Source organism: Coccinella septempunctata, chromosome 2, assembly GCF_907165205.1.
Source record: "Coccinella septempunctata chromosome 2, icCocSept1.1, whole genome shotgun sequence".
Taxonomy (NCBI): domain Eukaryota; kingdom Metazoa; phylum Arthropoda; class Insecta; order Coleoptera; family Coccinellidae; genus Coccinella; species Coccinella septempunctata.
In genome coordinates, this window is record NC_058190.1 from 12,469,708 (window position 1) to 12,591,603 (window position 121,896).

Consider the following 121,896-nt stretch of genomic DNA (forward strand, 5'->3'; position numbering starts at 1 on the left):
AGCGGCCGTTTCATGAACTATTGGGAATTTTGGCACTCACTCAAATTGGCTGTAGTACGCATGTACGTATTCGAATATTCGAAAATGACAAATGATAGAAAGAAAAAATATTAAAGTTTTGATGTATTTCAAGAATTCAAATTCGGCGTAACGATTCGACATATTTTCAACGTCAATGAATGTTCAAACAAAAATTTACTTACCCCTCTGCGATCGAAAAACATAGCTGGCCTGCCGTACGCTGAAAAATCTGGATGATACATCTTGACAAAATCGAAAAAATCACAAAAATCACAACACGTTGAATTTTTCTCACAACTAAGAACACTTCTGTATCACAAGTATACCAAGCGAAGAATGATCTGAAGAACCCACTTTGGGCCCTTTATATGGGATGGGCAAAATTTTTGCAATGTCTAATTGCTTAATACGCAGGTCATCAGGTACCTACCCCTTCAATTATTTCCAAAAATTTTGGGTGGATTGGTCATTTGTCAAATGACAGGTCGTTAATATAAGAATGTTCCAGGTATTAAAGATGAGAAAGGGTGCATGTCAGATTTCAGCGGTCAATACAAACAGTATTGAATTGAGTATGTAACGCATAATCTGAATAGAATAAGAACAACTCATAAATTAATATCAAAAAGAAAAGTGAATAGAATCAAGAAAATTTACAACAATACTTTCATGACAAATTAGACTCAGATGGCATAAAATCATAAAGGAACAAATAACAGAATCTTACATGAAGGAAAAATTTTGATATAAGAAGAACTTAGTTGAATAATTAGAATAGTTTAAAACAACTTTTTCGAAACCTAATAAAATTCTATTTTGATTGTCTCTTTTATTCATAATATTATTCAGTTATTTTTACGCAATTCTCGTTTCAGCACATGCATAAATTCTCGAACATTCTTCCATTATCCTCGAAAGAATTTCAATTTGAACCTATAAATCATAATTTCAAAGAATCTCCCTATTAGTTTTGAATGATGTGCCTACCATAAGATGAGCAGTGTTGTACATACAGGGAAGTAAAGGATGTTGTTTAGGCCATTTCTTCGAAAATCAAAATCAACTTGTCATATACAATAACACTATTAATTATCAATTATCTTTGAATGTCACCACTAATTTGGTACCTATCTAAGGTCCCTCACGCCCTTCAATATTCTTATTCTTACTCGTTCAAAATATCTGCATGAAAAAAATAGTAGGTACGCCAAAATGATATTCATTTCCACAATTCTTATATAATTTAGAACAAAAATAATCTCTCTGTCTTTCTCAAGGATGCCCCAATTTTCAGTAAAACTTGAAAACCATTATTTATATTCGAAAACATACTTGAGTAGAGCAATAGAACATTGAATTTTATCACATGTCAGATTATAGGAATTGTTGAAAATGGCTGCCTCTAGCTAAGATAAAAAGAGATGGACTGCCGAACTTTCTCGAAAACATATCCATTTAAAAAACATATATGACGACCTGTGTCTTGGAAACAAAACAGTTTTCGACAAAGGTCCAAGGTCGCAATCTTTCTGAAACACCATGTATAGTGTATATCATCCTGATTCAGAAAAAAACTACTTTCGTTCAATCAATTCTCGTTTCAGCACATGCATAAATTCTAGAAAATTCCTTCCATTATCCTAGAAAGAATTTCATTTTGAACCTTTAAACCATAATTTCGAAGAATCTGCCTATTAGTTTTGAATGATGTGCCTACCATAAAAGATAAGCAGGGTGGTTCATACTGGGAAGTAAAAGATGTCGTTAAAGCATACGTATTGTTCTCCCTCCATTACCTCGAAAATCAAAATTAACTTATCATATACTTAATAACACTATTAGCCCTTTAGATCAATTCTCTTTGAATCGCACCCCTAATTTGGTATCTACCTAATGTCCCTTACGCCTTTCAGTCTTTTATTATTCTTCGGGTAAAATATTTGCATCACCTAAGATACCTACCGTAATTTCAAACGGTCAATTTTATGAGGATTCCAGGAAAACAATACGACTAACATCGACTTTCAATACTCATAAACTAATGTCTTAGAACTACATAGGTATATGGCGAATCTGGAGCTCCTTTTTGTTTTATTTGTAGGCTACATACCTTGTTAAATGACCAATATCATTCATAACATAGAAAAGCGTTTTCGAGCTTTCATTCTCATGAACAATAAAGTTATCAAATAATTGCAATTTTCCAATTTTGACACCAAAATGGTCTCACGTCTCAAACAATTGAATTTTATTTATTAATGAAGAATACGTGGTCAAATTCAAAGGTCCGAAATTATTAAATGAATAATAAGTACCGGTAGATTCGGGTAGATTCGGCAGCTAAGATAAAAAGAGATGGACTGCCGAACTTTTTCGAAAACATATCTATTTGGATAACATATGACGTCTTGTGTCTTAGGATCAAAACAGTTTTCGACAAAAGTCTGAGGTCGCAATCTTTCTGAAACACCCTGTATAGTGTATATCATCCTGATTTAGAAAAAAACTACTTTCGTTCAATCAATTCTCGTTTCAGCATATGCATAAATTCTCGAACATTCTTTCTATTATTCTCGAAAGAATTTCAATTTGAATCATTTGAATAAACCATAATTTCAAAGAATCTCCCTATTAGTTTTGAATGATGTGCCTACCATAAGATGAGCAGGGTTGTCCATACAGGGAAGTAAAGGATGTTGTTTAGGCCATCTCCTCGAAAATCAAAATCAACTTGTCATATATACAATAACACTATTAATTATCAATTATCTTTGAATCTCACCCCTAATTTGGTACCTATCTAAGGTCCCTCAGGCCTTTCGATCTTCTTATTCTTCCTCGTTCAAAATATCTGCATGAAAAAAATAGTAGGTACGCCAAAATGATATTCATTTCCACAATTCTTATATAATTTAAAACAAAAATAATCTCTCTGTCTTTCTCAAGGATCCCCAATTTTCAGTAAAACTGGAAAAACCATTATTTATATTCGAAAACATACTTGAGTAGAGCAATAGAACATTGAATTTTATTACATGTCGGATTACATGAATTGTTGAAAATGGTTGCCTCCAGTTAAGATAAAAATATATGGACTGCCGAACTTTTCCGAAAACGTATCTATCTGGATAGCATATGACGTCCTGTGTCTTGGAAACAAAACAGTTTTCGACAAAGGTCTGAAATCGCAATCTTTCTGAAACACACCCTGTATAGTGTATATCATCCTGATTCAGAAAAAAACTACTTTTGTTTAATCAATTCACGTTTCAGCACTTGCATACCTTCTCGAACATTCTTCCATTATTCTCGAAAGAATTTCAATTTGAACCTATAAACCATAATTTCGAAGAATCTCCCTATAAGTTTTGAATCATGTGCCTACCATAAAAGATAAGCAGAGTGGTCCATACTGGATAGTAAAAGAAGACACATTAATTGACCACACTATAGAAGTATACCAAAAAGCGTTCTGGATGATGCATCTGGATGATGCATAGATGAAACTGCGAATATTTTCCTTTAAAAAGTTCCTTTACTCAAAAAGATATCTTTCGGCCTGCACATTTACCATCAAAATTTCCCTAGAATAAGTCAACTTCAATTTTGGCCATTATTTTTGTCCTTTAGGCGAAAGGTACAAAACGTTCTGGAAAAGGGGAGATCCTTTATTGGATCGGGGACATTTCTCAATTTCATTTTTCCATTCAGTGTGAAAGGAAATTCAGTTGAATCACAAGTGTCATTCGTGGGACGAAGCACAAGTGTCATTTATGTGCGAAGCATAAGTTCATCTGTGTGCGAAGCATAAATGTCACCTATGTGACGATCTGTTGTTCCTCGAAAATCCTGAAAAAGGTGGAGTATTTTTGTCGTTTAGGCAGAAGGTGCAAAACGTTCTGGAATAGGGAGATTCTTTATTGGACCGGGGACATTTCCCAATTTCATTTTTCCATTCAGTGTGAAAGGAAAATCAGTTGAATCACAAGTGTCATTCGTGGGACGAAGCACAAGTGTCATTTATGTGCGAAGCATAAGTTCATCTGTGTGCGAAGCATAAATGTCACCTATGTGACGATCTGTTGTTCCTCGAAAATCCTGAAAAAGGTGGAGTATTTTTGTCCTTTAGGCAAAAGGTGCAAAACCTTCTGGAATAGGGAGATCCTTTATTGGACCGGGGACATTTCCCAATTTCATTTTTCCATTCAGTGTGAAAGGAAAATCAGTTGAATCACAAGTGTCATTAGTGGGACGAAGCACAAGTGTCATTTATGTGCGAAGCATAAGTTCATCTGTGTGCGTAGCATAAATGTCACCTATGTGACGATCTGTTGTTTCTCGAAAAATCCTGAAAAATATGTAGTCAGTTAAAGATTCGCCAAGACCAAACGGTTGCACTGAGGTCGATGAAATTTCGAGATTTATTACTAGAAGAAATGCTTTTTATGATTATGTATCATATTAAGCTCTACGATGATTTTTCTGGGAGATACGCGTGTTGAAGTTTGTTCTTCAAAAAATCCTGAAAAATATTTTTTTCAAGATCGAACGCTTGAACTGAGGTCGATGAAATTTCGAGATTAATTACAAGAAGAGTTGCTCTTTATGATTATGTAGGTATCTCATTAAGATCTACGACGATTTTTCGTTGGGAAGGATATCTAAATGAGGGAACTCTGATTTTTAACGGAAAAATCAAATTATATTGAAACGATTCAAATATAGAGTATATTGTATGAGATAAGTGCCTCGTCTGATTATTTATCCATTCAAGGAATTTCTGCAGGATAATTGATTTCGTCATATCATCAAAGATGTCCAGAATTCATGAAGGGAAATATTTTACTATGATGGTTCTAGGAATATTTTTTTATTGGTATTTTTATTGAGCGTTATAGAAGGCTTTGCTTCGATTTATTCAAGGCAGGCTTAACTGTAGGCCTCAAATATGTATGTATTTCGTATGCAATTAAGTAATAAAAGAAAAAATTTGAAAAGAACTTCTATTATTATTCATAAAATAATTTGTACATTGACAGCACAGCCATGATTGGAACTTAAGATTAACATAAAAAAGTAGATATTTACAATTATATACAAATAGTGGACGGTGATAGATAGAAATTTGTCCATAAGTAAAAATGACAAAATTGTCGATATAAAATTGTATTCATTCATACAATTTTGTTTTAAAATCAGTTTGTTTTTATATACGCTTAGGAACATCTTTATAGTAATCATATGAAACTAATTTAGACATTTTTTAAACTGTTTGCTATCAAAAGTTTGGTAATAGATTGAAATGTCCTAATTCAATTTGAAAACAAAGATTTATTTGAAATATAAACATATATACACAAGTGCGGTCAGTTTGAAAGTAACACAACGAATTGAATTAATAATTAGCTAACATATACTGAGATCATATTAAATATTGAAATATATACATAAAAATTTAAGTTTTATATCACATGTGTTGTACCTATATACATAATTCTGGATGAGGATCACGGAACTGTTGGACAAGATCTTGCGAACTGGTCTCTTCTTAAATTGTGAGACGTCTCTCAGCGTAGTACAGTTGTATTTTGAACTTTATCAGCTCCAAGCAACTCAGAGCATCCTCATATGGACTATGTCCATGATCGGATGTCTGAATTGCCTTGTTCAGATGAACTGACATCAACTGTTTTAAGGAGTTCCTGAAGGGAAAACCGCGCTCATGAGGGAAAATGAGAGACGTGTCCACAATTTTAGAATGGACCAGTTTCAGCACTCGCAAATCATTGTCCAACGCGTGTCCTATCAGAATGGTGTCCTCGTGGATAATGTTCAATAAATCGTTTTGCACTTCTTGGAATGTTTTCGACTTTGCCCCATACACGTCACTTTCGGTCACTCCGGAAAATCTAGTGCTGTAGTCCACAACTTCTTCCTCCGGTTGCACAAAAAAGTCGTACACCGTGGCACCGTCAAAACCCAGAACGGTTACCCTGCAAAGTTCCAAGCCTCGCACGGTGTAGCACATTTCGCAGTCTACAGCGAAAACCTTACGCTCCGATTTTTTGCTGCGTTTTGTGCTTATGAAACCTTGCAGGGGCTCGTTGATCCCCGCCACTGTACCGTTCCAGACGTGGTGTTTTGACGAAGTGCAACCTTTGGATCCCGGAGTGTTTTCGCAACATGTATGGCGACAGTACGAAATTTTCCCCCAGTGGTAGAAGCACTGCTGTTTCGTCAAGTAACCGTTCTCGTTGACGAAGAACTGATCGTTACACCGAACGCAGGTCCTCTCAACTGCGGTCGGTGAATTCCGATCAAAATCCTCCTCAATACCAGCCAATCTCTTCGGGATCCTGAAGGGTTTTCCGAAACAATGTTTGTACAGGCGGACTTGGTTCTTAACCTTATCCACCTGTGGAAAACCGTTGGAAAACAGATCCTCCGGAGCTACGGTGAACTGGTTGAGGAGGTTGTACAGTCGTTCTTCGGTCAATCCGAACACTGGCGAAACAGCGGCTTCCACCCTAGGGGGGTTATTCCCTTCTTTGGCTTTATTTTCGCTACAATCTGATGGTCGTTCGTCCCTTGCCGAGCGAATCGGCTTGTACACATTAGGGAACGGCTTCTTATGTTTCTTCTTTAATGGCTTCTGCTGCTGAGGACACCTCGGTGAGCCAGCATCAGATTGTTTTTCTGGAAAATAAAAGTTGATTGATGAATACGCCAATGACGCCGAATCTCAGTATTAAAAATGGTCAGGGATCTAGAGGATTTTGAAGATTAGATAGCGAAAAGAAAAAAAGGCTCTATGATGTACCTATGCACTTTCAGCGGTGGGTAAAGAGTCTGCAGGTTTTCAAAGATGTCATATTAGGATACTGTCATTTGAGCCGCCTTATTTTGAGAAGAAAAGACTGTATATTATGAAAGGTATTTCAACATTGAACCCTGAATCTTTCAAGTCTTGAGACCAATTCAAAAAGTATCGAAACTAATAGTTACAAGCATGAAACTTGTGAACTGAAGAACTTTCCCTCCTGGTTCTAATCATACATAACATCATTATTTTTGTAATTCCAGAGTGGTCGACTTACCGAAAAAACTTGAATGCCGCCGTTGACCATCGTTGTGGTGCCTCCTGATTCTTTTCTCATCCTTGACATTTTCACATTCTTCAGGCAAAGGTCTTCTGTGGTGCCTATTCGCCGAAGCTGAAGCCATATGACTGTTGGCAGTTCCGTAATAGGTGGTACCGTTCACTTCATAGACGTTAGGTTGCTGCACATTATTGTAATGAAGACTGATGGTAGCTTCATCAGGAATATTCTGATGAAACTGTTGTCTGGGATGGAGGATCGGTGGCTGTACAAACTGGGGTGTGTGCCAAACTGGTGGCTGTACCAAATTCTGGAAAAAAAATTCAAGATTAGTATGGGACACAGAATAAATCAAACTTTTATTTAATTGATGCAACAATCCGAATGATTGTTGTTGGAAGACCGAATTTTCAAAACGCTGAATTGAATTGAATCATCTCAATTTACTGAAAAAGTAATGAATTTTTCATGGTGTGGTTTACTGCGCTATTTCAATCATTTTGGATGAAGTTGGAAAATTATTCTAACAGTAGATTCTCGAGGTCAAAATAAACAATTTTTTCCTTTACCATTTTTTACGAATCGACTCGGTTTGAAAGATACAGACTGTTGCCATGAAAAAAATTTCTTGTTCAAATAGGCTTTTGCGTCGCTTGGCTATCGTACTGTAAAATATCAAGGAATCGAGTTTCTTGAACGAACATCGACATTTCGACGAAAATGAAAGAAGCAAAACACGGAGAAATTCTCGTACAATGAACATTTCTGTATCACAACTTTACACAGACTGAGTATCTGAAGAGCATAAAGTAAGTCAATTGGGTCTGTTCTGTGCTGAAGAGCTGTTCGGCCCTGTTGGGAATTTTGGCACTTAGTCAAATTGGCTACAATACGCATGTACCTCGAATATTCGAAATTTGAAAATGACAGATGACAGATATATTTCAAGAAATACTTCAGCGGCCGTTTCATGAACTATTGGGAATTTTGGCACTCACTCAAATTGGCTGTAGTACGCATGTACGTATTCGAATATTCGAAAATGACAAATGATAGAAAGAAAAAATATTAAAGTTTTGATGTATTTCAAGAATTCAAATTCGGCGTAACGATTCGACATATTTTCAACGTCAATGAATGTTCAAACAAAAATTTACTTACCCCTCTGCGATCGAAAAACATAGCTGGCCTGCCGTACGCTGAAAAATCTGGATGATACATCTTGACAAAATCGAAAAAATCACAAAAATCACAACACGTTGAATTTTTCTCACAACTAAGAACACTTCTGTATCACAAGTATACCAAGCGAAGAATGATCTGAAGAACCCACTTTGGGCCCTTTATATGGGATGGGCAAAATTTTTGCAATGTCTAATTGCTTAATACGCAGGTCATCAGGTACCTACCCCTTCAATTATTTCCAAAAATTTTGGGTGGATTGGTCATTTGTCAAATGACAGGTCGTTAATATAAGAAAGTTCCAGGTATTAAAGATGAGAAAGGGTGCATGTCAGATTTCAGCGGTCAATACAAACAGTATTGAATTGAGTATGTAACGCATAATCTGAATAGAATAAGAACAACTCATAAATTAATATCAAAAAGAAAAGTGAATAGAATCAAGAAAATTTACAACAATACTTTCATGACAAATTAGACTCAGATGGCATAAAATCATAAAGGAACAAATAACAGAATCTTACATGAAGGAAAAATTTTGATATAAGAAGAACTTAGTTGAATAATTAGAATAGTTTAAAACAACTTTTTCGAAACCTAATAAAATTCTATTTTGATTGTCTCTTTTATTCATAATATTATTCAGTTATTTTTACGCAATTCTCGTTTCAGCACATGCATAAATTCTCGAACATTCTTCCATTATCCTCGAAAGAATTTCAATTTGAACCTATAAATCATAATTTCAAAGAATCTCCCTATTAGTTTTGAATGATGTGCCTACCATAAGATGAGCAGTGTTGTACATACAGGGAAGTAAAGGATGTTGTTTAGGCCATTTCTTCGAAAATCAAAATCAACTTGTCATATACAATAACACTATTAATTATCAATTATCTTTGAATGTCACCACTAATTTGGTACCTATCTAAGGTCCCTCACGCCCTTCAATATTCTTATTCTTACTCGTTCAAAATATCTGCATGAAAAAAATAGTAGGTACGCCAAAATGATATTCATTTCCACAATTCTTATATAATTTAGAACAAAAATAATCTCTCTGTCTTTCTCAAGGATGCCCCAATTTTCAGTAAAACTTGAAAACCATTATTTATATTCGAAAACATACTTGAGTAGAGCAATAGAACATTGAATTTTATCACATGTCAGATTATAGGAATTGTTGAAAATGGCTGCCTCTAGCTAAGATAAAAAGAGATGGACTGCCGAACTTTCTCGAAAACATATCCATTTAAAAAACATATATGACGACCTGTGTCTTGGAAACAAAACAGTTTTCGACAAAGGTCCAAGGTCGCAATCTTTCTGAAACACCATGTATAGTGTATATCATCCTGATTCAGAAAAAAACTACTTTCGTTCAATCAATTCTCGTTTCAGCACATGCATAAATTCTAGAAAATTCCTTCCATTATCCTAGAAAGAATTTCATTTTGAACCTTTAAACCATAATTTCGAAGAATCTGCCTATTAGTTTTGAATGATGTGCCTACCATAAAAGATAAGCAGGGTGGTTCATACTGGGAAGTAAAAGATGTCGTTAAAGCATACGTATTGTTCTCCCTCCATTACCTCGAAAATCAAAATTAACTTATCATATACTTAATAACACTATTAGCCCTTTAGATCAATTCTCTTTGAATCGCACCCCTAATTTGGTATCTACCTAATGTCCCTTACGCCTTTCAGTCTTTTATTATTCTTCGGGTAAAATATTTGCATCACCTAAGATACCTACCGTAATTTCAAACGGTCAATTTTATGAGGATTCCAGGAAAACAATACGACTAACATCGACTTTCAATACTCATAAACTAATGTCTTAGAACTACATAGGTATATGGCGAATCTGGAGCTCCTTTTTGTTTTATTTGTAGGCTACATACCTTGTTAAATGACCAATATCATTCATAACATAGAAAAGCGTTTTCGAGCTTTCATTCTCATGAACAATAAAGTTATCAAATAATTGCAATTTTCCTATTTTGACACCAAAATGGTCTCACGTCTCAAACAATTGAATTTTATTTATTAATGAAGAATACGTGGTCAAATTCAAAGGTCCGAAATTATTAAATGAATAATAAGTACCGGTAGATTCGGGTAGATTCGGCAGCTAAGATAAAAAGAGATGGACTGCCGAACTTTTTCGAAAACATATCTATTTGGATAACATATGACGTCTTGTGTCTTAGGATCAAAACAGTTTTCGACAAAAGTCTGAGGTCGCAATCTTTCTGAAACACCCTGTATAGTGTATATCATCCTGATTTAGAAAAAAACTACTTTCGTTCAATCAATTCTCGTTTCAGCATATGCATAAATTCTCGAACATTCTTTCTATTATTCTCGAAAGAATTTCAATTTGAATCATTTGAATAAACCATAATTTCAAAGAATCTCCCTATTAGTTTTGAATGATGTGCCTACCATAAGATGAGCAGGGTTGTCCATACAGGGAAGTAAAGGATGTTGTTTAGGCCATCTCCTCGAAAATCAAAATCAACTTGTCATATATACAATAACACTATTAATTATCAATTATCTTTGAATCTCACCCCTAATTTGGTACCTATCTAAGGTCCCTCAGGCCTTTCGATCTTCTTATTCTTCCTCGTTCAAAATATCTGCATGAAAAAAATAGTAGGTACGCCAAAATGATATTCATTTCCACAATTCTTATATAATTTAAAACAAAAATAATCTCTCTGTCTTTCTCAAGGATCCCCAATTTTCAGTAAAACTGGAAAAACCATTATTTATATTCGAAAACATACTTGAGTAGAGCAATAGAACATTGAATTTTATTACATGTCGGATTACATGAATTGTTGAAAATGGTTGCCTCCAGTTAAGATAAAAATATATGGACTGCCGAACTTTTCCGAAAACGTATCTATCTGGATAGCATATGACGTCCTGTGTCTTGGAAACAAAACAGTTTTCGACAAAGGTCTGAAATCGCAATCTTTCTGAAACACACCCTGTATAGTGTATATCATCCTGATTCAGAAAAAAACTACTTTTGTTTAATCAATTCACGTTTCAGCACTTGCATACCTTCTCGAACATTCTTCCATTATTCTCGAAAGAATTTCAATTTGAACCTATAAACCATAATTTCGAAGAATCTCCCTATAAGTTTTGAATCATGTGCCTACCATAAAAGATAAGCAGAGTGGTCCATACTGGATAGTAAAAGAAGACACATTAATTGACCACACTATAGAAGTATACCAAAAAGCGTTCTGGATGATGCATCTGGATGATGCATAGATGAAACTGCGAATATTTTCCTTTAAAAAGTTCCTTTACTCAAAAAGATATCTTTCGGCCTGCACATTTACCATCAAAATTTCCCTAGAATAAGTCAACTTCAATTTTGGCCATTATTTTTGTCCTTTAGGCGAAAGGTACAAAACGTTCTGGAAAAGGGGAGATCCTTTATTGGATCGGGGACATTTCTCAATTTCATTTTTCCATTCAGTGTGAAAGGAAATTCAGTTGAATCACAAGTGTCATTCGTGGGACGAAGCACAAGTGTCATTTATGTGCGAAGCATAAGTTCATCTGTGTGCGAAGCATAAATGTCACCTATGTGACGATCTGTTGTTCCTCGAAAATCCTGAAAAAGGTGGAGTATTTTTGTCGTTTAGGCAGAAGGTGCAAAACGTTCTGGAATAGGGAGATTCTTTATTGGACCGGGGACATTTCCCAATTTCATTTTTCCATTCAGTGTGAAAGGAAAATCAGTTGAATCACAAGTGTCATTCGTGGGACGAAGCACAAGTGTCATTTATGTGCGAAGCATAAGTTCATCTGTGTGCGAAGCATAAATGTCACCTATGTGACGATCTGTTGTTCCTCGAAAATCCTGAAAAAGGTGGAGTATTTTTGTCCTTTAGGCAAAAGGTGCAAAACCTTCTGGAATAGGGAGATCCTTTATTGGACCGGGGACATTTCCCAATTTCATTTTTCCATTCAGTGTGAAAGGAAAATCAGTTGAATCACAAGTGTCATTAGTGGGACGAAGCACAAGTGTCATTTATGTGCGAAGCATAAGTTCATCTGTGTGCGTAGCATAAATGTCACCTATGTGACGATCTGTTGTTTCTCGAAAAATCCTGAAAAATATGTAGTCAGTTAAAGATTCGCCAAGACCAAACGGTTGCACTGAGGTCGATGAAATTTCGAGATTTATTACTAGAAGAAATGCTTTTTATGATTATGTATCATATTAAGCTCTACGATGATTTTTCTGGGAGATACGCGTGTTGAAGTTTGTTCTTCAAAAAATCCTGAAAAATATTTTTTTCAAGATCGAACGCTTGAACTGAGGTCGATGAAATTTCGAGATTAATTACAAGAAGAGTTGCTCTTTATGATTATGTAGGTATCTCATTAAGATCTACGACGATTTTTCGTTGGGAAGGATATCTAAATGAGGGAACTCTGATTTTTAACGGAAAAATCAAATTATATTGAAACGATTCAAATATAGAGTATATTGTATGAGATAAGTGCCTCGTCTGATTATTTATCCATTCAAGGAATTTCTGCAGGATAATTGATTTCGTCATATCATCAAAGATGTCCAGAATTCATGAAGGGAAATATTTTACTATGATGGTTCTAGGAATATTTTTTTATTGGTATTTTTATTGAGCGTTATAGAAGGCTTTGCTTCGATTTATTCAAGGCAGGCTTAACTGTAGGCCTCAAATATGTATGTATTTCGTATGCAATTAAGTAATAAAAGAAAAAATTTGAAAAGAACTTCTATTATTATTCATAAAATAATTTGTACATTGACAGCACAGCCATGATTGGAACTTAAGATTAACATAAAAAAGTAGATATTTACAATTATATACAAATAGTGGACGGTGATAGATAGAAATTTGTCCATAAGTAAAAATGACAAAATTGTCGATATAAAATTGTATTCATTCATACAATTTTGTTTTAAAATCAGTTTGTTTTTATATACGCAAGGGAACATCTTTATAGTAATCATATGAAACTAATTTAGACATTTTTTAAACTGTTTGCTATCAAAAGTTTGGTAATAGATTGAAATGTCCTAATTCAATTTGAAAACAAAGATTTATTTGAAATATAAACATATATACATATATACACAAGTGCGGTCAGTTTGAAAGTAACACAACGAATTGAATTAATAATTAGCTAACATATACTGAGATCATATTAAATATTGAAATATATACATAAAAATTTAAGTTTTATATCACATGTGTTGTACCTATATACATAATTCTGGATGAGGATCACGGAACTGTTGGACAAGATCTTGCGAACTGGTCTCTTCTTAAATTGTGAGACGTCTCTCAGCGTAGTACAGTTGTATTTTGAACTTTATCAGCTCCAAGCAACTCAGAGCATCCTCATATGGACTATGTCCATGATCGGATGTCTGAATTGCCTTGTTCAGATGAACTGACATCAACTGTTTTAAGGAGTTCCTGAAGGGAAAACCGCGCTCATGAGGGAAAATGAGAGACGTGTCCACAATTTTAGAATGGACCAGTTTCAGCACTCGCAAATCATTGTCCAACGCGTGTCCTATCAGAATGGTGTCCTCGTGGATAATGTTCAATAAATCGTTTTGCACTTCTTGGAATGTTTTCGACTTTGCCCCATACACGTCACTTTCGGTCACTCCGGAAAATCTAGTGTTGTAGTCCACAACTTCTTCCTCCGGTTGCACAAAAAAGTCGTACACCGTGGCACCGTCAAAACCCAGAACGGTTACCCTGCAAAGTTCCAAGCCTCGCACGGTGTAGCACATTTCGCAGTCTACAGCGAAAACCTTACGCTCCGATTTTTTGCTGCGTTTTGTGCTTATGAAACCTTGCAGGGGCTCGTTGATCCCCGCCACTGTACCGTTCCAGACGTGGTGTTTTGACGAAGTGCAACCTTTGGATCCCGGAGTGTTTTCGCAACATGTATGGCGACAGTACGAAATTTTCCCCCAGTGGTAGAAGCACTGCTGTTTCGTCAAGTAACCGTTCTCGTTGACGAAGAACTGATCGTTACACCGAACGCAGGTCCTCTCAACTGCGGTCGGTGAATTCCGATCAAAATCCTCCTCAATACCAGCCAATCTCTTCGGGATCCTGAAGGGTTTTCCGAAACAATGTTTGTACAGGCGGACTTGGTTCTTAACCTTATCCACCTGTGGAAAACCGTTGGAAAACAGATCCTCCGGAGCTACGGTGAACTGGTTGAGGAGGTTGTACAGTCGTTCTTCGGTCAATCCGAACACTGGCGAAACAGCGGCTTCCACCCTAGGGGGGTTATTCCCTTCTTTGGCTTTATTTTCGCTACAATCTGATGGTCGTTCGTCCCTTGCCGAGCGAATCGGCTTGTACACATTAGGGAACGGCTTCTTATGTTTCTTCTTTAATGGCTTCTGCTGCTGAGGACACCTCGGTGAGCCAGCATCAGATTGTTTTTCTGGAAAATAAAAGTTGATTGATGAATACGCCAATGACGCCGAATCTCAGTATTAAAAATGGTCAGGGATCTAGAGGATTTTGAAGATTAGATAGCGAAAAGAAAAAAAGGCTCTATGATGTACCTATGCACTTTCAGCGGTGGGTAAAGAGTCTGCAGGTTTTCAAAGATGTCATATTAGGATACTGTCATTTGAGCCGCCTTATTTTGAGAAGAAAAGACTGTATATTATGAAAGGTATTTCAACATTGAACCCTGAATCTTTCAAGTCTTGAGACCAATTCAAAAAGTATCGAAACTAATAGTTACAAGCATGAAACTTGTGAACTGAAGAACTTTCCCTCCTGGTTCTAATCATACATAACATCATTATTTTTGTAATTCCAGAGTGGTCGACTTACCGAAAAAACTTGAATGCCGACGTTGACCATCGTTGTGGTGCCTCCTGATTCTTTTCTCATCCTTGACATTTTCACATTCTTCAGGCAAAGGTCTTCTGTGGTGCCTATTCGCCGAAGCTGAAGCCATATGACTGTTGGCAGTTCCGTAATAGGTGGTACCGTTCACTTCATAGACGTTAGGTTGCTGCACATTATTGTAATGAAGACTGATGGTAGCTTCATCAGGAATATTCTGATGAAACTGTTGTCTGGGATGGAGGATCGGTGGCTGTACAAACTGGGGTGTGTGCCAAACTGGTGGCTGTACCAAATTCTGGAAAAAAAATTCAAGATTAGTATGGGACACAGAATAAATCAAACTTTTATTTAATTGATGCAACAATCCGAATGATTGTTGTTGGAAGACCGAATTTTCAAAACGCTGAATTGAATTGAATCATCTCAATTTACTGAAAAAGTAATGAATTTTTCATGGTGTGGTTTACTGCGCTATTTCAATCATTTTGGAAGAAGTTGGAAAATTATTCTAACAGTAGATTCTCGAGGTCAAAATAAACAATTTTTTCCTTTACCATTTTTTACGAATCGACTCGGTTTGAAAGATACAGACTGTTGCCATGAAAAAAATTTCTTGTTCAAATAGGCTTTTGCGTCGCTTGGCTATCGTACTGTAAAATATCAAGGAATCGAGTTTCTTGAACGAACATCGACATTTCGACGAAAATGAAAGAAGCAAAACACGGAGAAATTCTCGTACAATGAACATTTCTGTATCACAACTTTACACAGACTGAGTATCTGAAGAGCATAAAGTAAGTCAAGTGGGTCTGTTCTGTGCTGAAGAGCTGTTCGGCCCTGTTGGGAATTTTGGCACTTAGTCAAATTGGCTACAATACGCATGTACCTCGAATATTCGAAATTTGAAAATGACAAATGACAGATGACAGATATATTTCAAGAAATACTTCAGCGGCCGTTTCATGAACTATTGGGAATTTTGGCACTCACTCAAATTGGCTGTAGTACGCATGTACGTATTCGAATATTCGAAAATGACAAATGATAGAAAGAAAAAATATTAAAGTTTTGATGTATTTCAAGAATTCAAATTCGGCGTAACGATTCGACATATTTTCAACGTCAATGAATGTTCAAACAAAAATTTACTTACCCCTCTGCGATCGAAAAACATAGCTGGCCTGCCGTACGCTGAAAAATCTGGATGATACATCTTGACAAAATCGAAAAAATCACAAAAATCACAACACGTTGAATTTTTCTCACAACTAAGAACACTTCTGTATCACAAGTATACCAAGCGAAGAATGATCTGAAGAACCCTCTTTGGGCCCTTTATGTGGGATGGGCAAAATTTTTGCAATGTCTAATTGCTTAATACGCAGGTCATCAGGTACCTACCCCTTCAATTATTTCCAAAAATTTTGGGTGGATTGGTCATTTGTCAAATGACAGGTCGTTAATATAAGAAAGTTCCAGGTATTAAAGATGAGAAAGGGTGCATGTCAGATTTCAGCGGTCAATACAAACAGTATTGAATTGAGTATGTAACGCATAATCTGAATAGAATAAGAACAACTCATAAATTAATATCAAAAAGAAAAGTGAATAGAATCAAGAAAATTTACAACAATACTTTCATGACAAATTAGACTCAGATGGCATAAAATCATAAAGGAACAAATAACAGAATCTTACATGAAGGAAAAATTTTGATATAAGAAGAACTAAGTTGAATAATTAGAATAGTTTAAAACAACTTTTTCGAAACCTAATAAAATTCTATTTTGATTGTCTCTTTTATTCATAATATTATTCAGTTATTTTTACGCAATTCTCGTTTCAGCACATGCATAAATTCTCGAACATTCTTCCATTATCCTCGAAAGAATTTCAATTTGAACCTATAAATCATAATTTCAAAGAATCTCCCTATCAGTTTTGAATGATGTGCCTACCATAAGATGAGCAGTGTTGTCCATACAGGGAAGTAAAGGATGTTGTTTAGGCCATTTCTTCGAAAATCAAAATCAACTTGTCATATACAATAACACTATTAATTATCAATTATCTTTGAATGTCACCACTAATTTGGTACCTATCTAAGGTCCCTCAGGCCCTTCAATATTCTTATTCTTACTCGTTCAAAATATCTGCATGAAAAAAATAGTAGGTACGCCAAAATGATATTCATTTCCACAATTCTTATATAATTTAGAACAAAAATAATCTCTCTGTCTTTCTCAAGGATGCCCCAATTTTCAGTAAAACTTGAAAACCATTATTTATATTCGAAAACATACTTGAGTAGAGCAATAGAACATTGAATTTTATCACATGTCAGATTATAGGAATTGTTGAAAATGGCTGCCTCTAGCTAAGATAAAAAGAGATGGACTGCCGAACTTTCTCGAAAACATATCCATTTAAAAAACATATATGACGACCTGTCTCTTGGAAACAAAACAGTTTTCGACAAAGGTCCAAGGTCGCAATCTTTCTGAAACACCATGTATAGTGTATATCATCCTGATTCAGAAAAAAACTACTGTCGTTCAATCAATTCTCGTTTCAGCACATGCATAAATTCTAGAAAATTCCTTCCATTATCCTAGAAAGAATTTCATTTTGAACCTTTAAACCATAATTTCGAAGAATCTGCCTATTAGTTTTGAATGATGTGCCTACCATAAAAGATAAGCAGGGTGGTTCATACTGGGAAGTAAAAGATGTCGTTAAAGCATACGTATTGTTCTCCCTCCATTACCTCGAAAATCAAAATTAACTTATCATATACTTAATAACACTATTAGCCCTTTAGATCAATTCTCTTTGAATCGCACCCCTAATTTGGTATCTACCTAATGTCCCTTACGCCTTTCAGTCTTTTATTATTCTTCGGGTAAAATATTTGCATCACCTAAGATACCTACCGTAATTTCAAACGGTCAATTTTATGAGGATTCCAGGAAAACAATACGACTAACATCGACTTTCAATACTCATAAACTAATGTCTTAGAACTACATAGGTATATGGCGAATCTGGAGCTCCTTTTTGTTTTTTTTGTAGGCTACATACCTTGTTAAATGACCAATATCATCCATAACATAGAAAAGCGTTTTCGAGCTTTCATTCTCATGAACAATAAAGTTATCAAATAATTGCAATTTTCCAATTTTGACACCAAAATGGTCTCACGTCTCAAACAATTGAATTTTATTTATTAATGAAGAATACGTGGTCAAATTCAAAGGTCCGAAATTATTAAATGAATAATAAGTACCGGTAGATTCGGGTAGATTCGGCAGCTAAGATAAAAAGAGATGGACTGCCGAACTTTTTCGAAAACATATCTATTTGGATAACATATGACGTCTTGTGTCTTAGGATCAAAACAGTTTTCGACAAAAGTCTGAGGTCGCAATCTTTCTGAAACACCCTGTATAGTGTATATCATCCTGATTTAGAAAAAAACTACTTTCGTTCAATCAATTCTCGTTTCAGCATATGCATAAATTCTCGAACATCCTTTCTATTATTCTCGAAAGAATTTCAATTTGAATCATTTGAATAAACCATAATTTCAAAGAATCTCCCTATTAGTTTTGAATGATGTGCCTACCATAAGATGAGCAGGGTTGTCCATACAGGGAAGTAAAGGATGTTGTTTAGGCCATTTCCTCGAAAATCAGAATCAACTTGTCATATATACAATGACACTATCAATTATCAATTATCTTTGAATCTCACCCCTAATTTGGTACCTATCTAAGGTCCCTCAGGCCTTTCGATCTTCTTATTCTTCCTCGTTCAAAATATCTGCATGAAAAAAATAGTAGGTACGTCAAAATGATATTCATTTCCACAATTCTTATATAATTTAAAACAAAAATAATCTCTCTGTCTTTCTCAAGGATCCCCAATTTTCAGTAAAACTGGAAAAACCATTATTTATATTCGAAAACATACTTGAGTAGAGCAATAGAACATTGAATTTTATTACATGTCGGATTACATGAATTGTTGAAAATGGTTGCCTCCAGTTAAGATAAAAATATATGGACTGCCGAACTTTTCCGAAAACGTATCTATTTGGATAGCATATGACGTCCTGTGTCTTGGAAACAAAACAGTTTTCGACAAAGGTCTGAAATCGCAATCTTTCTGAAACACACCCTGTATAGTGTATATCATCCTGATTCAGAAAAAAACTACTTTTGTTTAATCAATTCACGTTTCAGCACTTGCATACCTTCTCGAACATTCTTCCATTATTCTCGAAAGAATTTCAATTTGAACCTATAAACCATAATTTCGAAGAATCTCCCTATAAGTTTTGAATCATGTGCCTACCATAAAAGATAAGCAGAGTGGTCCATACTGGATAGTAAAAGAAGACACATTAACTGACCACACTATAGAAGTATACCAAAAAGCGTTCTGGATGATGCATCTGGATGATGCATAGATGAAACTGCGAATATTTTCCTTTAAAAAGTTCCTTTACTCAAAAAGATATCTTTCGGCCTGCACATTTACCATCAAAATTTCCCTAGAATAAGTCAACTTCAATTTTGGCCATTATTTTTGTCCTTTAGGCGAAAGGTACAAAACGTTCTGGAAAAGGGGAGATCCTTTATTGGATCGGGGACATTTCTCAATTTCATTTTTCCATTCAGTGTGAAAGGAAATTCAGTTGAATCACAAGTGTCATTCGTGGGACGAAGCACAAGTGTCATTTATGTGCGAAGCATAAGTTCATCTGTGTGCGAAGCATAAATGTCACCTATGTGACGATCTGTTGTTTCTCGAAAAATCCTGAAAAATATGTAGTCAGTTAAAGATTCGCCAAGACCAAACAGTTGCACTGAGGTCAATGAAATTTCTAGATTTATTACTAGAAGAAATGCTTTTTATGATTATGTATCATATTAAGCTCTACGATGATTTTTCTGGGAGATACGCGTGTTGAAGTTTGTTCTTCAAAAAATCCTGAAAAATATTTTTTTCAAGATCGAACGCTTGAACTGAGGTCGATGAAATTTCGAGATTAATTACAAGAAGAGTTGCTCTTTATGATTATGTAGGTATCTCATTAAGATCTACGACGATTTTTCGTTGGGAAGGATATCTAAATGAGGGAACTCTGATTTTTAACGGAAATATCAAATTATATTGAAACGATTCAAATATAGAGTATATTGTATGAGATAAGTGCCTCGTCTGATTATTTATCCATTCAAGGAATTTCTGCAGGATAATTGATTTCGTCATATCATCAAAGATGTCCAGAATTCATGAAGGGAAATATTTTACTATGATGGTTCTAGGAATATTTTTTTATTGGTATTTTTATTGAGCGTTATAGAAGGCTTTGCTTCGATTTATTCAAGGCAGGCTTAACTGTAGGCCTCAAATATGTATGTATTTCGTATGCAATTAAGTAATAAAAGAAAAAATTTGAAAAGAACTTCTATTATTATTCATAAAATAATTTGTACATTGACAGCACAGCCATGATTGGAACTTAAGATTAACATAAAAAAGTAGATATTTACAATTATATACAAATAGTGGACGGTGATAGATAGAAATTTGTCCATAAGTAAAAATGACAAAATTGTCGATATAAAATTATATTCATTCATACAATTTTGTTTTAAAATCAGTTTGTTTTTATATACGCTTAGGAACATCTTTATAGTAATCATATGAAACTAATTTAGACATTTTTTAAACTGTTTGCTATCAAAAGTTTGGTAATAGATGGAAATGTCCTAATTCAATTTGAAAACAAAGATTTATTTGAAATATAAACATATATACATATATACACAAGTGCGGTCAGTTTGAAAGTAACACAACGAATTGAATTAACAATTAGCTAACATATACTGAGATCATATTAAATATTGAAATATATACATAAAAATTTAAGTTTTATATCACATGTGTTGTACCTATATACATAATTCTGGATGAGGATCACGGAACTGTTGGACAAGATCTTGCGAACTGGTCTCTTCTTAAATTGTGAGACGTCTCTCAGCGTAGTACAGTTGTATTTTGAACTTTATCAGCTCCAAGCAACTCAGAGCATCCTCATATGGACTATGTCCATGATCGGATGTCTGAATTGCCTTGTTCAGATGAACTGACATCAACTGTTTTAAGGAGTTCCTGAAGGGAAAACCGCGCTCATGAGGGAAAATGAGAGACGTGTCCACAATTTTAGAATGGACCAGTTTCAGCACTCGCAAATCATTGTCCAACGCGTGTCCTATCAGAATGGTGTCCTCGTGGATAATGTTCAATAAATCGTTTTGCACTTCTTGGAATGTTTTCGACTTTGCCCCATACACGTCACTTTCGGTCACTCCGGAAAATCTAGTGTTGTAGTCCACAACTTCTTCCTCCGGTTGCACAAAAAAGTCGTACACCGTGGCACCGTCAAAACCCAGAACGGTTACCCTGCAAAGTTCCAAGCCTCGCACAAGTATACCAAGCGAAGAATGATCTGAAGAACCCTCTTTGGGCCCTTTATATGGGATGAGCAAAATTTTTGCAATGTCTAATTGCTTAATACGCAGGTCATCAGGTACCTACCCCTTCAATTATTTCCAAAAATTTTGGGTGGATTGGTCATTTGTCAAATGACAGGTCGTTAATATAAGAAAGTTCCAGGTATTAAAGATGAGAAAGGGTGCATGTCAGATTTCAGCGGTCAATACAAACAGTATTGAATTGAGTATGTAACGCATAATCTGAATAGAATAAGAACAACTCATAAATTAATATCAAAAAGAAAAGTGAATAGAATCAAGAAAATTTACAACAATACTTTCATGACAAATTAGACTCAGATGGCATAAAATCATAAAGGAACAAATAACAGAATCTTACATGAAGGAAAAATTTTGATATAAGAAGAACTTAGTTGAATAATTAGGATAGTTTAAAACAACTTTTTCGAAACCTAATAAAATTCTATTTTGATTGTCTCTTTTATTCATAATATTATTCAGTTATTTTTACGCAATTCTCGTTTCAGCACATGCATAAATTCTCGAACATTCTTCCGTTATCCTCGAAAGAATTTCAATTTGAACCTATAAATCATAATTTCAAAGAATCTCCCTATTAGTTTTGAATGATGTGCCTACCATAAGATGAGCAGTGTTGTCCATACAGGGAAGTAAAGGATGTTGTTTAGGCCATTTCTTCGAAAATCAAAATCAACTTGTCATATACAATAACACTATTAATTATCAATTATCTTTGAATGTCACCACTAATTTGGTACCTATCTAAGGTCCCTCAGGCCTTTCGATCTTCTTATTCTTCCTCGTTCAAAATATCTGCATGAAAAAAATAGTAGGTACGCCAAAATGATATTCATTTCCACAATTCTTATATAATTTAAAACAAAAATAATCTCTCTGTCTTTCTCAAGGATCCCCAATTTTCAGTAAAACTGGAAAAACCATTATTTATATTCGAAAACATACTTGAGTAGAGCAATAGAACATTGAATTTTATTACATGTCGGATTACATGAATTGTTGAAAATGGTTGCCTCCAGCTAAGATAAAAATATATGGACTGCCGAACTTTTCCGAAAACGTATCTATTTGGATAGCATATGACGTCCTGTGTCTTGGAAACAAAACAGTTTTCGACAAAGGTCTGAAATCGCAATCTTTCTGAAACACACCCTGTATAGTGTATATCATCCTGATTCAGAAAAAAACTACTTTTGTTTAATCAATTCACGTTTCAGCACTTGCATACCTTCTCGAACATTCTTCCATTATTCTCGAAAGAATTTCAATTTGAACCTATAAACCATAATTTCGAAGAATCTCCCTATAAGTTTTGAATCATGTGCCTACCATAAAAGATAAGAAATGAATTAATTCAGATGCATAACACCCGCAGATAATTAAATCAACGAATGTTACGATCTAAATCGAACTAACAAACTACCATCGCTCGAAGTATTACCAGAATTTTCATTTCGTCGACAAAGAGTAGATGCTGACCATGGTTTCGGTCTTATTCGACCTCGTCAGAGCAACAAAACTCCATCGTCAACGAAATGCTATGAATGACGATGTTGACGATGGAGTTTTGTTGCTCTGACGAGGTCAAATAAGACCGAAACCATGGTCAGCATCTACTCTTTGTCGACGAAATGAAAATTCTGGTAATACTTCGAGCGATGGTAGTTTGTTAGTTCGATTTAGATCGTAACATTCGTTGATTTAATTATCTGCGGGTGTTATGCATCTGAATTAATTCATTTATTATTTACCTGCCTTACTGTGAAGGCGCGATCCATTTCTTATAAAAGATAAGCAGAGTGGTCCATACTGGATAGTAAAAGAAGACACATTAATTGACCACACTATAGAAGTATACCAAAAAGCGTTCTGGATGATGCATCTGGATGATGCATAGATGAAACTGCGAATATTTTCCTTTAAAAAGTTCCTTTACTCAAAAAGATATCTTTCGGCCTGCACATTTACCATCAAAATTTCCCTAGAATAAGTCAACTTCAATTTTGGCCATTATTTTTGTCCTTTAGGCGAAAGGTACAAGACGTTCTGGAAAAGGGGAGATCCTTTATTGGATCGGGGACATTTCTCAATTTCATTTTTCCATTCAGTGTGAAAGGAAATTCAGTTGAATCACAAGTGTCATTCGTGGGACGAAGCACAAGTGTCATTTATGTGCGAAGCATAAGTTCATCTGTGTGCGAAGCATAAATGTCACCTATGTGACGATCTGTTGTTCCTCGAATATCCTGAAAAAGGTGGAGTATTTTTGTCGTTTAGGCAAAAGGTGCAAAACGTTCTGGAATAGGGAGATTCTTTATTGGACCGGGGACATTTCCCAATTTCATTTTTCCATTCAATGTGAAAGGAAAATCAGTTGAATCACAAGCGTCATTCGTGGGACGAAGCACAAGTGTCATTTATGTGCGAAGCATAAGTTCATCTGTGTGCGAAGCATAAATGTCACCTATATGACGATCTGTTGTTCCTCGAAAATCCTGAAAAAGGTGGAGTATTTTTGTCCTTTAGGCAAAAGGTGCAAAACGTTCTGGAATAGGGAGATCCTTTATTGGACCGGGGACATTTCCCAATTTCATTTTTCCATTCAGTGTGAAAGGAAAATCAGTTGAATCACAAGTGTCATTCGTGGGACGAAGCACAAGTGTCATTTATGTGCGAAGCATAAGTTCATCTGTGTGCGTAGCATAAATGTCACCTATGTGACGATCTGTTGTTTCTCGAAAAATCCTGAAAAATATGTAGTCAGTTAAAGATTCGCCAAGACCAAACGGTTGCACTGAGGTCGATGAAATTTCGAGATTTATTACTAGAAGAAATGCTTTTTATGATTATGTATCATATTAAGCTCTACGATGATTTTTCTGGGAGATACGCGTGTTGAAGTTTGTTCTTCAAAAAATCCTGAAAAATATTTTTTTCAAGATCGAACGCTTGAACTGAGGTCGATGAAATTTCGAGATTAATTACAAGAAGAGTTGCTCTTTATGATTATGTAGGTATCTCATTAAGATCTACGACGATTTTTCGTTGGGAAGGATATCTAAATGAGGGAACTCTGATTTTTAACGGAAAAATCAAATTATATTGAAACGATTCAAATATAGAGTATATTGTATGAGATAAGTGCCTCGTCTGATTATTTATCCATTCAAGGAATTTCTGCAGGATAATTGATTTCGTCATATCATCAAAGATGTCCAGAATTCATGAAGGGAAATATTTTACTATGATGGTTCTAGGAATATTTTTTTATTGGTATTTTTATTGAGCGTTATAGAAGGCTTTGCTTCGATTTATTCAAGGCAGGCTTAACTGTAGGCCTCAAATATGTATGTATTTCGTATGCAATTAAGTAATAAAAGAAAAAATTTGAAAAGAACTTCTATTATTATTCATAAAATAATTTGTACATTGACAGCACAGCCATGATTGGAACTTAAGATTAACATAAAAAAGTAGATATTTACAATTATATACAAATAGTGGACGGTGATAGATAGAAATTTGTCCATAAGTAAAAATGACAAAATTGTCGATATAAAATTGTATTCATTCATACAATTTTGTTTTAAAATCAGTTTGTTTTTATATACGCTTAGGAACATCTTTATAGTAATCATATGAAACTAATTTAGACATTTTTTAAACTGTTTGCTATCAAAAGTTTGGTAATAGATTGAAATGTCCTAATTCAATTTGAAAACAAAGATTTATTTGAAATATAAACATATATACACAAGTGCGGTCAGTTTGAAAGTAACACAACGAATTGAATTAACAATTAGCTAACATATACTGAGATCATATCAAATATTGAAATATATACATAAAAATTTAAGTTTTATATCACATGTGTTGTACCTATATACATAAATCAGGATGAGGATCACGGAACTGTTGGACAAGATCTTGCGAACTGGTCTCTTCTTAAATTGTGAGACGTCTCTCAGCGTAGTACAGTTCTATTTTGAACTTTATCAGCTCCAAGCAACTCAGAGCATCCTCATATGGACTATGTCCATGATCGGATGTCTGAATTGCCTTGTTCAGATGAACTGACATTAACTGTTTTAAGGAGTTCCTGAAGGGAAAACCGCGTTCGTGAGGGAAAATGAGCGACGTGTCCACAATTTTAGAATGGACCAGTTTAAGCACTCGCAAATCGTTGTCCAACGCGTGTCCTATCAGAATGGTGTCCTCGTGGATAATGTTCAATAAATCGTTTTGCACTTCTTGGAATGTTTTTGACTTTGCCCCATACACGTCACTTTCGGTCACTCCGGAAAATCTAGTGTTGTAGTCCACAACTTCTTCCTCCGGTTGCACAAAAAAATCGTACACCGTGGCACCATCAAAACCCAGAACGGTTACCCTGCAAAGTTCCAAGCCTCGCACGGTGTAGCACATTTCGCAGTCTACAGCGAAAACCTTGCGTTCCGCTTTTTTGCTGCGTTTTGTGCTTATGAAATCTTGCAGGGGCTCGTTGATCCCCGCCACTGTACCGTTCCAGACGTGGTGTTTTGACGAAGTGCAACCTTTGGATCCCGGAGTGTTTTCGCAACATGTATGGCGACAGTACGAAATTTTCCCCCAGTGGTAGAAGCACTGCTGTTTCGTCAAGTAACCGTTCTCGTTGACGAAGAACTGATCGTTACACCGAACGCAGGTCCTCTCAACTGCGGTCGGTGAATTCCGATCAAAATCCTCCTCAATACCAGCCAATCTCTTCGGGATCCTGAAAGGTTTTCCGAAACAGTGTTTGTACAGGCGGACTTGGTTCTTAACCTTATCCACCTGTGGAAAACCATTGGAAAACAGATCCTCCGGAGCTACGGTGAACTGGATGAGGAGGTTGTACAGTCGTTCTTCGGTCAATCCGAACACTGGCGAAACAGCGGCTTCCACCCTAGGGGGGTTATTCCTTTCTTTGGCACCACAATCTGATGGTCGTTCGTCCCTTGCCGAGCGAATCGGCTTGTACACATTAGGGAATGGCTTCTTACATTTCTTTGTGTTCGGCCTCTGCTGCTGGGGACACCTCGGTGAGCCAACATCAGATTGTTTTTCTGGAAAATAAAAGTTGATTGATGAATACGCCAATGACGCTGAATCTCAGTGTTAAAAATGGTCAGGGATCTAGAGGATTTTGAAGATTAGATAGCGAAAAGAAAAAAAGGCTCTATGATGTACCTATGCACTTTCAGCGGTGGGTAAAGAGTCTGCAGGTTTTCAAAGATGTCATATTAAGATACTGTCATTTGAGCCACCTTATTTTGAAAAGAAAAGACTGTATATTATGAAAGGTATTTCAACATTGAACCCTGAATCTTTCAAGTCTTGAGACCAATTCAAAAAGTCTCGAAACTAATAGTTACAAGCATGAAACTTGTGAACTGAAGAACTTTCCCTCCTGGTTCTAATCATACATAATATCATTATTTTTGTAATTCCAGAGTGGTCGACTTACCGTAAAAACTTGAATGCCGACGTTGACCATCGTTGTGGTGCCTCCTGATTCTTTTCTCATCCTTGACATTTTCACATTCTTCAGGCAAAGGTCTTCTGTGGTGCCTATTCGCCGAAGCTGAAGCCATATGACTGTTGGCAGTTCCGTAATAGGTGGTACCGTTCACTTCATAGACGTTAGGTTGCTGCACATTATTGTAATGAAGACTGATGGTAGCTTCATCAGGAATATTCTGATGAAACTGTTGTCTGGGATGGAGAATCGGTGGCTGTAAGAACTGGGGTGTGTGCCAAACTGGTGGCTGTACCAAATTCTGGAAAAAAAATTCAAGATTAGTATGGGACACAGAATAAATCAAACTTTTATTTAATTGACGCAAGAATCCGGATGATTGTTGTTGGAAGACCGAATTTTCAAAACGCTGAATTGAATTGAATCATCTCAATTTACTGAAAAAGTAATGAATTTTTCATGGTGAGGTTTACTGGGCTATGTCAATTATTTTGGAAGAAGTTGGAAAATTATTCTAACAGTAGATTCTCGAGGTCAAAATAAACAATTTTTTCCTTTACCATTTTTTACGAATCGACTCGGTTTGAAAGATACAGACTGTTGCCATGAAAAAAATTTCTTGTTCAAATAGGCTTTTGCGTCGCTTGGCTATCATACTGTAAAATATCAAGGAATCGAGTTTCTTGAACGAACATCGACATTTCGACGAAAATGAAAGAAGCAAAACACGGAGAAATTCTCGTACAATGAACATTTCTGTATCACAACTTTACACAGACTGAGTATCTGAAGAGCATAAAGTAAGTCAAGTGGGTCTGTTCTGTGCTGAAGAGCTGTTCGGCCCTGTTGGGAATTTTGGCACTTAGTCAAATTGGCTACAATACGCATGTACCTCGAATATTCGAAATTTGAAAATGACAAATGACAGATATATTTCAAGAAATACTTCAGCGGCCGTTTCATGAACTATTGGGAATTTTGGCACTCACTCAAATTGGCTGTAGTACGCATGTACGTATTCGAATATTCGAAAATGACAAATGATAGAAAGAAAAAATATTAAAGTTTTGATGTATTTCAAGAATTCAAATTCGGCGTAACGATTCGACATATTTTCAACGTCAATGAATGTTCAAACAAAAATTTACTTACCCCTCTGCGATCGAAAAACATAGCTGGCCTGCCGTACGCTGAAAAATCTGGATGATACATCTTGACAAAATCGAAAAAATCACAAAAATCACAACACGTTGAATTTTTCTCACAACTAAGAACACTTCTGTATCACAAGTATACCAAGCGAAGAATGATCTGAAGAACCCTCTTTGGGCCCTTTATATGGGATAGGCAAAATTTTTGCAATGTCTAATTGCTTAATACGCAGGTCATCAGGTACCTACCCCTTCAATTATTTCCAAAAATTTTGGGTGGATTGGTCATTTGTCAAATGACAGCTCGTTAATATAAGAAAGTTCCAGGTACTAAAGATGAGAAAGGGTGCATGTCAGATTTCAGCGGTCAATACAAACAGTATTGAATTGAGTATGTAACGCATAATCTGAATAGAATAAGAACAACTCATAAATTAATATCAAAAAGAAAAGTGAATAGAATCAAGAAAATTTACAACAATACTTTCATGACAAATTAGACTCAGATGGCATAAAATCATAAAGGAACAAATAACAGAATCTTACATGAAGGAAAAATTTTGATATAAGAAGAACTTAGTTGAATAATTAGAATAGTTTAAAACATATTTTTCGAAACCTAATAAAATTCTATTTTGATTGTCTCTTTTATTCATAATATTATTCAGTTATTTCTACGCAATTCTCGTTTCAGCACATGCATAAATTCTCGAACATTCTTCCATTATCCTCGAAAGAATTTCAATTTGAACCTATAAATCATAATTTCAAAGAATCTCCCTATTAGTTTTGAATGATGTGCCTACCATAAGATGAGCAGTGTTGTCCATACAGGGAAGTAAAGATGTTGTTTAGGCCATTTCTTCGAAAATCAAAATCAACTTGTCATATACAATAACACTATTAATTATCAATTATCTTTGAATGTCACAACTAATTTGGTACCTATCTAAGGTCCCTCAGGCCCTTCAATATTCTTATTCTTACTCGTTCAAAATATCTGCATGAAAAAAATAGTAGGTACGCCAAAATGATATTCATTTCCACAATTCTTATATAATTTAGAACAAAAATAATCTCTCTGTCTTTCTCAAGGATGCCCCAATTTTCAGTAAAACTTGAAAACCATTATTTATATTCGAAAACATACTTGAGTAGAGCAATAGAACATTGAATTTTATCACATGTCAGATTATAGGAATTGTTGAAAATGGCTGCCTCTAGCTAAGATAAAAAGAGATGGACTGCCGAACTTTCTCGAAAACATATCCATTTAAAAAACATATATGACGACCTGTGTCTTGGAAACAAAACAGTTTTCGACAAAGGTCCAAGGTCGCAATCTTTCTGAAACACCATGTATAGTGTATATCATCCTGATTCAGAAAAAAACTACTTTCGTTCAATCAATTCTCGTTTCAGCACATGCATAAATTCTAGAGAAAATTCCTTCCATTATCCTAGAAAGAATTTCAATTTGAACCTTTAAACCATAATTTCGAAGAATCTGCCTATTAGTTTTGAATGATGTGCCTACCATAAAAGATAAGCAGGGTGGTTCATACTGGGAAGTAAAAGATGTCGTTAAAGCATACGTATTGTTCTCCCTCCATTACCTCGAAAATCAAAATTAACTTATCATATACTTAATAACACTATTAGCCCTTTAGATCAATTCTCTTTGAATCGCACCCCTAATTTGGTACCTACCTAATGTCCCTTACGCCTTTCAGTCTTTTATTATTCCTCGGGTAAAATATTTGCATCACCTAAGATACCTACCGTAATTTCAAACGGTCAATTTTATGAGGATTCCAGGAAAACAATACGACTAACATCGACTTTCAATACTCATAAACTAATGTCTTAGAACTATATAGGTATATGGCGAATCTGGAGCTCCTTTTTGTTTTATCTGTGGGCTACATACCTTATTAAATGACCAATATCATCCATAACATAGAAAAGCGTTTTCGAGCTTTCATTCTTATGAACAATAAAGTAATCAAATGTTTGCAATTGCAAACACCAAAATGGTCTCACGTCTCAAACAATTGAATTTCATTCATTAATGAAGATTACGTGGTCAAATTCAAAGGTCCGAAATTTTTAAATGAATAATAAGTACCGGTAGATTCGGCAGCTAAGATAAAAAGAGATGGACTGCCGAACTTTTTCGAAAACATATCTATTTGGATAACATATGACGTCTTGTGTCTTAGGAACAAAACAGTTTTCTATAAAAGTCTGAGGTCGCAATCTTTCTGAAACACCCTGTATAGTGTATATCATCCTGATTAAAAAAAAAACTACTTTCGTTCAATCAATTCTCGTTTCAGCACATGCATAAATTCTCGAACATTCTTTCCATTATTCTCGAAAGAATTTCAATTTGAACCTATAATCCATAATTTCAAAGAATCTCCCTATTAGTTTTGAATGATGTGCCTACCATAAGATGAGCAGGGTTGTCCATACAGGGAAGTAAAGGATGTTGTTTAGGCCATCTCCTCGAAAATCAAAATCAACTTGTCATATATACAATAACACTATTAATTATCAATTATCTTTGAATCTCACCCCTAATTTGGTACCTATCTAAGGTCCCTCAGGCCTTTCAATCTTCTTATTCTTCCTCGTTCAAAATATCTGCATGAAAAAAATAGTAGGTACGCCAAAATGATATTCATTTCCACAATTCTTATATAATATAATTTAAAACAAAAACAATCTCTCTATATCTCTAGGATGCCCCACTTTTCAGTGAAACTTGAAAACCATTATTTATATTCGAAAACATACTTTGAGTAGAGCGATCGAACATTGAATTTTATTACATGTCAGATTACATGAATTGTTGAAAATGGCTGCCTCCAGCTAAGATAAAAAGATATGGACTGCCGAACTTTCTCGAAAACATATCTATTTGGAAAACATATATGACGTCCTGTGTCTTGGAAACAAAACAGTTTTCGACAAAGGTCTGAGGTCGCAATCTTTCTTAAACACCCTGTACAGTGTATATCATCCTGATTCAGAAAAAAACCACTTTTGTTTAATCAATTCACGTTTCAGCACATGCATACATTTTCGAACATTCTTCCATTATGCTCGAAAGAATTTTAATTTGAACCTATAAACCATAATTTCGAAGAATCTCCCTATTAGTTTTTAATTAGTGCCTATCATAAAAGATAAGCAGGGTGGTCTATACTGGGAAGCAAAAGAAGACACATTAATTGACCACACTATAGAAGTATACTAGAAAGCGTTCTGGATGATGCTTAGATGAAACTGCGAATATTTTCCTTTAAAAAGTTCCTTTACTCAAAAAAATATCTTTCGGCCTGCACATTTACAATCAAAATTTCTCTAGAATAAGTCAAGTTCAATTTTGGCCATTATTTTTGTCCTTTAGACGAAAGGTGCAAAACGTTCTTGAATAGGGAGATCCTTTATTGGACCGGGGACATTTTCCAATTTCATTTTTCCATTCAGTGTGAAAGGAAAATCTGTCGAATTACAAGTGTCATTCGTGGGACGAAGCACAAGTGTCATTTATGTGCGAAGCATAAGTTCATCTCGTAGATAGAGGAAGGGGAAGATAACGTAAACAACAAGAAAAGTGTGTCCAACATCTCTATGTTTTTGTTGACATTTACTGTGCATCTACTCCATGTTTGTTTACGTTTACCACAATATTTGAATGCTTATTATCGTATTTGTGTTCGATGTAATAGTGTTTCGTGCGTTTTAAGACTTGAGTATCAAGAATTTCGGTGTTGACATGCCAGGAAATTGTGTAATTTGTGGAAAATATGCCGAAAAAGATAGATTCGGATTGGGGTAAACGTAAACAAAAACAAGTTGATGTTGGACACAGAGAGCTCTCCTTCGTAGCTGCGCAATGCGGTATCTTCTCTTTCCTCTATCTACGGTTCATCTGTGTGCGAAGCATAAATGTCACCTATGTGACGATCTGTTGTTCCTCGAAAATCCTGAAAAAGATGTAGTCAGTTAAAGATTCGCCAAGACCTAATGGTTGCACTGGGATCGATGAAATTTGGATATTTGTTACTAGAAGAATTGCTCTCTATGATTATGTATCACATTGAGCTCTACGATGATTTTTCTGGGAGATACGCGTGTTGAAGTTTGTTCTTCAAAAAATCCTGAAAAATATGAAAAATTTTTTTTCAAGATCGAACGCTTGAACTGAGGTCGATGAAAGTTCGAGATTTATTACAAGAAGAGTTGCTCTTTATGTAGGTATCTCATTAAGATCTACGACGATTTTTCGTTGGGATGGATATCTAAATGAGGGAACTCTGATTTTTAACGGAAAAATCAAATTATATTGAAACGATTCAATTATAGAGTATTGTATGAGATAAGTGCCTCGTCTGATTATTTATCCATTCAAGGAATTTCTGCAGGATAATTGATTTCGTTATATCTTCAAAGATGTCCAGAATTCATGAAGGGAAATATTTTTCTATGATGGTTCTAGGAATATTTTTTTATTTTAGGTATTTGAGCGTTATAGGAGGCTTTGCTTCGATTCATTCAAGGCAGGCTTAACTGTAAGGCTCAAATATTCTCTGAATTCTATAACAGTCACCAGACTTATAAGCCTGGCCGTAAATTAGTAGATGCAAAAGGATATTGCTCCTTTACCAACGGAACTTCATGATAAGTCTAGAGTGATTTCATTCAAAATATAACTTTGTGGACAAACATCTTATGTAGCTTCCACTTTTTTCTTCCATGATATGCACTAAGTTTTCTCTTCGTAGTTTGATAATTTTTGAACATCAAATGGGGTGTTCATAGCTTAAGTGAATCAAGTCTATGCAGCCTAGTTTTGAGATGAATGGCTTAGTTGTAAGCATATGCTTACATAAGAATAATAATAAATAAAGTAGTCACTTCTGAATTATTTGGTGATAAACAACTTCTAAGCCATTCATCTCATAACTAGGCTGCAAGGACTTGGTCCACTTCAGCTATGAACCCCTCAAATATGTATGTATTTCGTTTGAAATCAAGTAATAAAAGAAAAAAATTTAAAAGAACTTCTATTATTATTCATAAAATAATTTGTACATTGGCAGCACAGCCATGATTGGAACTTAAGATTAACATAAAAAAGTAGATATTTACAATTATATACAAATAGTGGACGGTGATAGATAGAAATTTGTCCATAAGTAAAAATGACAAAATTGTCGATATAAAACTGTATTCATTCATACAATTTTGTTTTAAAATCAGTCTGTTTTCATATTCGTTTAGGAACATCTTTATAGTAATCATATGAAACTAATTTAGGATTTTTTTTAAACTGTTTGCTATCAAAAGTTTGGTAATACAGTGAAATGTCCTAATTCAATTCTAAAACAAAGATTTATTTGAAATATAAACATATATACATATATACATAAGTGCGGTCAATTTAAAAGTAACACAACCAATTAAATTAACAATTAGATAACATACTGAGATCATATAAAATATTAAAGGCGTAAAATGTTGTATGTGTCAGATTCTTTTACATTATAAATGTGCCAACTTGGAAGAAAACGTTGATGTCGGTGATTTCAAGTGTGAACAATGTGATTTGCTGGAATTGGACTTCTTTGATGCCATGGAAGATACCACTAGCACCGGCAGGTTACACTCAAAAATGTTCGTATACATAATAAAACAAAAGGATTGTTTGATTAACGAACTACGAGATAAAATAAGAATGTTGAATGATCAAATAGAATTGTTGAATAAGGTTAATTCTGTCAGTCAAGTGCATGAGAATTCCATTCACAACAACAAACGCAATGCCAGCAAAAAAGACGAAAATGATATTCCCGAAAAAACTATTGTTGTATTCCTTTCGGAACGAACTTAGTTTTTAAAAAACTAACAGAAAGCAGGGTCGCTGTCACCAGGGCAGCTTTATTGAGGTAAAGCTCCGTAAAACCTTTGGTTAACACTATTAGATTGATAGATTGTCACTTTTCGAAGGATAACGCACTGTTATTTTAATTAATTTATTTGGAAGGCACAAGATACAGAAATAGATACGAAAATTAATTTGAACTATGCGATATGAATGAAGAATCAATCTCAACGGTACGATCTGAACTGAACTGAGAGCGTTATGCTGCTACTTATATAATGTTTTGGAAAATGCTGACTTGAGCAAAAATGTGTTAACAATGGGGCCCTTGTATACAGGGTGGCAACATCTCCCCCCTAAAAGAAGATTTTTGATGTACAAGAAGAGCAAAAATCTTTAAAATAAGAATTCTGAAGCAGTATGACACCTTACATGAGGTATTAAAATGTGAAGATCTATTCTAATTAAATTATTCAGTGATATCAAGATTAAAATTGATAAAATATTATGGATACTCAATTAGTGCAAAAATGAGAGCATAAAATTATCAAGAAATTAAGACATTGCAAATTGAACGAGATATTAGAAAAAATATAAAGGAGTAAGATATATAAGATATATGTAAAATTGCAACAATAAATGAGGATTAATTTTTAATGTCTTGTTTGTTCTTCTCTGTGTTTGGGACCCGCAGCTGGAGGCGTCTTCTGGTCTCGATACTCGGATTTCTGTCGCAGAGGAACCTGGGTAATTAAGACGTTGGAGTTCTGCATCGTAGTAGACTTGAACTGGTTGCTGTATTGGTCTTTTGTGACATTGGTTGAAGATCTGGAAACATGGACCTGCTTCAATGGCTCTAGGCTCTTTGGTACAGCAGAAGATTCTTCGGAGAATTTGGAAACATCCACACCATTTCATAAAATTGTAGAGGACAATGAGCAAAATGGTACCACATGTAATTGATAGGGCTGTTGTTACCCACGAAGAGTGTTGGATGATGAAAGGCCTATTCAGTTGTTGTTGGAGTTGTTCATCGAATTCTGCTAGCTTGTGTTGAGCATACTTGAGTTCGTGGAGGTTGACACTTGTTAATATTATTGGTTCCATATGAATTGCGTGGACAGTGAGATTTCTCTTCAATTTCTGGCAGCAATCGTCCTGTATTATACTTGAAGATGGAATTTCATAACTTGAGTTTAGGGAAGCCAGTACTGCGCTCGTTTCTAGACTTGTACGATCAGTAAATGCCTTGCAGTGTGAGTTGAGCTTTAGAATACCCATCTTCTCGATGATTTCTTGCTTTAAGGATTCTTCACCACAGATGATAGAGATTCGAGTTGGATTGGATAGGGAGAACAGCCATTCATTAACGTCGGTCTTGTGCCAGATTTCAGCATCGGCTATGATATTTCTTTTCATGCAGGAGTCGGGAATCTTGTTGACGATTTTCATTAGCAGTTGTACTTCACAGGAAGAGTCGATTTTCTTCATGGTTGGCATCTGATTGCAAATCCACTCTCTTGGATGGTATTCAATACAATTTTCCAATTTATCAGCCAACAAATAATTTGTTCTCATAGGTGAAATTAGTAGGAAGGGTTTGGATGGCTCGATATAAGAGAATAAACTATTATCTTCAGAATGAGGGTGTGGTAAGGAGAATAGTTGATAAAGATCAAGGTCTTGTGAGGAAGAAATAGGTATTTCGAATGCAATTGTTAGTAAGCTATTTTTTATGAAAGATTTCAAGTTCATGATTTTATAGTAGTAATAAACGTTTTCGATACTCAAAGGAATAGGAAGAGAAATATTAGTAGAGATTTTTAGAAGTTCTCGATAAAGTGCTTCTGGAGGCAAAATTCTATAATTTATTATTCCATGTTGTATAAGTGAAACATCATTCACGTAATTTTGCAAATTGAATAGGAGTTCATCAGTCATTTCAATGAGCAGTATAAGATGATTTGAAATTTGAGATTCTATTTCATACGCATGTTGAATATTATTAAGATCCTTCGAGAACTGATTAAATTCTTTTAAGTTCTTATTTAAGATACCTATGTTTTCGTTCATTTTATAAAATGAATTATTGAAATTAGAAATGGTAGATGAAAGAATTGATACTTGCTGCTGCATTAGGACATCAGTTTGTTTTTCGTTATTTATTATTTGATTTATTGCATCTGAATAAAATTGAGCGTCTTCTGAATCCGGGTTACCAGTTAACCATTTAATAGCCGTCCCGACGCCGTTAAATAAGCCACGTTTCTTTCTTGGCATATTAATTTGATGAGATATAATTTTATAAATTTCTTCAATTATTGTAACTTTGGTTTTCACGTAACTTAATTGATTTTTACAGTCATTAGAAAGATGCTCTGCCATTGCGATATCACATAGATTAATAGAGTTCGAGTGGAAACCTAATATTTGTACGACTTGATATTTGAAATGAGTTAAGTTATGATATGTAAGAATTATATATTTTTCGTTTGATATTTGTGCCTTACCAAGATTATGATATAATAAACCGGAGGATGATTTGATGGGATTGATTTCATACTGATGTGCTTGAAGAAGGACTTGGAAAGTGAATAACTGGAGGAGAACAATTATTTTCGTCATTATCTGCAACAACATAAGGTTTCAATTTATTAAAATGATAAGTTTTTAGTTTCGAAGGACTAATTCTCAATGTTGCTGTCTGATTATTATGTATCTGTTCTATTTTATAGGGTCCTTTGTAATTTGGAGCTAGTTTCTTATTTTTCGCTTTCGACTGTGAGTCATAAAAAAGTACAAGATCGCCTTCATTGAATTGATACGTTCTATTGTGAGTTTTATCATAATATTCCTTGGATTTATTTTTAGACTTTAGAAGATTATCACGAGCAGTTTCTCTTAGTATTTTCAATTTATTTGTGATATCAGTAGCTAGTTCTGAATAATTATTGAGATTTTTCGGATTATTTATTTGTGACGGAATTCGAGCCCTTTGTCCAAAGACTAATTCATATGGGGTTTTTTGAGTAGATTTATGTATTGAGGTATTAAAATTGAACGTTGCAAAGTTGAGGAATTCATCCCAGTTATTAGAGTCTTTATTCACATAGCATTTGAAATAATCTTTAAGTGTAAGATGTGTTCTTTCTAAGGATCCTTGCGTTTGAGGGTGATATGGAGATGATTGCTTATGTTTGATCGACATTAATTTATTTATTTCTTTGAATATTTTCGATGTGAATTCTACGCCTTGATCTGTGAGAATATTGTTTGGAAATCCGAATTGTGTACAGAATTTAAGAAAGTGTATTGCTACCGTTACAGCATCATGTATGTTGAGAGCGTAAGCTTGAATGAATTTTGTTAAGTCGTCTTGAATGGTTAATATAAAGCGATTATTATTCTTCGTCATAGGTAGAGGACCAACTATATCTAAGGCAATTTGTTCACAGAATTTGGTTGAGGTAGTTGTAATGATCATAGGACTTTTATTATGTTTGAAATCAGTTTTAGATTTTTGACATATTTTGCATCTCCTTATATATTTTCGAATATGATCTTTCATATTATCCCAAAAATAGAATTTCTTTATTTTTTCGTATGTGCGTTCAAATCCTTGGTGTCCAGCTAATGGTGAATCATGATTTTCGAATAAAATTTCCTTTATTAAGTTTTCATCACTTACATTAATTCGTTCGTCGCATAAAATTTCATATTCAAAGTCACGAAATAGAAAATATAAGAGACTGAAAAAGGTATCTTCTCGGATTATTGAATTATTTTTAAAAAGAGCTATATTTGGAATCGTGAACTTTTTTATGTTGTTAAAATTGAGCATTAGTCTAAGATTAACAAAAGTTGCGAATAAATCTTCGTATGTTACAGATTGATCATTAAATTCTTTTAGAAAGAGAACAAAAATGAATTGATGAGTTAACTTTTTTGCTATTATATCAGTAACTTTAGGATTTTCTGGAAGATCTGTAAAATGAGTTTTTATAAAATCAAGAAATTTGTTCGAAATTGAGTAGTCGCATGACATTGGAATTATAAATGTTTTTATATTGGAAATTGGCGTATTAACAACCTTAGGTTTAGGAATTATAACCTCTCTTTTATGAAAGCCTTTGAAGTTTTCAAACGTGAGGTCTTCGTCATCTATAGAATAAACAAAATTTTTACTGTGTTTATCAGATAAATTATATATTGTTATACTGATCGACGAATCGTGAAAAATGTATTTAATCATATCAAATATTTTTGGCCAATAAAGATTGTCTAAACCACAACTAATACGAGGAAAAGCTAAATGTGATTCATTATTTTGTTGACATAAAATTTTGAGATTCATTAGAGCTTTGAAAACTGTTTGATAGGTAGGTTTTTGGAAAGAGAGAGCTTTGGTTATGAGGTAATAAATTCTTCGGTTTTGATCACTAATATAAGCCACTTGTCCTACAGTTTTATTTTGAGATTTCAACTCATCTACTTGTCCAAATCTAGTTTTGAATATTAATGCTATTCCTTTACCCATTTTAAAATCCTGAGATACACAATGTACTAGAGAATGATTAGGTGGCGCTTCGAAAAGATCGCCTAGCTTTTCTTGAATATTGGAAGAATTCCGTATGCTTTTGGATTCGTATTCATTCATGAAGTCATTATATGAGATTTCATTATTATTGTCTTGAATTGAACGACTTAGAGCATCTGCATTCTGATTCAACTTTCCTTTCTTATACACTATTTCATAATCATAGTCCATTAATTTCAATCTCCATCTCAATAAGCGACTTGAAGGTTCCTTACAATTTTTCAACCAAACTAAAGGTTTATGATCTGTGCAAATAATGAATTTTTGCCCATAAAGGTATGGTCTGTAATGTTTACAAGATTCAACGATAGCTAATAATTCCTTTTCTGTCGTGGAATAATTTCTTTCAGATTTTGTTAGAGTCTTAGAATAATAACTGATGGGTAAATCTTTTCCAATAGGTCCCTGAGGAAGTACTGCAGCAATAGCATCGTTTGAGGCGTCAGTAGTTAATATAAATGTTTCTGAAAAATTAGGAAATTTGAGAATTGGTTCTTTTGTAAGGATGTCTTTAAATTTCTCAAAAGACTTCTGACAATCTTCTGTCCATTCGAATTTTTGATTTTTCTTCAGTAAGTTATGTAATGGCTTAGCGATAGCGGAAAAGCTTTCAATGAATTTCCGATAATAACCAATAAGACCTAGAAAGGATTTCAATTGTTTAGGATTTTTGGGAACTGAAATATTTTTAATAACTTCGATTTTGTTTGGATCGGGTTTAACACCTTCTTCTGATACATGATGTGACGAGGCAGATTTTACCCCGCCACGAAAATGAAATTTCTCTACCGATTGTAATAAATCGGAATACGAGATTCCGAATAAATTTGGCATAATTCGAAAAAGGTATCGCTAGAATTTTTTATACATTGTTGCAGCCGTGCTGCAGAGGCGATTTTTAGTTGGAAATACGATACTTCGAGGTGCTTGAGATCAGACGGTATTAAATCATGGGAATTTCAATAATAACCAGCTCGATAATAGTTGAAAGAGTTAGTGTCGCTCAGTCAGAAAATCAGCAGTTATTAATACCCTACGTTTTCAGAGAGCAACCGGTGATCGGCGGCCTATGTAATTGATCCCAATATCCGGTGATAGGGACTTCGGAACAAGCGAAAATGGTTAGTCATGTAGATTAAGAAAGATTTATTAGTCTGGAGACCCTGAGAAGAAAACAATTCTCAAAATGCGGAGTAGTCGAAATTTTCTTGTAACCGTCCAGCTTGGGAACGCTGATTTTTCAACTCAGCAATAATGATCGTCCAATGATTTCGATTTTGGGACGTTTTGGTACCACCCATAGCGTGGGAGAGAAAGACTGGGGAAAAAGGTACATCGGAAAAAGTTAGTCAGTCGGTCCGAGGAGCGTGATCAAAAATAATACCCCTTAAAGTCGGTCCGGGAACGTGATCTGTAAAATATCGGAAAATATACCCCTTCGAGTCGGTACGGATAAGTAGAGAAATTATAAGTCATTGTAGAGTCAGTCATTAAGGAAAGAGAAAAGGGACTTAGAATAAATAGGTTTTCGCGAAGTAAGAGAAAGGTCTAGGTAGATCACGGAATAGAATCGGAGACTCGGTCGGCTCATAGATATTTTGGAAAAGTTCAGCGTAAAGAAAAGTCCAGTCTTTTGTTTCTGTTGGTTTTGTTGAAGTAGGAACGGAATATCGGGAATTAGGTAGTTGAAGAAATTTGGAAATAATTTGAAGTTCAAGTCAGTTTATCGGAAATCAGTAAAGTAACATTCGAGGAGTGATCGTTAATTTTCTTGATTCGTAGTAAGACCAGATATAAAGAATTCGCCGATTAGTGCGGGTAAAGTCTGGTGTCGAAAAGTTTTCATCGGCAGCGTCAGACAAACAGCAGTCGCAGAAAAGGTAGAAGTTCCAATTTTATTTCGTCCAGAGTCTTGAAAGCTCCTCTAAAATTCATTGATAAAGTATTGATTTATTATTGCGCGCTAAGTTGGGAAGTTGAATTTTAATCCAAGATTTTGGTTATGAAACTATGTTTTATTGTTTTGCGCTTATTTGCATGTGTTTAGGAAATTGAAGATTTTTTTGTTGGTCGTCTTGGACCGAGTACGTATTTGTAGAGAAGCTCTAATTTTTTTTCCAATAGATTTAATTGTTAAAGTTTTTCATGAGTTTCATTTAAACATCTCCCCAGAAATAATAATATTCAACTTCAAGACCTGTCCTTCGTGCGACGGGCCGGATCCTCATTATTTTTCCCCTTTCGAGGGCCTTCTTATTGTGTATTTAACATCTAAAAATAATCACCCCATGATCAGTGGAAAGCCGCTCTTCTACTGATCGAGATCTGGGGTGTATTATTACACTGGTGACAGCGGTGGGATTTAAGTTGATTTTTCTGGGGTAGAATACTAAATTGTTTTATTTGAGAAGTTTGATTTTTAAAGTTTTAGTTGTTTCTGAAGCGAGTCGAGATAAAATCCAATAATTCAATCGGAGCCATTGTAGAAGTATTGAGAGAATTTTGTTTTAAGAATTTTTTGGTTGATTAAGGGTTGATTGATGGATTTAGTTGAGAGTATATCAATGAATTTGAGGACTTTCGGATGAAGGAACTCTGAGTTATTTCTATTGCCAAGAATAATTTCATTTTGCGTCGATTTTGTTCATTTCAAGAGGATAATCAAGTTAATTTGTGAAAAGTGATAAGTAGAGTCGGGAACAGAAATTTTTGTTTTCGTTCAAGTCTAGCTGCCGTGATATTAGAGAAAGTTGTGTAGAGTTGGATAAAAGTTCGTTAGTTACTCTTCGTTGTAGTGGATCAGAATTTTATTTTAAAATCGGATAAGTTATCAAGTTCTAATCGGGAGATAGTTGGAAAATTTTATTCGTGAAGAACGTTGGTGTTCAATAATTTGTGGAAGATTTAATTAATCGATTGATGGAAACGTTAAGAAAAATTGATAAAGTAGTTGATCAGTATTGAAGATTTGAGTTTAAGTTTTCGCGACAATTTTATTGTTTTGAGGGTGCATTCTTGGCTGATGGTGAAAGATATTTTTTTTTCTTTTATTGTTTTCAGGTTATTTTTTTTGAAGTGTATATTACTGTGTGTTTTGAAATTTTTTGATTTTGCAGGAATTTGATGGTTTTGAAGTGAATAATTTTTGAAATTTTTTTTGTTGAGTATCAATTACGTAGGATTTTGAACGCAAAAGTTGAGTGCGCGGATTTATTGAATTTGGACTTGTAGTTTTCGGAATTTTAGAATAAAATTCGTCAATCAAGTTTATTTTTGCAAGGATAGTAATTCATTTTGTGGTTATTGATGGCTAGTTGAATGATCGGTTATTTCGTTACAAAAAAAAAGTGGAATTAAGAATCAGTTAGTTTCATTCAAGTACTTGTCTTTTTTTTTTTTTTGCGAAATTGAAATTAATTTAGGGAAAGCAGATAAGAAAAAATTGAGACGTTTTAATGCTGTTTTATTAGAATTTGAACACGGATTTAAGGGTGAAATCATTTGAATTATTTTTTTTTTTTTTTCAATTTGGAGGCTAAAATAATTTTGAATTTCGGTCATTTGAATTTAATTGGTTTCAATTAAGTGGAATTTGGAATTTTGGTAATTTCAAGTTGAGTGTTTTGATCAAATAAACGTCAGAATATTTCGGAATTTTAAGTCAGTTGGATGTAATATTTGGATCGGTTGGATTTACAGAATAATTCGGAAAGTTAGGACAAGATAGGGTTGCAAGTTTTTTTTTTCAGGACATTGTTTAATGAATTTTATTTTTGCTGTTGAGATATAATTTTTTTTCAGGGCGTTAATTATTATTGGGATCACAGTTGCGTTCAAGATAATATTTTTTTTTGGTGACATAATTTTTTTTTCAGGGCGTTAATTAATTTTGGGATCACAGTTGCGTTCAAGATAATATTTTTTTTTGGTGATATAATTATTTTTCAGGGCGTTAATTATTATTGGGATCACAGTTGCGTTCAAGATAATATTTTTTTTTGGTGATATAATTTTTTTTTCAGGGCGTTAATTAATTTTGGGATCACAGTTGCGTTCAGGATAATATTTTTTTTTGGCGATATAATTTTTATTTTAGGGCGTTTCCATATAAGGTTGATATATTTTTAATAGAGAGAGTATTTGGCGTTTATAGTTTGATTAATTCTATCGGGTGTGCGCAGCGTATTTTGGGATTTTTGAAATAGGGATACTTGAGTCATACTTTGAAATATCGTAAATCTGATATAATTGTTTTGTTTTGCTTGTTTAATTCGCGGAGATCGAAGATAGTTTTCGGATTTAATTGTTATTGAGGTTATTCACAAGGTTTTGAAAAATGTTGCCGGCGGCTAGTGCTAGTACTACCACCCCTGCGGTGGCTGAGAAAGATGTTATGAGATTTCCGTTTATGTATTCGTTGGGGATGATTGCGACAACCCTTGATAGTTTTTCGGGAAAAGACGCGAAGCGGTACTTCGACAAATCAGAGTTGAGGTCGAAATTGGACGGATGGAGTGAGCAAGAAACCCTTACTCTATTGAAATTAAAACTGATAGGCGCGGCGTACGAATATTTTAAGTCTGATGAGGCGTATGATAAATTGAAATACTCGGAATTGAAACAGCGGCTAATTTTAAAATTTACGCCATCCAAATTGCCAGGGGAGAGTCAGTGGAATTTAAGTCGTTGTTTCCAGCGATATGATGAAGATGTTTCATCATTTTGTACTAGGCTGCGGATTCTAGGCGCGGAATTACTCCGGGAAGATTTGGGCGGAGCATCGCCAGACGAACAAGCGGGAATCAGAAAGAAAAATAAAGATCTGATACTGAACCAATTCAAAACAGGGTTGCGCAAGGATTTAATGAAGGATATGGGGGTAGCGCTATTAAGGCAAGACAATTTGGACTTAGAAAAAGCGGAGAGACTACTCATTTTACAAGAAACTGCAACCAGGATGATACAAGGAAGGTCATCAAACATGAGAATATCAGCAGTTTACACACAAAACGTGTGTCAGTTATGCGAGCAGCAGGGTCACTCGGCGAAAGAGTGTAAAAATTGCTGGAGGAGTCAGGGGAATGCAGAACAAAACACCAGAAAAGGGTGTTATTCATGTGGTAGATCGGGCCATTTCGCTAGAGAGTGTAGGAATTATAGTAGGTCAGGGCAAATGACTCAGGGAGATTGTTATACTTGCGGTCAAAACGGTCATTGGGCTAGGGATTGCCCAAGACAAAATCGTCAGGGACGAGAAAATTTTAGGGAAAACAGACAGCAGAAACCCACAAACCTAGTAAGAGGGGCTGACGTTAATTTAGAAATGATTCAACGAAGGGGGGAGGAAAAGGTTCAACATTCAACTAGAGAAGGGAATCGAAATACGGAAGCTATTTTCAATCAATTGTCTCCATTTTCGAGGGAGTTCCAACCCAGGAAGCAAGAGGATAATATACATAGGGGTATTAATACTATCAGAATAGAAAATCCGGACCCAGCGGGGGTAGGTCACAAGGATGGTGATAGGTTGGCGAACCTAGAGTCACTGTTGGGAATCCCGATGAGGGAAGATGAGAATGGAAAGGGAGACAAGAAGAATAGCGGTGAAAGGGAAGCAGCTTGGGAACTGCGAGAAGAAAGGTCTTCGATGGTTAGAGCAGAAGTTGCGGAAGGAATTCAGGAGAATTCAGGTGTTCAGAATGAAAAAATAAAGGGGAAACCGGTGGAGGCATGGGAAAAGGCAGCCTCAAATAAGAATACTAAGGATTTTGAACGTGGAAACTTAGCGAGAAATACGGAAATGATAGGGAGTAATGCTGAGTACTTACGTGAAAAGGGGCCCAGGGGGTCAAGGATTAGTGGACGCGTGCCAAGGACGGTCGCGACGGAGGAATGCCAGTTGGCAGAATCGAATATGGGAATAATCGATAACGTGGAGCAGATGATCGACATAGATCAGGGGCGTAACTGGGAAACTGATGTTTGCCATGAACAAAGGAGTTGCATGGAAGGAACTGAGAAGGAAATTCGGAAGAATTTAAAAATTAGTACCGGTTATACTAGGAAGAAACGAGGGGATGAGGATGAAAACAGGGAACAAGGAAGAAGGTACAAAGAGAAGTTTACTGAAATACAAGTGGATAAAAATGAAGTGGAGTATCAAGGGAAAAATAGACCCAGGGGGTCGAAATCAAGTAAACGAGTATCATGGGACGTCAATACAGAGGAATTTCAAATGGTGGAATTTAGGGTAGGAGACTTGGTATATTTCAAGAAGGTATCTGAAAAATTGGAAAAGAAATGGTTAGGGCCATATAGGATCAAGGAAATGTTTGATTCGGTAACCTGTAGGATACGGAAATGTGGAGGATGGGAGGACAGAATTGTCAAGATAAACAGGCTGAAACCTTATGTCGCTAAGGTTCAGAAAAAGCGCCCTGACGAACATCTGTCAGGATGGGAGGAAAGATTTGAGGACTTTAGTGAGACAGATTCGGAAATAGAGAAACCTCGGAGGTTTCATCCGATAATGGTTCCACAGGGGTATGGGGGACATACACGGAATTCAGACACGGGATTAGAGAGCAATGATGAGGAGGAGGTAATGGAGACCGATCAAGAGGAAGCAGAAAGGGTGGTAAGGAGGTCTACCAGGATTCGGCGCCCCCCAGATAGGTGGAGCCCTACCTAATCAGATAGGAGTCAGCGTAGCGGCAGGAAAATCTGTGGGATTGACCTGTCAGGAGAAGTGAATCGACTCCTGCCCTTTCGCAGATTCCAGGGGCTCTCACTGACCCGGAGAGTCACAACCTGAAAAGGGTCTTCTTCTTCTTTTTTTCTGGGTAGTGGCAGGACATTTTGGCTGATAGTCCTGAAAAAGGAATAATCGACCTTTCCCATTCCACAGATTATAAGTAGAATAACAAGGAGGTCCGGTAATATTGACTTATAGTAAGGGAAATGAACGGTATAAAGATGGGTTTCTTTAGTTTTTTTTGGGTCAGATGGACGCCAGGGTCATAACGAATTAATCTCTCGAGAAACCCTTGATCATTATATAGCAATTGGTTCATTTTCGTTCAGATTGAAATCGTTGAAGTTAAAGGTTGTTTGCTGTATTGAATATGAGAAGTTTTGAAAGAGACACTGCAGAGTTGAAGTATTTTGAGTTAACCTGGACCTAGAGTCATTATAAGGTGATAGATTCCATAGAAGAAATTTTATATTCCGTGGTGTTAGGAAACCCATGTTGGAAGTTAGATTAACAAAAAGGGGTCAATTGTGATTTGCTGGTGGATGATTTTAAATATCATCAATAAAGAATATCGGAAGTAGATGAAATGAGAAAGAAATAATCCTTGTCGGAAAAGGATTATGAAGAAGCGTTGTGGTCACCCTTTGATGTGAGCACAACGTCCTGCATGCTATTTCATAAGATTTGAGTTTTATTTAGGTATATGATAGGTCATTTTATGATTATTGTTTTCCCCATATGATTAAATTGCATGCTCATGGGAGATGAATTGTTTTGTATGATTTTTGCATGTGTTTTTTTCGTTTTTTCTTGTATTCAGTCAGGTTTTGGTCAATCAATATCCAAAATAAGGTATCTTTGAAAGACAATCCATGGCAGATTTTTCAACCAGAAGGAAGGTATAATCATCAGGTCATCATCAGTGGGATAACCTCTGAATGGTGATTAACCTTAGTTACCAGGTGGCGACGGCGATAGTATACCATAGTGCGGAAAACCGGATATTGCGGCTATTTCATCAGAAATGTTAGAATCTTCATGAACTCGAAAAGTTGTGCGCCAAAGAATTAGAAAGTTTGGAAATTTTGCGTAAGAATGAGAGACATTCAACTCAATATGTGGACTTGTGTGTACGGTAGTATTCTGAACTGATCAAGTGCGGTTTATGGAACAATGTCGGTCCGTATACAAGGCACGAAATTCATCATCCAGAGGTAGACGTAATCGTCATCAGTAGAACGACGATGGTTCAGCTTAAAAAGGTTTTTCGAGAGATGCGAGTGGAAGGCAACCAGAAGAGAATTAGATTAGAGACGGCGGGACATAGACTGTCCACTACATATTTTGACGATAAAGAAGGAATAGGATAAGCTCACCAAACTGCTATTAATCAAATGCATCACTCAGTAAAGAATGTTTTCAACTTAAGGGAGACGAATAACGACGAGAAAGTGCGAGCAAAATCCAACGTCGAAAGTACGCTACCAAAAAACAAATCGAGCCATATCCAGAGTTATACCCAATTTTACCAATAGTGATACCACACTGGACTGAGAGACAGCCGGTAAACGATGCACCGAAAAATGTGCCGCGTCAACAAGGTCGAACTGAGTTTGTGTTTTCGTAACCGAGATGATCATACGATATGGACATTAGCACGGGTTGAACAGTGGCGTTCCGTGTAAAGAAACTTTTTCCACCTGAGGTAACTTTTGGTTCTTCACCTGAAGAGTTATTCCACATGATTCCGAGGATGTCTATAGTTGTGTGAGAATGTTCGCGATAGTGAGAAAGAATTCCGAAAATTGAACCTAAGGAACTCCATGTTGGAGATTGTGAAGTGATTAAGGAAAAGATGAGGGTAGAAACTGTTTTGATGACCATTGTCCGAAGAGTGTACTATTTAGGTTTAGTTTGTTTATGTTTGTTTTTTTTGTTATTTTATGTTTATAGAGCTTAAATATGATGTGTGATTTAAAGGACTACTACATAAGTAGAGTTAGAGCATTTGTAGGTTAAGTGATGAGGAAGGAAGTGTAGCTTGTGAGATAAATTCGCTTATGAAACTTAAGTTTGTGAATGTTAGTTTTAGGAAAGAGCAGGACATGATGGACTTTGGACGAATATATGATGATTTAGGAAAAGTTGTGGCATCCAATGCCAAAACTTTTTAAAAGGAGGGAGTGTTGTAATAAATCGGAATACGAGATTCCGAATAAATTTGGCATAATTCGAAAAAGGTATCGCTAGAATTTTTTATACATTGTTGCAGCCGTGCTGCAGAGGCGATTTTTAGTTGGAAATACGATACTTCGAGGTGCTTGAGATCAGACGGTATTAAATCATGGGAATTTCAATAATAACCAGCTCGATAATAGTTGAAAGAGTTAGTGTCGCTCAGTCAGAAAATCAGCAGTTATTAATACCCTACGTTTTCAGAGAGCAACCGGTGATCGGCGGCCTATGTAATTGATCCCAATATCCGGTGATAGGGACTTCGGAACAAGCGAAAATGGTTAGTCATGTAGATTAAGAAAGATTTATTAGTCTGGAGACCCTGAGAAGAAAACAATTCTCAAAATGCGGAGTAGTCGAAATTTTCTTGTAACCGTCCAGCTTGGGAACGCTGATTTTTCAACTCAGCAATAATGATCGTCCAATGATTTCGATTTTGGGACGTTTTGGTACCACCCATAGCGTGGGAGAGAAAGACTGGGGAAAAAGGTACATCGGAAAAAGTTAGTCAGTCGGTCCGAGGAGCGTGATCAAAAATAATACCCCTTAAAGTCGGTCCGGGAACGTGATCTGTAAAATATCGGAAAATATACCCCTTCGAGTCGGTACGGATAAGTAGAGAAATTATAAGTCATTGTAGAGTCAGTCATTAAGGAAAGAGAAAAGGGACTTAGAATAAATAGGTTTTCGCGAAGTAAGAGAAAGGTCTAGGTAGATCACGGAATAGAATCGGAGACTCGGTCGGCTCATAGATATTTTGGAAAAGTTCAGCGTAAAGAAAAGTCCAGTCTTTTGTTTCTGTTGGTTTTGTTGAAGTAGGAACGGAATATCGGGAATTAGGTAGTTGAAGAAATTTGGAAATAATTTGAAGTTCAAGTCAGTTTATCGGAAATCAGTAAAGTAACATTCGAGGAGTGATCGTTAATTTTCTTGATTCGTAGTAAGACCAGATATAAAGAATTCGCCGATTAGTGCGGGTAAAGTCTGGTGTCGAAAAGTTTTCATCGGCAGCGTCAGACAAACAGCAGTCGCAGAAAAGGTAGAAGTTCCAATTTTATTTCGTCCAGAGTCTTGAAAGCTCCTCTAAAATTCATTGATAAAGTATTGATTTATTATTGCGCGCTAAGTTGGGAAGTTGAATTTTAATCCAAGATTTTGGTTATGAAACTATGTTTTATTGTTTTGCGCTTATTTGCATGTGTTTAGGAAATTGAAGATTTTTTTGTTGGTCGTCTTGGACCGAGTACGTATTTGTAGAGAAGCTCTAATTTTTTTTCCAATAGATTTAATTGTTAAAGTTTTTCATGAGTTTCATTTAAACATCTCCCCAGAAATAATAATATTCAACTTCAAGACCTGTCCTTCGTGCGACGGGCCGGATCCTCATTATTTTTCCCCTTTCGAGGGCCTTCTTATTGTGTATTTAACATCTAAAAATAATCACCCCATGATCAGTGGAAAGCCGCTCTTCTACTGATCGAGATCTGGGGTGTATTATTACACGATACTTTCTTAATAGGAACTGACAATCGAAGTATTTCGGAAGAAAACCGTTAAATTATCATAGGGGGGATTTACCGATTGATTTCATGTCACATTGTTTTCCACCGGCCAGTCCCATATTTGTAGCGGAGACCGAATATATCTTGTTTTCAGAATTCATATATTTTAGAATTCTTTCCGTTGAACCGTACTTTTTCTGACTCGAAAAAGGTCTTTCAACTGGTTCCGTTTTTCCTTCTCTTCAATTGTTTCTGTCTCTTTCCGAGCCGAGTTGATTTACCGAACAATTTGAGTTTATCCAATGGGGGACTGAGTTACCCATGGTGGGGACAATTTTCCGGGGTACCTACTTCTTCGAGTTCCGTCGCTGAAGGTCAAGATCAGTATGAATTGTTGTTGAGAGGTGAACGAGTGGAGTGTGTGCAAAGTTAGTAAAACCGTACTTACGAAGCAAAGGAAAATCTAAGGCAAGTGATTGTTGAAATTATTACCGCTTCATTGCACCTTTATGGAATAATATTCTCTCTAGACTTTTGCTTGGCTGAAAATCCGAATTAACCGTAGATTGACCATTTCCTGCTGTATATAGCTTTCCGTTACCGTAGGGTGACATTTGGGTCCCAGGAGGACGTTGGGCCCCCCTGATTTCTCCGATTCCTGAATATTTGACCGTTTCATCCCGATTTCCAACCGTTTGAATTATAGTTATAGGTTAGATTCGCCGAGCATAGAGTTGGGATTCCATAACCGTCAAATACCCTCACCGCCGGACTCTGTGGCCGCTGTTTGACAGCCAGCCAGCTTGAGGTCACCGAGAGAGAGAGAGAGAGACCGAAGGACACCGGATCATAGACAAACCACCGAGACAGAGATAGAGGGCGTACCCCGGTGAACTGGTGTTTTTAAATTTTGACCTGACTGAATTCCGTTTATTATTTTTAAAACCGTTCGTACTTTTCATTCAATTGTGTCTTGCCTTAGTTGAAATATTTTTCCGAAACCGTGCATGTTTCTTTGCACTTAGTTTAATTGAGACTTGACTTACTTCCGTATATTTCCGAAACCGTCCATTTTCCTGAAGTGAAAGTTTGCCAGCCGTCCTGCGCCGACCAGACACAGCCGTTGACGTCCACGATTTAGTGTACCTGTCTATTTTCTTTTGTGTACAGTTTATTTTAATAGAAATAAATAGTTGAACATTTATTTTTGTTGCCAATTATTTTGCCAGTGAGAGTCTATTTATCAAATCAGTTTCATCTAAGAGTTTAGTTAGAAGAGGTAAGTACTCTTTCTGACGCCTAAAGACCGTTGAAAAGCAGACACTTAGAAGACGCTACCGCCCTAGTCTTCATCGATACCCTTCTCCACTGATACTCAAGTCTACCCGGGCTCTCCAATTCTTTGGAGATTCTGTGAGAGACGTGGGGTTTGACTGATTGCCCCACTGGCGCCCGAGCAACCGTAAGGAGCGGCCAGAGTACGAAAAGTCTATCACATCTGGCGCCCGAGCAGGGACTTCTGCTGTTCTGTGAGTAGTTCCTGTTACCGTAACCGTACCGTTTCCTTTAAATACTCTTCACTGGCACGTTGGTAACCGTTCTTTGTTTCTGGCATATATCCGTATAGTACATATTGTAAATCTTTCTTCTGAGTTTCTGGTACCGTAAAAATGGATGTCAACCGACTGAAAAGTGACGAACTTACGTGGGAGTTAGAGGCAAGAGGCTGCACCGTGGGACACACCGTTCAGGAGAAAAGAGCTCAACTGAGAAGGGCCATCCATTCCGACATACCGTTCATTCCAAGAGATGAAATTGACCAGGCACAGGAAATTGGGGTTTGTGGTGCCAAGTTGTTCGACTTGATGGGAGAGATATGTGAGTTCGATTTCAATAATAGAGACAATGAGTTGCAGCGCATTAGGAGCCGGCTACTGCACGTTCAAGGCCGACTGAGAAGTCTATCTCCGGAAGCTGTCAGTCTGCTTCACAAGAAAACCGAGCTGGAGCACTCTCTGAAGATGGCTATGAGATTGCTGGAGAATACTCACTGGTTAGGTGGTATTCCAGAGAACCTGTCAGCCGGCACACCGTCGCTGATTGACCAGGAATTACCGGACTGCGCATCTAGACTTGGTCCAGGTCTGATTCCGTGCTCAACCACCGTTGGAGAAGTAGACTTGTTGAATTTAGGAGAGGATTGTGACATATCCCGACCGACCACTCATGATGACCGGCTGCAGCAAAACCGACAAGAAGTTTGCAGATTAATAACCGAACAAATTGAACGTACTTTTTTGCAGAAACAACCTTCCTACCACCGACCGCCCGCCGACATCCTCCCATTTACCGTTGAACAAGCACTGCCAACCGACCGAACCAGTGAGGAAAACAGACCGCTAATAACATCCCCTGAGTCAAGGCGATTAACGAGGGAGTTTGCCGAATCAACCAGGAGAGTTTCATTTGCCTCATCTCCTACCGATACCGCTGGGATGAGAGAAGTAAGAAGCGAAGTACCGACGACCAAGGAAGCCGAACTGACGACCGAATACCCGCCGATGAAACCGCCGAAAACCACCGACCATTTCATCGTTCCTACCGTTCCTGTGTGGAAATGGAACCTGACGTTCGATGGGTCAACCAGTGTGACCTCATTCCTGGAGGAGGCTGAGTATCTTGCCGAGGCTAGAAAGGTGAGCCACGAACAGTTATTCGAGTCAATATACGAGCTGTTACGTAGGGATGCAAGAGACTGGTACATTCCCCGGAGAGGCACCTTCACCGACTGGACCGATTTCAAGGAACAACTCCGAGAGGCCTTTCTTCCTCCCGACTACGAGGACATCTTTTTGGAAGAAATCAAGAAACGCACTCAAGGAACCGATGAACGACTCTTGTTGTATGTAACTCGAATGCAAAACCTGTTTCAGAAGCTGACCGTAAAGCGACCGACCGAGGAAGAACAGGTGAATATCATCCGACGACGTTTACTGCCAGAATTGCAAACCGCCCTGGCCTTCCAACCGACTTCAACCATAGATGAACTACTCCGAAAAGGAAAAGTTTTTGAATTGGTCAAATGGCAAACTGCTAACTATGCTTCGCCACCGTTCCAAAAGAGTCTCATCAACGAACCGCATCTCACCTTCCGAAATCCCTCACCGAACGTCCAACCGATCGGAATGCACCTCAGCACACTGTCCGAACCTTCCGAAAAACCGAAACTTGTCCAAAACTCTACAGCACGTCAGAGACAAGATGAACCGAAGAATACCGTCCGACCGCCAACCGAAACCCAGTGCTGGAGATGTGGTGGTAAGGGCCATCTACGAGTACACTGTACATCGAAACCGATACTTTTCTGCTCTCGATGTGGTAAGAAGGGTATAATGTCCAAAGATTGTCAGTGTCCGTTACCGAGAACCCTGGTTATTCCGAAGAAAATCCTTTCTGATAACCGTCCTATAACTAATATTCTTATAGTAGACAAGGAGTTCCAGGCACTATTGGACACCGGATCAACCAGGTCCTTCATCAGTAGTGAAGTGGCTGCTCACTGCAAGGCTGCTGGAATAACACCGAATTATGTTAGAGACGTTACCACCACCGTCGCTAACGGAAGTTCTATCCCGATTAAAGAAATGTACACAGCACAGGTTCAGGTTGGATCCGAAAATATTGAGGCTACGTGGTTGTTAGTTTCAGATTTACCGATCAGTGTAGTACTGGGAATGGATGTACTGAGAGCACACGACTTCTCTATCAATCTCCAAACCGCCGAATGCTTTCTGAATGGCAGGTCCCTAATGGACAAGCCCATGACGCAGGAAGAGCAGAATCAGTTACCGTCACCGTTACCGTTACCGTCACCGTTACCGTTACCGTTACCGTCATCGTTACCGCTACCGTTACCGACCGAAGGAACCATATGCCTGACCGAGGACAATATAAGTTGCTCATGGTACAGGAGGAAATTGGCAGAAGTAAAATCGAATCCTACAGCGTTTCCTGACTACAGGATAGTGTCAGGAAAATTATACCGCCATTTTTGCGATTCCGATGATTTTACAGAGCCAGAATTGGGAAATCCCTGGAAGTTATGTGTTCCGAAAGATGACCGAAGAGAAGTCCTTCTCGAAAACCACGACCGACCGACCGCTGGACACTTGGGAATAGCAGAAACCAAATTTCGCATAGCCCGCAGCTACTATTGGCCAGGAATGTTCCGAGAAATTGCCCAATATGTCCGAAAATGTAGCAAGTGTCACCGATATAAGGTTTCACAGCAGAAACCGGCAAGGAATCATTCCTATGTGGTGGAAGAACCTTGTAAAAAGGACAGATTCTCCAAACGGATGGAATTTAGGCCCATGAGAACAACTGTCCAAAGAGGTGTGTACCAGGCTTCCAAAGAAGATGAAGTGAATTCCCCAAAGCAGGAGTCAACCGAAGACCCCAGAGCATTTTTGAACTTTGATAGGGAAATGCGTTCACCGAACGCCAAATTTTCTACCGAGATTGCTATCAAGGAGGGAGAGAATCACACCGAACCGGATACCGAACCGCAAGTTGCTTACCACGTAAATAACCGTAACCGATTTACCGAAACTTTCAAATTTGTCCGAACTAGATTAACACGAGCCTTCGTCCAGCAAAGTCACTATAACCTACGTCGTAAGGACTGGCGTCATAGGATTGGAGACCAAGTGTACCGAAGAGGGCATTCCTTATCTTCTGCAGTAGAAGGAGTTGCCGCCAAGTTGGCTCCGAAATACTCCGGACCGTATACCGTTGTAGGCATAGTCTCTCCTGTGGTGTATGACATCAAGGATGGCAGTGGTAAGGTTGTCAGGCACACCCACATAAAGGACCTGAAATCCCCTGGGATTGAAAGGTATATGCCGTTAAGAACCTGACCGAATAATTTTCCAATTTGAAAATCCGAGAAGGCTAAGTCTTCTTACCGACATGGTGGATACGCCAACCGACAGTTTTTTTTAATTACCGTTTGAGTTCATCAGGTCATGAAATGACGCCGAGTTCAATAACCCCGCAGCTTTCACAGGCTGAAACCGACATTTAGAAATACCGCAACGATACCCAGGGGGGTTGAAAAAAAAAAATAAAACTTCGTTTTATTTTTTTTTGCCGACGAAGGAGGGGGATGTGACGAGGCAGATTTTACCCCGCCACGAAAATGAAATTTCTCTACCGATACTTTCTTAATAGGACCTGACAATCGAAGTATTTCGGAAGAAAACCGTTAAATTATCATAGGGGGGATTTACCGATTGATTTCATGTCACATTGTTTTCCACCGGCCAGTCCCATATTTGTAGCGGAGACCGAATATATCTTGTTTTCAGAATTCATATATTTTAGAATTCTTTCCGTTGAACCGTACTTTTTCTGACTCGAAAAAGGTCTTTCAACTGGTTCCGTTTTTCCTTCTCTTCAATTGTTTCTGTCTCTTTCCGAGCCGAGTTGATTTACCGAACAATTTGAGTTTATCCAATGGGGGACTGAGTTACCCATGGTGGGGACAATTTTCCGGGGTACCTACTTCTTCGAGTTCCGTCGCTGAAGGTCAAGATCAGTATGAATTGTTGTTGAGAGGTGAACGAGTGGAGTGTGTGCAAAGTTAGTAAAACCGTACTTACGAAGCAAAGGAAAATCTAAGGCAAGTGATTGTTGAAATTATTACCGCTTCATTGCATCCTTTATGGAATAATATTCTCTCTAGACTTTTGCTTGGCTGAAAATCCGAATTAACCGTAGATTGACCATTTCCTGCTGTATATAGCTTTCCGTTACCGTAGGGTGACATTTGGGTCCCAGGAGGACGTTGGGCCCCCCTGATTTCTCCGATTCCTGAATATTTGACCGTTTCATCCCGATTTCCAACCGTTTGAATTATAGTTATAGGTTAGATTCGCCGAGCATAGAGTTGGGATTCCATAACCGTCAAATACCCTCACCGCCGGACTCTGTGGCCGCTGTTTGACAGCCAGCCAGCTTGAGGTCACCGAAAGAGAGAGAGAGAGAGACCGAAGGACACCGGATCATAGACAAACCACCGAGACAGAGATAGAGGGCGTACCCCGGTGAACTGGTGTTTTTAAATTTTGACCTGACTGAATTCCGTTTATTATTTTTAAAACCGTTCGTACTTTTCATTCAATTGTGTCTTGCCTTAGTTGAAATATTTTTCCGAAACCGTGCATGTTTCTTTGCACTTAGTTTAATTGAGACTTGACTTACTTCCGTATATTTCCGAAACCGTCCATTTTCCTGAAGTGAAAGTTTGCCAGCCGTCCTGCGCCGACCAGACACAGCCGTTGACGTCCACGATTTAGTGTACCTGTCTATTTTCTTTTGTGTACAGTTTATTTTAATAGAAATAAATAGTTGAACATTTATTTTTGTTGCCAATTATTTTGCCAGTGAGAGTCTATTTATCAAATCAGTTTCATCTAAGAGTTTAGTTAGAAGAGGTAAGTACTCTTTCTGACGCCTAAAGACCGTTGAAAAGCAGACACTTAGAAGACGCTACCGCCCTAGTCTTCATCGATACCCTTCTCCACTGATACTCAAGTCTACCCGGGCTCTCCAATTCTTTGGAGAATCTGTGAGAGACGTGGGGTTTGACTGATTGCCCCACTGGCGCCCGAGCAACCGTAAGGAGCGGCCAGAGTACGAAAAGTCTATCACAATGATGACCCAGATACGTTATTTCTCGACATAAAAATTCGCATTTATCCGGCTGTAATTGAAGATTGTGAATTTGTAATTGACGGAAAACATCTTCTAGCATTGAATTTTGATCTTCTAATGAAGACCCATGAACCACTATATCATCAATATAACAAAAACATTTGGCACCTTGGAGCCCGGATAGTACAATTTTCATAAGTCTTGCTAAACGACTCGGACTGTTTTTGAGTCCCATAGGCATTCTGTTGAATTCGTAAAGTCCTGATGGAGTAGCTATAGCCTTTTTAAATTTATCTTTTTCTTCTAACTCGACCTGATAAAACCCTGATGCGAGATCTAAAGTTGAAAAATAGATTGCATTTCCTAATTGATCTAATATGCTCTCAATATTAGGAAGTGGATAACTATCACCGACCGTTATTTCATTGAGTTTTCTAAAATCACAAACTAATCGCCATTTTTGTTGTCCTGATGCATCTTTTTTCTTAGGAACAATCCAAATTGGTGAATTCCACGGAGAATTAGAAGGTCTTATGATATCTTGATCGAGCATTTTCTGAATCTGTTCATTAGCTTCTTTTTCATGAATTTTAGGTAATCGATAAATTTTAGAAGAGATTGGAATGTTAGATGATGTTGGAATTTCATTTTGTAATGTTGGTGTTGAAGTTAAGGAATCGCCTGGTAGATAAAATAAGCTTGAATATTTATGACAAATTTTTATAATGGATGCTTTTTCTTCCTCATTTAAATGATTCAATCGAAGATTTTCTTCAAGAATTTTATTTCTTTGAAATGCTTCTTTTTTTGAGTGATTCTGATTATAGTTAGTTGAAAGATTTAAATTTATAGATTTTTCCGGTAAGAATTCAATTATTTCCAATACGGGTCTGTCTATTGTGACTTCCTTAGAATTCAAGTTGAGAATTGGAATACGAGCTTTTGAATTATCATTTGTAACAAGAGTATTGGGTATAAGAACGTTATCACATATGGTTAATTTCTCAATGAGTCCCTGTCTCAAATTGCCAACAATATCGACTTCAGCAATAACTTCGCATCGAGGAGGAATGATTATTTTATCTTCTTTAATTTCATTGTTGAAACGAATAGGGTGTCCGTTTATGATTGCAACATTGTCTGCATAATTAAGAATAGCTTTTTGTTCTTGGAAGAAATCGTTACCAAGCAACCCGTCGAAATGAGTCTGTATTTTTGCAGCGTTTATAACATTGAATTTATGAACAATATTTATGGACGATATTGACAAGGATATTTCCGTTGTTCCAATTGTATGAATAGGCATATTAGGATTTATTCCGGTCAATAAAACAATATCATTTTTAAGATGAGTTTGGCTAGGAATAAGTGCATCATGTTTTATAATGGAACAGGCCGCTCCTGTATCAATTAAAAGAGTTACATATTTTTTAGTAGAATTTGGGATTTTGAATGTTAGAAATTTTAATTTGTCATGAAGAATATTAGACTTATTGTGAGAACTGTGTATTTTTGAATTTAATTGAATGCCTTCTGAATGATTTCGTCGGAATCCTGGGCATTCTTCAGGTCCGAACTTTCCCCGTTTAAATGATTGACTTTAGAATTGTTAAATTCTCGTTTCCTACATTCTGATATTATATGACCCGATTTTTTACAATAATTACAAAACTTGTAAGATTGAGCGTTTGGATTTAAGGTATAATTAGGAGGACTATTTTGTCTAGAAGTTGAGGCATGATTATTAACGTTTGAATTATTCTTTACGAAATTATATCTTTCATTCGAAGGATTAGGAGGTCTATTATTCATATTATAATTACGTTTATAGTTACTAGTATAGCCAGGAGATCCACCTTGTAGGTAGATTCACCTTTACTGGCAGATTCGCCTTTCGTCCGTAGCTCGGGCCTACGGCCCTCGCGATACGCCTTTTGTTCGTAGCTCGGGCCTTCGGCCCTCGCTCGATTCCCCTTTTGTAAATATATAGGCCAAAAACGTTTTTTAAAAGCCCGATGGATTTAAGGCACCTCGTTCTGTGATCGCTGCCAAGCCGTCAAAACTGACGTTAACCTTTAAATCACACTCTGACATCGATTGTCAAAGTGCACTTTCACTTAATTTTCTCTGATAATCAATAGAAAATAATTTAATTTTGTGGAATGTCACTCGATTTTTAATAGACGTCAAAAATTTTCAAAATTCTTACGCTTTTTTAGGTAATATCGTTCGGGCTCCGGGAAAAAAAACAGGCCTATTTTAATTTCGGGTTTTTCGAGCTTAGTTCGACACCCATCCCGGCTCTCGAGCTACCGCGGATCTCTCAAGCTAATCATTCATTCATTCATTCATTCATTCATTGCTGTATCCCGTTACCGGGAATAAATCTACAAAAGAAGAAGAAAAAAAAATCGAACAGACTTGTAACTTCTTAGTGCTAGTTGCGACTGTGTGCCCTCCTGTGACTAAAGAGACCCAACCGTGACCTGCAAATCAAATTGGTACGTTTTCGCGAAAATCGTGAATTTCGCGATTTTCTCACGCAATTTTCGGACACTTCTAGACGGGGTAAAAATACGATCTAGGCATTTTCGGAAAGCTCGATTCTTACTCTTGCGTTCCATGTACCGCTCTACCCGGCCACGCGCCTTCGGCGCTCACCATTTCAAATTTCCCACACCCTCCCCCGACACTTCAACATGGCAAAAAATATGATACGATTCAGTGATCATTTTTTATCTGCAGGATAATTGATTTCGTCATATCATCAAGGATGTCCAGAATTCATGAAGGGAAATATTTTACTATGATGGTTCTAGGAATATTTTTCGATTGGTATTTTTATTGAGCGTTATAGGAGGCTTTGCTTCGATTTATTCAAGGCAGGCTTAACTGTAAGCCTCAAATATGTATGTATTTCGTATGCAATTAAGTAATAAAAGAAAAAAATTTGAAAAGAACTTCTATTATTATTCATAAAATAATTTGTACATTGACAGCACAGCCATGATTAGAACTTAAGATTAACATAAAAAAGTAGATATTTACAATAATATACAAATAGTGGACGGTGATAGATAGAAATTTGTCCATAAGTAAAAATGACAAAATTGTCGATATAAAACTGTATTCATTCATACAATTTTGTTTTAAAATCAGTCTGTTTTCATATTCGTTTAGGAACATCTTTATAGTAATCATATGAAACTAATTTAGACATTTTTTTAAACTGTTTGCTATCAAAAGTTTGGTAATAGATTGAAATGTCCTAATTCAATTCGAAAACAAAGATTTATTTGAAATATAAACATATATACATAAGTGCGGTCAATTTGAAAGTAACACAACCAATTGAATTAACACTTAGCTTACATACTGAGATCATATAAAATATTGAAATATATACATAAAAATTTTAGTTTTATATCACATGTGTTGTACCTATATACATAAATCAGGATGAGGATCACGGAACTGTTGGACAAGATCTTGCGAACTGGTCTCTTCTTAAATTGTGAGACGTCTCTCAGCGTAGTACAGTTGTATTTTGAACTTTATCAGCTCCAAGCAACTCAGAGCATCCTCATATGGACTATGTCCATGATCGGATGTCTGAATTGCCTTGTTCAGATGAACTGACATTAACTGTTTTAAGGAGTTCCTGAAGGGAAAACCGCGTTCGTGAGGGAAAATGAGAGACGTGTCCACAATTTTAGAATGGACCAGTTTAAGCACTCGCAAATCGTTGTCCAACGCGTGTCCTATCAGAATGGTGTCCTCGTGGATAATGTTCAATAAATCGTTTTGCACTTCTTGGAATGTTTTCGACTTTGCCCCATACACGTCACTTTCGGTCACTCCGGAAAATCTAGTGTTGTAGTCCACAACTTCTTCCTCCGGTTGCACAAAAAAATCGTACACCGTGGCACCATCAAAACCCAGAACGGTTACCCTGCAAAGTTCCAAGCCTCGCACGGTGTAGCACATTTCGCAGTCTACAGCGAAAACCTTGCGTTCCGCTTTTTTGCTGCGTTTTGTGCTTATGAAACCTTGCAGGGGCTCGTTGATCCCCGCCACTGTACCGTTCCAGACGTGGTGTTTTGACGAAGTGCAACCTTTGGATCCCGGAGTGTTTTCGCAACATGTATGGCGACAGTACGAAATTTTCCCCCAGTGGTAGAAGCACTGCTGTTTCGTCAAGTAACCGTTCTCGTTGACGAAGAACTGATCGTTACACCGAACGCAGGTCCTCTCAACTGCGGTCGGTGAATTCCGATCAAAATCCTCCTCAATACCAGCCAATCTCTTCGGGATCCTGAAAGGTTTTCCGAAACAGTGTTTGTACAGGCGGACTTGGTTCTTAACCTTATCCACCTGTGGAAAACCATTGGAAAACAGATCCTCCGGAGCTACGGTGAACTGGATGAGGAGGTTGTACAGTCGTTCTTCGGTCAATCCGAACACTGGCGAAACAGCGGCTTCCAACCTAGGGGGGTTATTCCTTTCTTTGGCACCACAATCTGATGGTCGTTCGTCCCTTGCCGAGCGAATCGGCTTGTACACATTAGGGAATGGCTTCTTACATTTCTTTGTGTTCGGCCTCTGCTGCTGGGGACACCTCGGTGAGCCAACATCAGATTGTTTTTCTGGAAAATAAAAGTTGATTGATGAATACGCCAATGACGCTGAATCTCAGTGTTAAAAATGGTCAGGGATTTAGAGGATTTTGAAGATTAGATAGCGAAAAGAAAAAAGGCTCTATGATGTACCTATGCACTTTCAGCGGTGGGTAAAGAGTCTGCAGATTTTCAAAGATGTCATATTAAGATACTGTCATTTGAGCCACCTTATTTTGAGAAGAAAAGACTGTATATTATGAAAAGTATTTCAACATTGAACCCTGAATCTTTCAAGTCTTGAGACCAATTCAAAAAGTCTCGAAACTAATAGTTACAAGCATGAAACTTGTGAACTGAAGAACTTTCCCTCCTGGTTCTAATCATACATAATATCATTATTTTTGTAATTCCAGAGTGGTCGACTTACCGTAAAAACTTGAATGCCGACGTTGACCATCGTTGTGGTGCCTCCTGATTCTTTTCTCATCCTTGACATTTTCACATTCTTCAGGCAAAGGTCTTCTGTGGTGCCTATTCGCCGAAGCTGAAGCCATATGACTGTTGGCAGTTCCGTAATAGGTGGTACCGTTCACTTCATAGACGTTAGGTTGCTGCACATTATTGTAATGAAGACTGATGGTAGCTTCATCAGGAATATTCTGATGAAACTGTTGTCTGGGATGGAGGATCGGTGGCTGTAAGAACTGGGGTGTGTGCCAAACTGGTGGCTGTACCAAATTCTGGAAAAAAAATTCAAGATTAGTATGGGACACAGAATAAATCAAACTTTTATTTAATTGACGCAACAATCCGGATGATTGTTGTTGGAAGACCGAATTTTCAAAACGCTGAATTGAATTGAATCATCTCAATTTACTGAAAAAGTAATGAATTTTTCATGGTGTGGTTTACTGCGCTATTTCAATTATTTTGGAAGAAGTTGGAAAATTATTCTAACAGTAGATTCTCGAGGTCAAAATAAACAATTTTTTCCTTTACCATTTTTTACGAATCGACTCGGTTTGAAAGATACAGACTGTTGCCATGAAAAAAATTTCTTGTTCAAATAGGCTTTTGCGTCGCTTGGCTATCGTACTGTAAAATATCAAGGAATCGAGTTTCTTGAACGAACATCGACATTTCGACGAAAATGAAAGAAGCAAAACACGGAGAAATTCTCGTACAATGAACATTTCTGTATCACAACTTTACACAGACTGAGTATCTGAAGAGCATAAAGTAAGTCAAGTGGGTCTGTTCTGTGCTGAAGAGCTGTTCGGCCCTGTTGGGAATTTTGGCACTTAGTCAAATTGGCTACAATACGCATGTACCTCGAATATTCGAAATTTGAAAATGACAAATGACAGATGACAGATATATTTCAAGAAATACTTCAGCGGCCGTTTCATGAACTATTGGGAATTTTGGCACTCACTCAAATTGGCTGTAGTACGCATGTACGTATTCGAATATTCGAAAATGACAAATGATAGAAAGAAAAAATATTAAAGTTTTGATGTATTTCAAGAATTCAAATTCGGCGTAACGATTCGACATATTTTCAACGTCAATGAATGTTCAAACAAAAATTTACTTACCCCTCTGCGATCGAAAAACATAGCTGGCCTGCCGTACGCTGAAAGATCCGGATGATACATCTTGACAAAATAGCAAAAATCACAAAAATCACAACACGTTGAATTTTTCTCACAACTAAGAACACTTCTGTATCACAAGTATACCAAGCGAAGAATGATCTGAAGAACCCTCTTTGGGCCCTTTATATGGGATGGGCAAAATTTTTGCAATGTCTAATTGCTTAATACGCAGGTCATCAGGTACCTACCCCTTCAATTATTTCCAAAAATTTTGGGTGGATTGGTCATTTGTCAAATGACAGGTCGTTAATATAAGAAAGTTCCAGGTATTAAAGATGAGAAAGGGTGCATGTCAGATTTCAGCGGTCAATACAAACAGTATTGAATTGAGTATGTAACGCATAATCTGAATAGAATAAGAACAACTCATAAATTAATATCAAAAAGAAAAGTGAATAGAATCAAGAAAATTTACAACAATACTTTCATGACAAATTAGACTCAGATGGCATAAAATCATAAAGGAACAAATAACAGAATCTTACATGAAGGAAAAATTTTGATATAAGAAGAACTTAGTTGAATAATAAGAATAGTTTAAAACATATTTTTCGAAACCTAATAAAATTCTATTTTGATTGTCTCTTTTATTCATAATATTATTCAGTTATTTTTACGCAATTCTCGTTTCAGCACATGCATAAATTCTCGAACATTCTTCCATTATCCTCGAAAGAATTTCAATTTGAACCTATAAATCATAATTTCAAAGAATCTCCCTATTAGTTTTGAATGATGTGCCTACCATAAGATGAGCAGTGTTGTCCATACAGGGAAGTAAAGGATGTTGTTTAGGCCATTTCTTCGAAAATCAAAATCAACTTGTCATATACAATAACACTATTAATTATCAATTATCTTTGAATGTCACAACTAATTTGGTACCTATCTAAGGTCCCTCAGGCCCTTCAATATTCTTATTCTTACTCGTTCAAAATATCTGCATGAAAAAAATAGTAGGTACGCCAAAATGATATTCATTTCCACAATTCTTATATAATTTAGAACAAAAATAATCTCTCTGTCTTTCTCAAGGATGCCCCAATTTTCAGTAAAACTTGAAAACCATTATTTATATTCGAAAACATACTTGAGTAGAGCAATAGAACATTGAATTTTATCACATGTCAGATTATAGGAATTGTTGAAAATGGCTGCCTCTAGCTAAGATAAAAAGAGATGGACTGCCGAACTTTCTCGAAAACATATCCATTTAAAAAACATATATGACGACCTGTGTCTTGGAAACAAAACAGTTTTCGACAAAGGTCCAAGGTCGCAATCTTTCTGAAACACCATGTATAGTGTATATCATCCTGATTCAGAAAAAAACTACTTTCGTTCAATCAATTCTCGTTTCAGCACATGCATAAATTCTAGAAAATTCCTTCCATTATCCTAGAAAGAATTTCAATTTGAACCTTTAAACCATAATTTCGAAGAATCTGCCTATTAGTTTTGAATGATGTGCCTACCATAAAAGATAAGCAGGGTGGTTCATACTGGGAAGTAAAAGATGTCGTTAAAGCATACGTATTGTTCTCCCTCCATTACCTCGAAAATCAAAATTAACTTAGCATATACTTAATAACACTATTAGCCCTTTCGATCAATTCTCTTTGAATCGCACCCCTAATTTGGTACCTACCTAATGTCCCTTACGCCTTTCAGTCTTTTATTATTCCTCGGGTAAAATATTTGCATCACCTAAGATACCTACCGTAATTTCAAACGGTCAATTTTATGAGGATTCCAGGAAAACAATACGACTAACATCGACTTTCAATACTCATAAACTAATGTCTTAGAACTACATAGGTATATGGCGAATCTGGAGCTCCTTTTTGTTTTATCTGTGGGCTACATACCTTATTAAATGACCAATATCATCCATAACATAGAAAAGCGTTTTCGAGCTTTCATTCTTATGAACAATAAAGTAATCAAATGTTTGCAATTGCAAACACCAAAATGGTCTCACGTCTCAAACAATTGAATTTCATTCATTAATGAAGATTACGTGGTCAAATTCAAAGGTCCGAAATTTTTAAATGAATAATAAGTACCGGTAGATTCGGCAGCTAAGATAAAAAGAGATGGACTGCCGAACTTTTTCGAAAACAAATCTACGAAAACTACTCTGAACTACCACACTTTCCACAGCAGGTTCACAAACCTCTCCAACGTTACATTCGAGCAGGAAGAAGTTGAAGTCTTAAATTTGGGACATTATTTTGCACCAATCCCTAACACAGTGAACATCGATAGAACAGCTGTAAGTCTGGAAATACAGATCAGGAACAATCCAAATTATGACATCATGACCAGGGAACTCGCAGACACCTTAACAACATTTAAAGATACAAAGGTGAGAGTGTGCAACCCTAAACAATATTTGCCAAACAAAAATTCACATAAAAATATAAACAGGAATCAAAAAAGTATTAGCGACAATGACCTCATAATGACCAAAGCTGACAAGAATGCAGGACTAGTATTATTCGAGAAAACGTCATATATAGACAAAACACTTGACTTTTTCATTGAGAACGGTATAACAAAAACGAAAAATAACCCCCTTTTAAAATACACAACAAAGGTGAATAGAATACTCAATGAAACAAATACTACTTTAGTAAAATACGGACACACTAAGTATAGTTTAAAAGAAAGAAATCCACAGGTTCCAAAACTATACAGCACTATAAAACTACACAAACCTGAAAAAAGTATCCGACCTAAAGCATCGGCAATTTCTTCACCTGCACATAAAATCACAAAATTCATCAACCATTTATTCACACATAAATTAAAATATAGTTCTAAACATGCAATTAAGAATTCTTCAGAATTGGTTAAACATATTACATCTCTCAATTTAGACCCAGATAAAAATTACACCTTAATATCTTTTGACATAGTTAACCTATACACGAATGTGCCTGTCAGTGAATCACTTACACTAATTGAGGAACAACTCATAAAACACTATAATTCGGAGAATTTATTGAATCTAGACAAAACCGACATCGATAATATATTGAAATTATGTTTTCTTTTAACAGAACAAAATTTTTTCATGTTCGATGACATTATATATACAATGAAAGATGGATTACCTATGGGTTCACCATCCAGCGGCCTTATTGCGGAATTTTATGTTGACTATGTAGAAGAACTAATAATGCAACTACCATATAAGAAGAGTATAATCACATGGAAACGATATGTAGATGACATTTTTTGCATTTGGGAAGGAACTGAAACAAAACTTGAAAAATTTTTTGAAACCATCAATTCTATGTTTAAGATCTGCTTTCTACTTTTTATTTCACAGACTAATTAACATTCTCCTATCCCCTGAAAAATCCAATGAAGAAAAGAATATTATATACCAAATTGGCTTCAATAATCAATACACTAGAGAATATATAGATCAGATATACCATTCAATCAAAAGAAAAACAATATTGAAGAAAATCTACCCCCACAGTGCAAAAAGAAAACAATATCTATCCATTCCATTCTATAAACGTCTACATGAAAAACATCCAACATATTGTTAACAAATACGATTATACTCTGATAAATAATCGACATAAAAATATCGAGAATTTATTAGTTAACAATAAACAAAAACCAAAAAAGAAGAACAAAGTGGAATATACAAAATCAATTGCACAAATTGCCATGCATTCTACATCGGAATGACCACACGTAACGTTAAGAAACGATTCAACGAACACCGCAGAAATACACCTAAATCAGCCTTAGGATGCCATCTAGACGAACTAAAACATAACACTGACTTCGACAACTTAAAAATACTACATAAGGAACATAATTATTACAAACTAACATTACTTGAACCATTGGAAATTCTAAAGAACAGAAGTTATCAACATTTACTAAATGATTTGACAGAATTTAATTCACGAGATAACAGCATAATAAAAATGATACATTTCCCGAACACAACACACAACGTTAGAAACTCGACAAATGACACCCCAAATTAATCTTCTAATCTAACTCCTATTTTCTACTACATTTTACATATCGAACACGACAGGAACTTCGACGTTTGGGATATATTTCAAAGAACTGAATAGAGAAAAATTATTTCTTGAAGTCACATATTTCATCCTTGATCTTGACTCATCATATATGTTTACCAATTTACCTCCAACGACGGTAAGATTGCACACTCTCATTCTTTTACAATGACCACCGTTTACATAAAAAATAGCATCATTTAAATTGTGAAAAATGTAATTTCAGCTGGCCTGATGATGGCTTAATCATAGCCGAAATCGATCGCCAAAGAATTATAAAATAATTACAGTGTGTTTTTATTTACATTCACCAATAATAATAATTATTATCGATATATTTTTTCATTTTATATAGTTGTTTATTTCAGAATGGAGTTTGTTCGTACAGTTACGGCAGTATATTTGTGGCGAAAGGCAAGAAAAGAGAAGGAACAGAATAAAATAAGGAGAAGAAGGAGGTGAGAATTTTTTTTCAATATCTGCTTTTGATGATTCAGCTAAAAATAACTTATTTAGATTTTGGGTTCGTCTAATTTTTGAGAGGAGATGAGAACTAGGTGCAGGACAAACTCTAGTAGAGGAGATGAAATTGAATCCTGACAATAACATATACAACTTCTTTAGAATTAATGCAAGTTTGTTCCATATTTTATTGGAATTAGTTGGACCTCATTTGCAGAGATCAGATTTGGGTAGGGCCCCAATTAACCCACAGACTAGCAATTACATTGAGGTAGGTTTCGACATGCAATAGTATTTACAGTGAATCTTCCTAGATACCTCCTTCTCTACCATTATGTCGATAATTCTAAGAAAACCTCTTTTCATCTGAATATTACAGATATATCGCATCAGGGGATAGCATGGCACCCTCGATGGCACCTATCTTTTTCCTTCAGAGTAGGAAACAGTTAGCGAAATAATTTCGTCTACCTTGGAAGTGCTGTGAAGTGTTCTTCAACCAGAGGACCTAAAACAATCGGAGGAAGAAGATTTCAAAAAAGTACCTCATGGTTTCAAGAGAGTTTGGAACTACCCAAATTGTATAGGTGCTATTGATGGAAAGCATGTTATGATACAGGTAAATATGTGGCATAGGTTTTAAGTAATATAACATCTAAATTCAAATAATCTTATTTCAGGCTCCACCTCACTCAGGAAGTACCTTTACAATTACAAGGGTACACATTCAATTGTACTTATGGCAGTTGTAAACCATAAGTATCAATTTATGATGGTGGATATTGGAGCTCAAGGGAGGCAAAGCGATGGTGGAGTATTCCGAAATTCCATAATTGGCCAAAAATTGATTGAAGGAACACTTAATATTCCACCTCCTAAAGAGATTGCTGAGGGGAGACCTGCATTACCTCATGTAATTGTAGGGGATTAAGCTTTCCCTCTATTAGAAAACTTCATGCGCCCCTACCCAGGACGAGAGAGTTTAGATCTCGAAAAAACTATTTACAATTACCGACATTCAAGGGCAAGAAGCGTGTCTGAAAATGCATTTGGTATTTTGGTGGCACGCTGGAGGATATTTTCTCGTCCGATGAATGCTAAGCTGGAGAATGTTGAAAGAATTGTTCAAGGCGCTGTTTGCATGGGCGCCCGCAGGGGGGGTCAGGGGGGCCATGGCCCCAATATTTTTTTCTTAATCCAAACGATAATGGAATTACTATATCCTACTGATATTATAAATGCGAAAGTTTGTGTTTGTGAGAATATTCAGATGTTCGTTACTCTTTCACGTAAAAACTGCTGAACAGATTCAGATGAAACTTCACTGGAATATTGCTTATCTATCAGAATAACACATAGGCTACAAATTATAAAGTTTGCATCCCCTTTAAACGTCACCAGAAGATCGTTTTATGGGTGGCTCATTTTTCGGCGGCTTCTTTGATATGGTATTCTTCATGCGGCTTCTCTCATATTGCAATTGTTATTGACAATTCTCCAATCAAGATATTTTCTCCGAGAAGGAGAGGGAAGGAAGAGGGAAAATATGGAATCTTTTCATTCGTATTTCCATTCTACAGAAACAATTTCTCGAATTCAAAACCACTTTGAGACTGTTGAGAGTGTGTTCAGACAGCGTTTTTAGTGTCTTTGACATTAAATTGTATTATTATAGGTGAGTTTTATAATTAATTACCTAGCTGATTCTCCAATTAGGCGCCTCTCGTATTTTGAAGTGAAAACTTATTACACTTTTTGGGTGAACAGAAATCATGGAACTCACGTCATCGTCACCGAACGCTTTTCATGAGCTATGTATACCGTGTGTTCCACAGTATACATAGTTCACAAAATACAAGCTCTTCCTTTTACTTTATCAATATAAAATTTCAAATAGATAATGAAGGTCAGTATAATATAATTAACAAAATTTCTTTTAATTCTTTCAATTTGAGTGGCTACAAATGTTGCGCCATAAACTTAACTTATTAATCTGAAGTTTCAAATAATATTATATTATAGATTTTTCAAATTAGAAGTGTAAAAAAGAACAGAAACTTATGAATTGTATCGTCGAGCGCCGAGCGATTAGTAATTATTTCCGAATAGTTTTTTGTTTCTAAAGAAGTATTGATGACCAATTTAAACATTAATTCTTTATTAGGAATACTTCTTCGTCAAGCAAAAATAATTCGAAAATGATAATCGAATAGCTCGTCGATACAATTCACAAGTTACAAGTTACTTAGTTTTCACTCCTATCGGTAGTTCACAACAACAGCCCTGTTTCTTTGTTTTTTGTTGAAAGTCACTTTTTTTATGTTTCTATTTTTATGATAGATTTACCCTTGGAAAATATGGATATTCTAAAATTTTTCAAAAGGAAATCAACTGCCGATGACGATTGCAAAAAGTCCCCTAAAAATATTAAGCTTTATACACAAACGCCGACTCAATCTTCCAGTTCCAATAAAGAAACAATACAAGAAGAATGTATCGAAGTGGATTGTGCAACAACTTCGAATACAAATCCTTCAACATACGGGCTTGAATCTTCCCAAATTTTGGAAGCGGACTCTGAACCATCAACAGATATTGGAAATTTTATAGCTTCCTCATCTATTCAAGACAAACAAAAATATGATTTACTGAGTATGCCATATGAGCCACCTACAACTTATAATTTTAGACAAGATGTTGGACCGAAAAAAAGACCATTTATTCATAAGTGGCTTGAACAATATGAATGGATGGTTTATTCAAGAGTCCGTAAAGGTGCACTGTGTAAATACTGTGTAATATTTCCACCATCTGTGACCCATGGTAGTACTTTAGGCGCATTTGTAACAAGACCATTCATAAAATACAGAGATTTACACACGCATGCCAAAATTCATGCATAAGGATTCAACTATCCGTGCCAAAAATTTGCTATCAAATGAAAAACCTGACATATTGTCTTAAATAAATGAAGTGTTGCAGAAAATAGGAAAAAAAATTTACCGATTATTAAAACAATAGTTTTTTTGCGGAACTCACGATATGGCTATACGAGAGAGCAACAAGAACTCTGGCAATTTTAGTGATCTTTTGAAATTCAGAGTAGACGCTGGTGATAAAGATTTGGAGATCCATTTATCCAATGCAGCTGGTAACTCGAAATATACTTCTCACAGAATTCAAAATGAGATAATTTCGATAGCTGGGCATGTAATACAATAAATATTGTAGAAGAAGCAAATTCTTCCCAGTATTTCAGTGTAATGGCTGACGAGTCTGCTGATATTTCAGGACATGAGCAGTTATCTATTGGAATACGATATGTACATGAACAAAATGAAAAATTGACAGTGAAAGAAGAGTTTCTTGGATTCGAACAATTAAACAAATTGAATGCTGATTGCATAGCTGCTTCAATCCTTGAGTTTCTAGAAAAATCTGGTTTGAAATTGGACAAACTTCTAGCACAAGGTTATGATGGATGCTCAACAATGGCTGGTGAAATTCACGGGGTTCAAAAGATCATAAGAGATAAGTACAAGAAAGCAATTTATTTCCATTGTGCCTCCCATAGGTTAAATTTAGTAATTAATGACATCAGTAAAATTACTGAAATTCGTAATAGCATTGGCACCGTTAAGGACATTATAGTATTTTTTCGAGAGAGTACTTTAAGAAGAAATCTGATTCCAAATATTCCTTTGTTTTGTGAAACTCGTTGGTCAGCTAAATATGCATCATTGCGAATTTTCGCTGAAAACTTTGAAACTACAGTCCCTGGCCAGTTTATTAGACGCACGAAGGATTTTTTTTATATTTACTGGTATTGCCCGAGGAAAAAGCAGAATATTTGAATTTCATTTCCATAGAATGTCAGTTTTATCTACGACTCTCATTAAATTGTTCTATTTGGCATTAATTTTTGATGTTGTAGTATTAGTACTTAAGTATGAATCAGTACTATGTCTTCCAGTGGACGTCTTGCATTCTGCAGGTTCGGACGTTATTTCGATAATCCACATATGAAATCATTATCTTCGAATGTAGCAAACCGAACAATTCTGCATTGATAGTATGAAGCTCTCATAGTTACACAGGGTGGCTCAGCAAACTATTAGAATTTCATGTTTAATCATCAATAAATCAATATTTTTTATTGAATATGATATATTATATGAAATTATATGAAAACCATTTACAAATGAAGTATATGTAACATATACATTCAATTTAATAACTCAATATTGAGATTTTGCATCGGTAGCAAGCAAATATTCGAATATATTGAAACCCATAGCAAATACACTACAAGGTGTTTCTATCAATTTTGTAGATGTTCAACGTCACATAAATTCAATTATAGATATATGTGGAAAACATCGCTCCGATAATGCATGCTTCAAAGAAATTTTTTCCAAAGCATCATCTATTGCTCAGAGTCTCAAGATAGAAATTGGAAAACCACGAATTTGCGGTCGACAAGTATACAGATCAAATTATGAAGCATATTCAGCTGAAGATTATTTCAAAAAATCTATATTAATCCCATATTTAGATCATCTGATTTCAGCCCTAGAAACGAGATTCTCAAAGGAACATGAAATGCTTTTTTCTTTGTTCAATATTTTGCCAAAGAATTCAAAATTACTAGATATTGAATCTTTCGCATCTAAGGTCGACCATATGTATAACATTGAGAATTTAGAAAGTGAGTTGAACATTTATAATGAGTACTTATCTAAATCACAAATGGATGAAAACATAGAAATCGAAGATCTCATTGGACAATGTAAATTTTTTCCTGCTGTCAAAGAATGCCTCATGCTTCTCCTCACATTTCCATGTACCTTCTACTTGTACTATAGAGCGTAGTTTCAGCACTTTGCGCAGTATTAAAACCTAGATAAAAGCTACAGTTGGTACCGTATAACTGTAGAACATCTAATAATTTAACAAGTGTTGGGCAAACCTCTAATCCTCTAATACATTCTCCAGGTCAGCAAGGAACATTCGCGATGAATTCAAAAGTTTTTTTTTTTGAAGAAGGAGCGGTACCATGGCAATCGGATAATGTATGATGAACTTAATTTGTTTCAATAAAATAATTTTTCTTCAGTTTGAAATCTTGTGTTGTGAATTTCCAAACCCTAAAGAATTATTTTGCAATTGTGAGTTATTTCAAAAACATGAGGCAATTTTTCATATTCATAATTACGACATATTCCTAAAATCATTATGACCACATTTCAATTGATCTCATTACCAGATGTGAACATTACTTGATCAAGTGCAACTTCAATATACATGTGTTGTTGGGAAAAAATAATTATTTTATACTGATGACAGGGAGTTATGAAAAGACTTTCACTTTTGATTATTTTAATATAAACAATAAAATCACAAATGGATATTTTCCTGCTCCACTAACTTTGTCAAAAATTCTACTTGCAAATTGTTGCTCACATTCCTTGGCAGTTTTGACAACCCATCTGCCAGTCGTGAGCAAAACTGTTCTATGGGAGTTGCCTCCCTCCTCTCCATTGGCCTCAACTCCTTAATGGCTTCAAGAAAAGCCTCATCCTGCAAGGATAATTGGCCTTGCCTTCCCCTAGAGGATGATGGCTCTCCTTGCCTTCCTCGGGAGGTTGAAGGAGTTTCATGGAAGAGAGGGGAACGAGGCGGACTATCTGCCGGTGTCGAGTTTCCTGAGGTGCTCTCAAGATTTGAGATAGTCCTGTAATAAGGAGAGTTATAAGTAATTCATTCATACTGTATTAACATTAATTTGTAAGCTACTTGAAATGAATACTCACGGTCTCGTTGCCAAGGTCTTATCTAAAAATGTGAGCAGCTCAAAATGCTTGTGGTTCCTGCGGATACGTTCTGCATGTAATTTCTGCTCGGCAGAGGACCCAGACGAAACCCTTCTTGAAATTGTGGACCTAGCTCTCATATAGCTATCTCTCAAATTTTTCAATTTTTTGGGGATAGCCTCCTCATCTAGATCCACTAAAATAAAAAATATTATACATGATCAATTATTCAATATAAAATATGAATCTGCAAATGGGCAGGAACCTAGGTCAGTAACCCTTTGTAACATGGTTTCAATAAAGTTTTTACTACTACTACTACTGTTATATTTACATCAAATGAAATTTATATTACCATTCACTTCATCTAATATTTCTCTCCACAATTTCTTTACAATAAGTTTGGTCCTCTGCCTCATGGGAAGAGTATGGTCATAAAGTGGAGGACGCTCTGAAACAAGCTTTATCAGAGTTTCTTCATCCTCCACAGTCCATACTCTTCTATCTTGAGCTCCTACTTGTTCAAATGAACCCATGTACTGCTTCAAGATTGTATCCCGAAAAGCTGGATCTAAAAATATTTCAATCTTAAAAACAATACACATTATATGTGTCGTCTGGTTGCAAAACCGGTCATCTCCATAACAGAAAATTTTTCAGGAGAGACGATTTTTTGTCAAAACTAGGGAATTGGAGATAGGATCCAAATCTATTGTTATTAATGTGTCACTAGGATAGTAGGTTTTAGAGCACCATAAAAGAATCTGGGGGAAGGTGCTGGGAGGGGGAAATTCAAAATTATAGTTAGGATTTGGCTGGTTTTGCAACCCACTTTGGAGTTGGCCGGTTTTGCAACAAACTAAAGCTTAAAATATCTATAAAATTGACATCAAAGAGCGGGGTTTTAGTAGTTCTGTAATGAGATAGAAGAGTTGAAACAGATAATATCTATCACTATATCTAACATTATATATCACACAAAAAATTAATGCCAAGCGAAAGTTGAAAATGTTCTTACCTATATTGTATGTATTACTATGTCCACGAAGAATACAAACTCTTCGAGGTTCATTCAGAAATGGAATAGAATAGATTCTTCTCAGAACCATTTTACCTGAATTCACTTGGATCCATCCGTTCGAATACTTGTTAACTTTGGACATTATGGCTTCAGCAATTTGTTTTTCAAAATATATATATATATATATATATAATATAAATTCAAAATAGAAGAGAATATTTCAATCATGATTTTAAACGCTTATTCCATATTTGACAATCAGCGAATCTGCTGTTTATGACAGCGGAGAATACAACACGTCATGTGAGTATGTAGGAAGGAGTGGGGATTGTCGCTGGCGACACTACGAAGCTCTGAGAACTAGGCTTAAGACGGCGTGTGTATTTGTAATTGTCAAAATCTTATTTCAATCGTTTACGTCGTAATATTTTTGAAAACATGCCACGGTGTGCCGTAAAAGACTGTATTTACAATAAAAGTGCAATTTGTACACGGGACAGGAAAGCGATTCACTTATTCCGGTAAGTTTTTCATATTTTATTCATGTTTGAGTACATCACATTATAAAATTAGTGGAGGTAGTCAGGGGACCCAAGGCCGAATTCTTTTTGAATGCTTTCTTATGATTTATACATTGATATGTTGGAATTATATGAGGGGTTCAGAGCTGAAGTGAACCAAATCCATTCAGCCTAGTTTCGAGATGAATGGTTTAGAAGTTGTTTATCACCCATTAATTCAAAAGTGACTTCTTCAGATTTTAAAAGGTTAGAATGTAAGCATATGCTCACATGAGAATAATAATAAATAAGGAAGTCACTTTTGAATTAATTGGTGATAAACAACTTCTAAGTCATTCATCTCAAAATTAGGCTGAATGGACTTGGTTCACTTCAGCTCTGAACCCCTCATATATCAAGCGTTGAAATAATTGTTTTGAATTTTAGTTTTCCCAAAAATGAAATAAGACGAGAGCAGTGGAGAATTGCACTGGGTCTTGAAAAGACAGAAATTTATACTTACTCTAGTGTTTGCAATTTACACTTCAGTAAAGCGGCATATGATTTGGAGAAATCGCCTTTTGCTGTTAATTTGAAAAAAGATGCCGTTCCGAGTAAGGTAAGATATTTTACCACTTTTAACGACTTCGCTTTCTTGTCCAGATGTCAATTTGTTTGGAATCCTGTGAGCGATTTTTCATGAACTTCTTGAAATTTGGCAGATTTGCTTATTTCTTTAATATATCATGCCTTTTTGTATAAACCTCCATAGGTTCAAAGATGAACAAAAAAACGAGATTCTGAGTGCTTTAAAAATCTTATATTTCTACAGAATGTTAGCCCATACTGTGCTGGACCTCTCACCGGTACTGCGGTTTGTGAAGAAATCGTGAACAACATCGATCTGCCACCAGAAATGAAGTGCAGTTCAGAATTGCACCTTTTAGTACAAGGAGAAAACAAGTAAGACATAACTATGCAGGGTCAAAAAAATGTATTACAAACTACATTGTTTTCAACAAGAAGATCAAAGGTGGTGCAATTAATAGGAAATCGGGTCACTTCGGTATCGCCAAAAGCTAGCACTTGCGCGCATTGCGTAGCAATGAATTTGAATAATTTACTTCCAGTCTACTAACTCGTGAAATCAAATGAATCCATTAATTTATTTTCTGTATAACTATAATTAACAAACTTTGTCAATGTTACGCTCCTGCTAACGAATCGCGTTATGTTATAACCCATTCCATCGGCTTTGAACGGACTTGCACCTCCTCCATTATAAAGCATCTTAGTTTTCTCAAGTTGAATTTCATTTGAAATTTTTTTGCAGAAAGAAACTAGCAGAGAAGAGAAATTAAGAAGGCAGCTGATAAAACTATTGGAATGATCATGAGAATACCTCCAGCATTGACCTATTGAACCGGGTTGAAATCAACCCGATTGCTACAACGTCATGTTTAAAACATGTTACGGTTTATTGGCCATTTCGATGATGAATTATTTCATTAGATTTGGGTTGTATCAACATGTACTTTGATTCAAAATTCAAAGCCAACATCCAGTTGAAATAGTTGAATAAAACAAGTTGAATCAATCAGCATAAGACTGGTTAGGGTTTTATTCTCGAATAATTGAACTAAAAACTACCGTAGTGAATCATTCAAGGATGCATTCGATAAGTAGATACTGTTCCGAATGTAATGAAGGAGCATTCAGGATAAACAATATCCTCTCTCTTCCTAGTTGGTTTTTATGTACAGAAGTAGGAAATGACGATAAAGAGACTCAGAGTGAGCCGAGAATATTAAAAAAAAGAGTTGCCACACTACAAGCTATCATAAATTCCTCGAAAGGAAAAATTCAAGATGAAAGATGGGAGATGCTTAGGCAAATAGGACCTGATGAAGAATTTCTTCAAAGACGGCTGAATAAAACAAGGAAATATGACAATGAACTCGAACAATTCGCGCTCATTTTACATTACTTCACGGTTAAAGCCTGAATTTTGTAAGAAGAACTTTTAATTTTGCTCTTCCGCATTCAAGAATGCTTTCGAGGTGCTATAAGAATTTGAATGGGGAGGCAGGTTTCACATCGGAAATATTCGAATTGCTTAAACTGAAAGTTCCAAACACCTCTTACAAATTGGCTTGCAATATAACTACATAACTACTATACTAGACAATATAACTATATATGAAATGGCAATCCGTCAGAAAGTTCAGTGTAATGGAAAAAACACTCATGGCTATGTAGATTTTGGAATCGAAAGTCAAAACGATTACAATGTTGTTGCTGAGAAGGCATATGTTTTTATGCTTGTATGCATAAACCAATCTTGGAAACTTCCTTTGGGGTAATTGTTCAGTGTCTTAAATTCAGATATGAAACGGGTATATTCGTTACATCGATAACAATTGATGAAGCAGCAAATAATGTAACGATGGCAAAAGGACTAGGTTGTGATTTGGCTACTGATAATTTGAAATCTACATTTATTGATCCTACTTGAAGGCAAGAAATAGCGCTATTCTTTGATCCCTGTCACATGATCAAATTAATACGAAATACTTCATAGTCGAGTACGTGGAGGTTATTTGATTGCAAAAGGTGGGGGGCATGCGCTCGAACTGCCATCATGAATTTTAGGTACAAAATTTTGGTTTTTTAGAATAACTCAAAAACGGTTATTCTCATAACAGAAGATGTTCTGTACAAGGTTGAAAAGGACAAAATTTCCTACATTTTTTGTTCAGAATATTTTTTTGTTGCACTCATATCTTAGAAGTTACAACTCCGTGAAGTAGCTATTTGGAATAAAAATTCGGAAACTTTGGGTTTCTTCTATAACTAAATAACATTTTGCTGGAAATGGCCACCTCTACCTTGTTTTCAATTACAAAAATTTGGAATAGTAGGCTGCTGTCACCTTGTTTACATAGACATGCATTGTTGCATAGACATAGCGATATTGCCTGAGCAATACCTTTTAGGTGTGATATCTCGGAAAGGAGAGGGCTGAGGAGATTTTGTGATAGGAAAGAGCCATCTTAATTTCACACGAGCAATCACTTCCTGAATTTTGTCCCATGAATTCGGGAACACCTTGTACAACCGATTAATTATGTCCAGTCTTTCGTCAGCTGCTTGTCCTCATTTTGCAGTTACAAGATACCGATTTTAATACGTTATCGGAAGCTGGTTTTTCCGCCAATGTTATGTGGGAGTGAGCCATGCTTCTGAACCCAGTCTTCAGGGTTTTACTCTTTGTCAGTCCATATCTGTACTTAGTGGTACGTCCACGTGGAATAGCGCTGCGTCTTTTGTAGGTGGCAAAAAGGCAAGATTGAATTTACTTTTCAGCGTAGATTTGGCGAAGCGCAAGAAACAAATCTCTTTCAAACTCTCTTTATCCATGTTGCCACCATATGAAGCTACAAGAAAGCATACACCGGCTTCGGCAATCTCCAATGACGTGTCATTTTGTTGATTGAAAGTTTGAATTCTTTCATGAACCGATCTGTTGTTTTCTATTAGCGTATAAAATTTAGTTTTTCCCTTATTGAATAGGGATGACGTAGTGTCAAAACCACTGAAGGCATGCAAGTACAAAATGTGCTTGGTTGCTTCTTGGTATTTGAAGCTACTTGCCTCTCAGCAGTTTTTGCTTTACCAGGTTCACGGAAATAGATATAGCTTTCTGCTGGTGCTAAGGATGTCAGAAATACTAAAAGGTATATGCATAATGAAATTTCAGTGTTTACAATTAATAAATCGGCATCAAAACCTACTAGCTCTCGCTACTGGCCTATCCGTTGAGGGTAAGGGCAACCTATTAATATAAAATTGAAGTAGAGTCTCTTTCAAAAGGTTTCAATATGATTTGCATTTGTTCAACTATAATATTTTTTTCAAACAGCGCAACTTCTCGGAGCTTTAACTCCTAACAAATGTGTGCTACAAAAAAAATGTAAAATTTACAACAAAAAATGTAGGAAATTTTGTCTTCTTCAACTTTGTATGGAACATCTTTTGTTGTGAAAGCCAATGTTTTCGAGCAATTATCCAAAAACCAAATTTTTGTACCTAAAATCCGATGTACCTTTTGCATTTATACAACCCTTTTTGTTCTCCACGTACTGGACTATTAGAGGATAAAATAGTTTTAATCGATGAAAATGGTGAAAAGGTTAAGTGGGAGTATGTTTTAAAATTGAATAAACTTCAAGAGATGAAAGGTGTTCATTTGTGCAATAAATAAAGAAAATCAAATGTGTTGTATAATAACCAAAAAATTAAAGTTCGACTGGCAACGCAACTATTTAGTGGTTCTGTAGCACATGCGTTAGAATTCTTGACTGAAACTAATCGAAAAATTCAAAGGTTCTGCAATTCATTAGAATAATAAATTATTTTTCGATATTCTCAATTCAAGGAATATTTATCAGAAATATTACAAAGAGCCTTTGAATCCAAGAAATTATGAGTACATTGAAACCTCATTTTATTTGAAAGCGTTGAAATTAGCAGATAACAAACTTCTCATCAAGTAGGAGAAGAATGGGCATTCTTGGATTTTTATTATATTATTTATATTAGCAGATTCACGTCATAAATGATTCAACTATAGATAGCTTTTTAGAAAAATCTATCTGCAGTAGATTGGAATGACCTCTCAATCTACCAAACACAGGAAATGTTGATTCTATGTGGGACATATTTTTCAACAAGTTTATACTTGTTGGACTTATGTTCATATTTGACATTTCATTTTCTATTGTCACGGTCAAAGACAGGTCCTCCCAGAGAAAATATGTGGACACATCTCCTGAATTGATGAATTAAAAAAATCAGTTGGACTACTTGTACATAATTTCTCGCTACCACCCGGAATATCTCTATCGAACTAATTACGATGCAGTGTATGTATTTTAAATAATTTATTCAATAAACTATACACTCCTTTTATAATCTGCGTTGCGTATATGTACATGTAACAATCAACCATTTTTTTATCCTGTCAATCCTCAATCCTACCAACATAGACATATTAGGCTACACAGTTACCAACCATAATACATATATGTAACAGTTTCTTTGACTGATTCTATTCCGCAGAATATACGGTTGTTTTATCTCTTAGAAATCACAGCGGATGAAGTTGTTGGTACTTAGGGCATGACAAACAAATGTTCCTTTGGCTTTGATGGGATACCAATGACTGTCATCAAAAAGTCTATTTCTATAATAGCGCTACCAGTAGCTCAAATTATGTATACGGGTTTCAGATAAGGCAGATAAGATAGCTATTGTAAAGCCATTTTACAAAAAGGGAAATCCAGAAGATCCTGGATATTATCGTCAAATATGCCTACTCACTTCTTTTTCTGAATTGTTTGAGAAAGTTGTGGTAAATAGAATTTTAAAGTTTTTTCGAAAATCTGGAGTGTTTTCAAGATGTCATTATGGATTCTTGAAGACAAAAAGCAGGGATACAGCAATTTTTGAGCTGGTTCGGTCAATCCTGGAGGCCTTGGAGGGCGGAAGTACCAATGGGAATGTTTGTCGATTTTTTCAAGACTTTCGACTGCGTGGTCCATGAAAAATTGTTACATAAATGTCTCTTTACGGAATTCGAGATAAGCAACTAAATCTATGAGGAGTTACCTACAGGGTCGAATTCAATGAGTTTGCCTTGATGTTGACGGTGTGCCCCAGGGACGTGTCGCTGGACCTACGTGAACGACCTCCCGGACAGCATTCTGGATGATTTCTTCACAAACCTAAATAATGTACAATTTGCTGAGGATTTCCAGACAGAAAAGGACTATCATGAGGTCGTTATGTATGCGGATGATATGAACACACCGGTGGTAACACCCGATGTCCCAAAAAGTGTGAAATCTACGCTGAGAGGTTTTTCTTCTATTGCCAGCTGGTGTCAACAGCACCAGCTCGCTCTCAACATGAATAAACCGAGTATATGATTTTTTGCACCTCGCATAACAGAACGTCAAAATCTGAGTCCATAGATCTCTTGGAACAGACAAAGCAGCTTTCTGTTATTACAAATTTCTTGGGCATTACTCTGGACCACCATTTGAGTTGCTGTGAACATATTGGTTCACTTCAGAGTAAACTGAACTCTGTTCTTTATACTCTTCGAATCCTTGTGCGTCAGGCTGACCTTAACTTGCTTAGAACTGTATAATACTCCAACTTTCAGACTTTAATGGCTTATGGAATCATTGCGTGGGGAAATAGCTCCGATATCTCCAAAATATTCGCCATCCAAAAGAGAGCATTAAGAATCATTCTTCGTTTACAAACTAGACAATCTTGCCGTGGATACTTCAGAAGAGAAAAAATCCTAACACTAATCGGCCTATACATATTCAGATGTCTTGTTTTCTCACGAAAGAACGAACATTATTTTGAAGATCATTTGTATCTGAACAAAACTAGACGTATAGGTACAAACATTTCATTTCCCGAAGTATTCACTAACATTAACTCAGAAAAACGTTGAATATATGTGCCTCAAGTTGTTCAATAAGGTTCCTAAATAATACCAAGCTTTAACAGACATCAACAAGTTTGAGAAAGCTATTCTCAATCTATTGATAGATTCATAGCCGTACTCTGTAGATGAATATTTAAACACTTGATTTCCTTCACAAACTGATTATCTGCAATTGTTGATGTGGATTTTTGTTTTCCCATTTTTGGCTGTATTATTTCTAGGTTTTTCCATAACTTATTTTATTTTCTTGATGTAATTCCGATTATAGAATAAACGACATTATTATTATTATTTTGAATCGGGAGTTTGAAACATTTGTACAAACAATTGGTCGTAACAAATTTGTTAGTGTATATTCCAACATATGAACTGAGCCAACATCATGTAGAATTATTTTTCGGCTTGATTAGATCTATGGGGGGTTATAACAATAATCCTACGTCTATTCAATTCAAATCTGCCTATAAAAAATGATGCTCCACCTAGAATTGAGGGATTCTTTCATGGATAATTGTATACCATTAGAAATGATTTCTGTTATACAACCTTATGATGTAATCAATGAATCATGAGAAAGAAAGGATCGCTGAAGAAAAGGCGAAAATGTATCACATCACTTTTCTCAAAATTTATGTTCAAGTTTGTCTGAATACAAAGAAGCAGTAGTTATATTTATATCCGGATTTGTTGCGGGTATATAAAATTATGCGACGTTTAAAATGTGAAGAGTGCATTGAGGGTCTTGCTGGTGATAGGGCCGATTATTTAATATCATTTAATAACCAAAAAGAAAGACGGAATTCTTCAACCTATCCCTCAGAGGATGTAATCCTGATATGCAGAGCTGCACAAATACTTTTACAGCATACGTTCAGCAGAAATGTTCCTACCAATATTGGTACATTACTATACTAACACAAGTGTTACATAACTTTTTTCGTCATCAGAATCTGTTGAGGATCATTTCAAAGAACAAACTGTTTTAGATTCCCATTTTACCAATTTAGTCAAATTAGTTGCTTCTACTTATATCGATCTGAGAATTCACCATCATAATATGAACTTGTTTAATAAAAGTCATAGCAAAAGAAATATTTATAACAAACTTACGTTATTTTCTGGTTTTTAGTACATAGTTATTAGTATCAGTTATTAGTATTTTATATGTGGTGATTAGAATATAGTTATTAATATTATAGTGAATACAATTTTTAATCTGTTTGTAGGGTAGGTTTATGTTTTAGACGACAATAATAACTCTAAGATTGTAACATTGTTGATGAAATAAATTGTTTTTCCATCAGGTGTTTTCGTACTATAATGTCCAACTCCTTACAATTATTGGGTACAAGATAGGTACTTCAAAATCTTTTCATTGAAACATATTTTATTTTTATTCGATATAAAATTATTGGTGGCTAATTGAAATATTCACAATGACGACGCGAGTCTCTAACCCTAATAGCACACAACGTCCATGGGACGTACAATTCATGTCCATTTAACGTCGGAACGTCCATGCACTTGATTTGTATGTCCTTTGGACGTCCGTTTCCGGACAGTTTTAGGACGTCCAAGATGGATATCCATTGTTAGTCCAATTTATGTACAATGTCCGTATCGGATATCCATTGGATGGCCGTGATGGACATAATGCGGACTATATGACATATGTCCGTATCATATAGTTCCAAAATAGTCCCTGACCGACACAATACAGGCAATGTCAAAAATATGTCCTTACTGGATATCCATTAGGTGTCCGTGATGAACATATTACGGACCATATAATTAATAATATATATTACATGGTCCTTATAAAGTCCATGACGGACACCTATTGGATATCCGGAAGGGACATCTTTTGAATGTCCTCACCGGATATTCACTAGGAGTCCGTAATGGACGTAATATGGACCAAATAACATCTATATATTACATGGTCCGTATAACGTCCATGACGGACACCTATTGGATATCCGGTAGGGACATCTTTTGAATGTCCATACTGGATATTCACTAGGAGTCCGTAAGGGACGTGATATGGACCAAATAACATGTATAAGTTACATGGTCCGTATAACGTCCATCACCGGATATTCACTAGGAGTCCGTAATGGACGTAATATGGACCAAATTACATATACCCATTACATGGTCCGTATAACGTCCATCACGGATACCTAAAGGATATCCGGTAGGGACATCTTTTGAATGTCCATACCGGATATTCACTAGGAGTCCGTAATGGACGTAATATGGACCAAATTACATATACACATTACATGGTCCGTATAACGTCCATCACGGATACCTAGTGGATATCCGGTAGGGACATCTTTTGAATGTCCATACCGGATATTCACAAGGAGTCCGTAATATGGACCAAATAATACATACATGTATATCAATGAACACCAAAATTTAATATTATTTTTCACTAAACTCCTTCTTTTCCGCTTTGTAGTATATGAATATCTTATGAATATTATATTATGTATAACGTTATGATGAACGAAGACTAAATACTTGAGTAATTACTATTATAAAATGATCTATGTTTGAGTTTTAAGACTTTAGTTCTTATTATATGGTATTTCTGTATTGATCGACTACTATTCCATAAATCAGTTAACAATATAATGAATATGTTCCTACAAATAGGCGTATCGTATAGTCTCGCTAGCTAGGACGGTTGCAGCGAAGGCTCAGTAATAGGATGTCCCCACGTACTCGCGAGTTCGAATCCGGGCCAAGTGTAAAAACTTTCTAGTAAGTATGGATGGAAATGGGAACAACACAGAAAATACCATCTGCGACTGAGTGTAAGACATTGGGTTCTAGGGCATTAAAATTCTAATAAAAAGGATAGCCAACGTCGTGGTAAATTTTTGTACCGTTGAGATAGCTAATGATGATCCCAACGGGATATCCATTGGACGTCCGCGATGGACGTCCGAATTCGGTTCAAAGTTGTGACATTTGTACGTCCCTCGGATGTCCATAGAACGTCCATTGTACCAGAAATGGACGTCCCATGGATGTCCGTAATGTCCGAAGAGGACGTCCTATGGATGTCCATAGGACTACTTTGTGCTATTAGGGAATGTTTAATACGTCACTGTCCACTTCCTCTACCCAAGGAACCCAAATTGATATTTATGGCAGTATTTTGTGAACGCTATTCTCGGCAGATGCTCTATCTTCTGTTTCATTAATCTAAGATTCGAATTTATGTCGAAAGAATAAATACCTGATACACACTCTTAGAGCGAAATAAAAACAGATGACAGCTCGTTAAGGATTGCCGTGTAGTGAATTCTCAATTTAATTCAATAAAAATTGATACGGATATTAAGTAACTGAACAGGTGAAAATGCAATTACTCATTCCAACGGGCTTCATAAGAAACCTAGGCGAATTTACAATGGTCTGGTAGCAGAAAGAGGGTTTCAAAAGGAAGGGAAACAGGTAACCTTCCATACAAGCTTCATGGTTATCACCTCACCACTCAAAGCTGCTCAATACCACATTGGTTTGATATGATAATGATTTTAATTGAATGATTTCATTAAAACTAAACCAAAGAAACTTCGAATTGAAGAAATTCAAATAAACCGATTTCCTGCCACAATTTATCTATACCAATATGGCGGATCCTATGTGACACTTTTGTTACAAGGGAAATATGGAATATGCTCCCTCTTGTTAGTCCTGTTCTTTTACGTCCATGAAGAGACCAAGAGATAGAGAGAGGGCGCACTGCTACTTGACTAAGGGCCAGTCGCAAAAAACAATTCTGAACTTCCGTTCAACTGATCTTAGATCAACAAGTGAACTTAGTTCAACGTTCGACAAGTTTATCATTGCGAACTGAACAATCGTTCAGTTGAACTCCAATTATAGTTGGTTGGCATCAATGCTATTCAGAGAATTTTGTATATTTTTTTTCAAGTTATTTCGACAGATCAGCTTTTGAAAATGAGAAAATAAGAAATTTCATGCACAAAATGAGGAGCCAAATTCGAAATTAATGTGTTTCAGCTACCCCTAGTGAAATTTGTGAAATAGAGTGTTTTATTAACGAATAGATTTGAGAAGTGTTTCCAGTAAGTACTTACACAAATATACTAATTGATCGCAAATGATCATCATCAACTTTAGATGATTGATAGATATTGAGCAACCGAACAAGTGAAAATGCTCTTAACTACCCCAACTGGGTTAAGAAGAAACTCAGATGAATCTCCACTGGTCTGGTAGCAGAAAGGGGGTTCCTGAGGGAAGGGAAACACGGAACCAACCCTCCTTCTGCACTTAGCTTCGTGGCACGATAGAGGCTGATTGGACACGGCACTCAACTTAAAATTGCTCAATATCACCTTGGTTCACTCAACATAGAGAGATGCATTTCATTCCGAGTCATTCGCTTGACAAGAGAAGACGTGCTACAGTGCTCCTAGTGCTATAAAAGAGAAAGCGGACGAGAAAGTCGAAGTGTCACAGTGCCGTAAAAGTGAAAGCGGAGGTGAAAGTGCCCACTAACAAAGCTACGGAATATTTGATTCCGTCTGTGAAGTTTGTGTAGGTTCTATATTTGCTATCGGAATTTTAATTCGTTAAAATTTTCAAAGTTAGTGTTCATCCTAAGTGTCCAGAGGATTTTTTTCTCGTTGGTACTGCAGAAAACATCAGGTGAGCTTATTTTTCGTATCTTTCTTTCTGATTTTTCTCATAGCGTAGAGAATTTTTGATGAGTCGTTTTGTTTTTATGCATGAGATACATTTTTTTTTGCCTTGAAAAATTTTATTTTCAATTTCTTTGAGTAGCAAAGTAATTATTAATTAGATTTTGGAATGTCTGACCATTCGGACTGCGATTCCGTAATGGAAGAAGACGCGCCAGAAATCGCTAATGTCGTGTCCGAACACGATATTTTGAAAGAGGAGAACGCAAGTTTGAAAGCGAGGGTGAATGAGCTAGATAGATGCGTATCTAGCTTAGTTGCTGAGGTTAAAAATCTCAGGGAGAGGCTCGAGTTGCAGGAGGGAAATAAGGAAAGTCCTTACTCCAAAGCACTCAAAAAGAACATTATTTTGAAAAATGTCCAAGAAGTGAACTTACCGGTTCAAAAACAGAAGATGGAGGTGGTCAAAACCCCTCAAAACAAAATTTCCCCACCCGCCAAAAGAGTGAGAAAGGATAGCTCCTCGTCCAATGAAGACTCAAACAAAAAAAGAGTCTTGGAAACCCCAGCCCAAGAGAAAACCACTCCAGTGGAGAGAAAAGAAAAAATCCCCCCAGTTACCCTGAGAGGTACGTCCGAATGGACGTCAATTTCAAACGCCTTGATGCGGAACGGTATTAAATACCAAAGAGCGACGACAGTAAAGGACGGTATAAGAATCGTCCCACAAACCGCCGATGATCATCGAAGGATGACTGAATTCCTCCACAAAATCAACAGAGAGTTTTACACTCTCCAACGAGAGGAGGAAAAGAAAATTTACGCGGTAGTGAGATACCTACCGCTGGATGCAGATATCCCGACGATCTTTGACGACCTCAAGGATCAAGGGATCGTCGATGCTGAGGTCTTAAGGATGACCTCAAATATAACAAAAAAGCCGATGCCCTTATTGCTGGTTAAAACCCAGAATAAGGGTATCTTCGAGGTGAGAAGGCTCTACAACATGAACTGTGTTGTTGAACCTAAGAGAACGACGACCGGGCCTGGACAATGTTATCGCTGTCAGCGATATGGACATGCCCAAAGTAAGTGCACTTTTCCATGGAGGTGCGTGAAATGCTCCGGTAATCACAGCTCCAAGGAGTGTACGCTTACCAGGGAGAACGAGGAGCGAAATGCTTCTTGTGTTCTCTATGGAGAGCAAGGACATCCAGCCAGCTACAAGGGATGTAGCGAATGGAAATTGGTCACTAAAAAGGCCAAGAGATCGCCAAGATCAAACCAAACCAGCTCGAGGCCAACACAAAATACTCCGAAGCCAGCCCAAAACTCTTCGGAAGTGAAGAAACCCCAGGAAACTGCAACCAAAGCAGTCAAAGAGACGAAGAAACCAGAGAAAAAGACGGAAAAGGCAAAAACCGTCAAAAAAGCCGAAACCAGAAAAGGAATTTCTGGAATCACTGAGGAACTGGATAAGTTCACGAAAGACCTCCTCAGCACGATGATGCAGAATCTGGAGAGAGAGATTGAGAAGAAGATGCAGCAAATTATTAAGAATATTTAATGGCTGATACGACGATAAAGAACAATCTCATAATCGTCTCTTGGAACGTCGAAGGATTGAGAGCCCGCAGACCAGAATTCGAAGAACTGATTGAAGAGAAGAGACCGGATGTCATAGCTCTCCAAGAAACAAGACTTAACCCCAACGTTCGGATAGCATTTCCCAATTACGATATCTACAGAAATGATAGACCTAACAGCACAGGTGGCGTTGCTATACTGACTAGAAGGAATATGGATCACCATTTCGACCAAATATTCAATGGTCAAGAAGTAGAAGCAATATCGATTATTGTGAATACCAATCGAGGACAAGTGAAGATTATTTCGACTTATAAATCACCGGATAAGGACATGCTGGAAGAGGATCTGAAAATGCTACTAGAAGGAAGACACCCGAAAATCATAATTGGTGATCTTAACTGCAAATCGCAGGAATGGAACAGTAGGGTGGAAAATACCAACGGGAGAAGACTGAAGATTTATGCTGAAAAACTTGATGCAGTTGTGATAGGACCTGATATACCGACCTACATACCAAGAGTAAATGGACTACCCGATGTACTGGACATTGTCGTAATGAAAGACATCACTGAAGAAATCAGCATTGATACAATAGAAGACGGAACTTCAGACCACAATCCCATAGAATTCATAGTGGGACATGGCCCAAGAAACGAAGAAGAGACACAAACCAAGGATCGCACAGACTGGGAGAAATATAAGAATTTACTTCAGGAGAAAATCAGGGAAATTCCCCAAATAAACACCCGGGATGAATTAGATGAAGCAGTTGAAAAATTGGAAAATCAAATAAAAGGAGCCTATGAAGAAAGCACCAAGAGAATAAGGAAACCAATTCCGAAACATTCACATGGAGATACGCCAAGGGATATAAAGGAACTTATAAAAAAGAACAGAAGACTCAGGAAAATCTACAGAACAACAAAAAGAGAAGAAGACAAGAAGAAACTGAATAAGCATAGTCAGATATTGAAAAATGCTTTAACAGAACTGCGTAATAACAGATGGCACCAGAGATTAAGGGAACTGAATACAATAGATCACTCGGCTTGGAAAATGCAAAAACGCTTACGACGAGAACAGACAGTTATACCTCCACTGCATGGAGCAAACGGAATGGTATATACGAGACTTGAAAAAGCCGAAGCACTTGCCGACTCGATTGAGAGAGAAGCCAGAATAAATTACAGAAATGATGATGACAATGAAGATCTAGAAGAAGAAGTGGAGGCAAACGAAGAACTGATGATGGAACTACCGGAAACCGAAATCATTCCAAAACCGGCTTCACCAACAGAAATCAAATAGATCAAAATGAAACTGAAAAACCGGAAAGCACCGGGAGAAGATAGGATAACGAATTATATGTTGAAGAAATTGCCTAGAAAAGGAATAGCAGCCTTGACGAATATAATAAACGGAGTGATGAGGACCGAATACTACCCAAAGAGATGGAAAACTGCAGAAATGATAGTTTTCAACAAGCCTGGAAAGGAACGGAAATTTCCTCAAAATTATAGACCAATCAGCCTACTATCAGCACTAGGAAAAGTCGTCGAGAGGGTTATCGCCAAAAGGCTGAATGAGGAAACAGAAATGTTGAAGATAATTCCACCCAAACAATTTGGATTTCGACGAGAACACTCGACTGAACTCCAATTACTACGGCTCATAGAATACGTCACCGAAGGAATGCAGACCAAACAGGCCACAGGATTAGTTCTGATGGATATCGAGATAGCTTTTGATAGAGTATGGCACGAAGGCCTAATCTACAAGATGAAAAAAGCAGGATATTCGACCAAGCTATGCAAGATTATAAGGAACTATCTGAGGAATAGAAACTTTTATGTGAAGATAGATGGAGCAACCTCTCAAACCAGACAATTGGAAGTGGGAGTGCCTCAAGGATCGGTACTTGGACCTCTGCTTTACGTAATATACGTTTATGATATCCCAAAGAATGCTAGAAATATGCTCACCTTGTACGCATATGATACAGGAATAGCGTTCAGACATCGACGCCCAGAGATCATACACCGGGTACTGCAGGAAGCCATAGATGTATTACTCAAATGGTGCATCAAATGGAAAATCCAAATCAATGGAAGAAAGACTCAAGCAATATTACTGCAAAAGAGAAGATTGAGGATGGAAGAAAACCTTGAAGTTGATGGAGAAGAGGTTGAATGGAAAAATGAAGCAACATACCTAGGAGTGACGCTTGACAGAGGACTTACATGGAAAAACCACATCAAATGTGCTGTTGATAAAACAAAAGCCGCAATGGGTAAACTTTATCCACTCATAGGCAGAAGAAGTCATATGAATAAGAACATCAAGTTGACGATGATTAAAACTATTGCGCGACCACAACTCACATATGGATCGGCGGCATGGGGCTTCGCAGCCAAGACCCACATCAAGAGAATACAGGCCACTGAGAATAAACTCCTTAGAATGGCGATGGACGTACCCTGGTTTGTTAGGAACAAACAAATCTACAAGGACTTGGAATGGGAACCAGTTACAGAATTTATGAAGAGAAAGGCGGAAAGGATATTCGACAAAGCCAAACAACATCCAAATGAGGAACTACGAAGATTAGTCGACTACGATCCAACGGAAGAAGCTAGAAGGTCAAGAACCTACCACCGAAGACCGAGAGATCAGTTAAGGATTTAAATGTAACCAAAGAAGAGCTTAACTTATAAAAGCTATAGGCAGCATACAACTATCAACACGACTATGATCGTGTGAGAGTCCAGAAACCATAAGAGTCAACTGGTTAATAGGCAAAATGCCCGGAACCTCTGAAGAAGCAGTTAAGGGTTTTTAGTGGGTCTCGATCTCAGAGAGTGAGAATCCCCACACTGTTCCCCTTGAGCAGAGGGTGTGTTCGTCTGTTTGCAGATTTTCCCCCTGCTACACCAAAAAAAAAAAAAAATAGAGAGATGAAAAAATGGTGCGATGATTTCGGCGATATATAAGAAGATTATTCAGGCTTTTGAGAGAAAGACTACGGCGCGTCCGGCGATGAAACGATTCATTGTCGTGATTGACAGACGACCAACGTTGCGTTTCTTCTGCATGACATCGGCGCCAGACAAACCGGAGTCAGGCAACCCAACTCACGATCGAATATATACATATTTTCGTTTTCAGATTAGGTTCACATTAAAAATCATAATTCATTTAAACAAAACAGTTATTTTCTTTTTATAAGAAATTCTACTCGCTGTGGCCTTATGGCCCCACAAAAATCACCAATTGCCCGTAATATGCACCCTGTTGCGACAAACCTCAACGTCAAAAATACCATTTCCTGAAAAAGCATTATTGAAAATTCTGAAAATAAAACAACCACAAAATTAACCATTGGGAGCTTATGACTGGAGAGATACTTTCAGTTATATAATGTTACCACAGTTTTCCCTAGTCGAAATCTTTCCGAAAATTCGTCATCTGTACCACCTATATATTGATCTTGTTTGAATGGAATTTTAATCTGAGTATCACCACTTCCGTCAAGCGGAACTTTTTCTTGACGGTACATTTCGGTACAAAACTTTGAGATAATAAAAATTTGCAATTTCCGAAGTGGGGGTGAGCATGTCTACGACCCCCCCAAATTAAAAACCGTGTTTTAATCATTTCAATTAGGGGTACAAAACTTTTTTTCAACGGTACATTTCGGTACAAAACTAGTACAAAACTTTAGTGTCAAAAAAATTTAAAAATTCAAATTTGGGGGGGCTGAAGACATAGAACTCGGGTGGTATGCATCTGAATGAATTCTTATTATTATTCGTTGCCTTCCTCTTAAGGAGTTATCAATTTCATTATTATTAGATAATGTACTTGGAGGTGTGGATGGTTGGACACCAGGCGTTTTCTAGTTGGGAATAATTTTAACCTTTTTTTGATATTTACAAAGGACATACCTAACTAACTGATCTTTTCCATAGATTACGAATTAAAGGCCCAGTTTCAGGAAAGTCAATTAAGATTTGATGCCCCATAAAAAGGTAAAACTGTTATTTTTGCAGGAAAAAATGGAGGATTAACATTTTGATGGAGTATAAAATTTCAATGGACTTTCCTACAACTGGACGTTAAACATTCATCAAGTTGAAAAAAACTGTTCATGTAACATTACACTTCTTCTCTGAAATTATATTTACACAGTGGACATAGAAATGAATTTTTAAGGCATTGCTTTAAACAAATGGGATGAAAAAGATGATTACAGGGTGTTATTCGAGCCTTGCTCATTTTATTGAGGCAAACTGCACAGATGTCGTCCCTATCGTTGATTTCTTGATCTGTCGCAACACGAAAACTTGAGTAGGTTTTTTTTTCGGCCACTATCATTTGCCAATAATTGCAGAACACGTCCTTTATCCTCAAAAATATTATGAAATATGTTGTCATCAGTACGAAATTTGAATAACAGAATAGCAATAAATACAGGTTCACTAATATTCCCAAGGCTATGCTGAATATATTGAGGTACATGGGAATGTAAAGATATTCTAAATTCTCGAAATACTCGAAGGTGTAAACATTTTCTGCGAGTGCCGACAATATTTCACAGAAAACTTTCTCAGAACTTAAATAATAGCTCAATGTCAGCATGGTATAAATTGGATGGGGAGAGTATTGAATGCCTTGCTCTCTTATACATAAAATGATTATAGCAGTTTTTGCCCATTCCAGGACAAGTCTCAACAGTAGTTTCACGCAATTCGATGGTGTACCAAATGATGTGGGAATCCTGCTTTTCAAGAAAATATCACGAATTCTTGTGGCGAAGTAACCAAATACTGCATAAAAAAGGATCGTAGTCAGAGCCATCACTACTGTTTTGTTCGTCTTTACACCAGTTGTTCCAAGAATGTCATTCAGGAAGAAATCGCACAAAATGAAAAAGATCACCTGGAAAATAAAGAGAATTGTGATTAGCACCCAAAACCGACTGATAAGGATCAGAAAACTCATCAATTGATGGAAGTATATTATATTAGAAATGAAAACTACAAAACTTATAGAGTTTCAGAGGGTGATTCACTGCGATGGCCTATTGATTTGCCTGTTGATGGAGACCTTATCTCTATTTTGTACTGAATATTTGCATGTTGCTATTTTCGACAATAAACTTTCTCACTAAAATATTTTCAGACCTATGTAACATCCGGATTCTTATTTCAAAGTGCACATCCAGGTTATCTTCACAACGTGAGACGGCCGATTTCATGACAATTTCAATAGATTATGAGTTTTTGGGATGCTCGTGAAGAAAATTTTGAAAATGGGTCACACTTTCTTCAATAGCGGGTTTTTCAAAGAAAATCTTGTGCAGATTTTTAACAAGTTTTCCTTTGGACCTAATATGTACAAGATGTTTATGAGGGAATCATAAAGTTGAACAAATCGAATCCATCAAAACGTAAGATTTCCAAATCAGAATTTATATTTGCTATTGTCTCAATCAATTCTACTCAGAATAAACCTTCAGAGTTATCAAAGAAGAAGTTGAAATAAGGAAAAAATGCCATTTTGAGTAATTGATGATTCTGTGACTAGCAAAAAGCACAGCAAAGAACTGAAATTCTGTGTTCCGATGAATAATCATGACATTTCATGAATTGCATGCGATGAACTGTTCGTTGCGACTGTTGAAAATTCATCAACAATTCATGAAATGTCAAAGTCAAAACTTATTTGTCGAAACATCGAACTTTAATTTTTTCTATGGTTTACGGAAGTAACAGAATAATCTAGTAGTACGAACAGGTCCTCTTTCTTTATTTCAAGTTTTTCTTTGATGCATCTGGAAGTTTCCATTTCAGGTATGGGGTTTATTTGGCTTAAGGTGACTGTACGAAGACAGTGGCGACAATAATTGTGGTCTCATTTTTCATCGTGGAGGATTTGATCATGTGACGTGACCGAATCCGCATTCTGAATTATAGATCACAGCATTGTAATCTGTGCTTCTAAGCCGCCATGTTCTTGCAAAATTTCCAATTTTCCCTACTAGACAATGGCGACATAACAAGACTATTATAGTCAATGTAATTTAGGTTTTCTTCTTTTTCCACGTAGAATCCACTGAAATAATGGAAAATATAGCTACTAGTACTCAAAAAGTTCTCGGAACAGTAAGCACTTATCTTTCAAAAAGGACCTTGGATTATTTTATTATGAAAATTATTTATTGGATATTTAGAACACTAAACCTTTCGATCCGAACAGAACACGAGCATTACAGGGTCGCACAGAACTAACCCCATCATTTCACGATAGATGTCGTTACCAACATAATATCTGTAACAACGAACTGTCCGCAGGTCCGGGATCGCGGAGGGCCCTCGGCCTGAGGGGCCCCACTAACGTAGATAAATAATAATAGATGAAGTAGCTTCAACAAGTGAGTTGCTCACAAGGAATCTGTTACTTCAGGCCAAGGGGAGTAAAATGTTGAAGCATCTTAGTTAAGCGCCTTCTATTCCAATATAACAGCATTGTAATCTGTTAAACACACAGATTTGTTTTTAATTTAAGTATTATTTTTCTAATCACCAATATCCATTTTTCATTACTTTAATTACAAAAATTATTTTGACCTAATTCATTCCTACATTTGGACCATTTGGTGTGACTAAAATACTGCACTTTAGAACTAGAAACAGATTACATATATGGTTTTCCATAAAATGAGTGGTAAACCTCGACACGTGTTTTGTGATCACAATAAGATCTTCAGGTGGTTGAGGGTAAACTGAAAAATTTGGTACCGAACGAGGAGATTTATAAACAAATACAGGGTGTTTTTAAGGTGAGGCTTTCACAAGCATTTTCAATACGTTTTTTCAGTTCGTCCGCACTATCCACTTCAACGTCACTGTACACAAATTTTTCAAAATGACCCGAAAGGAAGAAATCACAAGGGTTGAGATCTGGGGAAAGAAACAGATCCGCCGCATCCTATCCACCTGTTCGGAAACACATTATTTAATTAATTTCTAACGTTTCTTCGAAAGTGGGGTGCTCCTCCATTCAGGCACAACCACATTCTCCGTCGAATATTGAGAGGAACATCTTCTAGTAATCCTGGCAAATTGTTCTGGAGAAAATGGAGAAAGTCTTCACCTGACATTCGTGGTGGTAGAAAAAATGGCCCAACAAGCATTCCACACAGGAGTCCGATCCAGACATTCAGGAAAACCTTTGCTGAAAATCTGTTTTTCTGATAGCGTGAGGGTTCTCTGTAGACTATACAGGGGTATTGTAGAAGTCGTTTACTCCATTTCTTGTGAAAGTGGCTTCGTCAGTAAACAGAACGGATGTTGTTTGATATTGGCGATTTGAAAGCCACAGGCAGAATTATTTTCTTCCAGGATGATCTTCTGGTTGAAGTGCTTGAACTTTCTGGAAATGGTATATAGGGGTACAATTGCTCTCGTCTTAGTGTCTTTCAAACTCTACTGTGGCTCACTCCGACGACCCTGGCTATGGATCTAATACTTGTTGTCAGTTGTTCCTCAACTTTGTCCAGAATCTACTCCTCGATTTCTGCCATTTGCGATGTTACAGGCCTGCCAACATTTGCTCCCCGAGATTCATTCAAACGTAAAGTATCTCTACATCTCTGCACCAAGTTTATGAACATCCAAGGAGTTGGGTGATTTCTTAACGGAAATCGTCTAATGTACAACCTGCACGCCCCACTGGCACTCCGTGTGGATTCACCATAAATTAAAATCATGTCAACAAGATCATTGTTTGAGTAAACGTGATGTATTTTTCAACTACTTTTCGACACTCCAAAAATTCACAAAAATCATACGCTGACTCTGACGGTTTCCAGTATACTGACCTTTAGCCGGCACAAACCTACGTATAAAGGTATGGTTTCGGTAGTGCGTAGGATGCATGTAGTGGCTGCAGAATGTGACTACACATATGCAAATACCAAGCTGCAGTCACATTCTGTAGCATTGCATCCGAAGCACTACCGATATCATACCATGAGCCCTGGTGAACATTTTATATAAATGATTTTTGGTACCATTTTGAGGGGTTATATTACTTGTCAAAAAAAAGCCTCACCTTTGAGAAAACCCTGTATTTAACTCTCTACTTCTAAAAATATAGAGGGAGCGGGGGTAGTTTCCAGAACATCAGAACATGCAGCGCAATTTCAGGATTTTTTCGTCTTTTCAATTGCTAATATATAACAAACAAACAAACCAAAAAAAAACTGCCAAATAAAAAAAATCTAATTAAAAAAAAATGCATGTGAAAGGAATGAAAAATGAAACAACTCGTTGAAATCTAGGGAAAGATGATAGTTTTCGATAATATTATGCATTGATAGAAGGTTTTCTCTGCTTTATTATTTACGGCCGTTTTCAATAATCCTATATATCCATTGTTTCAGTTACTGAAGATGGAAAATGCATGTGATTCCGTTTCTATGATCTATCTGTAGATATATTTTAGAATGGTTACCAATGGTTACTAATCGTCAGTAAGTGAAACGATGGATAGATAGGTTTATTGAAAACGGCCGTTAATGACCGATCATCCGATTGGTACCTATTTTGTTATTGATCTGAACGTTCCGAAAATTACCATTACCCCCTTTAGTCCGATTTTCACCAACTCTGAAATTAAATTGCTCTGAATGTTCTGTAAACTGTCACTGCCCCCTGTAGATTTTCAGAATAGAGTAAAACGCTTGTTTAAATATCTTCTCCCCCCGATACCATATATTTCAGTTTACCTTTACCCACCTAGAGATGCTAGCGGATCAAGTGTCGTGATTTGACAACCCTTATTTGTGAAAATCATATAATCTCTGTTTCAAGTTCAATTATGGATGTATCGGCCACATCAATTCAATACTCTATGTTTATTTTTCACTCCTTTGTAATTATTGGCAGTTCTACAGAATGTATTTTCTAGGGATATCTCAAAAATACTGTGAATTTCTAATTTTAATAAAAAATAAAGTCAATAAAAGTCGAAAGTAATAATATTAGCTGAAAAAGCGTAAAATCGCGTTTTTATTGTTTTCAAGCACCTAATTCGTTTTCAAAATTTTTCCAGATAGGAACCTCGGACCTCGGAACCCAAGTGGTCCCAGTCCGGGCCTGAATAAAATAGCATTGCATGGCCTTTCCCGATAAGTAGCAGAAGTGTTCAGAGCTGCCTGTTTTTACTTGTTTGTTTAGATTTGGAGTTTTTCAAAGATTATAGAGTTAGGGAGATAGAAAACGAAGCGACCAAATTTGCGTGAGCGCCACCTGGTGTTTCAGTTGTGTTTTAAAATAGGTACTAAGACTGGTTAAAATACTTATTCGAGGGTCATTTGCCATTTCATGGGGATATTTGCACATGGCCGTTTTTTTTCATGTTTTGATTTTCGTACTGCTCGTTCTAGTCACATAATTTTATAGTTATTTGTGTATTTTATTTAATGAAAACTTAAAAAATCGAAGACTTTGCTCAAAATGTCATACGGAAAATATTGAGAATATGGTGAGTAACTGTGAAAAATGAATTTTGAGATTTGGTTAATTTTTTAATTAACCAAAAAAATGGAAACGTAAGTATTGCAACTTGTACCATGTGACTCGGATGTTGACTGATTTTAATTTTCAGTGCTCTGAAGTGGATAGAATTTTCTGGGCGTCAAGACATTGACTTGAGTAAAAGCTACACCATGTGCAGTGAACATTTTACTTCAAGTCAATTTAAAGCTTTTCATCCACGTAAGTTGCTGTATGCAGTATGCAGGAAGCAACCCTTGCATGAAAGGGCCACCAAAGGAACCGCATCGATGGAGGGCTAGAGCAGTTTGAAACTGATACATCGAATACTGATGGTAAGTCTTCCTAGATATCTGCAATGCATTACTGAATGTACTACTCATTTATCATATACATATATAAGATAATATATTCAATATATTGAATCAATTGTTTTGTTATGATATTGGATTACCCTTTTTTCAGATATTCCTCGGAATGTACCTGAAAGAAGTTCTCACACACTGCAGAGTACTTCCGAAGTCTTTCTCCAGAAGTGATAGAAAGATTACATTATATGGAAATAACAAGTTTGATATATAATAGTTCAATATGTATCTTTGTATCCTATATTCAAAGCTGTATTATTTGTATACAGGTGTTTTCAACGGTGAGAATCACGACAAAATTATTCTCACCAGTTGAGTTGAATATTTTGTTGATTTTTTGTTTTGTATCTATGAACCCAGAATATAGTATTGCAGAACTTATATTCTGCATTTCATTTTGGTCATCATCGATTTGAGTTATGGGGTACTGATTGTAAGGTAGTAAGAAGAATAATTTATGTTCAATGTTCTAATTGATATAATGTATCATGCGCAATGCAAAACGATTATGACGGTGACAACGAGGTAGGTTTAGTTAGATAGACAGAGGGATTAAGTGAAGTGCTGTAGTCAGAGAGACAAATAAATTACAAACTTTAAATTAGTTGTTTAATATAAAATTATTCAACTCTACTGATCAATCACCTTACATGGTGTCAGGTGTTAAAATTCATCAAGAAGAAATGGATACTCTAAGAATTCCACCGACGATGAATTTCAAGCATGGTAACATAGCGAAGAACTGGAGCACGTGGTTCCAACAATTCGAGATTTTTATTCTCGCTTCTGGAAAATCAGATGCAGAAGAATCGGTAAAAATTGCCACATTCTTAAATTTAATTGGAGAGGAAGGAGTTCATATATTTAATACCTTCAATGTTCAACTTGATAAGGCGAAGTTGAATGATGTAAAAAAGAAATTCGACACATATTGTGAACCAAAAAAAAACTTGGTATTCGAAAGATACAAGTTTCTGCAATGCAATCAGAAGGAAGATCAAACTATGTCACAGTATATTACTGAATTAAAATCACTGGCTGCTTCGTGTGAATATCAAGAACAGGAGAATATCATCAGGGACAGAATCGTTATGGGTTTATTGGACCAGGACTTACGAGAAAAACTTTTTCAAGTTGAGAGGCTTACTTTGGCGAAGACTGAAGACATTTGCAGGGTCTATGAGCAGAACAAGAAACAGGTGCAGGAGATGAATGACAAACCCTCAACATCCGTCGATGTTGTCAGATCCCGAAGGAATGACAAGATAAGTTATACTTCTAATAAACTTTCCAAAAAAAATTACAAGAACAATTATAATTATAATAAATGTGAACGCAAAAAGTGTCATAAATGTGATAGTATTCATGACTTTGGTAAATGCCCAGCATTTGGGAAATTGTGCTCTTTATGTAAAAAGAAAAATCATTTTGCATCTTGTTGTTTTAAAAAAAGAAACAATCATAAAAATGTTAATGATTCCATGAAAAATGTGAATGATATTGATATTCAATACTTTTCAGACAGTGATGATGAATTTTTCATTGACAATGTAGATTTATTATATAACTGTGAAAATGCAAAACAAATAGATGAATTAGGTAATAATCTCAGAAAATTTGAATTATTAGAGGATATAATTATTAATGGTAAATTGGTTTACTTCAAAATAGATACTGGTGCAGAATGCAATGTTCTTCCCGTTGAAGCCTTGGAAACTGTTGATCCAGTGGCAAAGATCATGCCTCAAAATGTAATTTTGACAGCCTATAATGGAACCAAGCTTCAAGTCAAGGGGTCCACAGAGTTGGATTGTGTGATTCGTGGTAAGATTCACCGTCTAAAATTTTATGTTGTGAAGAATGGTGGTAAGCCAATTTTAGGATTGAGATCTATATTGAATTTGAATTTATCGAAAGTGATTGATAGTGTATCTCAAGAATCCAATTTTCTCTCTCAGGGTGAAGTTATTTTTACTTCTAAAGAAATTGTATTACAGAAATACTCTGAAGTTTTTGGGGGATTGGGATGTTTTCCTGGTAAACCCTATAGGTTCGTTTTGAAAGATGATTGTAAACCTTGTGTTTTCCCTGCTAGACGAATTCCCAAGAGACTCTTACCTGAATTTGAAAAATGTTTAAATAAACTAGAAGAAGAAGGTGTTATTTGCAAACAAATAGAACCAACTGATTGGGTAAATAACATTGTTGTAACTGAAAAAAGTGATAAAAGTTTGAGAATTTGCCTAGACCCAACTGTTTTGAATGAATATATTAAAAGGGAACATTTCCAGATACCATCACCAAATGAATTGTTAGCAGACCTCAACAATAAAAAATTTTTTTCAATTTTAGATCTTAAGGATTCTTTTTATCAGATTAAGTTAGATAAATTTTCTTCAGAACTCACAACTTTTGCTACTCATTTAGGGAGATATAGGTTTTTGAGATTACCTTTCGGTATAAACACTGCAGCTGAGGTTTTTCAGAGACAAAACACTCTTGTTTTTGGTGATATTCTTGGCAATAAAATATACATAGATGACTTAATTATTTCAGGTAGTACAGAACAAGAGCATGATGTAGTTTTAAAAAAAGTTTTAGATAGGGCTAAGAAACTTGGTATCACTTTCAACAAAAATAAATTTCAGTTCAAGAAGAGGGAAATTAAATTTTTAGGGTTTAAAGTATCAGAAAAGGGAATAAAAATTGATTCTGACAGAATAGAAACTATAATAAAGTTAGAAAATCCAAGGAACAAAAAAGAGCTCCTTAGATTTTTAGGTCTTGTTAAGTATTTGGGCAAGTTTATACCAAATTTGTCTCAGATAACAGCACCCTTAAGGCAACTCACTTGTCATGATGCTATTTGGAAATGGGAAAAGATTCATTCAGAAAGAGTGGAATGTATTAAGAAATTTTTGACCTCACCTCCCTGCTTGGTGCATTATGATGATAAAAGTCCTCTTACCGTTCAGTGTGATGCAAGTATAGAAGGGATGGAGGCTTGCTTATTACAGAAAGGTCAACCAATAGCTTTCGCTAGTAGGGCTCTTACAGACTGTGAGAAGAGATACGCTTGTATCGAACGTGAAATGGGTGCTATTTTATTTGCAGCCGATCATTTCAGTTATTACATATATGGTCATGATAATGTGCTAGTGCGAACAGACCATAAACCTCTAGTTAATATTTTTAGGAAAGATTTGAATAAGTTGTCAAGCAGGTTGCAAAGAATGCGACTTAAATTACTCAAATATAATTTTGAAGTTTCTTATTTGCCGGGTAAAAAGATGTTTATTGCTGATATGTTGTCTAGGGCTCCTTTAAAATATTCTAGTCAAGTAGAAATAGAAAATTCCCATATTATTAGTTCAATTTCAGAGTTTATTCCTATGAGTAAAGAAAAAATTTCTGAGTTGAAGAAAGAATTTGAAAGGGATGAGATTCTCACATTGATACGAAAATACATTTCTACTGCATGGCCAAAAAATTTAAAAAAATTACCGGATTCAATCAAAAAATTTTTCCAAATTAAACATGAGCTAAGTATTGATAATGATTTGATTTTTTATGGTGATAGAATAATAATTCCTAAAAGTTTGCGATACCAAATTTTGCAGAAACTGCATGAAGGTCATTTAGGCATAAATAAATGTAGGAATAGGGCAAATGAAAGTGTTTACTGGCCAAATATAAGTAGAGATATAGTTGATTATGTGAATAATTGTCATATTTGCCTGAAATTCAAAAATAACAACCCTCGGTTACCTATGTTATCTCATGATATACCTGAAAGACCGTGGCAAAGAATTGGTGCTGATATTTGCGAATACAAGGGGAAAACATTTTTGGCAATAATGGACTATTATTCAAAATGGATCGAGTTGAGGAGCATGAGGTTCAAAACGGCACAAGAAGTGTCTAGAGTGTTAATGAAGGTTTTTTCTTGTCATGGTTTCCCTGATTATCTAGTAGCGGATAATCAACCTTTCAATTCAGTTCATCTAAAAGAGTTTCTTGGCGAATATAATACAACTTTAATAACATCCAGCCCGAACTATCCTCGAGGCAACGGATTAGCTGAAAAATGTGTAAACATTTGCAAAAATATGTTGAAGAAATGTCAAGCTGAGGGAGGAAATCTGGATTTTTATCTTTTAAAGTATAGAAATACTCCAATATCAGGTATTGGCTTGTCACCGGCCCAAATACTTTTCAATAGACGTTTGAAAGACAATCTACCAACTGTGGATACCTTGCTTGAACCCAAACTAATAAAAAAACAAGAATTGCATAATACTTTAAAATTGCGTCAACAGAATCAAAAATTCTTCTATGATAAACATACACAAAATTTGCCAGAAGGAAAAGTTGGTAGTAAAGTGATGTTCAAATTGAATGATAAGTGGGAGAATGGCATTATTTCAAAAAATTGTGATGAACCAAGATCTCTTATAATTAAGGATGAGTCAGGTAAATTGTATAGACGAAACAGGCAACATTTAACTGTTAAAAAAGAAACACCAACCAGGGAACCTTACTTTTTAAGAAGTTCTGTTCATGATACATGCAATTGAAATTTTGTGAACCTATAATGATTGTACATATGTATTTGATAGCTTATGTAAGATTGTATTATAAGACATTATTCTGTATAGCATAGATGTAGATTATGTAAAACATTCTGTATATTATTTATAGGTAAAGATGTTTGTGATCTTATAGGAGGGGATGTAAGGTAGTAAGAAGAATAATTTATGTTCAATGTTCTAATTGATATAATGTATCATGCGCAATGCAAAACGATTATGACGGTGACAACGAGGTAGGTTTAGTTAGATAGACAGAGGGATTAAGAGAAGTGCTGTAGTCAGAGAGACAAATAAATTACAAACTTTAAATTAGTTGTTTAATATAAAATTATTCAACTCTACTGATCAATCACCTTACACTGATGACGGCAAATAAGCGAGAAACCGGTCTTCTTACTACATTACAGTAAACTACAACAGTAAAACATTGAGTTATGTTATTGATAACATCTTACACTGCATGACAGCGAGAAAAAATTTGATTCAAATGTTTTCTAAAATAATGCTTCGAGCAGATTGAAATTTCGTATTTGGCTTTAGAGTAATGTTTTGAATGTATTTGCAATAGCTTGCTACAGTGACCACAGATTACAGAATAGAATAGATCTGACACTCACGTTCTACGGTGAAAAATACAGTTTATCCCGCCCTCGGCGTCCCCATGCGGTTGACACCCAACTAACCGGGAGTAATGTCGGTATAACAGGAAACTGCAATCGCAAGGCGCGAAATTTAAATTAGCCATTCACTGGTGTTTTAGACGTCGATAGAATAATATGGATTATTAGGGCGAATTTTAAGGAGAAATAAAACTTCTCATGAAAAATATACATATATTGATATTTCCAGCACAGGAAAAAAAAATGTAAATACATAAGCTATAATTATGACAATGAGGTCTCATTTGACCTCATCAGAACAACACAACTAATGCCTGCTTGTAAAGCATAAAATTAAAATTAAAAAAATTGAATACATTAACATACAAAAAATGCAGTTGAAATTATTATATGTTCAGAAATCTTCAACTTTATCCAAACAGGACACAATGTTCGTTGGGAGTCGGCCATAGAAATCAAAAACAGCATGCCAAAGTTAAGAATGCATGAATAATTTGGAAAAGAAAAAATTAGTTGCCCAAAGACCTATGTGGATTTTATATTTTCCTGCAGGAAAGATTTCAAAGTGTCTAAACAACGATTCCCTGTTTTATCTTCCTCACAGTTAGATCCCCAGGAATGCACTGACATGAAATTATTAATAACTAAAGTTTTGAATGATGAAATAAAGTGTTCAACATTTGGGTTAGTATTCCTTACTCCATGTGCTCTAATGTACCCAAAAAAGTTTTCTAAACAATTTTGATTGAAAGCGCCCCAGTGAGAATATATTTAAAGTGATAATAATCATTGAACAGTTTTTGCCTAAGGTAAAGGAATGCTTTCAATGTTGTCACTATATTCTTCAAAGTGAGCACCACAATGGATCTTTTCTTTCGAGGGCAATAAAATGAAATACTGTTGAAAATTTGTATCGCCTGCTCCCAACAAACATTGTGTTCTGTTTGAATACTAAACGTCCTCTTTAAGAGTGGATGTACAAGCTCTGGATACATTCAACGAATCAAATAACTCACCCAAGAATAGTATGAAGTCAGCAGTGTTAAATGTGTTCAATAACTCAAATTTTAATTAATTATATGACCGGAGAGAAAATATGGACTCGGGCCACTCGTCCTACAAACAACGAGGAAATGTCAGCGACACCTTTCACAGAGTGAAAAATAAAGGGAAAAATGTGAATTAATAACCCGAATTTAAAGCAAGCCACCAACGCATTGCACCTTACCTTATGGATTGAGATGATGGAGTCTGGAAGGGCCCTTCTTATCTGCATCCGCAGCTTACTCTTGAAGAACACACAAACCAAAACCGCACAAACACCTTCTGCGCGTTTCAATCTATCAAAACTACAGTTATTTAGCGTTCACAGCGAAATATTTGTGATTTTATCACGTATTTTATCCACTTTCGGAAAATTGCGTATCATGCGGAACACAGCGATTAAAAATTATTAATTAATTGAAACGAAGTACTGCAGTGTGTAGTTTATTAAACTTCAGTTAAGAACCGAGCGCTTTCGACAATATGTCATCATCAGGGTTCCCTGGAAGGGTAACTATGATTATTACAAGAGATAGAATTTATTTTGATAATTACCCGTCCAGGAATAACACCACAGGCGGCATGCGGAAGAGTCAATGCAAATTAAAATTAAAACTTGAAACTTTAAAACTAAACGCTAGAATCGGGTACAGTTTTCGCCAGAAGGAACAAACGAATACAAACGTAAACATCCGTCATTCGACGACAAGACAGATAAGTGACCTCCAAATGAATGAAGGGTGACTTATGACAGATGAAACAAGTGGCACGCAAATCAGTGGTGCCACCCTACAATAACATAATCTATGAACACACACAGTGTCAACAAACAGACGACAAACCAATATAGCACAATAACAAACGTTGAAACACGTGTAAAGCAATGAAATGGTCATATTTTAAAAAATCATATTTTAAAAACGTCATGGGAGTAGCCTCTTGAACAACGGGGTGAAGGTGTTATTGAGGTTCACTTGTGTATTCACGCATTTATTGTTGGACCGCATTTCTCGGTTGATCTCAAGATCTTCAAACAGGTTCATCTTGATGTTGTACTTATTGCCCGTAATGTTGTGTAGAACCTCAGAGTTCCGATTTGGGCTGAACTGGTGTCGAGAAAATGCGAGATGATGGCCAAATGTTGATAGTTGGGGTCTACTCAGATGTTCCTTTATTCTAGTGGATAGCCTCCTCCTAGCCTGGCCCACATACGATGTGTCACAATCACCACACTTAAGTTTATATATGCCACGTCGGTCCAGTTTTTTGACATTATCCTTTGAGTTCACTAATAAGGAGCCCAGCGAACGCACACCAGAATAGGAGATCCTATACCCGTCAACAGAACGCTCGAGGACGTGAGATATTGCCTCTGACAGGTGGCCCATGTATGGTAGAGAGCAGTATTTCAAGTTGTCCACAACATCTGAACTGTATGCTAAAGCTCTTCTCTGCTTATTTATTACGTTATTTTTGATCATATCAACTACCTCTGGGTCATAACCATTGTTCAATGCGATTTGTTTAATTATATTGAGTTCTTTCTCTCTGTTAGCTTGAGATAAAGGGAAGTTGAGGGCTCTATGAACGTAGCAACGCAAGGCTGCCATCTTATGGCTTCTGGGGTGGCACGATTGTGCTGGTATTATGTGATCCGTTTGTGTCTTTTTTCTATATATCTCGAAAGTCAAGGAGCTATCTTCGGATCTGGAGATAGTGAGATCGAGAATGTTTATGGATCTGTTGACTTCCAACTCGAGAGTGAATTTTATCCTCGGGTGCAATGTGTTGATGAAGTCCAACAAAGCATGGGCATCATCAGGAACGCCGTCTAGGATGACGAATATATCGTCCACGTATCTGTACCAGCGCACTATTATTCTCCACCTTATCATTATGTAGGCCTCAAGCTTCTCGAGAAAACGGTCAGCCAGGAAGGAAGACAGAGGGGAACCCATGGCCAATCCATCAATTTGTCTGTACACAACATTGTTGAAAATGAAGAAATCCTGGGATAACGCGAGCTTCAACAGAGTAAGGATGTCGGCGAGCTTGGAGTCAGGAACGTCATGCTCACGGAGCAACTCAGAAACTAGGGGAATGCATTCCCCTCTAGGTACTGACGTGGAGAGGTTGCAAACATCAAATGATAACATGATATAGGTATCCTTCATCTCGAGGTCCCGTAATTTATGTGTCAAGTCCATGGAATTGAGTACTGAATATTTAGGCTTGTAATCGGTGATTGATTTTATAAAGGAGTTCAAAAAAGTGGAGAGATCATGTACTGGGGTATTGCAAAATGACACCACTGGTCTTATTGGAATATCCAATTTGTGAATCTTTGGCAATCCGTACAGCCTGGGTATTGCTGGATTACTGGGTAAAATGTGCAGTTTGTTGTGTTCTGTAAGGAATTCTTCACACATACGTAGATGTTCTTTGGCTTTTTTAATGAAGGTATTCAAAGGGTTATTATTGAGCTCCTGAAAGTTATTTTGTGAAAGAAAGGTTTCTACCATGACGATGTAGTCTGCTCTGTTCATAATCACTAAGCAATTACCCTTGTCTGCCTTAGAAATTATCAATTCATGGTCAGTGATCTTCTTTTTTATGTCCCTCAACACTCGAAACCGTCCACCAATATTCATACGGTCACGCTTACCACGCTGAATGAGGGCGAGACAACGATCTCTGAGGGACCTCTTGAAGTCTGGGTCGTTTGAAAGACGTTCTATAGCACAATCAACGTGTATAGAAAACTCCTGGAGCGCCGACACGTCCGCTCTCCTACCGAAGCAGAATTTGAGACCCAACGAAAGCAACTCCAACTCAGACGTCGTGAAATGGGTGTCGGACAAGTTCTTGACTCTCTCATGGAAAACGTGGTCGGAGAAACTGTTCACCCCCGGAGCTTCAGTTGCCAGTCTTGTCCTTATCAGACCTATCAACTTTCGTTCAAGCTTTTCGCGTTTTATGGATCTCTGGAAGTCGACCTCATCGTAACAGTCATTCAAAAAATTCTGGAAAGTGTGGTAATCCAGAGAGCTACACAATTGGTCATAAATGATCTTCAATTCAATATTAAGCCTATTCAATTTGGCATAGTGTCCGCTAATAGATTTTTTAAGAAGTTTTTCTTCGATTTCCACCTTGATGGCATGGGGAACGTTCCTTGAGATCTTAACCTTGGCGAAGGTTGGAATTACTTTCTCTCTCCTGCACTGATGTATGAACCAAATATCAAGCTGTACACATCCTCTCCTCACCGCCAGCCTGCGATAGCTGTCAACCATGATTACTGTACAGTAGTTAAATGTTCGAATAATGGTTGTTTTTGCACACTAAATATATAATTAATTGAAACGAAGTACTGCAGTGTGTAGTTTATTAAACTTCAGTTAAGAACCGAGCGCTTTCGACAATATGTCATCATCAGGGTTCCCTGGAAGGGTAACTGTGATTATTACAAGAGATAGAATTTATTTTGATAATTACCCGTCCAGGAATAACTTTCAGGAGCTCAATAATAACCCTTTGAATACCTTCATTAAAAAAGCCAAAGAACATCTACGTATGTGTGAAGAATTCCTTACAGAACACAACAAACTGCACATTTTACCCAGTAATCCAACAATACCCAGGCTGTACGGATTGCCAAAGATTCACAAATTGGATATTCCAATAAGACCAGTGGTGTCATTTTGCAATACCCCAGTACATGATCTCTCCACTTTTTTGAACTCCTTTATAAAATCAATCACCGATTACAAGCCTAAATATTCAGTACTCAATTCCATGGACTTGACACATAAATTACGGGACCTCGAGATGAAGGATACCTATATCATGTTATCATTTGATGTTTGCAACCTCTTCACGTCAGTACCTAGAGGGGAATGCATTCCCCTAGTTTCTGAGTTGCTCCGTGAGCAAGACGTTCCTGACTCCAAGCTCGCCGACATCCTTACTCTGTTGAAGCTCGCGTTATCCCAGGATTTCTTCGTTTTCAACAATGTTGTGTACAGACAAATTGATGGATTGGCCATGGGTTCCCCTCTGTCTTCCTTCCTGGCTGACCGTTTTCTCGAGAAGCTTGAGGCCTACATAATGATAAGGTGGAGAATAATAGTGCGCTGGTACAGATACGTGGACGATATATTCGTCATCCTAGACGGCGTTCCTGATGATGCCCATGCTTTGTTGGACTTCATCAACACATTGCACCCGAGGATAAAATTCACTCTCGAGTTGGAAGTCAACAGATCCATAAACTTTCTCGATCTCACTATCTCCAGATCCGAAGATAGCTCCTTGACTTTCGAGATATATAGAAAAAAGACACAAACGGATCACATAATACCAGCACAATCGTGCCACCCCAGAAGCCATAAGATGGCAGCCTTGCGTTGCTACGTTCATAGAGCCCTCAACTTCCCTTTATCTCAAGCTAACAGAGAGAAAGAACTCAATATAATTAAACAAATCGCATTGGACAATGGTTATGACCCAGAGGTAGTTGATATGATCAAAAATAACGTAATAAATGAGCAGAGAAGAGCTTTAGCATACAGTTCAGATGTTGTGGACAATTTGAAATACTGCTCTCTACCATACATGGGCCACCTGTCAGAGGCAATATCTCACGTCCTCGAGCGTTCTGTTGATAGGTATAGGATCTCCTATTCTGGTGTGCGTTCGCTGGGCTCCTTATTAGTGAACTCAAAGGATAATGTCAAAAAACTTAACCGAAGTGGCATATATAAACTTAAGTGTGGTGATTGTGACACATCGTATGTGGGCCAGACTAGGAGGAGGCTATCCACTAGAATAAAGGAACATCTGAGTAGACCCCAACTATCAACATTTGGCCATCATCTCGCATTTTCTCGACACCAGTTCAGCCCAAATCGGAACTCTGAGGTTCTACACAACATTACGGGCAATAAGTACAACTCAGATTGGGGGTTATTTGGGATTGCAGTCAAAAACGAATGGATCACTCTTTATTCTTTATACTCGAGCTTTCGGAATGTGTTCATTCCTTCCTCAGGAGCAGCTACAATTAAAAAAACAACAGATTAAATCGTACAATTAAAACAATTTTTCTTACAATGTGAGGTTTTCTCGTTATGGGTATTCGATTCATAAGTCTTCTACTATGGTAATTAGGAATCTTGCGCTAAATCATAAACCTTACTAATGATGACTTTTACAAAATGATGGTCCAGATAAACATACAATCAGTTCGGAAAATTTTTTTCCATGCAATAGTTAACTCTGATTCTTGGTTATGTCGAAAAATTGCTGACATGTCATGTTGACTGTCATTACTTGTAGTCATAGAATCATAAATTACATTCTTTTTTTTTTATTTCTTACAATTTATACCTCCAACATTATTAGAGTTAAAACAATATTCATCTAAAGGGAATCGTGATCACAAGTTTTTAAGTCACTTAGTTATTTATTAGTTATTGAGTCATTTATTAGTTACTAAGTTATTTATTATTCATTCAGTTATTTTTTCTGTTTTTTCTAGGTCTTTTATTCTTTCTTGTTCTACTTTTACACTTCAACAACTCACTAGCCTCTGGAAACTATCAACTGCTACACTGTCACTGTGAACACCCGGTGCGCTTCGTCTTTTTTTCTTCTTATCCCATTCAATTAATAGCGAATAGATGTTGCTTAAATTTTGTATGTCTTTTCTTGCGTTCATACAATGATCTTCTTGTGAAATACGAACCATTTCTAGGAATAACCTCCTGTCAAAATCTTTTTCTCTGTCCTAGAAATGGTTCGTATTTCACAAGAAGATCATTGTATGAACGCAAGAAAACACATACAAAATTTAAGCAACATCTATTCGCTATTAATTGAATGGGATAAGAAGAAAAAAAGACGAAGCGCACCGGGTGTTCACAGTGACAGTGTAGCAGTTGATAGTTTCCAGAGGCTAGTGAGTTGTTGAAGTGTAAAAGTAGAACAAGGAAGAATAAAAGACCTAGAAAAAACAGAAAAAATAACTGAATGAATAATAAATAACTTAGTAACTAATAAATGACTCAATAACTAATAAGTAACTAAGTGACTTAAAAACTTGTGATCACGATTCCCTTTAGATGAATATTGTTTTAACTCTAATAATGTTGGAGGTATAAATTGTAAGAAATAAAAAAAAAAGAAGAATGTAATTTATGATTCTATGACTACCAGTAATGACAGTCAACATGACATGTCAGCAATTTTTCGACATAACCAAGAATCAGAGTTAACTATTGCATGGAAAAAAATTTTCCGAACTGATTGTATGTTTATCTGGACCATCATTTTGTAAAAGTCATCATTAGTAAGGTTTATGATTTAGCGCAAGATTCCTAATTACCATAGTAGAAGACTTATGAATCGAATACCCATAACGAGAAAACCTCACATTGTAAGAAAAATTGTTTTAATTGTACGATTTAATCTGTTGTTTTTTTTTATTGTAGCTGCTCCTGAGGAAGGAATGAACACATTCCGAAAGCTCGAGTATAAAGAATAAAGAGTGATCCATTCGTTTTTGACTGCAATCCCAAATAACCCCCAATCTGAGTATAAGCAAACAGTCGATACCTTTTACCTGAATAAGTACAACATCAAGATGAACCTGTTTGAAGATCTTGAGATCAACCGAGAAAAGCGGTCCAACAATAAATGCGTGAATACACAAGTGAACCTCAATAACACCTTCACCCCTTTGTTCAAGAGGCTACTCCCATGACGTTTTTAAAATATGATTTTTAAAATATGACCATTTCATTGCTTTACACGTGTTTCAACGTTTGTTAGTGTGCTATATTGGTTTGTCGTCTGTTTGTTGACACTGTGTGTGTTCATAGATTATGTTATTGTAGGGTGGCACCACTGATTTGCGTGCCACTTGTTTCATCTGTCATAAGTCACCCCTGTCACCCTTCATTCATTTGGAGGTCACTTATCTGTCTTGTCGTCGAATGACGGATGTTTACGTTTGTATTCGTTTGTTCCTTCTGGCGAAAACTGTACCCCAGTGGCGGCTCGTGGTCATGAGAGCTGAGGAGGCTAATAGTTTTCGAGGAGTGTTGGAACAAACTTTTATCAGTCAATAAAGTATGCCAGTTCTAAGACTAATTTCCAATGCAAGGGGATGCTAAATGCTCTTTTGACTTGTTATGCCTTTCGATAGAACGCGGTATATTTTTCAAATCTGAAAACCCCGTTTTGAACCATGAAGTATATTCTGTTTGATGAGAAAATAGTAAATATGGCCTGCAAAATAATTTTTCCCGTTTGATCGATCCAGTTAACCAATCACATTTATCGTACCAAACAACACTGAAACCTCTATTCTGACGATTTTCGGTAGACTTTAGTGTAATTAAATTTGGTGGAGGTCTTGTAAAGGTTTCAACAACGTGTACAGTTAATTCTCAATATTCAATTCCATTTTATTTTTTGATCCGTATCAGTACTTACCCCTAACGCCCTAACAGAACAACCTATCTTAACAAAAATATATCACAAAGTTCCAGTTCTCCACGAAGTCGTTACATTCAAATTGAAAATTGAAATCATAACAACTACCGCCGGACAACGCCCCTACCGCCGGAGATCAAGCGAATATAGTCGAAGACGGCACGAAAGAATCGATGGTGAACAGGGGAGCTGTGCCTCCTCTGGTACATTTTACGGGCGAATATGGTACACTATCAACGGAAGCAGCAGGCCCAACAGCCTCCGTCCGAATAGGCAGTCCTAGGAAATATTCACATTCGACGCGGCGGACGCGTACGCGGCCGGTGGATTCTATGATTGTTATGCTGGATTTTTATGAGCGAAGGACCGAAAAATGAACTAATTTTTATCTGAATATCTAGTTCAGGTGTTCGGAAAATTTATATAGAAATTACTTTCTGAAAATAAGAACATGCTCAAAATGAATGTATTTTAGCTCTAAGCTTTATGAGGAGGCTTAGCCTCCCTTGCCTCCTCTGACGAGCCGCCCTTGCTGTACCCGATTCTAGCGTTTAGTTGTAAAGTTTCAAGTTTTAATTTTAATTTGCATTGACTCTTCCGCATGCCGCCTGTGGTGTTATTCCTGGACGGGTAATTATCAAAATAAATTCTATCTCTTGTAATAATCACAGTTACCCTTCCAGGGAACCCTGATGATGAAATATTGTCGAAAGCGCTCGGTTCTTAACTGAAGTTTAATAAACTACACACTGCAGTACTTCGTTTCAATTAATTATATATTTAGTGTGCAAAAACAACCATTATTCGAACATAAAAATTATTAGTACATCTGTTCGACCGTTCAATTTCGTCTTCAAAAAAAAACGTCACAGGCGAGCACCGCGCATATACGTGCAAGCTTCCCTCCGGCGCAAGACGTTGGCCAGCAGAAAAGTGAAAACAACAAAAAGGAAACTCGAAAAGAAACAAAACAACTGTGAAAGGTCTCTAAAGCCAAATTTTAAATTAAGAATTCCGTGGTTACGGAACAAGCAGTGTCGATAGCCTCTCTGGGAAGCTGAAGCGAATGCTTGATTTCTAAAAAGAAAAATAGTAAATTTTTGTATTATTATGTTTGAAAAAAATACTTACCCCATTGAAAAATGAGCTTCATCATTGACCCCACGGAGTGGCTTAATACCTGATTACACAGTTTGACTTTCATTTCCATTAACACAATTTTTAAAGGGTTTGGTTGGATTGGTTTAAGTATAAACGATTAATGTTATAATTACGTGGTTCTTTGAATCAAACATTTCTTACAAGAAAATCGATTTCCTGATAAAACTGTCGACTTCAATAAATGGGTATTTTTAATTAACACTCGCATAAGATTTCTATTATGTCGTTTGTAAACAAGAATTTGCATTAAACATATTGACATTGACACTGTTGGCGTTGACAAATCCGATATGTCAGAAAACAGTAATCTGTGGAGAACATGACATATATTTTCGTATGCAGTGCCCCATAGCGTTTGATTGCAGAACTAAAAACCGTATTTGGGGTGGGGGTAAGGAAGTGTCAAGCCCCTGACAGTGACTATATCATACCCCCCACTGTAGTGACATAGGCTGTCTCATTTTCTATTGGGTGATCCGCCATGTTTTGTCCGAAGTCAAAATGTCTGGTATTTGCATTCTTACCTATATCGATCGCCAAGATCGAACCAGACCAGCTCGAGGCCAACACAAAATACACCGAGGCCATCCCCAAACTCTTCGGAAGTGAAGAAACCCCAGGAAACTGCAACCAAAGCAGTCAAAGAGACGAAGAAACCAGAGAAAAAGACGGAAAAGGCAAAAACCGTCAAAAAAGCCGAAACCAGAAAAGGAATTTCTGGAATCACTGAGGAACTGGATAAGTTCACGAAAAACCTCCTCAGCACGATGATGCAGAATCTGGAGAAAGAGATTGAGAAGAAGATGCAGCAAATTATTAAGAATATTTAATGGCTGATACGACGATAAAGAACAATCTCATAATCGTCTCTTGGAACGTCGAAGGATTGAGAGCCCGCAGATCAGAATTCGAAGAACTGATTGAAGAGAAGAGACCGGATGTCATAGCTCTCCAAGAAACGAGACTTAACCCCAACGTTCGGATAGCATTTCCCAATTACGATATTTACAGAAATGATAGACCTAACAGCACAGGTGGCGTTGCTATACTGACTAGAAGGAATATGGATCACCATTTCGACCAAATATTCAATGGACAAGAAGTAGAAGCAATATCGATTATTGTGAATACTAATCGAGGGCAAGTGAAGATTATTTCAACTTATAAATCACCGGATAAGGACATGCTGGAAGGGGATCTAAAAATGCTACTAGAAGGAAGACACCCGAAAATCATAATTGGTGATCTTAACTGCAAATCGCAGGAATGGAACAGTAGGGTGGAAAATACAAACGGGAGAAGACTGAAGATTTATGCTGAAAAACTTAATGCAGTTGTGATAGGACCTGATATACCGACCTACATACCAAGAGTAAATGGACTACCCGATGTACTGGACATTGTCGTAATGAAAGACATCACTGAAGAAATCAGCATTGATACAATAGAAGACGGAACTTCAGACCACAATCCCATAGAATTCATAGTGGGACATGGCCCAAGAAACGAAGAAGAGACACAAACCAAGGATCGCACAGACTGGGAGAAATATAAGAATTTACTTCAGGAGAAAATCAGGGAAATTCCCCAAATAAACACCCAGGATGAATTAGATGAAGCAGTTGAAAAATTGGAAAATCAAATAAAAGAAGCCTATGAAGAAAGCACCAAGAGAATAAGGAAACCAATTCCGAAACATTCACATGGAGATACGCCAAGATCACTGGGCTTGGAAAATGCAAAACGCTTACGACGAGAACGGACAGTTATACCTCCACTGCATGGAGCAAACGGAATGGTATATACGAGACTTGAGAAAGCCGAAGCACTGGCCGACTCAATTGAGAGAGAAGCCAGAATAAATTACAGAAATGATGATGACAATGAAGATCTAGAAGAAGAAGTGGAGGCAAACGAAGAACTGATGATGGAACCACCGGAAACCGAAATCATTCCAAAACCGGCTTCACCAACAGAAATCAAAGAGATCATAATGAAACTGAAAAACCGGAAAGCACCGGGAGAAGATAGGATAACGAATTATATGTTGAAGAAATTGCCTAGAAAAGGAATAGCAGCCTTGACGAATATAACAAACGGAGTGATGAGGACCGAATACTACCCAAAGAGATGGAAAACTGCAGAAATGATAGTTTTCAACAAGCCTGGAAAGGAACGGAAATTTCCTCAAAATTATAGACCAATCAGCCTACTATCAGCACTAGGAAAAGTCGTCGAAAGGGTTATCGCCAAAAGGCTGAATGAGGAAACAAAAATGTTGAAGATAATCCCACCCGAACAATTTGGATTTCGACGAGAACACTCGACTGAACTCCAATTACTGCGGCTCATAGAATACGTCACCGAAGGAATGCAGACCAAACAGGCCACAGGATTAGTTCTGATGGATATCGAGAGAGCTTTTGATAGAGTATGGCACGAAGGCCTAATCTACAAGATGAAAAAAGCAGGATATTCGACCAAGCTATGCAAGATTATAAGGAACTATCTGAGGAATAGAAACTTTTATGTGAAGATAGATGGAGCAACCTCTCAAACCAGACAATTGGAAGCGGGAGTGCCTCAAGGATCGGTACTTGGACCTCTGCTTTACGTAATATACTTTTATGATATCCCGAAGAACGCTAGGAATATGCTCACCTTGTACGCAGATGACACAGGAATAGCGTTCAGACATCGACGCCCAGAGATCATACACCGGAGACTGCAGGAAGCCATAGATGAATTACTCAAATGGTGCATCAAATGGAAAATCCAAATCAATGGAAGAAAGACTCAAGCAATATTACTGCAAAAGAGAAGATTGAGGATGGAAGAAAACCTTGAAGTTGATGGACAAGAGGTTGAATGGAAAAATGAAGCAACATACCTAGGAGTGACGCTTGACAGAGGACTTACATGGAAAAACCACATCAAATGTGCTGTTGATAAAACAAAAGCCGCAATGAGTAAACTTTATCCACTCATAGGCAGAAGAAGTCATATGAATAAGAACATCAAGTTGACGATGATTAAAACTATTGCGCGACCACAACTCACATATGGATCGGCGGCATGGGGCTTCGCAGCCAAGACCCACATCAAGAGAATACAGGCCACTGAGAATAAACTCCTTAGAATGGCGATGGACGTACCCTGGTTTGTTAGGAACAAACAAATCTACAAGGACTTGGAATGGGAACTAGTTACAGAATTTATGAAGAGAAAGGCGGAAAGGATATTCGACAAAGCCAAACAACATCCAAATGAGGAACTACGAAGATTAGTCGACTACGATCCAACAGAAGAAGCTAGAAGGTCAAGAACCTACCACCGAAGACCGAGAGATCAGTTAAGGATTTAAATGTTACCAAAGAAGAGCTTAACCTATAAAAGCTATAGGCAGCATACAACTATCAACACGACTATGATCGTGTGAGAGTCCAGAAACCATAAGAGTCAACTGGTTAATAGGCAAAATGCCCGGAACCTATGAAGAAGCAGTTAAGGGTTTTTAGTGGGTCTCGAGCTCAGAGAGTGAGAATCCCCACACTGTTCCCCCTCAGCATAGGGTGTGTTCGTCTGTTTGCAGATTTTCCCTCTGCTACACCAAAAAAAAAAAAAAACTTACCTATATTATTATTTCTATGATTATTTGTCTACAGCCTTGACAAAACATGGCGGATTATTGACAGTTTTATGACCCGTTGTCGCATCTGTGGGGGTATATAGTCACTTCATAAGTGTTAGTACGGATACTTAACAACTATAGTTTGTAAAATTATTGCGATGAATTGGGTGTTTTTTAAATATCGAGAAAAGTTTTTGAATGCCTATTTCAAAATCATATGAGCAAAATGCTGGAGTAGACTCTGCACATTAAAATGAATCGGCTCCTATGGACCCTTATAGTCCGGGAGGTGGTGTCACTTTTTTATCATTGGTTTATCTCCAACTCGAATAATATGATTAATTAGAGAGCTACACTATTACTGCACTCAAAATGAAAGTAGTCAGCGTGACCGTGGTGGGCGTGGGCTTGGGAGGCGGTGAAACTCGCCGGAAAAATCACAAAAAAAGTGATTGATCTCCACGTGAATCTTTGTAATAATGTGAATTATACATGATTATGAGTGAAAATGGGCGTTAGTCACGTTCCCGATGGTGGAAACATCGTCAGTCAGGCGTTTGAAGTGGTCGGAAAAATCGGAAAATTGAAGTGACCGATCTTCACTTGTAATTTTGAAGAATGATTATTTTAATCAAATTGAACGTAAAAAATGGACGTCAGTCAGGTTTATAGTGGTGGATTCTGCGTCAGTAAGGCTTCCAAAGTCAAGGGCAGTGACCAGCTTCCTTTGGCGCGCTGCATCTTATGCAGTTCGACTGACGCATATTCCACCGGCATCGTGCCGGCTAACGATTATTTATCGAGTGTACATAACCATTACTTGTTTATACAGGGTGTTTCATCATAAACTGGACAAACATATATAGCGGTAAATGACACCGGGAGAATCACTTTTGCCCTATGACTATACCCCGTTTTTGACGCATAAGCGAGATATAGGATGTTCAACGTCGTATTTGAGCAATATTCTAATGAGTGTGCTCAGTTATGTATAAACCTCAAAGTAACGGCTTCTGGTCACATCGGAGAATTTTTGAGTGCTCAATTCTGAACAAATGAAGAACTCCGAATTGGTATTCAAATTGAATTTCATTTTCTGAATGAACACAATTTTCGAACAATTTCTGTGAAGAAATTTTTTCATAAATCGAACACAACTTTTTTTTCACATGTCTACAGCGAAAAAAAAACTTCACCCGAAATTGTTGAAATGTTTCCTGATTATAGTTCCTTTTATACCTAACACGAATATGGAAACAGAATAGAAAAATATCAAACCGTTTTTTCACTGCAGCCGTCCAAATATCTCGCAGGAACCTCTAACATAATCAGAAAAATAAAACTGATTGGGCTTTAAGGCCCAAAATTTTTGAAGATCGATCACTAGTTCAAAAGTGACGCCACCTCCCGGACTATTAACCTACGCTTGTCTTTTTTTAGGACTAATTGATTTTGACCAGGAAATCTTTATCGGTGTCGAACGTAACAATATATTTCATCATAATGATATAAATGCACGCTCGTAGGCTGAAAACACGTTGAACGCTTATTTGTTAATCGGCAATATTTCGTGGGGGTTAGTACTTAGTTAGATAATCCCCAGAAGTACTCATGGTACATACTGTGGTTTCGCACAGAACTCCTAAGAACCTAAAAAATGACCAATCTAATGGCAGGAGCAAACACGTGAACGCTATCTGTCAATTAAAATAATTCTCTTCTTACTCGCGAGCACTTTAGAGATTACTTAGCCTGCCGATGAAGTCCACGAATTACTGAGCACTGAGCAGTTTTTTTATGAAGTGCTTGTGAGCACAAAAATATATCAAGTGTTTCTACAAGCTCTTAGCCCAATGCTTTGCCACAGCCCCGATGTTATTATTGCAACACCTAAATAATACCTAATGAAAAGTTCTTTTTAATGGCTTCTATGAAAATAAAGCACTATTATATCATTCGAGCGTTTCTTATATGAGAGAAATATCAACGCATTCAAAAAGTTGACACACTTTCAAACTGGCCAATAACGTTTAATGATCAAATGCCAACAAGTTTATCCAGAAAAGTTGTTCAAGATGTATAGTTCTGAATATAATAGTTGATTGATTTTTTTTTCAAGATTCTAAAAACCTTATATATCAGACTCAAAATAAAAATGTTTCTTCATCTTACCTGACATGTGAAAGCAAAAATATGATGCATTTTAATGAAAAATTGTTCCATAAAATGAATTTCTTCAAACAATCTGATTATCATCCGAAATAAATGTAGTGCCACTAATTGGTTCCATGCTGAAAATATGTTATTATTTCGAAGGATATAGGATGCGGTAATGGAAGTAGAAAGTTGAAGAATGTAAAATAATTACTTTGTGGTGGATGTACAGAAAACCTTGAGTAGTTGAAAATCAATGGAATCATAAGGCGAAATTGAACTAGAATTTTGACGGAAATCAGGAATTTTCAACGTCATCTTAACTTCTCAAACTTAACAGATTTGAATATTTTCTATGATTCACCAGGAAATATTTCTATAATTCGCACCACAAAAAATGGTGCCTACAGCAAAATTCATTTTAAAGTTTCATTTTTCGTTCATTGTCATGCAGGCAACAATTTTTTCCATCTGACTTGCTCATGACAAATTAGTGCAAGAATTAACGCAGGGGCAAATCGTTTTTTCTTAAATTTTTTATTATATTTTGTTTCAGAGACTGGGACTGAAAACTCAGGCCGTTAAATAGGTAGAACACGCTGATCTCGCAGACTGGTGTCAAAATTGCCGGGGAGTACGACAATATCGTGTTTACAGTGGAGAATGATCTTCTGGTGATGATGTATGCTTTGATATTTTCAAATAAGAACGTCTACTTTCAGAAGAGTGGGAAGGGTAACACCCAAATCGTATTTTAATTTTCCTACCTTTCCAAGCATGGACATACCCCATTTACTGTTTCAGTCAATACTTCTTGGAGCATTTTTCAAATACACTGCGCAAAAAAATTAACGCACATTATGGAAATGTCAAATTCATTCTACAACTGAATGTGTTCTCAATGATAATTATTTTTATCAGAATTATGCATGCATATGTTATCCACTTTCAACGGTTTTCTTCAATACAGATGTTTTTTTCCCAGCAGGAATAAAAAAAGATGATATTATCAGATTTTAAATGTATTGGCTCCATTCTAAAATCAGTTGTTCTCGATCATTTCTAGTGATCAATAGTTTTTCTTTCGTTTGATTTTCTACACTCGATCGCTATGCAACGCGAAACACGCAATTTGACCCAAGAGGAATGTGCCCAAGCAGTAGTTTTGCGACAAGAAGGGTGGACATACACAAGAATTGCAGAAAGGTTTGGAGTTTTCTATACAAGTGTGTCCACAATGTTGCAGCGATTCAGGGAGACAGGTATGAAAGTCCGAAGACCAGGACAGGGTAGACCACGGGTAACAACTGCCATTCAAGAACGTTACTTGAGAGTTTCTTCGTTGAGACAAATGTTTGCAACCGCTCGCCTCCTTCAAATTCAGCTTGAGCAAACTCATGAGGTGTATATTAGCACTCAGACAACAAGAAATCGCCTCAGAGAATATTATTTAAGGCCTCGTGTCGCGGCAAGAGGCCCAGCTCTTACCCCAGCCCATCGAAGGCCGCGTTTGGATTTTGCGAGAGAGCATATCCATTGGGAAGAGGCCGATTGGGAAAGTGTTCTCTTCGCAGATGAGTCTAGATTCTACCTCTACCATTGTGATCGACGTTCCCTTGTATACAGACGTCCACATGAAAGATATGCTCAGTGCAATTTCCTGAATACTACTGGTTTCGGGGGAGGATCGATTATGGTATGGGGTGGAATATCTTTGACTGCTCGCACAGACCTAGTGGTCGTTGATAATGGAGCTATGAATGCTGATAACTATATAAAGAACATTCTTGAAGAGTATATAGTGCCATTTGCCCCATACATTGGTGAAAATTTCACTTTTATGGACGATAATGCCAGAGCCCATCGTGCGCGCGTCGTTCAGAAGTACCTTGAAGAGGTTGAAGTCTCTCGAATGGAATGGCCAGCAAGAAGTCCAGATCTCAATTCGATTGAGCAGGTTTGGGACAACCTCAATAGAAGGCTCAGAAGTTTAGAAAATCATCCAGCTACTCTTAATGACTTAGGAATCCAACTCGGAGAAATCTGGGAAGGATTAGATCAGAACATTTTAAGATCATTCATTTTGAGTAAGAACCGTCGTTGCCGAGTTGTAATCAACGCAAGGGGTGGAAACACCAAGTATTAAATCACTTATCAGCATTTCAGTATTTTGAAAATTGTTCATTTCTCTTCTTTCACATAAGATTCGATGAAATCCTGAATTTTTCTTCCATTTAATGTGTCTTGTTTCGTTCAAAACCTTCCCGATCGAACATAAAAAATAAGTTATTAAGTCAATGTAGAGTTAACTTTCATTAAAATTGAGATTTTCAGAATGTGCGTTAATTTTTTTGCGCAGTGTATGTGGATAGGAAGAGATGGACCGCATGCATGCTCCCTAGATCTGCACATTTCAACCCTATCGATAATTTAGTTTCGGGGATATTGGATATCTTTGGTAGGTATATATGCTTCTTTGTATGAAAGTGGGGATATTCTGCTGAAACGTATCGTTGCAATAAGATGATTCGAAAAGAGAGCGAATTTGCATCGAGTAAAACGGTTACACTCTTGAGCAACTTAAATGACATCTATAAAAGAATTTCAAGTACTATGTGATTTTGAGAATTCTGATTAAATAAAATTGTTCTCATTTCATCTATTTTTCATATTTTTCTATTCTTGTCTACTTTCAACTTGAAAAAGTTGTATTGGCCGAAACGTTGCTGGAAGAATAATGAAGGCACATAGATATATTCAGTTAGCCGTCTCCACCCATATTTTAAATTTTGGAACGAAATATCGAATTAAATATATACACAGTATAGTCAGATACAGAAGACATGGGTTTCTACAATATTATATTAATGAGTTTTGGTATTAATATTATGAATCGCTTCAACAACCAGTTATTTCTTTTGAGATGGAGAAAAACTGGTGTTTCTCCTCCACACATTGTTGAGGAGGTCAGATGCGTTTATTCCTTACATCAAAATAACACAAATGAATTAAATGGACAAGCCAATAAAGCCAGCCGAGTATCAGTGGCACCTCGTGACACCATTTGGAATAATACCAAAATGAATAAAAGGTCAGAAGTTGACATACACAAAACCTGTGTTTGACAGGTATTGGCATTAGCTTTAGAAACAAGAGCTGGAGCAAAAAAAAAAACGAAAAACATACTTCGAACAACGAAAACGAAAATACCTAGGAACATCCCAGGGTACACATTAAGAGACAAAAAAATAAACTCAGATATAAGGCACAAATGTGAGGAAAAAGACAATATCAATCAATTATTATTTCATAGCCTTTTGGCGTTAATCAGTTCTTGTTACTATTGATAGTGTCATTTTGATTACCTAGTGGATTAAATTTTTTCAGTTATTTAGAAATGGTTTCAGTTGTATAGTGGATTAACTGGAAGTGAAGTGCAGATATTCAACGTTCAATTTCTTATGTGTGTTACACAGGGAGTTTTAAGTAAAATTGAAATGGTTTATTATCAGGAACGAAGTAACTAGGATAGGTATCAAACTGTAGGTCAAAAAGTCATTTCTTGTTTCCATAGGCTATGGTTTTATTCTATTCAACATATAAAAATTTTATTTGAAAATAGCTTTTTAGTGCCGATTATGGTAAAGATACTTCGGATTTTCTTCAGGCAAATATACATACATAGGTATATTACTTTTTTTATTTTCACAACTCACTTTTCTTCTAAAATCCTTATTACCCATCCCAAAAGGTTAGTGGAAAATGGAAAGTTGAAAGAAAAGGTTGTTTCATCTTTCTGTGGAAATGCTTGAAAGTAGCTGTTCTAACTTTTCTTGGAGGACAGTTATAAACCCAACAGTTGACAAGATGTCAATTTTTTTTTGGGGTCCATAGAAAAAATGTATTTCATGATGGAAGCAAAAATCAGGAATTAATTATTTTGTGCATATTGTTGCCAATTTGTCCGTGCAAAGAGAGATCCCTTGTCCTTTCGGCTTTTTAAGTGGCATATTAAAATATTTGACACGAATAACTTCTCTCAGATTCAGAAAACAACTCAGTTAATCTTTCCGACAATCAATTTTATTGTTAATTTTTGTCATTGAGCCTTGTTTGATATTTTTCACCTTGTCTCTATCAATGGGGATTTTTCGTTCGAAATATCTAAATCAACCTTTGAATCCTGGCATCTTCTT

At 36.5% G+C, this 121,896-nt stretch overlaps 8 protein-coding genes and 1 long non-coding RNA gene across 10 annotated transcripts in view; 2 read left to right on the forward strand and 7 right to left on the reverse strand.

Annotated features, from left to right (window-relative positions):
• The window catches only part of LOC123306993 (putative exonuclease GOR), a 2,872-nt gene extending 2,517 nt beyond the window's left edge, over positions 1-355 (reverse strand). The window contains exon 1 of the mRNA XM_044889194.1: positions 204-355. Within this exon, the coding sequence (XP_044745129.1) occupies positions 204-263 (60 nt within the window). The 5' untranslated portion in view covers positions 264-355. The remainder of the gene's footprint in view (positions 1-203) is intronic.
• A 5,214-nt stretch (positions 356-5,569) lies between these two features.
• LOC123306994 (putative exonuclease GOR) lies at positions 5,570-8,434 on the reverse strand. The gene is made up of 3 exons (XM_044889195.1): positions 8,283-8,434; positions 7,119-7,431; positions 5,570-6,717 (listed from the first exon to the last, which is right to left on the reverse strand). Exons 1-3 carry the CDS (start codon positions 8,340-8,342, stop codon positions 5,570-5,572), a joined length of 1,521 nt encoding a protein of 506 aa, XP_044745130.1. The 5' UTR covers positions 8,343-8,434.
• A 5,085-nt stretch (positions 8,435-13,519) lies between these two features.
• LOC123308495 (putative exonuclease GOR) lies at positions 13,520-16,548 on the reverse strand. The gene is made up of 3 exons (XM_044891158.1): positions 16,377-16,548; positions 15,206-15,518; positions 13,520-14,804 (listed from the first exon to the last, which is right to left on the reverse strand). Exons 1-3 carry the CDS (start codon positions 16,434-16,436, stop codon positions 13,657-13,659), a joined length of 1,521 nt encoding a protein of 506 aa, XP_044747093.1. The 5' UTR covers positions 16,437-16,548; the 3' UTR covers positions 13,520-13,656.
• Positions 16,549-25,734: 9,186 nt separating this feature from the next.
• LOC123306995 (putative exonuclease GOR) lies at positions 25,735-28,498 on the reverse strand. Its single transcript, XM_044889196.1, has 3 exons — positions 28,439-28,498; positions 27,275-27,587; positions 25,735-26,873 (listed from the first exon to the last, which is right to left on the reverse strand). Exons 1-3 carry the CDS (start codon positions 28,496-28,498, stop codon positions 25,735-25,737), a joined length of 1,512 nt encoding a protein of 503 aa, XP_044745131.1.
• Positions 28,499-59,410: 30,912 nt separating this feature from the next.
• Positions 59,411-63,244, reverse strand: LOC123308444 (putative exonuclease GOR). 2 transcript variants are annotated; one of them, XM_044891090.1, is made up of 4 exons: positions 63,161-63,244; positions 62,356-62,415; positions 61,185-61,497; positions 59,411-60,784 (listed from the first exon to the last, which is right to left on the reverse strand). In XM_044891090.1, exons 1-4 carry the CDS (start codon positions 63,182-63,184, stop codon positions 59,646-59,648), a joined length of 1,536 nt encoding a protein of 511 aa, XP_044747025.1. In that variant the 5' UTR covers positions 63,185-63,244; the 3' UTR covers positions 59,411-59,645. The 2 variants fall into 2 exon arrangements, with proteins under 2 accessions (XP_044747025.1, XP_044747026.1); XM_044891091.1 differs by lacking the exons at positions 62,356-62,415; positions 63,161-63,244 and adding an exon at positions 61,757-61,775.
• A 3,588-nt stretch (positions 63,245-66,832) lies between these two features.
• Positions 66,833-67,509, forward strand: LOC123308089. The gene is made up of 3 exons (XR_006537044.1): positions 66,833-66,928; positions 66,987-67,203; positions 67,312-67,509. It is a non-coding gene; the product is annotated as an uncharacterized LOC123308089 (long non-coding RNA).
• A 4,747-nt stretch (positions 67,510-72,256) lies between these two features.
• On the reverse strand, positions 72,257-72,932 carry LOC123308336. The gene is made up of 2 exons (XM_044890951.1): positions 72,746-72,932; positions 72,257-72,666 (listed from the first exon to the last, which is right to left on the reverse strand). Exons 1-2 carry the CDS (start codon positions 72,883-72,885, stop codon positions 72,330-72,332), a joined length of 477 nt encoding a protein of 158 aa, XP_044746886.1. The 5' UTR covers positions 72,886-72,932; the 3' UTR covers positions 72,257-72,329.
• Positions 72,933-74,118: 1,186 nt separating this feature from the next.
• On the forward strand, positions 74,119-75,894 carry LOC123308475. The gene is made up of 4 exons (XM_044891138.1): positions 74,119-74,287; positions 74,714-74,885; positions 75,099-75,229; positions 75,600-75,894. Exons 1-4 carry the CDS (start codon positions 74,205-74,207, stop codon positions 75,625-75,627), a joined length of 414 nt encoding a protein of 137 aa, XP_044747073.1. The 5' UTR covers positions 74,119-74,204; the 3' UTR covers positions 75,628-75,894.
• A 15,326-nt stretch (positions 75,895-91,220) lies between these two features.
• On the reverse strand, positions 91,221-118,053 carry LOC123307399 (ERAD-associated E3 ubiquitin-protein ligase HRD1-like). Its single transcript, XM_044889684.1, has 3 exons — positions 117,915-118,053; positions 117,719-117,837; positions 91,221-92,008 (listed from the first exon to the last, which is right to left on the reverse strand). Exons 1-3 carry the CDS (start codon positions 117,964-117,966, stop codon positions 91,226-91,228), a joined length of 954 nt encoding a protein of 317 aa, XP_044745619.1. The 5' UTR covers positions 117,967-118,053; the 3' UTR covers positions 91,221-91,225.
• Positions 118,054-121,896: the final 3,843 nt, after the last annotated feature.

What these genes read in the sequence shown, in the direction of transcription:
- LOC123306994 (XM_044889195.1), bottom strand. Translation starts at nt 8,342, where the DNA reads ATGTATCATCCAGATTTTTCAGCGTACGGCAGGCCAGCTATGTTTTTC. An exon ending in TGTTTTTCGATCGCAGAGGG is followed by an intron (nt 7,432 to 8,282) that starts GTAAGTAAATTT and finishes TTTTTTTTCCAG; the next exon opens with AATTTGGTACAGCCACCAGT. An exon ending in GCGGCATTCAAGTTTTTTCG is followed by an intron (nt 6,718 to 7,118) that starts GTAAGTCGACCA and finishes TTTATTTTCCAG; the next exon opens with AAAAACAATCTGATGCTGGC.
- LOC123308495 (XM_044891158.1), bottom strand. Translation starts at nt 16,436, where the DNA reads ATGTATCATCCAGATTTTTCAGCGTACGGCAGGCCAGCTATGTTTTTC. An exon ending in TGTTTTTCGATCGCAGAGGG is followed by an intron (nt 15,519 to 16,376) that starts GTAAGTAAATTT and finishes TTTTTTTTCCAG; the next exon opens with AATTTGGTACAGCCACCAGT. An exon ending in TCGGCATTCAAGTTTTTTCG is followed by an intron (nt 14,805 to 15,205) that starts GTAAGTCGACCA and finishes TTTATTTTCCAG; the next exon opens with AAAAACAATCTGATGCTGGC.
- LOC123306995 (XM_044889196.1), bottom strand. Translation starts at nt 28,498, where the DNA reads ATGTATCATCCAGATTTTTCAGCGTACGGCAGGCCAGCTATGTTTTTC. An exon ending in TGTTTTTCGATCGCAGAGGG is followed by an intron (nt 27,588 to 28,438) that starts GTAAGTAAATTT and finishes TTTTTTTTCCAG; the next exon opens with AATTTGGTACAGCCACCAGT. An exon ending in TCGGCATTCAAGTTTTTACG is followed by an intron (nt 26,874 to 27,274) that starts GTAAGTCGACCA and finishes TTTATTTTCCAG; the next exon opens with AAAAACAATCTGATGTTGGC.
- LOC123308444 (XM_044891090.1), bottom strand. Translation starts at nt 63,184, where the DNA reads ATGGACAACACTGCTCATCTTATG. An exon ending in ACAACACTGCTCATCTTATG is followed by an intron (nt 62,416 to 63,160) that starts GTAGGCACATCA and finishes TATTTTGTCAAG; the next exon opens with ATGTATCATCCGGATCTTTC. An exon ending in TGTTTTTCGATCGCAGAGGG is followed by an intron (nt 61,498 to 62,355) that starts GTAAGTAAATTT and finishes TTTTTTTTCCAG; the next exon opens with AATTTGGTACAGCCACCAGT.
- LOC123308336 (XM_044890951.1), bottom strand. Translation starts at nt 72,885, where the DNA reads ATGAGAGCTAGGTCCACAATTTCAAGAAGGGTTTCGTCTGGGTCCTCT. An exon ending in AAGACCTTGGCAACGAGACC is followed by an intron (nt 72,667 to 72,745) that starts GTGAGTATTCAT and finishes TCCTTATTACAG; the next exon opens with GACTATCTCAAATCTTGAGA.
- LOC123308475 (XM_044891138.1), top strand. Translation starts at nt 74,205, where the DNA reads ATGCCACGGTGTGCCGTAAAAGACTGTATTTACAATAAAAGTGCAATT. An exon ending in AAAGCGATTCACTTATTCCG is followed by an intron (nt 74,288 to 74,713) that starts GTAAGTTTTTCA and finishes TTTGAATTTTAG; the next exon opens with TTTTCCCAAAAATGAAATAA. An exon ending in AAGATGCCGTTCCGAGTAAG is followed by an intron (nt 74,886 to 75,098) that starts GTAAGATATTTT and finishes ATATTTCTACAG; the next exon opens with AATGTTAGCCCATACTGTGC.
- LOC123307399 (XM_044889684.1), bottom strand. Translation starts at nt 117,966, where the DNA reads ATGATTCCATTGATTTTCAACTACTCAAGGTTTTCTGTACATCCACCA. An exon ending in TTCTGTACATCCACCACAAA is followed by an intron (nt 117,838 to 117,914) that starts GTAATTATTTTA and finishes ACATATTTTCAG; the next exon opens with CATGGAACCAATTAGTGGCA. An exon ending in TTTTTGCTTTCACATGTCAG is followed by an intron (nt 92,009 to 117,718) that starts GTAAGATGAAGA and finishes TTTATTTTCCAG; the next exon opens with GTGATCTTTTTCATTTTGTG.